At 40.2% G+C, this 144,179-nt stretch overlaps 3 protein-coding genes and 1 non-coding gene across 4 annotated transcripts; all 4 read left to right on the plus strand.

Annotated features, from left to right (window-relative positions):
• Positions 1-380: 380 nt before the first annotated feature.
• LOC148874543 (Adaptin family protein) lies at positions 381-62,503 on the plus strand. The gene is made up of 11 exons (XM_088963749.1): positions 381-1,624; positions 7,104-7,289; positions 20,295-20,510; positions 20,661-20,771; positions 34,485-34,682; positions 34,782-34,913; positions 35,807-35,863; positions 35,970-36,086; positions 38,123-38,200; positions 48,495-48,638; positions 60,930-62,503. The coding sequence occupies exons 1-11, from the start codon at positions 1,058-1,060 to the stop codon at positions 62,031-62,033; spliced, it is 2,910 nt and encodes a 969-aa protein (XP_088819875.1). The 5' UTR covers positions 381-1,057; the 3' UTR covers positions 62,034-62,503.
• A 21,377-nt stretch (positions 62,504-83,880) lies between these two features.
• TRNAT-AGU (transfer RNA threonine (anticodon AGU)) lies at positions 83,881-83,954 on the plus strand. Its single transcript has one exon. It is a non-coding gene; the product is annotated as a tRNA-Thr (tRNA).
• A 20,224-nt stretch (positions 83,955-104,178) lies between these two features.
• On the plus strand, positions 104,179-111,482 carry LOC148874545 (selenium-binding protein 2-like). The gene is made up of 7 exons (XM_088961810.1): positions 104,179-105,015; positions 106,860-107,055; positions 107,809-108,036; positions 109,709-109,940; positions 110,069-110,176; positions 110,263-110,535; positions 111,052-111,482. Exons 1-7 carry the CDS (start codon positions 104,859-104,861, stop codon positions 111,331-111,333), a joined length of 1,476 nt encoding a protein of 491 aa, XP_088817936.1. The 5' UTR covers positions 104,179-104,858; the 3' UTR covers positions 111,334-111,482.
• A 17,932-nt stretch (positions 111,483-129,414) lies between these two features.
• LOC148874546 (uncharacterized) lies at positions 129,415-131,512 on the plus strand. Its single transcript, XM_088961872.1, has 5 exons — positions 129,415-129,649; positions 129,764-129,849; positions 130,103-130,216; positions 130,280-130,459; positions 131,153-131,512. Exons 1-5 carry the CDS (start codon positions 129,415-129,417, stop codon positions 131,510-131,512), a joined length of 975 nt encoding a protein of 324 aa, XP_088817998.1.
• Positions 131,513-144,179: the final 12,667 nt, after the last annotated feature.

Genomic DNA, 144,179 nt, shown 5'->3' on the forward strand with positions numbered 1-144,179 from the left:
TCAGGGTCAGTCTTTAGACAAGCCTACCCATAAAAATGGGCTAAACTCGGACAATACAATATGCCTGATGGTATCAAATTTTGAACCTTGGTTAGAATTGTTTTCTTATTTTCTAATATCAACAGTTTTTCTTGATAAATATGTTAAGAAAGCTTCAAATGTTGAATATGTATGATAAGCACTGGTACATTAACAGCAAAACAATTTAATTAAATCTGATTTTAGACTGAGCAAAATAATTTAATTAAATCTGATTTAGGTTCAGCAAATTAATTTAGTTAAACCTGATTTAGATTCGGATATTGGAATTGAAATGTGATTTATCCGAATTCCGCTATGACCTGATTCCTATAAAATTCACTCCCTTTACACCAATGGCAATGATCCAGCCGAAAGGCCTAGCCCCAAATGCTAAATCTTTCATATACGGATCTAAAAGATCCGGTCCAGATCCGAACCGTTACCTGCCCTACTCCAGGCTCCAGCAGCTTTGCCTCTTCCCCATTTCTAATTCTAACCTCCCGATTCACGCTTTCCCCTGCTTGGCTTGGATCATGAATGAACAGGACAGTCACTTCGGCCATTGATCTTTCATATTTCTTCCTCTCGTTTGCTCTCCGAGCTCTTGAGAAGGCTCTAGCGCTTCTGTTTCTTTACTTCGAAACCAAAGAAAGAAGTTTCTGAGCACCCCACGTGTAAAATGCCTCGAATCAAACAACAATTGAAACGATAGAGCTCCAATAATTCGCCCATTTACAGTACACTTGCCGCTGCACAAATCTGCACGATTATCTCTCTCTCTCTCTCTCTCTCTCTCTCTCTCTCTCAAATCTCAAATTCGAAGCTGTGCTGGATTTTAAAACCTTCAGATCTCAATTTTTTTCTAGATTGGTTGCTGGATTTTCTCTTGTTGATTGCTTGCATCGGATCAAGCTCTGCAATTGGAGCGGGCGAAGGTAATTGGAACTCTTCGATGCGGTTGTTCGCTGCTGCAGCTGGTGAGGAACCCTAATAATTCAGGCTGGAGCAGTTGAGAACAATCGGAAGGGAGCTCGCTATGGGCTCCCAGGGGGGATGGGGTCAATCCAAGGAGTTCCTGGATCTCGTGAAGTCGATCGGTGAGGCCCGATCCAAGGCCGAAGAGGATCGGATCGTCCTGAACGAGATCGAGATGTTGAAGCGTCGAATTAACGAGCCAGATATCCCGAAGAGGAAGATGAAGGAGTATATCATTCGCCTTGTTTACGTTGAAATGTTGGGTCACGATGCTTCGTTTGGATACATCCATGCCGTGAAGATGACTCATGATGATTCTCTGCTGCTTAAGAGGACCGGGTACTTGGCGGTGACGCTATTTCTCAATGAGGATCATGATCTTATTATTCTCATCGTTAATACAATTCAGAAGGATCTGAAGTCGGATAATTATCTTGTTGTTTGCGCGGCACTGACGGCCGTATGCAAGTTGATCAACGAGGAAACTATTCCAGCGGTTCTCCCGCAGGTTGTCGAGCTTCTCGGGCACCAGAAGGAGGCGGTGAGGAAGAAGGCTATCATGGCGCTTCACAGATTTTTTCAGCGTTCTCCTTCATCTGTTACGCATCTCATTTCCAATTTTAGGAAGGTAATTTTGGTGCTGGTGCAGTATTATAGTTCCTTTGTTTAGATTAAACTATTATTTTGAGGTGATTGAATGCATTTTGCTTTTGCTTCATGGCAATTCAAGGACAGGGTTCTTTTGAGCATTTATCTTACAATGATATTAATAAAAAGATTCCCATGCTTTGCAGCAATTATTTAACTGAAATTCAAGGCTAATAAATAGATTGAAGGATTTACCTAACTCCTTTGGAATTATTGGTTAATTTTTGAGACTTCTCTAATAGGGGTAAGGCATTTCAGAGATATGTTAGGGCATTGACTGGACCAATAGAGACAACTTTAGATTTTATTCTTAAGTGATTTTAAGAGAACTTAGGCAAAATCTATGGTGCATTCTATGAAAATTGCTGATCTTTTGCATAGTGACTCCTCAACACCTCTATAAATTCTAGGAGGGTTCCATTGTTTGGATTTTGGTTTGGTAGGCCTCTTGTACATTTTCTCGTGTACATCATTCTTCTCTTTTAATGAAAATCATCCTTTTTCTCAAAAAAGAAAAAAATGCTGTATCATAAATCAAAGGGAAAATTCTCGATTAGTACCCTGTACTTTGGGCCTAGTGCTACTTTGGTCCCCGAACTTTAAAATGCGACAATTCAGTACCCAAACTTTTGAAACGTGACAATCCAGTACCTGCCGTTAACTAGCTGTTAACCAGTTGTTAAGTGGCATTTGAAAAAGACACAAGTGCCCTTCAAGTGTTCTTTAATTTTCTTTATCAACCATCTAAACGTTGACAAAAAATTAGCAGTCCCAAATCATTGCCTTTTTCATTCAAGAAAGTTGGGGTCACGTTTGAGTGGGCATTTTGGTGACCCCAACTTTCTTGAATAGAAGAGGCAAGGATCTGAAACTATTAATTTTTTGTCAATGTTTGGATGGTTGATAAAGAAAATTAGATGACACTCGGCGGGCATTTGTATCATTTTCAAGTTCCACTTAACGGTTGGTTAATAACTAGTTATCAACAGGTACTGGATTGTCATGTTTTGAAAGTTTGGGTATTGAATTGTTGCATTTTAAAGTTTGGGGACCAAAGTGGCACTAAGCCCAAAGTATAGGGTACTAATCAGGAATTTTCCCTAAATCAAACATAAATGAATCATGATAAAGCAACACCTCATAATAACATTTTTAATGTTGTTAAAGTTTTAAATGATAAGTACACCTTGTGAAATGTGAACTAATGAAAAGCAAACAATCCATGTGATGCCTTTAATGTGAACCAATGAAAACTAAGTAGATCATGTGATGTCTTTAATGTGATTGGTTGAAATTTTGATATAATGTGCATTCAAAATTTTGAAATGCACTGTAGTTGGACTCGAAAGTTATTGTATATTTTTGGTTAGAAATGACCAACATGCATTTCAAGATTTCGTTTTGTTCATTGTGTTTGTCCTTAATTTGTGTTGTTCATGGATCATCTATTGATGTCTGTCTAAGTATAGTGGTGGATGTATATAACTCACATATGAACAATCATAAAATTTTGTCTAATACTTTTCATACTGTTTTTTTTTTCCTTCTAGTTTTACTGAAAAATGAAATGATATATACTAAAATGCATCTGACTAATTCCAACTAAGATGGCTAATGTGTGAACTTTCCAAGCTTTTTAGCAATATCATAAAAGTCCAATAGAAAAGGGTTTGGCAACTATTAACTCTATACTCTATAGCTCATCATATACACCTTTCCCTTAACATTAACCTTTCACTATAAACGATACATCCTCCAAATGCATGAACCCACTATAGAATCATGGTCATATCTTTCTCACTTGCATGTACATGCATAATTGCACAAGTTCCATGTTTTCTTTATCAAGAGATAAGAATCTAGAGACTTGTAAACTTATCTAGCAATATTGATATGGTATGCCAATAACGGATTTTTCCTATTAGTTTTAATGCAATTAGAAAATTTATTTCTTCTGTTGGGCTTCAAATGGATGGGATGCTGGTCTTGACCCTAGGGCTTCAAATGTGTGTGTGCAGTGATTTAAAAGGCTAGCCGCCTTGCCCAGGTCCTAGGCGCAGTACTTTCATAAGGTGCATGCCTGGTGCACTTAGGCAGGTGTGCACCTTGCGCCTTAGCCTAGGTGTATGCCTTTTTAAAATTTTACGCTTTTTTTGCTTTTCTTTGAACCTAGCGGATGGGATCAAAGCTCCGAGAACCCCTTATTTGCTAATGTTGTTCATTCATTCATCCTAGTAAAATATATTCTTAAAAGACAATTAAAATTATAAAATCATTATTTTTTGTGTGAGAATTAAGAATTTAAGACCCTAACATGGCCTTGTTTGGGCTTGCCTCAAGGGGCATGGCATAAAGGCGGCTCATAGAATCAGGAATGTAATATGTTTTACGTCACATTAATTACTTGAAGTAATGTGATTGAGGAAAAAAAAAGAGATTGTGGGTTTTACATGCTTGGAAATGTTTTGTATGTTTGATTTTATTTTTAAATTTTCATTTGAATACACTTTACATGTTATGTTTATGTATTTTAATTTTAGATAATAGGTTTTTTAAAACATTTATTTTAAAATTTTTTATATTTTTATTAATATTATGTTTATTATTTTTTTGACTTTTTTGAATTTTCTGACATTGTTTTTTGATTTTTTAGCATTTTTTTTTTGTATTTTTGCGTCTTGCTTCAAAAAGGCAAGCGACTTGCCTTGCGCTTCAGGCGCAAATTGGCTCTTGTGCCTTGTGCTTTTAAAACACTGTGTGTGTGTGTGTGTGTGTGGCAATAAAGTGATAGCAAGTATTCATGGTTGGGCTTCAAATGGATGGGATGCTGGTCTTGACCCTAGGGCTTCTTGTTTGTGCCCTTAGAAGGCCATACATGGAGTCACCCCTTCTCTTTGCCCGTTTCTCTGGTATGATGTTTGTTCTGGAAATAAAGTGCTTTTCTAGAAGATGTTTGGTTGGGGGATAGTCCTCTCATGGATGGATTCCCTTCTTTATACTCTCTTTTCTTTGAATAGAGGAAAGTGATTGCGTCTGTCAATTGTAATGGTTACTCTTGGGACTTGGTTTTGATGAGAGGGCTTAGGGTAGCTGAGATGGGGTTAATGGATGAACTTCTCTCTCTGTTGAGTACTGTTTATCTGGACTCTTCATGTGAGGATAGTAGGATTTGGTCAGCCTTCCCCTATGGTTTGTATTCTTGCTCTTCTTGCTTCAACTATATTATTGTTTTTCCCAGCTAAAGAGGTGTGGTGCAACCCAGTGCCTCCAAAAATGAGTTCTTTTTGCTGGAAAGTTTCAAATATCAACACCTGTGATGTACTTCAATAAAGAAGGCCAAATCAATGCCTTCCTCGTATTTGCTTCCTTTGCTTTGCTTGTGATGAGACTACTAAACACCTATTAATCTCCTACACTTTTGTCTCTTTTATTTGGGAATGGTTTTCTTCTCTCTTTGGTTGCAGGTGGATTCCTCCTCCTAATATGGCAGGCCTTTTCGAATCTAGCTTCTTTAGGCAATTGCAGAGAAGGGAAGGTTGTTGTGGAGAACCAAAAGAGCTATGGCTTTATGGGCAGTACGGGAGGATAGAAATAATAGGATCTTTCAAGGAAATAGAAAATCGAGGGAGGCTTTAATTGATTGCATCACTATTAAGGTAGTGCATTGGGTAAAAATAGTTGAGTTGTTTAAAGAGTTCTTAGTGGATGATATAATTAGGGGCTGGAATTCAGTAGCAAAATCTTCAAGATCCATTTCAGTAATTCAAGAGAGTTGGGCAGTTTCTACACAACAAAGGATAGGGCAGCCTAGTGCACGAGTCTCCTACCAACGTGGGGTCTGGGGAGGGATAGATGTACGCAGCTTTAGCCCTGCGCATACAGAGAGGCTGTTTCCAAGGTTTGAACACTGACCACCCAGGTCACAAACAAAAAATGAAGATGAATTTTGATGGTAGCTTACTTAACCCGAGGCCTTTGGGTGTAGGTGGAGTCTTTAGAGGTGATTTGTGAAGAGCTGAGGTGTTAGCTTTACTGCAAGGAACGAAACTGGCTATACAGATAGGACCACACCAGATTGAAGTGGAAGGGGATTCAAGGTTAGTAATAGATAGGATGAAAGCTGGAAAATTGGGAATCTGGAATCAGAGTCACGACTGAAAGATATGAGAGAAATTTGGTGTCTTGTAAAGGAAATTGAAGCAGATTTCAAATGGGTTAGAAGAACAGCCAATGGCCTTGTTGATGCTTTAGCCAAACAAGGATGAAACAGGAGTGAACTTTTCTGGGCCGTATTATAACAGTGGATCTGTTTATGGGATCAGCATTTCAGCTTTGGAATGTCTGCTATGTATTTTTTTTTTACGATTTAATAAATGAAAGTTACTGTTTCCAATAAAAAATATATTATATATTATATCTTAAATATTGTATTACAAAAAATAGTTAATTCTTTTTTTTTTGTTAACCAAATTTCTAATTCTGAAAACTGAAACTGAAATTTTCAGAAAACTGAATTACCCAAAAACTGAAAAACCAAACCAAAAAATTGAAACTGAAAATTTTGGTTTGGTTTTTTGGTTTTAACTGAATATTTCTCACCCCTACTCTCATCACTTTGAGATGTACTCTTTTATTTTATATTAATAAAAATTTCTTTTTCATTTATTGACGACAAAAGTGTAATGGTCATCTGGTCAATCATGATTCTAGATGAGTTGGTTCTTTAGACAAGATCTTGTCATTCCTTTCCTCCCATATGACCCAAATTGTGGCGGCCAAAGCATAGTTCCACATATTCTTTCCTCTTTTCCATGGAAGTGAAAAAGAAAACCTCCAAAGAGGATAATTAAGTCTTGAAGGGGGTTCAAAGAGGTTGCACTAAATTCTAATAGCATAGTTGCATTCACTGAACAAATGACAACAAAGGTACACAATTTGAATCTCATTTTTGTTATTGTTGTTGTCATCTTTGTAATTGTTATTATTATCAGTTCTCTGGACCTTTCTTTTGTTGCTTGTACTGAACATATTCACTTAGATTGGGCACGGTGAACATATTTTTGTGATTTTGTCACGGTGCATGCACTTTATAGAGGATCTTTACTGTTTTGGAAGATGGGGGGATAGTCTCTGTATAGACTGTACTGTTTTGGAAGATGGGTATTATTATTACAAAGTGTATATGGTAGTTAAACTGCCATGTGAATAAAACACTAGGGTGACTGATACAAATTTGTGGAGCTTTTCTATTTTGTCTTCCATAATTTATGGTCAATTACTCAATTTAACTTGCTTTTTGTATCTTATATTTGCATCTATAAATGTTTTTACTCACTTAAAAGACAAATGATGTCTGATCAGTGTTTCAGAGTGTTGAGTTGAAACTTCTAGAAAAAAACATTTGAATGTTTTCAAAAGCTAATACTTCCCCATCTTTTAATGCCTTTGTTCTGTTGCAGAGACTCTGTGATAATGATCCTGGAGTTATGGGCGCTACTCTTTGCCCTCTTTTTGATCTTATCTCAGCAGATGTAGATTCTTATAAGGATTTGGTTACCAGTTTTGTTAGCATTCTTAAACAAGTAGCTGAACGCAGATTGCCAAAGAGTTATGATTACCATCAGATGCCAGCACCATTCATTCAGGTACTTAATGTGTTTGTTACAAATCAATTAAATTTCAGTTGAGATTAATTCAAATAGTTACCTAAGTATTCATGTTATTTTGAGTTGCATTATATTCTATGGGTAGGACTTGGGGAATGTATTCTAGGGAACATGGTCCATTTGTTATAGATACTTGCCATCGGTCTAAAATGTAACTTTGTATGATTTTAGGTGCCATTAACTACATACAAATGATTTAATTGTTACTGTTTTAAATGTTTCCTTAAAAATTCATTAATTTTGCAAAATGTGCAAATAATTTGATGAGTTGCTAAGTGGGCATGGGACCACCTATTATTGGGGGATTGGCATGTTTATTTAGCATCTATTTTATCTGTCCTTTTGGTCAGATTTTATTTATTTTTGGGTTCTTCCTCTCACCTCTAGAGGTGGAAGGTTCTTGTACTCAGATTTTAAATTTCTGCTATTAGTAACGTCTGGTCTTGCTACTGTTCACACGGAATTCATCTTTATTTCTGCTAAGCCTACTCAGCATTCACATCAAGTTCATGTGAATGCTCATAGAATTGCTGATTCTAAAGGGGAGGTAAATATAAACCTTATGAATTATATTTGGGAAGATAGTCCTTTAGATCGGTAGTGACAATGTCGTAAACTTTATAACTATATTTCTTCTAAAATGTGAGGAATAATGGAAGAAAGTTAATTTGCTGCCTTCATTCATTTTAAGGTGCTGATTGGTTGACAGGAAATTTCTCACAATCTAGAAGTTAGGAAATAGATATAAATTTGGTTGTAGTATCATATCTTTAGGACCAACTGCTTAAAGGACAGCAGTCAGTAGTGGGCCATCAATATGCATACATTTCAGTTCTCCACTTCAGGAGGCACAATAAAAGGAGAGAGAGAGACAGTAGAAAAAGATCAAAACATACAACTATTACAGAATATAGCTTGGCACTGGGCATCCCCATTCTAAAACTTCTCTCCTTGTCCCTTTTCTGGCCAAAGCATCTGCTATCATATTAACACTCTTACCCAATTGTTGTATTTCAAGTATTTTTTGCAGGAAAGATTCAAAAGACATGATCTCTCTCTCTCTGAATTGAAAAAAAAGGCTGCTTTTATGCTTTGTCCTTTTTCTTTTGTCTTTATCTTCTTTCCTAACTTCTTGAAGCATGTGAATGCACTTTGTCCCATATTGCTTGGGAAAGAGGTGAAAATCACTATATAAGATAACTTGCTACTCTATGGGTAGGGACCCATTGGAGGAAGATACACTTTACATTGTGTTTACGTGTTTAAGGGGGGTTGGGGGTGCTTTTCACACATGTGCATGTCAAGCTGAACCAGGCCAGGTCTGGTCAGGTCAGGGCATGGGTGTTGGTGTACGTGTGCCCCACAACATATCCATTTTAACATTTTTATTTAAATGTGTTGAAAGTGTTAAAATAATTGATTTTATGTTTGTTAGGGTCTGTTTGGCTGATTAAAGTCTTTTATTTTAATCTATTATTGTACTATCACTTAGTAGGGGCACAAGGGTCATTTCCCTTCTTATTTTTTCGCCCTATATATTATAATGAAGCTGGTGCCGCCAGCACTGTTCCATTGCCGCAACACTTCTTCTCTTCTCTTCTTTTCTCTTTGCTGTAACCTTCAATTAGATTTATTGTCAAGATGGTATCAGAGCGTGGCTATTGAATCTGGGCGATCAAGTTTCTTCTTCAAGCTGCTGAATCTGGGCGGAACAGAGGAGTACATCTGGGTTGTTCGAATCAGACTTGCAATTGGTACCGCCCCATTTCTTTTCTTTTCTTCTCTTTCCTTGGTCGTGTACCAAGAGAAAAACGAATGGACCTGAACCACTGAATGTTGGCACACCCTTTTGAGGTTTTTCCTCTGTTTGTTTTGGATCGTGTGATCCTGTACTTGTGAAAGGTTGTTGTAGGTCACATATGACCTGCTTTCTCTACTTGTTGGCTTGATTCCTTGTGTGCAAGGATCTCCCCTTGTGATTATTGCTTGTAGACTTGATAGGATCTCCACGGAAAACCTGGCATAGGATTTGGGTAAGAAGTCAACAACTGATCAGGGCAAGAAACCAAGTCAGCAGAATCAGGAAAGGTATAACTCAGCTAATATGGCATCTCAAAAGACTGGTCCCATGGTAACTCAGGAAAGGCATCCCAGTTTTGACCCTAAGGAAGAGATCATCAACTCCTCCCGTGATCATTTGGAGTTATATGGTAGGACTCTTCGCCAGATGGATACTGGTCCTACTCCTACCTCTTTTGCATTTGCTTCAGGTAACGCTGCCACTGCCTTCCATGTGTCATCTCGTACCTCTGATTCCCTTTGGGTAATTGACTCCGGAGCCTCAAACCACATGACCAGTAAGTCAAATTTATTTCAGGCATACAATCTTCTATCTAGGAGAGATAAGGTGAGACTAGCTGATGGCTCTTTCTCCACTATAGCCGGCCAAAGAACCATATCTCTCCCACTCGGCCTTACTCTTTCTAACGTACTACATGTTCCTAAATTACCTATAAATCTGCTTTCCATTAGTAGTATTATTCACTCCTTGAACTGTTCAGTTACTTTCTATCCATCTTCATATGTGTTTCAGGATTTGGCCTCAGGGAAGACGATTGGTAGAGGAAGCATGGTGGATGGCCTCTATGTGTTGGAGAATAAAGCTGGTCTTGTGGCTACAGTCTTTGAGTTCGTCCAGTGAGAGTCAAGCCTATTTATGGCATAGTCGCCTTGGTCATCTTTCTTTTGAGTCGTTAAAAGTTATGTTTCCAAAGTTGTTTGAGTCTTTGTCAATGAGTCAGTTGCAGTGTCAGACATGTCAATTGAGTAAACATTGTAGAAGCTGTTTTCCTTGAGAAATAAAAGATCTGAATTTTCGTTTCATATTGTTTATTCTGATGTTTGGGGCCCTGTTACTCTACCTACTGAGGCTGGATATAAGTACTTCATTACCTTGATCGATGATTACTCTAGATACACCTGGGTTTACCCTATGCGATCTAGAGCGGAAGTGCCCAAAATTGTGAAAGACTTTCAACGCATGGTGTTCACTTAGTTCCAAACTGAAATCCATATTTTCCAGTCAGACAATGCAAAGGAATACTTCCATAGTGATCTCACAAAATTCTTTGCTTTGAGTGAATCACTTCAACGAAGCTCTTGTGCTAGGACACCTCAACAAAACAGTGTTGCTGAAAGAAAAAACCGTCATCTTCTTGAAGTAGCTCGTGGCTTGTTAATCCATATGAATGTTCCGAAGCGCTTTTGGATGGATGCTGTTCTATGTGCTACGTACATCATCAACCGTATGCCCTCTCGGTTACTAGAGTATAAGGCCCAACATCAGCTTTTGTTTCCTACAGCTCTGTTGTTCCCCATTCCAATGCGTGTTTTTGGGTGTCGTTGCTTTGTTCGTAACTTGTCACCTACTCGGCGTAAACTTGATCCTCGTGCTATTCCTTGTGTCTTCCTTGGTTACTCTCTATCTCAAAAGGGGTACCGGTGCTATGATCCCGTCTCTCGTAAGTACTATGTCTCAATAGATGTGTCCTTTGAGAATCAACATTTCTTCTCGGTTTCTCCTCAGGGGGAGAGTAGGGTTGAGGAGAAACAGGCTCAGACTCAACTACCTCCTCTACTTGACCCTCCTCCATTCCGTGTCTTTCTTCGCTGCCACAAAAGCCAGCAGAGTTCAAGAGCCATGGAACCTGACACTATGCAACCAACATCATCGGCTTCACCGGAGGTTGATCCTTCCCAACAGCCAGGTACACTTGCTTCTATTGATATGCCTGCTCCTCTCAATGTTGATTCCCCTGTCATTAATGATCTCGATGTTTCTATTGCTAAGAGAAAGGGTGCTAGATCTTGTACCACTAACCATCTTATCTCTCACTTTGTGTCCTATGATCATATTTCATCTTCGTATCGTGCATTCCTCTCCTCTGTTGACAGTATCCCCGTTCCTAAGAATGTGGCAGAAGCTTTATCCAAACCTAAATGGACAAATGCAATGAAGGAAGAGATTGATGCATTACACAAAAATGACACTTGAGAGTTGGTGGATCTTCCTGAAGGGAAGGAACCAGTGGGGTGCAAGTGGGTGTTCATAGTGAAACACAAGGTTGATGGAATTGTTGAAAGGTACAAGGCCAGACTGGTGGCAAAAGTTTTTACACAAGTATATGGAGTGGACTATGCAGAGACTTTTGCCCCAGTAGCCAAGATGAACTCTATCAGAATTTTCCTTTCATTGGCGGCAAATCTTGACTGGGAACTTCACCAATTGGACATAAAAAATGCTTTCTTGAATGGTGTATTAGAAGGGGAAGTGTATATGATGCAACCTCTAGGTTTTTGTGCTAAAGGCAATGAACAGAAAGTGTGCAAGCTAAAAAAATCTTTATATGGGATGAAACAATCTCCTCGGGCCTGGTTTAGTAAGTTCCACTCAGCTGTTCAACAGATGGGGTTTAAACAATGCCAGTCAGATCACACACTATTTGTAAAGAAAGGTGAAGGGAAAATTGCAGCTCTAATTGTGTACGTGGATGACATAGTGATCACAGGAGATTGGGAGGCTGAAATATAGAGACTAAAAAAGTTCTTAGCCATTCAATTTGAGGTGAAAGATCTAGGCCCCTTACGTTATTTCCTTGGAATTGAAGTTGCCCACTCTCACAAGGGCATCTTTATTTCCCAACGGAAGTATGTACTAGAACTACTAGAAGATACAGGAAAACTGGGGGTGAGACCAATTGACTCACCAATTGAACCAAACCATCATCTGGGAGACAGTCAGGGAGAGTTCTTGAAAGATGTGAAGAAGTTTCAGAGGCTTGTAGGGAGACTCTTGTATTTGTCTATGACTAGGCCTGATATTGCTTATGCAGTGGGTGTCCTTAGTCAATTCATGCATAATCCTAAGACAACTCACCTTGAAGCTGCAGAGAGGATCTTCAGATACCTCAAGAAGTTTCTTGGAACTGGTTTGTTGTTCCAGAAACATGGACATTTAAAGGTGGAGGTATATACTGATGTTGTTTGGGGAGGGGTAGTTGATGACCGAAAGTCTACTAGTAGATATTGTGCCTTTGTAGGGGGAAACCTAGTCACATGGAGAAGTAAGAAGCAAAGTGTGGTGGCTAGGTCTAGTGCTGAAGCAGAATACAGAGCTATGTCTCATAGAGTTGCTGAAATCATGTGGATAAGAAATTTGTTAGGAGAACTGGGTTTTATAGTTAGCAACCCTATGTCACTCTACTGCGACAATAAGGTTGTTATCAACACTGTAGCTAATCTAGTCCTCCATGATAGGATGGAACACATTGAAGTGGACTAGCATTTCATTAGAGAGAAACTTGTAAGTAGAGAAGTGTGCACCACATATGTCAGCTCAGAAGAACAACTTGCAGACATCTTCACCAAAGGCCTTCATCATGTGCGGCATAATGCTTTGTGTGACAAGTTGGGCATGATTGACATTTATGCTCCAACTTGAGGGGGAATGTTGAAAGTGTTGAAATAATTGATTTTATGTTTGTTAGGGGCACAAGGGTCATTTCCCTTCTTATTTTTTCGCCCTATATTATAATGAAGCTGGCGCTGCCAGCACTGTTCCATTGCCTCAACACTTCTTCCTTCCTTCTTCTCTTCTCTTCTCTCCTCTTCTCTTCTCTTTTCTTTTCTTTGTTGTAACCTTCAATCAGATTTACTGTCAAGAAAGTGTATTATAACTGTTTTTTAACTATTACTTGTTTTATTTAAACGAGTTTGTACTGTTATGCCTTCCTCTTGTGCCTCTTGGAATAGGTGCTTTGCATTTTGTTCAGAAGAGACATCTCTCTGCAGGGTGTTCTTGAGCCTATTTAGGTTGCTATAAACTTTCAATAAACAGAAAGTTAGTCAACCCGGTAGTACACAATACTACTATTTTATTACCAGTCTGTCTTTCTAATCTAAGTGTCTTTTTAAGTGCTTCATGTTTACCAGAATCCTGTGGGCCGTTTCATCTTGGAAACTGATTCATTGAGACCCGGTTGACCAAAGGGGCTAATGTAGTTTTAAGAAGAGTGACTAGGTGGCATGACTCGGTCCATTTCACACTACTGTTGCACTTCAACTTGCTTTTTCGCACCTTAGTTGTTAAGTTTGGTAGTGTTTCACATTTTCTATAGGTTTCGATGACATAAAAACGATAAGTTCCATTCTCCCCATCAACTATATATTTACAAAAATCTTAAAGCTGCATTTTTTATGAAACCTATCTCTACTGCCCTATCATGGAAAACAGGTTGTTATCAACAGTTCCGAATTTCTCCAAGATTAAACCTTTTAATAGAACCAACTTTAGACTTTGGAGACAAGATAGCCAAGGTGTTTTTGGTAGGGGAAGCTATTTGGTGGTTCAAAGGGTTTGTTGATGATTCAATTAATCACAGAAGAGGGGGGGGTTTGAGATCAGTGAAAGAAATCAATGAAAGGAGATATGTCATAGAAAGGAGTAACTCAAAAGGAAGATTCGTAGCACTTTGGGTGTTCTTTAGCCAGGGTAAGAAACAATTACAAGTTCATTAGTAATTTTATTATTTCATTAATAGTTTATTAGTATTTAATAAATAATATTAATGTTTTTTTATTAATTTGTGAATATTTTATTGTTATTATTATTTTGTTATTACATTACTAATATTTTATTACTATTTTATTAATAATTTAATAATAATATTATTATTATTTTATTAATATTCCATCATTTTTGTTTATTAGTTTGATATTGATTTATCATTATTTAATAACTAATATTTTATTATTACTTTAGTTATATTATATTAATTTGTTATTTACACTTAAGTAGTATTATTTAATAATTAATATCTTTATTTTTTATTATTAATTTATTAATAATTTATTATAATACTATTATTTTATTGCTATTTTAATATTTTTATTGTTATGCAATTATTAATATTATTATTATCTGATTATTACTTTAATGATATTTTATTATTTTATTATTAATTTTTCTTATCATTTTATGAATATTTTATTAATATTATATTACTATTATTATTTTATTTAATAATTAATATCTTTGTTTATTATTATTAATTATTAATATTGTATTATAGTATTATTATTTTATTACTATTTTACAATATTTTATTAATAGTTTTATTATTATTCAATTATGAATATATTATTATTTTGTTATTATTATCTTATTATTATTATGTTATTATTTCTTTCCTGAGGGATGGTGAAACATAGGGTGGAGGGAAAAATCTTCAAACACTTATAGGAGTTTGCAACATATGTGGAGAAAAATCTCTGAGTCTATAAAGTAGGGCAAGTGTCATTGAGAGCTTTGGTATGAATGATGGTAAAATAGAAGATTGTAAATTTGTGGTCTCTTCTCATTTTATTCATAAAAAGAAAAGTTGTGGTCTCTTCCAAATGGCTGCAACGATTTGGAAAAGGCTTTTACAGGTTGAAGCAAAAAGTTTGCTTTTTGAAGATTTTAGGAGTCAGGGCCAACAGTCTTTGAAGATCAGGGAAGAGAGGAAAGCTACATTCTTACTAGTCGCCTAGTCGGAGAAGCCACACAATGGTTGAAGGGTTTTGTTGATGGTGTGATTTTCTCTATGAAAATGCAAGGGTGGAAAAGCTCTTTTAGTTTAGCAAATATAAAGTTTGAGACAGTGTTGTGGTGGAATAGGAAAGACCCAGCTTTGAGTTCTTTGAGTCAACTGGCTGACAGACCCTAAGATTGTTGAGTTTAGCAAAAGTTCTTTGAGTTCTGCACTTGGTAGTTGAAGTAGACTCTAAGATTGTTTTGGGATGGCTGACAGGCCCAGCTTCAGCTATGTGGCGACAAAGAGACCTGTTAAGGAAAGTCAACTGGCTCACAAGAAACATGACTGTTACCTCTCTTTGGGTGGGAAGATCAGCAAATACCTTAGCGGATGGGTTAGCTAAGCAAGGGGGTTCAAGGGAACATTTATTTTGGGCTGCTCTGTAATTTTATTTCTGGGTATTTCTGTTTTTTAATTTGATGTAATACTTTGTTAGAAGAGGTAACAATTCGTGCCTCCTCTTGGGTCTCCTGTATTGCCTCATATTTCTGGATTAATAAATTATCTTAATTCATAAAAAAAGGATGGCGCATAACAGTTGCAGAGTTCTCTGAAGAAGTTAATAGGCAAATGGTTTGCCTGCTTGATGGGAAGGATAGCAGTGATTGGAAGAGGATTTCTGAAGAACTGCAACAGTATTTGTGTTCCATTGCTTTAGAAACTCAGGGAGAGAAGCCGATTGATATGGCTGTAGTAGTTGCTCACCTTATAGAAATGGAGGAGATCCCAGAGTCCAATAGGGATGCTGCGAGTTCCTGTGATGGCCAACAAAAGAAATAGGGGTTGGTTCTCATTGCTAGCTTGCATAACGTACTAAAAATATTGGGGGTGGAAAATGGTGACTAGGAGAAGAGGTATGCTATTACTGCAAAAGAGAGTGTGTGATTGGTGACCAATACTGGATTCAGTGGTGGAAGAGCTTAAGGTTGAAAATACTACTGCTTTTTTACCATTCAGTGATAGCAGGGCTATAGTTGACATAGGAGATGAAGAGGTTGAAGTTCCAATGGTGAGAACTGTTGTAGTGCTGGTTTTGTTCGAAAGGTGGAAGATGTCCTGTAATGAGAAGGAATTTATTGTAGCAAGTTCTATAGTGAAGCTGGTGGGTTTGCTGTTCAACCTTTGCAAAGAAGATCTAGTTGTTATAGAATAATATCTGTGATAGGTGGGTCGTTGGAAGATTTTTGCTTTGATGACTTGTACTCAGTGAAGGCTAAGGTGCTTGGAGTGAAACTGAAGTGCTTTCCTTGCTCCTATGATCTGTGGGTGGAAGGAAATGGAGGAAGGTATGGTTTGCTAAGAAGTCAAAGCAGTGCTCTGGAATGGCTATTCCAAGGTTGAAGAAGATGATGAGCTAAGCACAGTGATCCTATGTGGCAGAAGGAGAGAGGAAGGAAAGGGGAGTGGAAAGGACAAACTAGTTTTGGAAGATGAACAGTATAATGAATTGGACTGAGAAAAGAGGTTAATAGAAGAAGAAAGCTTTTTAAATATTTTTAAAAGCGCTGAAGAAAGGTGGGTTTAATCAATAGCAATGTGGTAATTCTGAAAGAAAAAGGCGGGTAACCAATGGCAATTTGGTAACTTTTAAAGCCCTAAGGTTGAATGGCTTCTCTATGGCCTTTTACCAAGAATGTTGGGGGTTTCTAAAGTCAGATCTCTTTGAAGCCTTTTTATCTCATTGGTGCCTAAGAAGAAGGAAGCAAAGTCTCCAAAGGACTTCAGACCTGAAGTTTGATTGGTACCCTATATAAGATCATTTCAAAGGTTCTCTCCAACGCTTAAGCAGGTCCTGCCTTAAGTGATCTCATCCTTCCAAGTGGCTTTTATGGAAGGTAGGCAGATTGTGGATCAAATCCTAGTAGCTAATGAATGCATTGCTGAGAAAAGTAGGCAAAAAGGTTTGGTGTGTAAAGTGGATCTAGAGAAGGCCTGTTTAGTTGACTGGAGATTATTGTTAGAAATTTTAGAGTGGCTTGGTTTTAGAGCTAGGTGGAGAATGTGGATTAAAGGTTGTGTGAACTCAGTCCACTATTGAATCCTTATTAATGGGGCTTTATGAGACTTCTTCTTGGATAAGAGAGGTCCCCTTTGCTCTTCACCCTAGTGGCAGAGGTACTTAGTAGATTGATTGTGGCTGCAGATGGTCAAGGATTCTTAAAGGGTTGGGGGATTGGTATAAATCAAGTAGTTGTATCCAGTGATTTAAAAGGTAAACCTAGGTGCACAGGCGAGGCGCATTTTAGGGTATGCACCTCACCCAGGTCCTAGGTGCACCCCTTTCAAAAGGTGCACCCCTATTTGCTAATGTTGTTCATTCATTCATTCCAATAAGATATCTTTTTGAAAGGCAATTAAAATTATAAAATCATTAATTCTTATGTGAGAAATAAGAATTTAAGACCCTAACATGGACTTGTTCGGGCTTGCCTCGAGGGGTGTGGTACAAAGGTGACTCAGAGAATCAAGAATGCAATATGTTTTACATCACATTAGCTGCTTGAGGTAATGAAAAAAAGAGATTGTGGGTTTTACATGCTTGAAAATCTTTATATGTTTGCTTTTATTTTATTTTTTAGAAAATTTAACCAGAATTTATTAAGAAAAAAAGGGTGGGGGGGACAAGAGGAGATATACAAAGTAGGGGGGAACCCCTACAAGTTACAAAGTGAGGAAGCTTGTCGCTATACAAATCCTCCAAATACACACCAAATTTAGCTAGGCCATCTGCAGTATGATTGTGTTCCCTAGGAATCCAAACTAAGTTAGCATTCAAACCATCCAAAAAATCCCAAGCTCCAGTCAGATAGTGATTACAGTCTCCAAGGGCCCCCTTTTTGTCTCTTAGCCATTTTATTGTATTTGCTGAATCACCTGCAATGATCAAATTCTGAATTCCCAAATTCTTTATTATCCTGATTCCGGTGAGAGCAGCCATCACTTCAGCCTTTGTGGAGTCGGCCCAACCGATTGGACCACTAAAAGTCCAGCAGATATTGCCCCTTTCGTCCCTTACTGTACCACCAATACCTGCAAAGCCTGGACTGCCTAAGGCACAACCGTCAAAATTAAGGGTTATCACACCATCACTGATGGAAACGGGTGCCTCACGGGAGTTTGCTGGGGGGGGGGTGGATATTTCTGGTAATATTATTGACTGACAGTCCTTTAAACAGAGCTGAATTCACCGCCCAAAGGATTCAACGATAGGTAATATCTGAGATTAACTCCCCCAAGGTTCTGCTTTTATTGTCAAAGATACGGATGTTTCTTTCTTCCCAAATGCCCCACATTACTGCATGAGGCACTGATTGCCAAAAGACTTTACCCCTTTTGCTAAGCCCTATTCCTTGCCATTGATTCAAGTTGTCCATAATGTGTTTTGAAAAAACCGAGCTGTACCCTGCCATATTCAAGAAGTGGAACCATATCCTTTGAGTGAAGCCGCAATGAAGAAGAATATGATCTACTGATTCACCCTCACTGAGACATAAAATACAAACATGAGGAGAAATGGAGCGTCTTCCCAAAAGTTTTTTCTATAGGAGATCACAAGTATTAACTTTCTGGAGACAGGCTTCCCATACAAAGAAGCAAATAATTTTCATTTGAATACACTTTACATGTTATGTTTATGTATTTTAGTAAAATTTAAGTTTATATTTTTTATTAACATTATGTTTAATATTTGTTGATTTGTTTTTAAATTTTTTGGCTTTTTTTTTTAATTTTTTGACATTTTTTTTTTTATTTTTTAGCATTGTTTTTTGTAATTTTGTGCCTTGCTTCAAAAAGGCGCACCTCACCTTGTGCCTTGCACCTCAAGAACAAGTTGGCCCTTGCACTTTTTTTGTGCCTTACGCTTTTAAAACACTGGTTGTATCCGACCTTCAATTTGCTACAGATACAATTCTGTTTTGTGAGGGTGGTCAGGGATTCTTTAAAGGCTAAAGGATTGGTATAAATAAATCAAGTAGTTGTATCCCACCTTCAATTTTCTAATGATACAATTCTGTTTTGTGAGGATGGTCAGGGATTCTTAGAGGGCTGGAGGATTGGTATAAATCAAGTAGTTGTATCCCACCTTCAATTTGCTAATGATACAATTCTGCTTTGTGAGGATGTTGACTTAGAAAGGGTGAGACAATTAAAGTTATTGATTGTTAACTTTGTGAGTATCTTAAAGTTGAGAATCAATTGGAATGAAAGTGGAATTGCTTGAATTAATTTAGAAGAAGGGGTCCTCATAAGATTTGTGGAAGTGCTGGGTTGTGAGGTTAGGAATTGGCCCTTAACCTACTTAGGTCTACCCTTGGGGGGAAACCCTAGGTTTGATGGTTTCTAGAAGCCAGCGCTAGAGAGGTTTGTAAAGAAACTGGCTCTCTGGAAAAGGAATTATATTTCGTTAGGAGGAAGAATCACCTTGGTTAGAGTAACAATACCAAACCTTCTACCTATTTCCTATCCACTTTCTATATCCCGACTAGGATAGCTAGACAACTAGAGAAATCTATGAGGGACTTTTTTGTGGGAATCGGGAGAGGAAATAAAAGGACCATTTGGTTAAATGGGAACAGGTCTGTGAGCCAAAAGAGAATGGGGGCCTAGGTTTAGGGAACATTGTACTTAGGAATATTGCTTTGCTAGGGAAATGGTTGTGGAGATTTCCCTTTGAAAGACACAAGTTGTGGCACAAAGTTATTGAAAGCATTCATGGTATGGAGGTTAATGGCTTGGATTTTAAATTAGCTCCTTACTCTTCCTCAGCTTATCCTTGGAAAGAAAATCATGAGGTTTACCCTTTGTTTCTTATTTCCACTGTTTTGATGTGGGAAGGTGTGATAAAATCTGGTTTTGGGAAGACCTATGTTTAGGGGAAAGACCTCTAAAAAATCAATTCTCTGAACCTTTTGCCCTCTCTAATCTTAAAGGGGAAGTTGTATCAATAATGGGTACACTCTCTCCTTCGGGATTAAGGTGGGACCTTTGTTTTAGAAGAGACTTGAGGGAAAACTAGTGTACCTCAAATCACTATGAAAATAGAAGAAGAGAACACAACACCACCCCTGCAAAAATAACAAATGCCAATATGGCAATACAAAAAGGATTTATTAGAAGAAAACATAAATATTCTTTTTCAACAAATTATATAGATAGGTAGATATTTGAGGAATATGTATCTTTTTCTTTTTTCTAATTTTAAATGTAATATTTAAATTTCCTGCTTTAATATTTTTGTCTTAGTTCTATGGAGATGTGAAAACGTTTGGAAAAAGTTAAGCAATCCAAGCAGGGACAAGGTTTGTAATCTTTATTTACTTGTTCAATAATTGTACTTTATGCCATGCAGATCAGGTTACTGAAAATTCTGGCATTGCTGGGCAGTGGTGATAAGCAAGCAAGTGAACACATGTATACAGTTCTTGGTGACATATTCAGGAAGTGTGATTCATCAAGCAACATCGGAAATGCTGTCCTGTATGAGTGCATTTGTTGTGTTTCCTGTATACATCCAAGCCCCAAATTATTAGATTCTGCTGCTGAAGTTACTTCTAGATTTCTGAAGGTCTGCTAAATCTACTGTTTGCCCTTTGCTTTCTGAAATTGAAAGGGACATTGATGGTTTTATTATGCAGAGGTCCAGTTTATGTTATTGTTCTCATGACCTTTTCTGTGTGAAAACTAATATCATTAATACATTTTATTTCATGAGCAGAGTGACAATCATAATCTAAAATATTTAGGCATTGATGCCCTTCGTAGACTTATGAAGGTAAATCCAGACATTGCTGAAGAACACCAGCTGGCTGTGATTGACTGCCTAGAGGTGAGAGTCAAAACTTTTTGAAACATCTCTTTTACAATGAACTCATAAACATACTATGCTATATTAGAACCTAGATGGCTGTTGTGGTTCAAGGAGGTCTCTGACTAGAATGTCTTTATTTGGTCTGCTATTGTATCTGTTTAGAATGAACTCATAAACATTCCTTTTCCTTTGTTCTTTTTGATCAGCAACTGAAATGATAGAAGTTCATTTGTGTGAAATAAGATTGAAAAGTGGAGAAGAAGAAAAGAAGAGAGAAATAAGAGAGGAGAACAATGTTTTAGAGGCAAAAAAGTCAACACTACATACTTTTTATTAGGTTTTTAACCTAATAGTAAAAATGTGTATAATTACATATTTCCACCAATTAGTAAATAAATTAGAAATGGATCAACATATCCCTAAACAGCCACCCTATATCACTTCTCCTCAAGCTAGGCATAAATATTATACATGCCAAACTTGCACAAGCTATCTTCCATTTTTAATGTGGTACACCTTTAGTCAAGCAATTAGCCAATTAATTTGTAGACTTCATAAAACGTAAGCAGGTCTTACTACTACCTACTCTCTCTCAGATAAAGTGTTTACTGACCTCTGTGTTTTGTTTAGTCATGCTGAATTGGGTTATTGGAAATGTTGATGCATCCTGGTTGTCACAAGATAACTTCATTTACTCTTCGAAAACAACTTTCAACCAAGTCATAAGTGTTCTTTGCCAATAATAGCTCAGAAACTGCATGAGCCATTGCATGATATTTGGTTTCAGAACTCGACCTAGCAACCACAGGTTACTTCTCACTCCTCTTAACAAACAATGTTGCCACCTACAAATGTGGATTATCCAGATGTAGATTTCCTATCCACCATATATTACCTACCATCCATAGATCCAACCCAATATTTGTTTAGGCTTCTATCCTAGATGCCATGATGACCCATATATCACCTCATTTCCTAGAACCAAGGTGCCTTTGTTAGTACTAGGCAAATAACGAATCAGATTTTAATTGCCAACGAATGTGTTGAGGACATGAAAAGAACTGGGAGAAAAGTTGTGTGCAAGTTGGATCTAGAGAAGGCCTATGACTTGGTGGATTGGTCCTTCTTACTATAGGTCTTGGAGAACTTTGGTTTTGGGGTAAAATGGTGCAAGTGGATCCAAGGTTGTATTGATTCTTGTACTACTCTATTCTGGTGAATGGATCAGTGGTTGACCATTTCCCTATAGTTAGAGGTCTTAGACAAGGGGGCCCCCTTTCCCCATTTCTGTTCACCTTAATTGCTGAAGTTTTGGGCAGACTAATAACTAGGGCTGATTCGAAACACTTAGTGAGAGGATGGAGGATGGGCAGAGATAGGGTACCAATCACCCATTTACAGTTTGTTGATGATACTATATTGTTCTAAGGGTGAGGAGATTAGTTGTGTCTGGAATTTGAAATTCGTGGTACAACTTTTTGAAAAAATGTTAAATTTAAAGGTGAATTTTGACAAAAGTTGTGTGGTGAGGTTCAATATGGATGAGAGAGAGATTGTAGAGAGGGCAGAAATTCTAGGGTGTGGGGCCTCGGAGTGGGCTATAAACCACTTGGGTCTGCCTTTAGGGGATAATCCAAGAAATGTTAGTTTTTGTAGCCCGGTGGTGGATAGGTTTACTAAGAGGCTTGCTTCTTAGATGAGGAATTACTTGTCTCTGGGTGGTAGGATTACACTGATTAGGTCTACCTTGATCAACTTGCCGGTTTATTTCTTACTTGTCTTTAGGATCATGGAAGGAGTGAGCAGAGTGTTGGGAGATTTCTTGTGAGAACCTAGGGAAGAGAAAAGAGATCATAGAGTTGGGTGGGAGGTGGTCACGAAAAGTAAGTGGACAGATTGGGTATAGGAAATATTCAAAAGAAGAATGAGGCTTTACTCGGAAAATGGTTGTGGTGGATGCCAATGGAAAGGGATAAATTATGGGCTAAGGTGATTGTAAAATTCATGGGCAAATGGAAAATGGCTAGGATGCTGAAATTATAGCTAGGGCTACACGATCTTCTCCTTGGAAATCTATACATGCCATTCTTCCTTCTTTCTTGCCATTCATCAGGTATGATTTATCCTCTGGGAACATGGTGAAATTTTAGGAACATATTTGGGTGTGGGATGTGATCTTGAAAGAACAATTTCCTTCTCTGTAGTCTGTATTCCCATTTTTTATTTAAAAATGAGCCTATGTCCACCTTTTTGGTACCCTCAGAATCAATTATTGGGTTTGATTTGGATTTGGGTCTTAGAAGGAATCTTAGGGATGCTGAAGTCAATCATGTTTTTGCCTTAACTCAAATCCTGGGTGGGATGGTTTTAGACCTGAGGAAGGATAGTCGGATTTGGACTCTGACCTCTTTTGGTGAGTTTTCCTGTGCCTCCTTTTTTAAGGCCTTGACACAACCCTTTGATAGTTTGGGTCTTGACTTTCCAGTCTTGGAAGTTTGGGGTAAACTGATTCCCCTAAGGATTGGTGCTTTTTGTTGGGAAGCCTTTCTGGGAAAGTGGGAAGATGTAACACTAGTGACTTGCTCTAGAGAAAAAAGACCCAATTGGTGCCTATCCCCTAATTGGTGTATCCTTTGCAAGGCAAATGGTGAGAGCTGCTATCCCTCACTAATTTCTTGCTCTTTTGTTTCATATATCTGGTAATGGTTTCTCTTTGTTTGGTTGCAGATGGGTGCCTCCGCCAGATGTACAAAGCTTGTTTGCCTCCTCCTTTTCAGGTGGCCAAAGAAGAGGGGTAGAATTCTTTGTAGATGTGTCAGAGCTGCCATATGCTGGACAGTTCGGGAGGAAAGAAATTCAAGGATTTTTAATGAAAATGAGAGGAATAGGGAGTTCATTATTGAAACAGCTACTATTAGAGTGGTTCATTGGGTGAAATCTATGGAAATGTTTGAGGATATCTCCACAGATATGATGAGAAACAATTGGAAGGAAGTGGATAATTCAGCTCCTACTAAAACCAAGATTAGAGTCCCCTTTCGTATTCTCTAGCCTTTGGTTTTAACAAGCTGAACTTTGACGGGAGTTGTGAAGGTAATCCGGGACCTTCTGGAATTGGGGGAACCTTCAGAGATGAGGATGGGAATGTCATTCCCTATTCGTGGGTCCTATTGGTGTAGGCGATTCACTTTGAGCTGATGTCTTGACTGTGCTAGAAGGAATGAAAAAGGCAAAGGAGCTAGGATGCCACAAGCTCATTGTTAAGGGGATTCAAAACTGGTTATAGGATGACTACAGAAAGAAAAGATTGGTCTTTGAAAGTTTGCTAACGAAAAAGGAATGTTCAATTGGCTAGTACAAGGTGTGGAGATTCAGTTACAATGAGTAAAAAAGAAATGCTAACTCATTTGTGGATACTCTTGCTAAACAAGGGGTGGGAAGAGAACCACTGTTTTGGGCTATTTTGTAATTTGGATTGTATTTGTTTGCTAGGGATGGGCTAAGAAAGCTTACCCCTCCCCTAGCCACCGTTGTAAATGCCTTTAATTCTTAATGAAAGTTTCTGTTATTGATGAAAAAAAACACTAGGAGTACCCTTCAGGTATCAAAATATCCTTTCTACATTAGCCAAGTGAGACATCTGTGGCTGATACATGTATTGTCTTACTACACTTACAGAAGAGGAAATATTTGGTGAGGTAATAGCTTCTCCAGTAGTTGTTGATACATCCTTCTGTTCGTCAACACATCACTCTCGCTACTATAAAGATTATGATCGGGACCTATGGGAGTGTGCTGGTTGTGCACCAAGCTTACCTGTTTCCTTCAACAAATCAATGACATATTTCCCTTGAGAAATGAAAATGTCCTTTCTTAATCTTGCCACTTCAATACCCAAGAAATACTTGAGTTCCCTAAGGTCTTTTATTTCAAACCCTGTAGCTAGATACTGCTTCAATGGTTCAACCTTGAAATTTAAGTCATATCATTGCATGTTATACCATGTCATCCACATAAAAAAATTGTATTACCATGAACTTACCACTCCTAACAAATATAATACGGTTACCAAAATCAAGGAAGGGGAGGAAGGAGCCATCATTGAGGTAGGAAGTGGCTCTTGAGAAATTGAGGGAGAAAACAGGATTGCTTCGAACCTCCAAGATAAGTTAATTAGGAATGGTGTTGATTATGAGGTTTCCGAAGTGGTTGTTGGAAGATTGGGATTGGATTAGGGTCGTAGGGGTAAGGAGAAGAGGTTGGTTGGAAGTGGTGAGGTCCCGGCGATTCCTAAGAAGGCCAATGGTTCAAACAAACTTAACGTGATTCATGTTACGAAGGTATTTTCAAGACTGAAAGATGGTTTGGTGGGAGCTGGACTGACCAATAAGTATAAAAGAATTTACAGAAGAAAAAGGGGTAAAAAATAACTCCTCGAGTCTTGAGAACTAGTGTTTTGGAGTTGTCCCTCTTCCGAAGGGCCTGGAAAGGTTTCCCCTTTGGTGGAGTTGAAAGGGCATAACGGTTCAGAAAAAAACAAATTGGTCCGATGTTATTTTGAAAGAGGTTTCTGCTGAAGTGAGTCAAGTGATGGTGGGGATAAGGCAACAGAGTTAAGAGGAGAGGACTTGGAAGACTCTAGTTGATAGAGAGGTGGAAATTAGCAAGTCTTGGATTTGTTCTTTTTAGGAGGGGAGGAGTTTTCTAGAAGAGCTTTTGAAGCTATGGAGAAGAAGAGGAAGCTGGAAAGCATGAGAAAGGTTCCGGAAGAGTTAGGGGGAGAAATTTGGGATGAGGAAGGAGGTCCAGAAGAGTTTGATGAGGCAGAAGATTGATCTGTACATAGGATCTGATTGGCTGGTGCAGTGTTTTCTGTGTTTGTGCTTTCTCATGTTTCTCTTTCTTGATTTCTTCTTTGTTGTAGGCGGTTAGATGAAGTAGTTGTTGGGTCTGGTTATGTTATCTTGACACCTGTCTTTAGTTTGTATTCAGCTTTTCATTTTCAATAAAATTTTCTTGTTATCTATAAAAAAAAGAACTTTGGTGAGGGGAGAAGGATGGGGTTGTTAAGCTGTATTAGAGAGATTGAGGAAGAGAAACAAGAGAACTCTGGTGAGAACATGGTCAGAAGCCTTTTAACCAATAGAGTTGACCTGTCAGGAGGTGTTGTTTCAAACTACTGAGGCATTGGTGGCTTTAGTTGGGCATTTCATCTGAGTCGGTCTGGTGATCCCAGAGTTTGAACAGATTATCAGATCAGATTTGGGGGAGATCTTGTGGAATGTACTTGAATTTCAGATTTGTATCAGTTTCTAGTTTGTTTTTAATGGTTTTTAATTATTGTCGAGGTGCCTGCTTGTCACCTCTTACTTTGCAACCTTTTTTTCTTTTTAATAAAATGCCTTTTATTAGTCTTCAAAAAGATTAGGACAAACTATAAGTAGTACAAGAATCTCATAAAATATCATTGTTTTTGACATTTTCTTGTCAAAATCGCTTGTTTTCAACAAATTACAAAACCTCTACCATGTTCCCCATTCTAGACAAAACCCAGGAGCCAATTTATCTGATTCTATGTTGAGGGATCCTGATGTGTTTGCTTCCTTGATTTTGTTGTCTTATGCTGTGAGAGAACTAAGAAGATTACATGTAATCATTGTAAAATATTTAAGATCTCCTGTGATGTTTGTAGATAATAATTTGATTTCTAGTTATCTGAGAGTTGGTAAATTACTGGAGGCTCATAAGGTGTTTGAAAGAATGATGGAAGGATATGTTGTTTCATGGACATCAATCCTAATGGTTATTTGAGAGCAAGGTTGAATGAGAATGCTATACAGTGTGTTGGTTGAAAGTGGCATTACAAGCGAACACCATATTTACTTGCAATTACTCTTGTTAAAGTGCATCGATCTCAACACCAAAACACCAGAGCCATATGGACAGGAATTTATTCTCTGGGCTATTTCCAAACTTTGTTCAGATGTCTAGATTTCAGCAAGTCCTAAGAAGTTGTATCTGTTTTATTTTCTATTGTTCTTTGTTATCTTGTGTGAGTTGTTTTCTTGTTAGTTTATGATTCAGGTTTAGTTTGTAATTTGGTAGCTTGCCTATAGAAATTAAAGACAAGGAAAAATAGTTTTGAGGTCAGGTTGGGAGCACCCAAGCTTGAGCCCCTCCTTTAATTGGTGCTAGGGTTCCGATAATTGCAAGCAGGGCCATCTACTTCTAGTTGCTAGAAGCGGTTCGCATGTGATCTATTCCAACTCTGATTTTAGGTTGGGAGCACCCAAACTTCTAGTTGCAAGCAGGGCCATCTGGTTGGCACGCACAGAGTAATACTTCGTTTCTGGTTTGCAGCATATGATTCTCCTTCTAATGATTTGAGTATAGGTTCTTAAAGTTGATTCATAATCTTAATGGCACCACAATTCCAATCTCTTTTGTATTTTGTTTGGCTCTTAATGCAAGGCCACCTTTTTTTGGGTAACCTGAACACATGTTTACGCATACAGATCAGCCAAGTGGGTTTGAGATTGTCATGTTAAAGTGGCAGGAATTTCATTTTTTTATCCAAACCACTTTGGTGTGATAGGCGGTGTTTCATGTTGTTGAAGAAACATACTTGCATTTATTGATCTACCATTAGCAACTCCAACTCTTGCTCATCTAGGAAGTTTTGGAAAAAGAACTGTCAAAGTCTCAAAGGCGTCAAGAGCATCAGGCATTTGTCAACACATTATGATAGCACTGACCTGTATCAATTTCACTATTTGGTTCTTAATCTTAGGCTTAAAGACAACAAATAGTCTTATCTTCTGATTCTTGTCATGGCTTATAATTGCATTGATTGACTTATGGCTGATTGTTGGATCCTTATTTTTTGTAATGTAATTTTTAAATTTGAGTTTCAATTAGTAGTTCATGATGTCTTAAAATTGGCCCAATTTATTATAGTGATAAAACACATAAGTTAGGTTTTATTTGCAGGACCCACTATGTGGGTAATTATTAATGTGGGCCCATGCAGCCCAGGCCAGACTGAAAGCAAAACCTTGGCCCAATCTAGAAAATTTTTGTTTGGATTGAGCTAGGCTTCCAGTCTGGGCTACAAATGATCACACCTAAATATAACACAAAAAATTAATTCAAAAGGAATGAGAATGGAAATTGTAACCAAACAAATCTAAATTCATTCCCATTCTTGCCTCAAAAACAATTAATTTTTTTTTTGGAAAAAAGCGTTTGGTTCACAGCAATATTTTCTCTTTTTCTTTCTCATTTTTTCCTCTTCATGCCCATCATGGAATCTCATTCTTGGTGAAAATGAGCAAAAATGAGAATTTAACCAAACATGGCCTAAGACTCCTTTATCAAATCCTTAACCTAATCTCCTCAATCTCTATAACCTAACATACAAACATACCATACCAATTTATCCTTCCGCCTATGATTCCTTTGTTAAGCTCCTTAATAACTTCCAAGCCAGATCGCTTATATTACCATATAATATCTTCACCTATCAGAAGGATAGCCTATGTGTAGGACTTGACTTTATCTTCAAGGCTCTTCAACCTCTCCTCTTCTAGCATTCTCCTTTCCACCTAAGAAAAATAATCTCCACTTTCTTCTACCTTAACTACTGAGTATGTTTTTCCTAGTACTTACTTCCATTAACTCCAGAAAGATATTCAGAAACATGTTAGACACCTCATATCAATATTAGATACCAACAACACTGTAGAGAAGATGGGCCCAATGGCCCATAGGCTGTTACTTTATATTATCTTTATGTTCTTCTCTGTAATGGGCCTTATTATGGTCCCATACTCTTCTATGTTCATTTTTTGTAATTTCTTGTCTAACTAAGGACCTCTCTTGTAATTACTCAAAGATTAACTTAATAAAAGATTATTAGTGTGTTAGAGGGAGGTTTAGTTTGAACCTCCGATCCTCTAACTCTCCTTGCCGCAGCTCTCTCTCTCTCTCTTTCTCTAATCTTCTCTTGTTAGTTTTCTGTTTTTCTTGCACAGTCCCATACTTCTAGGACTGTTTTTCAACTTGGAATCAGAGCAGGACTGAGCTTGGCGTGGCTCTCATGTGGTTGTAGTCTAGCCGACTGCATGAGGGTGGTTTAGGGTTGGAAGTTTAGACTCACTTGCTTGACTCTTGGAGGTCATTGAAGGGTGTCCAAGACTCTATTCACTTGGAGATTAGTTCGGTGACCAGGAAGAATCAGAGAGATAGATTGTTCAGCCTGATTTGAAGCTCAAGTCAGAGATTCATACGATTGTAAGTTGCTTTAGTTATTGCTGAGTTGTTGCTGGGTTATTTTTCTGATTTGGGGAGCTATTAAAGTACTCGAAACTCCTCTATATCTGCTCTACTGTTTGGCTGTTGCTGGATTGTTTTTACTCAGAGATTTCTAGGTTATTTTCTTATCTTATTGGACTGCCAAGTGGCCGAAACTTGTTTGGGCTCAGTGGTACGAGTCTCTACTTTAGTTCAGCTACTTCTTGGACCTATACGGAGTGTTCTTGAAGTGATTCCTACTAGTTAACAGTGAAGTGTTGACTGCTGCATACATAGTGTTTGTAAAAAGGCCTCTTAAGTACTGTGGATTATATTTTTTGTTCTCTTTGGGAAATTATTGTTGGAAACTAAGAATATTTTTTGTTCTCTTTGGGAAATTATTGTTGGGAACTAAGAATACATAGTGTTTGGAGGTTGGCTGATTGTTCCTTGAAGGCTGAATCATGCCTTCTTCTTCTTGAAAGTGCTTCCATTGAACTTGGTTCTCACGGCTGTCAGGCCTGAACTGAGTTTGTGAGTTGTTGTGTTTGTTGTTGATTCAACTCAATCTGAGTTATTTAAAATCAGTATACTATTGGAGGCTTTCCAAAACCCTAATTGAAGTTGTTACATAATGGACTTCTCAGAAATTGAGAACAAGAGTACTGCTGAATATGGACATACTTCGGGAACTACAACTGATTCCTTGTTGGCTGTAATTACAGTTAAACTGGATGGAACCAATTATTTGGCCTGGTCACAATCCATAAAAATTCATATTTGCAGTAGAGGAAAGTGGGGGTTTATCTCTAAGAGCAAGAAAGCTCCCCCAGTGGACGATCCCTCTTATAAGAAATGGGTGCAAGAGAATTACACAGTGATTGGGTGGCTTGTGAATTCAATGTAGCCACAAATTAGTCAGCATTATCTCTAGATGAACTCGGCTAAGGAAATCTGGGATAGTGTTGTAGAAACATACTCCTAGAAACTGAATGTAGCCAGAGCTTAAAAACTAAGGAGTGATGTGAAGAATCTGAGACAGGGGGAGAAATCCCTTGCAGCATATTTCTCCACCTTGAATCTCTGTGGCAAGAAATTGATCTAATAGAGGCAGTGACATGGCATACTCCCAATGATGCAGAGACCTATAAGAAATTAGTTGAAAGGAACATGGTTTTTGAGTTCCTAACTGGGCTAAACCCTGAATATGACATCACAAAACAAAATATTCTATCCAAGGAAAGTGGCTCACTATCACAAGCATATGCTTTAGTCAGGAGTGAAGAAAGCAGAAGACAAGTACAGGTTCAAGGAGTTGGCACTAATGCATTTGCAAATATGGGGGTTAAACCCAAAGGAGTTATAGGGGCTCCCAGTGGCACTGGAAAGAAAGAGGTTGTTTGTGAATATTGCAAGAAGCCAAAGCACACCAAAGACAAGTGCTGGAAATTACATCCCGGACTTATTCCTGCTCGATTTCAGAAGAAAAATGATAGTAGGAAGACAGGGAGTGCAAATGCAGCCACGGGTACAGATGCTGAAATTGAGTCAGCCTGTGCACAATTGGCAGCCATGAAGGCTGAGTATGAAAAGTTTGGAAAGATGATCAACCATCTTGAAGGAGTGACCTCATCATCCAACCCTTCAGAAAATTCAGGCACCACTGCATTTGCTCACTCAGGTATAGGGGCTTTTGCTAACCATGCAACCACCTCAGGTAATCCTAAGATCCCTTGGATCGTAGACTCAGGTGCTTCTGATCACATGACCAATCTTTCCACTTTGTTTGTTTCATATGATTTGCTTCCTGGTCGTGACAAAATCACCTTAGCTAATGACTCTCTTGCCTCTATTTCTGGCAAGGGAATTGTCAAGGCTACGGACTCCTTACTCCTATCCTCCACCCTTCCGGACTCCTTACTCCTATCCTCCACCCTTCATGTACCTAGATTGAATACTAATTTGTTATCTGTAAGTAGCTTAACCAAGTCATTGAATTGTTGTGTAACATTTTTTCCTTCTCATTGTGTTTTTCAGGACCTGGAGTCTCGGAAGGTGATTGAGAGTGGCCATGAAGCGAACGAAATTTACCTGCTTGACACTCTTGGACAATGCATTGATCATCTTAAGAATGCTGCCTTTGGATCTACCTTGTCAAAGTCTGTCAGTCGAATCATGTTGAGTCATTGTCGTTTGGGTCATTTGTCTTTTTTTGCTTTAAGTCATCTATTTCCTGAATTGTTTAAGGGAGTCAGTGTGTCCAGTCTTAATTGTGAGTCTTGTTAGTTATCAAAGCATTGTAGAAACAATTACCCTTTGAGCAATAAAAGATCCTCTTTACTTTTTAATATTGTGCACTCTGATGTGTGGGGGCCTTACCACTTATCTTCTATGGGGGGCTACAGATATTTCATCCAGTTTATTGATGACTTTTCTAGATTCACTTGGATATACCTAATGAAATCTCGTGAAGAAGTCTTAAGACTTGTGAGGCAATTTCATGAATTTGTTTTAACTCAGTTTGATACCAGAATCAAGATTTTCAGATCTGACAATACAAAAGAGTATTTTGAGAAGAGTTTATCCTTGTATCTCTCTGACGTGGGAGTTGTTCATCAAAGTTCCCGTGTTAGAACCCTTGAACAGAATGGAGTTGCTGAAAGAAAAAATAGGCATATTGTTGAAGTTGCAAGGAGCCTTTTGCTTGCCTCACATGTTCCCACAAGATTTTGGGGTGATGCTGTTCTCACTGCTACCTATCTCATAAACCGTATGCCATCCAGGGTTTTAGGGTTTAAATCCCCCTTCAGTCTTCTTCATCCAAACAATGATCTCTTTCCGATTCCTCTCTGTGTGTTTGGCTACATCTGTTATGTTCACATTCCAAGTGCCCAGAGACATAAGTTTGAACCAAAAACCCACAAATGCATCTTCCTTGGTTATTCCTCCACACAAAAGGGTTACTGTTGTTTTGATCCAAAGATTGGCACTCGATATGTCTCCATGGATGTTACATTTGATGAACTTTCTCCTTTTTATGGGTCCTCTCAGGAAGGACATTGTCAATAGGGGGAGAGTTTGTCAAAAGTGTTTGCTCTTCCTCTCCTTGTCCTAGTTGAGTTTCTTCATGAGCCTGTGTCCTGACAAAATGAATTAAGGGAGGACCAGTTCATTCTTCTTATCCTAGTGCTCCTATCTCTTTATCTCCTCGTCCTACCCACAATCCCAAGGTGTATCAAAGGCAAAGGTCCAGGAATGAGCTGGTTTTTTCTCTTATAGCAGATGAGCCTCATACACTTCCAATTGCAGATGAGACAACAGGTGCTGTTTTAACCTCTTTGGAACCATCTTTCCCGGATCTTGATGTTCCTATTGCTGTTAGGAAAGGAAAACCGAAGTGCACTGCACACTGCATTTCCAAACACCTTTCTTATGACCTACTTTCTCCTTCATACTTTGCCTCTCTCTTCAGTTGCTTCTAACCCTATTCCTAGATCTGTGTCAGAAGCTCTTGAGATTTCAGAATGGAGAGATGCCATGCAATCTGAGATGGATGCCCTACACAAAAATGATACTTGGGAAGTGGTGGATTTGCCTGAAGGGAAGGATCCGGTTGGTTGCAAGTGGGTCTTTACCATTAAATACCGGGCTGATGGGACTATTGAGAGGTATAAGGCCAGACTGGTTGCCGAAGGGTACACACAGACGTATAGGATTGATTATTTGGAGATTGGCCCCTTTATCAATTGGATGTAAAGAATGCATTTCTGAATGGTGATTTACATGAGGAAGTCTATATGTCTCTCCCTCCAGGAATGTATGGAAATGAGATGCAAGGAAAGATATGCAAATTGAAGAAATCTCTTTATGGCCTCAAACAGTCTCCTAGAGCATGGTTTGAGAAATTTAGAACACACTTGTTAAATTTGGCTACACTCAGACACAGTCAGATCATACTCTTTTTGTGAAGAGAAGTGAATCCCTGACAGTCTATCTCATTGTGTATGTTGATGACATTGTTGTGATTGGTAATGATGCCTCAGGAATTCATGCTCTTAAGTCTTTCCTTCATATAGAATTTGAGATTAAGGATCTAGGGGAATTGAGATACTTCCTTGGCATAGAAGTTGCTAGATCCAAGAATGGGATTCTTATCTCCCAAAGGAAGTATGTCCTTGACTTGCTCTCTGAAACTGGGAAGATGGGTGCTAGACTAGCTGCAACTCCTATTGATATGAGTCACAAACTGTCTGCTTCAGATGGGACATTGTTGGAAGACAAAAGGGTTTTTCAGAGACTTCTTGGGAAGCTTTTGTACCTGTGCATGACTCGGCCAAATATTGCATATGCTGTTAGCTGTATTAGCCAGTACATGCATGCACTTGGAGATACTCATATGGCAGCTACAGAACGAGTTCTGTGTTATTTGAAAGGCTCTCCGGGAAAAGGGATTTTGTTTACCAAGCATGGACATCTGAAACTAGAAGTCTATACTGATGCTGACTGGGCTGGAAATATTGATGACAGAAGATCTACTTCAGGGTATTGTAGTCTGGTGGCTGGTAATGTTGTCTCTTGGAGGAGCAAGAAACAATCAGTTGTGGCCCGATCCTTAGCAGAAGTAGAATACAGGGCCATGGTACATGGAGTCTCTGAACTGTTGTGGCTAAGGTGATTGATGGAAGAACTCGGGATTGATTATGACAAGCCAATGATGTTGTACTGTGATATTCAGGCTGCCATCAACATTGTCCACAACTCCATACAACATGATAGAACTAAACATATTGAGGTTGATAGACACTTCATTCGAGAAAGAGTCTCTTCAGGTGAAGTGTCTTCCATTCATTACCTCTGAAGGACAATTGGCAAATTTCCTCACCAAAGGTCTTCCCAAGGCAAGGCTTCAGCATGACACTGGCAAGATGGGCATGATTAACATCTATGCTCAGCTTGAGGGGAGTGTAGAGAAGATGGGCCAAATGGCCCATAGGCTGTTAGTTTATATTATCTTTATGTTCTTCTCTGTAATGGGCCTTATTCTGGGCCCATACTCTTCTATGTTCCTTTTTTGTAATTTCTTGTCCAACTAGGGACCTCTCTTGTAATTACTCAAAGATTAACTTAATAAAAGATTATTAGTGTTAGAGGGAGGTTTTGTTCGAACCTCTCATCCTTTAACTCTCCTTGCCGCAACTCTCTCTCTCTCTCTCTCCTTCTCTAATCTTCTCTAATCTTCTCTTGTTAGTTTTCTGTTTTTCTTGCACAGTCCCTTACTTCTCTAGACACCTCATATCAATATTAGATACCAACAACACACTATAGGTTATAACATCTTTCTTAAGTAGTCTTGTAATATTATTCATATACATTTGATATTTATTATTAATTGAGTTATGCCAACTTTCTTCTGATTTGTAATACATGCTTCTGCAACAGGATCCAGATGATACTTTAAAGCGGAAGACATTTGAACTCCTCTTTAAAATGACCAAGTCCACCAATGTGGAGGTGATAGTTGATCGTATGATTGATTACATGATAAGCATTAATGATAATCACTATAAAACAGAAATAGCATCTCGATGTGTTGAACTAGCAGAGCAATTTGCACCAAGCAACCATTGGTTTATCCAGGTCTTTGCCATTCCAGATTCTTGATTCAGTTGTCATGAAACTTCTTTTTTTCCTGGTTGGATCTTGCACTGAGCCACTTCTATCATGTTCTTTTCGCAGACCATGAATAAAGTCTTTGAACATGCTGGTGATCTTGTCAATGTTAAAGTTGCACATAATCTAATGCGTCTAATTGCAGAAGGTTTTGGAGATGATGATGAAGGCACAGATAATCAACTGAGATCTTCTGCTGTATGTAACTAAATTCATTCAACATCAAATTGTATAATTGAACTCGGTTTATATGCTTTTAATGCATGATCAATGTGTTAGGGTTTCAGATGATAGGATGTACCCTATTAGCAATTTACTTTGTTTTCTTTGCAGTATGTTAAATTGTTACTTGTTAAGGATATTTTCTGACTCAGTTTCTTATAATGAATTATTGATTCAGAATTCTTTTCTTCATTCATGATATAACAGTAATTCTTATACCTTAATGAAAAATTATAAGCAGCAGTTTGTTGCTTGATTTTAGGAGCTTCCTTACTGCACTAGAATTGTAACCTTTGTGCTTTTGAAGAATTATTTCATATTAGGTAGTGGCATTGGCATGAAGCTGCTTATCAAAGCAAGTGTTGGCATTACATGGAAGAAAGAAAATTTTACCATTGATATTTGACCTTCTAGGAAAAGAAACAGACTAAAAGAGGGAGATAACAAATGTGATGGCATATTGTACAGTTTTACACTAGCACCTTTTTCACACAAGATAGGGATAGTAACCATGAATGCGCCCATATTTTAGAATAGAGTTCAACTTGGACTGGGTTGGGTTGACCATTTTCTAAATTTTGAATGGGCCTGAGCCCAAACCCAAGCTTAGTATAGTTGAGATTCTTCAAATGGGTAACCTGATGAACACCAATATTTTAGAATAACATCCAAATGGGCCCCAATTTGACTTGCTATCCATTTTTGTCCAGCATCATACCCCATTGAAGACTCTTCATATGTAACCAACTCACAGATAAGATATTTTTATACAACGGCAGTACTTTCAATTTCTCTGATCTTTTGCCATTTCATCTTTTCCCCTCTGAACTTCTGTTACCTAATTTTGATGACTTCTTTGTTTGATGCAGGTGGAGTCATATTTACGCATTCTTAGTGAGCCAAAGCTTCCATCTATGTTTCTGCAAGTACTTCTTTTTACTCTATTTAGGTTTCATTCTTTCATCTGTTTTCCTGCATGCAAACAATGCTGGAAACGTATTGGTTCTTTCTCTTAACACTTCTGACTTGCAGGTAATTTGTTGGGTCTTGGGGGAATATGGAACTGCAGATGGAAAGTTTTCTGCATCCTATATCACTGGAAAGTTATGTGATGTGGCAGAAGCACACCCAAGTGATGACATTGTCAAGGTATTCATAAGAATTTGCGGGTTCTGGGTTTTATTAGCAATTTGTATTGCATTTTTTTCCATTGAATGGATTGTCTTGTACTAAGATGAGAATCAGTCCTCTAATATCAGGTTTAAAATCAGTGATTAACAGTACAAATCAGATCTGAATGGTCCACCTCCACTAGCAAAGATAGCAGGTTAGCTACTTTCTGCTACTGATGCAGTGATGCTTCCTTATTGCTGGATATTCAGAACAGCTTTGGAGAATTATCTTTCAAAACCTTATTCACTTACCAAGGGTCTTTCCAGAACTTTATTATTCTTCTATCATTCCCTAACCGATACCCCTCCAAACACCAAAACCATAATGTAACTGAGAACCTTCTGCATCCCACCAATTATCACATAATCCATATTTTTTCTGCAATCACTATCCTCCATAGACTAGTAGGTTTTGCAACGAACTGCCAGAACCATCTACCCAAGAAAACTTTTTAACTGAGAACCTTTACTCTGCTCGCATTTGCCATCTTATGGAAGAAAGAGGTATTATATTCCCCAGATTTTAACCACTTTTCTCTAGATCTCTGCCCCCATTTAACTTCATCTTGGTATGCTATTGAGTCATAATGCTTGGCCAACTTTTTCTTCTTTCTCTGAAGTTATTCCCAACCTTCCATTTTCCTCGGAATCTATATCAGCAATGACTCTCAAACATTCAGCCTTGTACTTGTAGCCGATTTAGCATGTTCTTTCTGCCATGATTTAATCTTGTTTTTTATCCATTGGAGCCTTTTTACACAAACAAAACTTGTCAGCCCTTCAAACCAAGCCTCAACCTACTATTTGTGAAAATTATTGTCAAATTCTTCCACTTCCATCTAGCAATTCTCCAAATGTAAGGGATTAGGCTTTCTAATTATGCGTCTAGTATTCAACAAGAGGGGTATGTGATCTGAAAGAGCCTAGGAAATAAGGAATTGGGGAATATCTCTTCACTCATTAGAAATTAGGAATCTATCTAACTAAACAAGAGAAGGCCTTTCTTGGTTGTTGACTAAGTAAATTGTGCACTTGAGATTTGACTAAGTGTCATTTTGTTCTATGCGTACAGTAGGAACTCTCTGTTTCCCTCTCGCTTTTATGCACAACATACAGACACAGTGGAAGTAGAATTGGGAATTTATTATCATAGTACAACAGCCTTAGTTTTATTATAATTTCCTGAGATCGCATATGCCTTTATATCTTTGCCACTTGAGCGTGTGGCTGTTAGCTTTTAAGCTTATGATTTGATATTATGCATGGTTGAGTTCTGGTATCCCAACCTGTGATGCACATTTTCCTTGAAATGGAGAGAAAAAAATTGTAAGGGGGTCTGACTTGAAATATGGTAGCAATTTAAGGCTGTGACATAGACCTCGGTCGTGTCTGAACTTGGGCGTTGGGACCTCTGATGTAGTTATATTATTTCTGGGAGAGTGATTCCAATATAACTGTTTAACTTTGTGGAAATGCTTGTATTTTTCTCTGGCACCTGATTAAAGTTTAAGGTCCAGTACAAACTTTTCTGTATATTTAAAAACTATCACAACCTTTAAAACAGAATTTATACAATATGCCTCATTTGGTTTGCTATGTTATTTAAAGGCTAGAAAACCTCTAGGAGTAATCATTTCATTTGGTGTGAGGAACTAAAGATATTTCATTCTTTTTTTCTTTACTCATTTTTGTTTTTTTTGTTTTTTGATTGTCAATAGAAAGGTGATTCAAATCGGTTCCAGAAATTGTTCTTAAGAACAGTTACTTGTATGAGGACAGTATATTCACACAGATATAATCTGTCATGTGGCTCCCCCACCTGCACATTTCTTTTTAATAGAATATGCTGCTATAAGCCTTGTCATTGATTCTAGGAATAATGAATTGATGTTTGACTTTTTCCAATGAAAGATGTTAGAGTAATTTTGGATTTAGTTTTGTTGATGTGTTACAAGTAATATTGATCCCCAATTTCATTAACCTTTTATATATATATTTGTTCTATTTTGGAAGGCATATGCAGTGACTGCAATCATGAAAATATGTGCATTTGAAATTGCAGCTGGGCGAAAAGTTGAACTGATACCTGAGGTAGGTTATGTACAATTCTATGTAGAACTCCTTATTTCTTTCGTTGTTTAATTTGATTTCTGTAGTTCCAAAGTTGAGTACATCATAGCTCTCTTCCAACTATTCTAAAGGCCAGTTTATTAGCACTTGCCTCTGCTTCTTTTGTTACATCACTAAGATGAAATTAGTTTTTTTTTTTCTTTAATTACTCTAATTAATTAGTATATAACCCTTTTACTCTTTTAGCTATCTTGTCTTCTTTACATATGTCATATACTTATCATCTTGATTTTTTCTCCTCTTCTGCTACCATGTGTTTTGATTAGATTGAGAATCCTCTTTTGTAGTTGTATGTTCTTTTTCATTTTCATTTTCATTTGTATTATAGTTATTTAGTAAGTGGATCATATCAGAATAGTAAGACAATCTTCCAATCACTGAATCCCCATTTGTTCTTTTAGGAAAGGTTTTTTACAATTATGATTTTCATTGGAAAGTGTTGATGATATTCTAAAATTTTAAATCTTAAACATATTGTTTACCAATGATATTTGAAATATTGCCAATATTGGAGATTTTAGCGAAAACATATTCTTGGAATATTTTGAATTGCCCCTACAAAGATGGGGATATTTCACCTATTATCGCTGATATTGCAAACCATGGATGGAATGGCCAACTCAGCAGACAAGAGTCAGGACATGGTCATTGTTCAAAGGTGGCCAGGTGGACGTGAAATTGTCCCCCTGCCCTTCTCAACATGGTCCTTTAAGCAAATATGTGATGTTGATTGCAGCCCTAGGACATCTTTGCTGGCTTCCAGTGCTTCAGAATCAATCATTTGTTGTGGACTCGCCTAAAACCTTCACACTTTAGTGGTGATTTTTTTTCACCTAACTCCACATATTCTGACAAGCCCAACCCTCATCATCATAGTGAACTCTTGGAGCCCCTGGTTATTAATTCAAATGAAGCTTGGATCAACTGTGAAGAAGATGGATTGGGTGCAGGTGGAATCCTCTGGTGGATGTTCAAAGCTTATTTGACACAAATACCTTTGGGTGGCCAACAAAGAGATGAAGGTTAATGTGGAATTGCATTAGAGCTGCTATTATCTGGACTGTTTGGGAAGAAAGTAATGCAAGAATCTTCTCATTGAAAGAAAGGGATAGTGTTATCTTTGAAACAATCAAGATTAAAGTGGTGCATTGGCTGAAAGTCCTTGGCATCCTTCTCTCATGTGTCAACAGATGATCTAATAAGAAGTTGGAAGGAAGTAGCAGATTCTTCAGTCTATAAGATAATCATCAATCACACTTGGTCACCACCAAATAGAGGTTTTGTTAAGCTTAATTTTGATGGTAGCAGCTTGGGGAATTCTGGACCTTCAGGTATTGGAGGTGTATTTAGTGACAAGGAGGGTAAATTCATTACTATGTTCTCAGGGCAAGTTGGAGAAGGAGATTACCTGAGAGTAGAAAGTGTTAACCATAGTGGAAGGCATTCAAAGGGCAAAGCTAATGAACATTCAAAAGCTTTTGGTGGAAGGAGACTCTAAACTGGTGATTAGCTGGTTACAAGATGGGGGGTCAAAACAGTGGCTTTTCAACAATGAAAGGAAGAAGATCAGGTGGCTAACCAGAGATATGGAAATAATTGTTGGGTGGGGTTAAGAGATCTGCTAATTCTGTAGCAGATGCCTTGGCCAAACAAGGGGTGGAGAGACTTATTATTCTGGGCACATTTGTAAAGGATCTGGTTACATTGGGGGAGAGAGAAGTGGTTTTATCTCTCACAGCCTGTCTGTTTTTAATGTAATTTACCTTCCTTCTTTCTTAATTAATAAAATGTCGAGTAATTGATCTAAAAAAAAAAGATGGAACACCGGACAACATGGATAACGTAGGAAGTGTGGAATGTGGATGCAAAACCAATACAATCAAGGATTTTGTTTCATGCTTTTTTGAGAAGAGGTAAAGTATTGATTCATTAAAAAAGGAAAAGGAAACCCATGTACAGCCAGAGGCCATACAATGGGGAATACAAAATAAACATTAAACTACTATCCCATTTGCCATTACAAAAAGGTTTTCGAAAAGAAAGAGAGAACTACGGGTACGCTGTTTCTTGATAGATGTGCAGTGACCAGGATAGAAGTTTCCCAACTATTTTTTGCCACACTTCCTCTTCTTGACAGCCTTTACTTCGAAAGAGCCTTGAGTTTCTTTCCTGCCAGATTGACCAGAAGACTTCTCCTGGGACCATTTGCCATAGCATTTTCCCTCTCTTACTCAAACCATGTGTCCACCAACCTTTTACAAAAGCTTCCACTGATGCAAGGTGGCACCTTTTAATAACAAAAATTCTAAATATTTTCACCCATATGTTGTATGTAAAGCTGCAATGCTGCAACAGGTGGTCAGCTGACTCATCTACTCCTATACATAACACACAAACAGGTGAGCCAATCACCATTCCCCTCCTAATCAGGTTGTCTTTTGTAGGAATCCTGTTCAGATAAGCAGACCAAACAAAGAAAGCTACCTTTGAAGGGATAAACTTACTCCAGATTACATGCCAAGGAACATCCTGCTCATCCTCTTGGGTCAGTTTATAATAAAAAGATTTTACTGTAAACTGACCCTTTCGATCTGCTGTCCACACCCTTCTGTCCTCTGAATTAAAATCTATTCACATGCTGTACAATTTCTGAAGTAGTTGCCCAAGAGGTTCAATTTCCCAATCATTTAGAGCTCTTCTAAACTGTGGGCTCCAAACATGAACTTTTGAACATGCACATAATCAGGCACTTTTGCTTATCCACTGCAATCCATCCAGAATCGAACCCCTGTTCCTCTTCCTACTTCAAACTTAATTTCCTTGCTAAATGAACTGTAACTCTTTTCAACTCCTTTCCAAATTGAGCAACCAAATGACTGATTTGTCTCTCCTGGATCCCATCCCTCATTTCTTGTCCCATACTTTTCTTGAATTACTCTGTTCCATAAAACACTCCCTTGTTGTCCGAACCTCCAGAACCACTTGCCAAGCAATGCTAAATTCAGCTCTCGAATTCTTCTAATACAGTCCCCCATTCTTTTTTGATTTACACACCTTTCCCCAATCGACCAAGTGAAGTTTTTTGTCATCTTTCCAACCTCTCCATAAGAATTCCTTCATGAGTATTTCAATCTTAGTGGCCATCCCTGCTGAAATTGGGTATAATGATAATAAATGAACAGGTAAAGAGGACATAACACTCCTTATTAGAGTTATTTGACCCCCCATTGACAGGTACCTCGCTTTCCATCCAGCCAGCTTTTTCTCAATCCTCTCCACTATTGGCTCCCATATAGATCTAGCATTACAGTGGGCTCCCAAAGGCATTCCCAGATATTTTAAAGGAAACTTTCCCACTTTGAAACCCCATGAATCAGCCCAGCTTTGTAATTCTTGTACCTCACCTACTGCAACCAGCTCGCTTTTCTGCACATTCAAATGCAGTCCAGAGGCTACTTCAAAACACCATAATATTGCCATCAAAAAATCAAGTTGCTCCCACGAAGCATTGCAGAAGAAAACTGAGTTGTGTGCAAACTGCAGCAAGGGAATCTCTAATATGTTCTCTCCCACTGAAAAACCCTCTAAAAATCCGCCTGAAACTGCTCTCAAAGTCATTTTTCCCAAAACTTCCACATAGAAAAAGCAGGGGAGACAAGGGGTCACCTTGTTTAAGACCCCTTGAACTCCTGAAGTGACCACAGGCCATGCCATTAACCAAAACTGAGAATGTAGGAGTTGTAATACACACCTTCATCCAATTCCTCCACTTTGAGCTGAAATTCATCCTCCTTAATATATAATCCAAGAAACCCCAATTTACATGATTCTAGGCTTTTTCAAGATCCATTTTACACAACAGTCCAGCTCTTCCACTCCTAATCCGAGAATCAATTAGTTCTTTTGCTGTTTGAACCCCATCCACCAACTGTCTTCCCTCAATAAAAGCACCCTGGAACTCTGAAATAACATAACCCATGACTTGTTTCAGCCTTATGGCAAGCACTTTGGATAAAATTTTGTAAACACTACCAATAAGACTGATTGACCTGAAATCCTTAAGTTCCTCGGCCCCTTTTTTCTTAGGAATTAGAGAGATAAAAGTGGAGTTTAGACTTCTTTCTAAAGTAGCCGAAGAATGAAACTCTGAGAAGACTGCCATTATATCCTCTTTTAGAAAACTCCAGCAATTTTTGAAGAACTTCATCGTGAGGCCATCTGGGCTGGGGGCTTTATCCTCTTCCATTTCATTTATTTCTTCCCACACCTCCTGCTCCGTGAATGCCCTTTCTAAATTTCTTGTCTGATCTTCAGATAAACTTCTGAATTCTAAATCATCTCCCTTAGGCCTTCTCTTCCATTCTTCCTTGTAAATCTTCAAAAAGAAACATTCTGCTGCCTCTTTAATTTTCTCTTCCTCCTCCACCACTTCCCCCTCTATGACCAGCTTCTTTATCATATTTTCTCTTCTTCTAGCATTTTCCATTTTATGGAAATATCTGGTATTTTTATCCCCCTCTGTTGGCCACAAACTTTTTGACCTCTGACTCCATTTCATCTCCTCTTGGTAATCAAGTTTGTCAAAGTTTGCCTTGGCACTCCATCTTTTTCTTTTATCTTCCTCTGAGATTTGTCCTTTCTCTTCAGCTTTATCCGCCTCCAATATAATATTCAGGCAGTCCTTCTTCCTTATCTCCACCCCTTTAAATACTAGTTTCCTCCAAACCTTTATCTTCTCTTTAAGGCATTTTAATTTCTTGCTGATTCGGAAACTTGCTGATCCTTCAAAATGGAATTGAGACCACCACAACTCTACCAGATTCACAGAGCCTTCCTCTTCCAACCAGAGGTTCTCAAATCTAAACAGGGATATGGTTTAGGAGGTACTCCACAGCTGTCCAAACAAATCGACATGTGATCTGACAACAGGCGGAAAGAGACTCCATGGAGAGTTGGCCAAATTTCTCTTCCCAATCTGCTGAAACCACAAATCTATCCAGTTTTTTCTAAGATCACCTCTTCCTAGTTATTTGTCCAAGTGTATTTTCTTCCCAATAATGGAATATCCACCAACTCCCATCCACTCATAAACTCCCCAAAACCCCTTTGACCCCTTGAAACCCTATTTCCCCCTTTTTTCTCATGAGAAAAACTGGTAGTGTTGAAATCTCCACCCACCACCCACGGTTTCTCGCAAGTTCCTTAACCCCGTCCAATTCCACCCAAAACAAGCTCCTTAAGCTATTTTCATTTGGCCTATAAATTGCTGAAAAGATCCATTCCCAATCATCTTCACACGTTTGATACAAAATGGACAAAGAGAAAACTTCTTTTAATTTATCCTTCATTCTCAATCATCTTCACATGCTTTGATGCACATTTGGTTGAAGTTCAAATGGAATCAATGCTAGTAATTAGCACATCAAGATCATTGGAGAACAAAGATGATGAAGAAATCCTTTCAAACCTAGGAAGACAAGTGCAACGCGTATGCTATAGAAGAGAATGAATTTTTGTGGGGCACAGAAGATTGGAGGGTGACAGCAATCAAGCTCAAGTCTCTCAAAGGTGGGGATGTCAATGGGTTGAGTTTGGTGCCAGTTTGCCTCAACCCTAACCTGACTCTCCGTTATTGCCACCCCAACCCATGCAATTTTTGAACCCGATCCGACCCTAAAAGGTTCAACCTGATACTGACTCAACCTAACCCACTTCCTTTCAATTGTAACTTTTTATAACACATTTTGAAAACTATAAGCCATTAATTTATGTTGGAATTTGATTTGTAGCCTTCTAGGTTCTAAGGTGTCACTTCTCCATTAATGAAAGAAGAAAAACCAAAATAAACATGAAAAGAAGTATTAGACTTTAAGTCTATGGAGTCAGAAGTCAGCATATTACAAGTATATCCTATATATATGTAGTGGTATCATGACTTGGCAGGGCAGATCAGCCAAAATCTGAACCTGACTCGAGTTAAAGAATCAAAACCCTAACCCAACCCTACACCTGAATAGACCTAACCCTAATCTGACCCTACAGGGTTGGGTCAAGTTGGGTTTACCATTTAACCTGACCTATTGACATCTGTACACAAAGGATGGGGTTGATCTGTGTGGATTGTCTTGTTAGGAGTGCTTTGGCAAGGTTTATCCACACTGACATGAGGAACCCGGAAATAGCTTGGGAAAACACTTGTTCTTACCTCCTATATATTGACCCTTCTCCTAATTTCCGACGATCCAGAGCCAGATTTTATCAGTGTGCCATAGATAATGGGAAGGATGAAAGGTGGGGGTTGCAAGGAACAGGAGGGGACACGAGGCTGAAGTGAATGAGTTTTAATATGGAAATTGATCAAGTCTAATGTGCACAAATTAGTGATGCAGAAGAGAGAACATAATTGTGTTAAGCAAGGAGGGTGACATTCCTTGTTGCTTTACCAATCAAGGGCCAGAAGGCCCAGAACTGAGAGAACATAATTGAGTAATCAGTCCAACAGTTTTCTGGGATGATGAGTTTAAAATAAAATGTCCAATTGAAGTGCAGGTTACAAGAGGAATGATTAGGGGTGTTCATTTGGTCAGTTCAGTTTGGTTCAGTTGGAATTGGGAATCTAATTGACCTTTTGACAAACCGAACCGAACCAAATTGAAATCAGTTTGGTTCAGTTTTAAAGGGAAAAGGGATCACCCAATTATATAAAATATAAGCATTAATATTTATAATTAAAATAATATATAATATATTATAGATATAATTTGGTTTTTGGTTTGGTTGGGTTGAGAAAATTTCCCAAACCAAACCAAAACTGAAAATGAAATAAAAAAGGGAACTGAACCGAAATCCAAATAAACCAATCAGAATTGGCTTATTTGATTGCGTTCGGTTTGGGTTTTGGTTAGGTAACCAAATTTGAACACCCCTAGGAATAATGTGGAAACAGAAAAAGAAGTAACAAACTGAATGAGGTGGAGAAGTTGAAATGTGATACTAATTATGGTCGAGAAAGTAGTTGGATAAGGGACTGAAAGAGGGAAGGAAGATAAGGAAGTACAGGGAAAGTAACTGAGAAGAAAGTGGAAATGGCATTTTTGACTTAGAATTTAAGGCTTAACTATTGGTGTTCATTTGGTCAGATCGATTCAGTTTGGTTAGAAAATAGAACCTAACTGACATTTTGGTTACACCATTCTTATGAACTGAACCAAACTGAATTAGACTTAAAACCAAACTGAATTCAAATTGGTTCAGTTTGGTTTTAAATCGGTTTGGCCTTTTTTATTTGGTCCTCTATGCAATGTGTAGTTATTCATTTTTCTCCTTTAAATTAATTATTATTATTATTATTTAATGTAAAACCTTAAATGAATTAATGATTTCCATTAGCACATTCTCATTTAACCAATGGCCAATAACAATAATCAATGCACTACTGATATTGTTGTCTTATTTAATATATATTTTTTTTATTGAAAAGCCATGCTAAGGTCTGGGTTACCTTTAGAACTCCTGTATTCGATTTCACTCTATTGTTGTTAGGAGGTCTCCACTCTTCAAGGATAGGAATGCTCACTAATGAAGAAGCTGCTACAACTCCTCAACCTCCTAGAATATCATCTACCATGTATTCCTTGAAGATCTCTATTATTTTTGCCCAATTCACAACATTCACACTAATACTTTCTGTAAGTGTGGTGGTTAGGCTATGTAGGGGGTCTCCTTGAAGGACAAAGGAAAACCAAGTGTAGGAAGAAGGCTAAAGGCTTAGGACAAATGGGATGAGAGACATAGTTGTCAAGGCGTCGCCTAGGCGACTAGGCGCCCTTGGCTGGTGCCTAGCCCAAACGCCTTGACTTTTAGCAATTAGGCACCCTTCTAGGCGACTAGGCACCCACCTAGGTGACAAAAATGACAAGGCGGGCACCTTTTATAATATCATTTATATTGTTATATCTTATTAATGTATGTGTTAATACATTTTATTATATGCTATATAGCAATGATATTTTGTTTTAATGTTTTACTGTTGAAATTTAAAAGATCAAAGGGTTTTGAGAAGAGAAAAAGAAAGAAAGAAAGAAAGAAAAGAAAAGAAAAGAAAGGGGAAAGAAACAATAGAATAATAAAGTTATTTTTTTTCTATTCTCTCTCTAATTAAATAAAATAGAAACTCCATCCTTGTTTTTCTTTCTATTTTACTTTCCATCTTGAATATTTATCATATAAAGTTAATAACCTTCTTTAGCTGCTAATTAATATGAATTTTCTCTACTAAATACTTATTATAGTAGTATTATTTTTGAAAATAATGAAATTAATATATGTAAAAGATTTTTATCTTTTAGATGTGATGATTTGCCACATTTTTAGAGGAAATTTAATGTTATTAATAAAGAGAATTGCTATTTTTCAATTAACATACATGCTGAATGGTATATAAAACTAGGAAACTAGCCCAAAGTCAGTTTTTCATATTATAAAATTTTTATCGCCTAGGCGACTAGGCACCCCAGTGTCGCCCAGAATTGCCTAGATGCCTTGAAAACTATGATGAGAGAATGATGATTTCATTATGAGATAGACCCCTACTTATAGGGAGAGATCCCGAGGTCCCCAAAGGAAGGAGCCAAAAGCATTTGATTCCCATCGGGAAAGGGAACCTTGGATTCGTTGTTAGTTATTAGGGAGTACTCCTAGGGTTTCGCCACGTGTCTTATGAGATATCTCAAGGACGAACTTTCCTTTCGTTTGAGGATTCCCATAATCCACGCATGCTACTTCCTTTCGTAACCCTTTTAAATCGATGTGGAGCGGGTGACGTCATTATTTACATTGCTTGTCTTTATTAGACCCACGGGGCATCCTATCACGTGCGTAATTTAATGACACACGTGTGTCCATTATTTGTTCCCGACTTGTAGTAATTTGGCACCTGTTCAATGTTCATTGTGGGTCTGCGTGTGTCTAAAGGTCATTGCAAGTCCACGCATGTCTAAAATTCATCGCAGATCCGCGTAGGCCAAAGTTCATCGCAACCTGTTTCGGGCGCTAGCATTGCTCCCTAATAACTGACAGAAAATCCAAGATTCCCTTTTCCGATGGGAATCAAATGCTTTTGGCTCCTTCCTTTCGGGACCTCGGGATCTCTCCCTATAAATAGGGGTCCATCTCATAATGAAATCATCATTCCTCATCCCATTTTCCCTAAGCCTTTAGCCTTCTTCCTGCACTCTGTTTTCCTTTGTCCTTCAAGGAGACCCCCATACGTAGCCTAACCACCACACTTACACTTTCAATGATAGCCTCCTTTGTTCTACTTTTTTCTTTGATTGTCACAGCACCCAAAACTGGTAGATCTGACCCCTATCTACCAACCTAATTCAAGTTTCATATTCAGGCATCCAAGGAAACTGCACCTCAATACAGGTACAGTAGGAAGATTAGTTACACACTCGGAGGGGAAATATTTATGAGTTGGAAATATGGGTTCTTTTTTCTGAAAAAAACAAAAAGAAGGATGCACATGAGATGATGTATGAAACAGGTAAAGTATTTGCACCATACAAAAAAGTCCTTTCAGTTCAGCTCTCTTGAATCCATCTGTAGCTGCAGCCAAGGGATACAGATATCTCACTAATTTCATGAAAAAGATGAACGAAACTCCATGGATCTGCCTCAAATCCTGGAATCACCTACTATAAAAAATACAACTTGTGATGCTTTTGCAAAGTGTAGACCCACAAGAAAGGCACAGACTTCTGCTTCAAAGGCATCCATCACAGTTTTAGGACACCACTACACTCAGATTTCAAAACAACAGCCCAATTCAACAGACTGATGATGTATTTTGACTATTCATAGTTGCTTGTCATATATAGGAATGGCTGAATATTTTTAAACAATGTAAGTTTATTCTGTTTCATGCCACTATTGCTTAGTGTTATATAGCATTTTTCTGAGCTTTCAATGACCATTTATTCAATGTAGACTAAGATGATTCATATATTGCCTGAAACTAAAGACCACCTTTGTTATTGTGTAGTGGTTTTTTCTGGTGGTCTTGTTTGCAACATACTTTTGAGGGGTAACTGCTTTTATTAGTTTCCTGAACCATGCTCATTCTTGATGTCTTGTAATTGTTGGCCATGCAAATAATGGGAGAAGAATTATAGTGTTTGACTCTTGTTCTGATTCTACTCTTCTGAGTTTTTTGAACGATCTGCAGATTCCTAACTCATTCCATTTGTTGCAGTGTCAATCCTTGATTGATGAGTTATCAGCTTCCCATTCAACAGACTTACAACAGCGTGCATATGAACTACAAGCTGTCTTGGGCTTAGATGGCCATGCCGTTGAGAGTATAATGCCGGCTGATGCAAGTTGTGAAGACATTGAGGTCAACCTTTTATAATCATTGCTATTTCTATCTATCTATCTATCATTGCTATTAGTTATCACTTAGTGGGATATTATTTCTGATCAGATCTATCTTTTCACTTTACTGCTGGATCGAATTGATAGTAACATGCTACAATCGCTTCTTTACAATTCCTATTTTTCTTTAAATTCTATTTTTAGCAAGAGGTTCCTCTATTTTAGAGGGAAATCCTATGTTCAAGAAACCTCATTATACCTACCACTGGTTTATCTTGTCTATCCTTTATTTGGCATGTAGGAAAGACTTAATGGTGACCAGAATTTGGAACTACATGTGATGGATTTATTTCTATTGTATTTATAAATATCACATAATAGTACATTACACTGAAAATCTGCCAGAATGAGAAAAAGCTGAAAGAAGGAAATTCACACTTCTCTCAAGCTGACACAAGTTTTTTATGATTATTTTCTTTATGGTTTCTTTATTTGAATTATTAAATTCTCTAGCAATGTTGGCATTTGGCAAATAATTTGTGAAAGATTTGAGTGTTATTTTCCTTTTTGGTTTAACCTCTTACTGATGTTGTATAAGATGCGCCATAGATAACTTAATTGTGAGTCATACTAACTGAAGTTTCAAGTAGTTACAGAACAATGTGAAATGTTTCTAGAGAAGATAGCCAGTGTCGGAGCTAGTGAAATGAAATGTCAGAAACAAGCGTGTAGAGTTTCAGCTACAAGAGTAAATCCTGAAAGTAAAATACAGATATTAGGGTCTAGATCTAGAGGAAATGAGAATGAGAGTTTTAATAGTTAGAATGTGAAGTTACCGAATAATTAAAAAGGATAACTAAAGGAGCCTCACCCCTCAGCTTGAGGAAAACAATGAACATTAATAGATTAATGATAGGAAACCTAAAGATGGTGATGAGCTGGATGATTAATACAGAGAGCAAACAGCTGGCATCATAGAAAAACCGCCAATGAAATGAGGCATTTAACAAGGGAAAAACAAGTATTGTTGGATGGAGTAGTCTGTCAACAGCTTGTAGATGGACTGATAGGGCAAGGGGTGAACAGAACTGAAACCTTTTGGGCTATTTACATAAACATAAAAGGGATTAGGACAAAAAGGGATGCTTGGCATGTTTTACATAAATCGTTCATTTATATCTTAATTATAGTTTCCAAGGCACCTAGGCAAGGCTAGGTGACCATAGGGAACCAAGGTGCCTAGGCAATGGAATGTATAAATATACAATTTATATGTTTCTACAATTTCTAAGCTATTTTATAAGTTATATATAGCAGTGGCAATTGGGCGGGTTGTGTTGGGTTTGGTTTGGGTTGAGCTTCAACCTAACCCATATAACCTGCCAACCCATTAATGACCTAGTTATATACAATTAAATGGGTTGGCTTCAACCCAAACCCACTTTAAACCAATCCAACCCGCCCAAACCCATTAATCTTATATTTATGTACTTAAAACAAAAAATCAACTCTCTCTTGACAAATAAGTTGGTATATAGTCAGTTGAGGCATTAATTCCACATTCTTGGCCCTAGTTCCAAAGAAAGCTGATGCTCTCCATCCTAAAGATTTTAGGCCAATTAGTTTGGTGACTAGTATTTATAAAATCCTGGCCAAGGTCCTATCTTTAAGGATTAAAGAAATCCTCCCCTCCAATATTAGTCAGGCTCAAGGGGCTTTCATCCAAGGGCGTCAGATAATTGTTCAGATTTTGATTGCCAATGAATGTGTGGAAGAGATGAAGAGGTCCAAGTAGAGAGGCTTTGTTTCTAAGCTTGATCTGGAGAAAGCCTATGACTTGGTGGACTGGCAGTTCCTACTAGAGGTTTTGAGGAAGTGTGGGTTTGGGGAAAGATGGTGTAGTTGGATGACTGGTTGTGTTAGCTCTTGTCACTATTCCATCCTAGTAAACGAGGTGGTGAGGGATTTTTTTCTAGCTTGTAGGGGAATCAGACAAGGGAACCCACTTTCACCCTTCCTCTTTACCTTGGTAGCTGATGTGTTTAGTCGAATTATCACTAGGGCTGATAGGGAAGATGTGATAAGGGGTTGGAGAGTGGGCACAAACCGAATTCCAGTCACTCACCTTTAGTTTGTAGATGACTTGATGATCTTCTGTGAGGGAGGCTTCGGTGAGAAGGTGGAAAATTTGAAAGAATTGATTACAGTTTTTGAAGGAGTCTCTAATTTGAAAATCAATCTAGGAAAAAGCTGCATAGCCGGAGTAAATTTAGTTTTTGAGGAGGTTGAGGCGATTGTAGGCTGTCTTGAGTGCTCTATTTCCTCATGGTCTCTGTCTTACTTGGGGGTTCCGTTGGGTGCAAACCCTAGGAAGAGTAGGTTCTAGACCCCAATCTTGGAAAATTTAGAAAAGAGATTAGTTGTGTGGAAGAAAAATTATCTCTTTGGGTGGGAGGATCACTTTGATAAAAGCTACCCTCATGAATCTACCTACCTATTATCTCTCTGTCTTTAGGATACCATCTAGGGAAGCGAAGAAGTTGGAAAAATTGATGAGAGATTTTCTGTGGGAATCGGGAGAAGGTAAAAAAGACCATTTAATTAATTGGGTGGTTGTGGGTAGAAGCAAAGAGGATGGAGGATTAGGGCTCGGGAATGTCCTTAAAAAGAACTCGATTCTGTTAAGGAAGTGGTTGTAGATATGACCTTTGGAGCGGGATAGACTCTGGCATGTAGTGAAGAGTAGTCTTGGATGTTCAGAGAGTGGTTGGGATGTTGGTGCATCAAGGAGCGCTAACCTAGCCACACCTTGGAAAGCAATTCACAAAATTCTTCCGTAGTTCCTCAGTTGTGTCAAGTATGATGCTTGTTCAGGTAATTCTATTCGGTTTTGGGAGGACATTTGGGTTGGAGATCTCCCTTTGAAAGACCTTTTTTCTTCATTATACTCTGTTTCCTTGTATAAAAATGAGGTGATCTCAAAATTCCTTCCGTCGAATTTATTCTTACCAGCTTTGTCTTGGGATTTTGGTTTCCGTAGAGGGTTAAGGGATGAGGAAATTGAGTATTCGTCTACTCTTCTATGTCTCCTTGATAAGGTTTGGCTGGACCCCTCGAAACCCGATAAAAGGATTTGGGCCATTCACCCCAATGGGTCTTTTTCTTGTGGCTCCTTTTTCAAGTTCCTCTGCCAATCTCCCTCTCAACAGGGTTTCCCTTCCAAAGAAGTCTGGTGTAGGCCGGTCCCCCCCAAGGTTATGGCTTTGTGTTGGGAAGTATGGCATGGTAAAGTAAAAACAATGGATAACCTGCAAAAGAGAAGACCCGTCCTTTGTATTCACCGAATTGGTGCATTCTTTGCAGATCTCATGGTGAGGATTGTAATCATCTATTTTTATCTTGTAGTGTAACTTGGGCTTGGCTTCTATCTTTGTTTGGGTATAGTTGGGATATGCCAGCAGAAGTAAGCACAATCTTTAACCCTTCTTTCTTCTCTTGGCCCCATAAAAGAGGAAGGAAAATGTGGAGATGCTCACGAGCAGCATTGTTATGGACAGTATGGGAAGAAAGGAATGCCAGAATCTTCCAAGAAAAAGGAAGAAGCAGTCAAGCCTTAAAGGACTGCATTATGTCTAGGACACTACATTGGTTAAAGACTCTAGAATTATTTAACCATTTCACTTTTACTGATTGTTGGAAGGATTGGAAGTTGGTAGCAAGCTGTTCCTCCTACAAGGGAAGGGTAGTGACTAGTTGGGTCTCCCCTCTTGGTTTTTTGAAGCTGAATTTTGATGGGAGTAGCCAGGGTAACCTGGGTCCCTCTGGGATGAGGGCTGTACTGAGGAATGAGGCTGGAGAGATTGTCTTAATCTACTCTGGCCCTTTAGGAGTTGGGAACTCTATTCGGGCAGAACTGTTAGCTGCAATACAAGGAATACTTCTTGCAAAAGAAGTGAGCGTGGAGCAGCTTTTGATTGAAGGAGACTCTAAGACAGTGGTGCACTGGTTAAATAATCCGGAGGATGTCACTTGGGGCTGCAAAAACGAGTTAAAGAAATTCAAATGGGTGACAAGAAATATGTCTATAATAGTACAATGGGTTGGGAGATCAGCTAATGCTTTTGCTGATGTCTTGGCAAAACAAGGGATAAAAAGGGAAACATTGTTCTGGGCACAATTGTAACTATTGTTTTAATTTCAACATTCATGTTTTCTCTGTTGTAGTTTGTGTATTTGCTGTTTGGAGAGGCTGCTCCTCGCACCTCTAAGGGGATTTTCTTGTATCTATTTATTATTTTAATGGAATTGATGTTATTTATCAAAAAACAAAGTTGGTCATAGCTTGGTGGTAATAGTAGTTGCTATTTACACAAGTGGTTAAGATTCAAATCACATTACATGCATGTTATTTTTACACAAGTGGCGAAGCCATTTGACTATGTTCGGGTTTCGGGTTTGATCGAACCACTTAGGTTCAAATCGGTCAGACCAACTTGAATTGTCTTCGAGCTAGTCACATCAAGGGTGGTTGAATCGTTTAGATCTGGATCAATCCGATCGGACTAGACCAGACCGGTTCAGTCAATGGCGGATTAACTTGGACCAGCCCATATCAGGTTTGTTCACGGGTTTGGGACCGAGCCGACTGGCCAGAAGTGGGTCAAGAGAAGTAAATCGGACCGGTTTGGATTTGAGTCGGGTTGTGCGGATATGGCTCGAACGATCCAAAACGAGCAAATCAATCGGGGCGGATTTTAGTTCAGGCCAAACCATCACGGACGGACCGTTTCCGGGTCGCCCCCGAACCGGCCTATTCAGGGCCGGGTCGGGTTTGGGCTGGGATTACCGACCCAAACAAACTGAACCGAGGTGATCAGGTTTGTTCTCCCCTTCGTTTTTCAAATGGCCTAAGAAGCGAGGGAAGATGATGTGGAGGAGTATTAGGGCAGCCGTGTGTTGGTCACTATGGGAGGAAAGAAACTCTCGAATATTTTCAGAAAAGGAAAGATCCCTGGAAGAACTATTAGACCTAATACTTTTAAGGGCTGCCCACTGGCTAAAAACTATGGAACTGTTCTCAGACTTTCCTATTGCTGACCTGTTAAGAAACTGGAAAGAGATAGCAACCTCTACTCTGTGTAAGAGGACTCTTAGTCCCTTGTGGTCTCCTCCTCCCTCCGGATTTATAAAAGTGAATTTTGATGGCAGTAGCATAAGGAATCCAGGGCCCTCTGGGATTGGGGGAGTTTTCAGGAATGAGGAAGGGATTGTTATTGCTCTGTTCTCTGGCCCTATTGGAGGAGACTCTATTAGGGCTGAGATCCTTGCAGCTTTGGAAGGGGTTCAAAGAGCAAGGGAACTAAATATCAGTTGGCTGATTTTGGAAGGTGATTCAAAGGTGGTGATTAGCTGGTTGAAGAAAGAGGACAGTGACTTGTGGAGTTACAATAATGAAAAGAAAAAATTCTTAGGGCCATGTAGAGGCATTGGGATACAATACAACTGGGTGAAAAGGACTGCTAATTCTTTTGCAGATGGGTTGACCAAGCAAGGGGTGAATAGGGAGGCTATTTTTTGGGCTAATTTTTAATCTTCTTTCATTGTAATTTTCTGATGGGGAGATAAAACTCTTTATCTCCCCCTTTTTTGTACCTAAAGCTTCATAATTCTTAATAAAGTTTCTGTTATTGATAAAAAAAAAATACTTAGACCAAGTTGAGCTGGTCCGGACTCGGGTCAAGTTGATTTGGAGTTATGTTGATTTGGGTCAAGTGTGTTGATTCGAGACAAAAGTAATTTTAGTCAACAATTAATAGAAAATTAATGCATTAATTATAAATTATTTCATTTAAATGAAGAAAATAAAAAAATGGCTAAGGAATTAATACTTGCATCTGTAGTGGTTAAACCATTGGTTATCCACAACCCAACCCATTTTAAATTGACCCAATGGGTGATCAAACCATTTCCAACCCGCCAAGTAAATGGGCAGGTTAGGTGGGTTAGATACTGAGTGGATTGGGTGAAAAATTGCCACCCCTAGTTATATATGCTAACTAGCAACACATTACACCAATTACTATCAATAAAATCTTTAAAATAAGTGTTATTTTCACATGAAAACATAAAATTTGGACATTTAAACTAAGATTTCAATTATTCAATAAAGGAAATAAGCAATTAAGCAACTAGATAGTAGATACTAATTAAATCGGGTACATTGGCCGATTTATATAAGCAACTAGATAGTAATGAGACTAGCTCATTACTTGTCCGAGGCCAGAGATATTCTGAACACCATGACTGTAAATTTAATCTGGACTCCCAGAGAATTAAATACTACGGATGATGGCTTAGCTAAATCGGGTACCTTTAGGGAAATCATGTGCAGTGAAAAAATTCTGCCCCTGTATTGATCAAAAAAAAAAAAAAAGAATTCTGCCCCTGTAATTTTCTCTTGTTGATTTAGCTGTACCATGTACAGCTCCTCATGTACATGTCTTCTGTTTCTAATATAATCAGTTAACTTTTTCTCAAAAAAAAAAAAACAGAAAAAGATAGTAGACACTAATACTAGCCAAAGCCAACTAACAAGTCTAGCATGGTAACTACACTAAAAGAACTAATAATTTAATTTCATAAATTCATACCTTTTAGATGATTGTTGAGTGTTGACCTTGAGTATCCTTTTTCTTACAACTTTGTCTTTAACAAGAAAATAAATTAAAAGAATCAGTAAGAATTCAAGCTCACCCTTAACAAATGGAAGAAGCTTTACAACAAAGAATAAAAAATTTCATAAGAATTCAGTTTCAATCCTTTAAATTTTCAAACACATACCTTGGTTGATGCTTGATAGTTTATGTCGGAAGTAGGAACCAATAAGATGAAACCATTAAAAAAACGTTATAGAAATGACGATACCAACTCATCTATTTATCTAAATTAAAAAGCACATAATGAAAAGTACAAATCGTCATTCATCTCCACAAAAAATAACAAAATATGAAGTTTAAATGCATCATAGACAATCCTTAAAGAAAACTCTCTATTCTCTAATTGATTTGAGTGTAAGAAATAAGAACAGAAGCCCCTCTATTGAATGCGTCAACATCATTAAGCACCAAATTAATATCTTCATCTCCTTCCTCGTCATTGTCATCGTTATCATCATCTTCAACATCAATTTCTACTTCTTCACCTTTATTATCTTTCATTTCTTTGTCCCACATTGAGTCTTCTTCTTAGACAACATTTTTGCCTTTATCTTGTCTATTAGACTCACCTCTCCCATGAACACCTCCCCCCCCCCCCCCACCCACCTGCACTTCCACGTCCATGTCCACTTCTCTTTGGCCCATTTGACCATTCAAGGATTTTAGATGCCCTTAATGCTTCATCAACTTCAATCCATGTAAGATCACACCCTTTATAAACCAAGTCATTTGAGGGTTCTTTCCTAATTAACCATTACTAATTTCATCAAGCAAATAAGGGTTAAATTTCCTTGAGTTTGCACATCTTGTTATGGACCTCTTTCAAAGACGTTGATTGTATTGAACAAGCAAAATAGGAAAAATTATAAAAATAAAATATTTTAACTTCGATAATTTATTTTTTCACAAAACCACCAATTACTTGCATGCTCAAAAGTGCTCCAATTAAGCTCACAAGTGGAAGAAGTGCATGTAAGACCGAATATGCATAACATAGTTGTCAAGGCGACAAGGTGCCCTTGGAGGCTCGCCTTGCCCAGTTGCCAAGCAGTTTTGTACACTGGGTTATAAAATACTTTTATATTTTTTATTTTTTGACATTATAATTATAAAATAGACATTATTAAACTAGAATATTCATTTTATGTGTTTATATACTAATTTCTTTTTATTATTTTCTTATTTTGTTAGGGTTTAATCAACGCAAACGTTGCTAACTACTGTATTGAACCCATGGTTCAAAGTATCGGTACACCTCTGTGTATTGGCAGAGGTGTATCGGTACTTATAAGGATACTCCCCCTATTTTTTTATTTCTTTGGTTTCCAATTTCATTTATATATATATATATATATATTATTTAAAAAATGGGTCCCCGAAAACACCTGTAAACATATCGGGACCCCAAAGATGCATTACAATACACCCGATACGGGGTGTATCATATCGAAATTTTGATCCTTGATTGAACCCTCAAAATTTTCAAAACCTAAACCAATAAGCAAGGGAAGAACTTGAAATTTAGTCTAATCAACACATTTTCTTCTTCCACATCTTCTTCCACCTTTTCTTTTCTTTCCTATAACAAAAGTAGGCGTTTAGCCCTATATTTTTTGAACTTTCTTTCCTTTGTTCCTTTTCTTCTCACGATTTCTAGACTTAAACATGAAATTTATACTTCTCTTATGAAAATTATGAATAATTATTAAGGGAAGATGCTTATGGCACCTAGGGAACTACCCTAGGATATATGGTTTTACTTGAAAAAAATCCATCGCCTAGGTGACTAAGGTGACAAGGCACCCCCCTGTCGCCTAGCCTCATCTTGGCGCCTTGAAAACTATGATGCATAGTGAAAAAAATGAAATAAGACTATAAATTTTAAATAAGAAGAAAAAATATATTTATAAATAAATATGAGTTTCAAGAGAGGAGAGCTTATATTACTTGGTTGCTTCGTTTCACGTTGCCTATTTGTCAATTCACTAGAGGAAGCACCACGAGCATGTTTATATACTCTTCCAATTGATGTGCGATCTTGTCATGAATTTCAATATCACTGGCCATTCTCTCAATACAATCTAGAAAGCTCCAGCAAGGTGCAATGGATGTTGCTTCATATAAGTCCAAGCTTGTCAAAAATGTCTAAAATGAGTTTATACTCCCTTTCTTTCCCACTAAAATTTTCTTTTATTTTCTCCCTTGCTCATTCCATTGCATAATAAAAGTAACCCATGGTAGGTTTTTTATCACCATTAACCAACTGTAAAACCTCTACAATTGGTTGGGGTGTTGGGCAAACAAAAGAGCAACTCTTACATTTTTTCAAAATCCAACAACAAACATAGTGCTTGATGCTCTTGGTCCATCTAATTTGTAGCCATTTACTCTTGTTCCACACATCACCAACAAATAAATGCAAGGACTCCATAAAAGTATACAAACTTTATAAAGTAAGAAAAGAGGTGGTAAACTTTGTAATCGCACATCATACAAAATCTCTCCCATTTGTTTTTTCCTTATTCGTGTAAGAAGAGGATGCCTATATATAATGGTGGCTATCTGTCTTGCCCTAGCAATACAACTTTTTTGTAGAGCTCAATTCTCCTATGTCTTCCATGATGTGGTCTAAACAATGAGCAGCATAAGGAGTCCAAAATAAATTCATCCTCTTCATTCTTTAAAGATCACCTATAGCAATATAGGTAGAGTGGTCATCAATAATCACTTGCACCACATGTTCCTCTCCTATTTTCTCAACAAACTTATCAATCAACTTAAATAAAAAAGTTGCATTATGGACTTTTGATGCATCAACTGATTAAAAATGATCAAATATCTTTGCCTTTTATTCGTCCATTTATCAAATATGATGGTACAACCATAAATCTTCCAAGAAGCTTCATACTCCTTGTACATTTTCTTTGTTTCTTCAACCTCCCATTCAAGAGTTACTCTCACAACTCATGGTAACTTGGAGGCTTGTATCTAGACCCAAATTCTACAATTGTTTCAACCATAACTTTAAAACTTTTAAATTTCACCATATTGAAAGGAATCCTGGCTTGATAAAACCATTTTTCCACATATTCATTTTATTTTTTTTTTCCTTCATTCATTCAAGTGGCTTTCTATGCTTGTTGTACTAGTTGTCCTTTATGCCTCACTTTTACAACTTCTGGACTTGGTTTGTCAAAAGTATCCAAAGGTCCTTTGACATTTTCCTTTTTTTTTGGTGGAAAGAAAGGGATTTGAAGCTGATGTGCTCGTACCACTTGAAATGGAGACACCCACTTCTATAGATTGATTACTTTGATTGTTGGATTCCCTTTCAGATACAATTTGCTCTCATGCCCCACAATTATCTTCAATTGTGAAATCATCTAACGGTTTCTTCCTTTTATTCCTTTGCATTCTTGCATCTCCTTGGGCCTTGGCAGTACTTGTAGTACTTTTGGGGTATTTAGTAACATTCCCATATCCCCCAATCAAATATTGTTTTATCCATTTTATTCTTCCTTTAAAAACTTTACTACATACCTAAATGCATATTGCCATGCAGGCTTCTTCGATTGAGCTTTACGCCTGACATTTCCCTCTTCATTTGTCATTCTCTATTGAAAATAAAGCCAATCATCAAAGAAAATAGATTAAGAAACAAATAAAAAATGTAAAACTAGAAAATAATTAATCTATTCTAATCAATATAATTATTAACTAAATTCTATCCCTATTCCCTAGACCCTAATTTATTGGAAATCAAATATTCCTAAATAGGAATTAGCCTAGGTAATATGCATTAGTATTACACAAATTAAATAACGAGTATGAGCAAATGAGCAATGACACTAAATTAACAAAAACAAATAGATAAATGCTAAATTAGAAAACAATTAATCTAATCAATAATTCGATATGACTATAAAAATTAAGTTTTAACTAAATCTTATTCAGTTATTCATATTTCCTAAATCCTAATATATTGGAAATCCATTAGGCTCAGTTTGGAAGGAGTACAAATACAAATATGTACTGTGCAAAAACATGAAAAATAATACAAAATACAAGGTTTTGCACTCTACATATTTGTATTTGTACTCCTTCCAAACTGAGCTTTATTCGTAAATAGGGATTATGCAAGGATTATGCAAATATTTCTACTCAAGCAATCAGTATACAAATAGAAATTAAACAAAAAATGTTAAATTCATATTTGTTCAAAGGAGAAGAAAGGGGGAAGAGCCCCTGTTTTTTGTTCAAAGGAGAAGAAACTGATTAAAAAGAAGAAGAAGAACATGGTCTGGGGCCTGGGCAGATTGAAACTAAGAAAAAAATATAGAGGAAAACAAAGGGGGTCAGTTTTTAATTTGAAGAGAAGAAAAAGAAGGTTGGGTCGACTGGAAAGTTTGAAACTGAGAAGTAGAAGAAAAATGGTCCGCATCTGGGCAGAGTGAAGCTGAGAAGAATATAAGTTCATCTGAAGAGAAGGAAAAAAACAAAACCCATCTGTGATTCTGGGGTCTGAGTCTGGACTGGACTGAAGTTGAGACAAGAAAAATAAACATAACATACCTGGAATTCTTCTCCTTCTTCCTTCGCGTTCAATGTTCAGTTGAATGCAAGAAAAAACCTACAGCAAAAGAAAATTGGGATTTTAGTTATGTATTTTATTTGTATTATAAAATTATAATAAAAAATTATAATTTACTATGTAAGAGGGTGTATCTTAAAAGAAAAAACAATCAATTGGATCCAAAAATCACCAGGACTTATTGCACTAGGTGCCTGACTTTTAGGCGACTGCTTAAAACTCTGGACAAGCGCCTTATATTAAAATCTTCAGTCATCCGGGCAAGGTGACCTCTGGAAACTGCCTAGTCACCTAAGAGTCACCTTGACAACTATGATCTTAATAAAATTTTCAAGTTATCGATAAAAAAGGTTAACCTGTTTTGGTTGCATGGAAACACATACACCGCCTAAAAAAGTAAATAAATAAAAATGGAAAGAAGCCAACCACACAAGGTCATTTATGTGGAAAGAGAGATTGACAAAGTTCTCGGCTAGTATTAAACCTTTCTGAATTTTGAAGAAAATATTATGTTGTAAAGATTAAAAGACATGGTGATAGACTATGCATTTTTTTTCCTTTTTCTCCTCTCTTCCTGCAGAGAGCCTGTGCAGCACCATTTTCCTGACTGTTAGGTCTGTAAGGTATAGTTTCCATCTTAGTTAATTATTGCTTGCTGGTGCCATGATGATTTTAGCTGTAAAATACATAATTGAGACTATTGGGTTGTTTTGATTTGACACATTAGATTTGAACAATCATAAAGGCTTTTTATAGAACAAAGAAATTAATAGTTCTATAGAGAATCTTTCGTTTCATTAAACACTTGTTTTAAAAATTTATTAAGACATTAATAGTAGTTAAATTGATTTTGTATGTGTTTTTGTGCAAATTATAATCATAGATCTGAATTTCAGTTTCGTCTAGTTTATTTTTGTGCTTTGTTAATTTCTATTCCTTTTCAAATTTCTCCTCTGAACAATATCATGCCAGTTCCCTGCCTAACACGTTCAACTTCTTCCTGCAGGTAGATAAAAGCCTATCATTCCTTAACAGTTATGTTCAGCAGTCCTTGGAAAAAGGAGCTCAGCCCTACATTCCTGAGAATGAGCGGTCTGGGATTCTGAACATCAGTAACTTTAGGAACCAAGACCAACATGAGTCTTCTGGCCATGGTCTAAGGTTTGAGGCATATGAACTTCCAAAACCTTCTATAACATTGAGAACTCCAGCTGCAGCTGTTTCATCCACAGAACTTGTTCCAATATCTGAGCCAACTTATCCTAAAGAAACCAACCAAGCTGCAAAACTGTCAACAGTCGCTGATACAGGAGCAACAGAACTCAAGCTTCGACTTGAAGGGGTTCAAAAGAAATGGGGTAAACCAACTTACTCCACTCCTGTACCATCCACATCAAGCACTAATTTGAAAACAACAAATGGGGTCAACCAACTTGGACAGGCAACACTAAGCTCTCACTCACGTGATGTATCTCATGACTCAAAGAGGCCACAGGCTGAAATTTCTCCTGAAAAGCAAAAACTTGCTGCTTCTTTATTTGGTGGATCCTCATCAAAACCCGATAAAAAACCACAATCTACTAGCCACAAGACTTCAAGACTTGGCAATCCTGCATCAGAGAAGCCACAGGTGGCAACTGCATCAGCCGCAACTACTGAACTTGCTCCGCAGAAGACAGCTCCTGTTCAAACCCCTCCACCAGACTTGCTTGATTTGGGTGAGCCAACTGTTGGGGATACCATCCCTTCCATTGATCCATTTAAACAATTGGAAGGACTTCTAGGACCACCAGATGTTTCTTCATCGACAAATTCTGGAACTGTTAGTGTCACTCAGCCCCCTGATCTTATGGCACTTTATGGGGATTCATCCTTGAGCGGTGTGAGCAGCAGTATTTCAAATTTGGCACCAACTAATTTGGATTCCATGAACCTTGTATCTAGCTCGTCTAGTGCAGCTGACCATGGAGGATCTAAGGTTGCACCTTCAGCATCATTGAAGAAGGGGCCAAACCCTCAAGATTCTTTGGAAAAGGATTCACTTGCGAGGCAGCTTGGTGTGACCCCATCGATTCAGAACCCCAACTTGTTTAGAGATTTGCTTGGCTAGAGCAGGTGATTCTGTGATGCAACATTTCAGGAATTGGAATTTAGAAGTTCAAGGGCAATTGACTCGTGATTGTGGCTGGCTTTTTATTATTCAAGTTGGTTATTTGGAGAAAACAGTTATTGGGTCGATTGAGAGACAGTTATTGGGTCGATTGAGAGCTATTGGTGTGAGTATAGTGCAGAAAACACCCGAGTCATTCACCTTTAGAGGCATGTGTCAAAGGCAGGCTTATTTGTATTGTTTAGGAATTATGTACTTTTTGTAGTAATACAATGACAGAGTGGTGTACATGGGTGCCTTTTTTGGTTCAATGAACTGAAATGGAACCATACTCCACTGGTTTTGTATGCACATTTTAGCGCATTAGGGATTTGAATACTCGGGAACGAAGGGTTTCTGGCAGGCAGACTTGCTTTACGTTGAGAATATTGAATCATTGGTTTTATTCTTATAATAAGGATTTATCTGTCTATGGAGAGTTCAATACCTCAGATTCGTCCTTCACATTGGTTGGATGTTTCTTCAGGAAATTGTCATTAGTCTTGCTTTTTGTAGGAAAGAATTTTCATTGGTAAATGCAAGGATTGTTTTTCTCCGTCTATCAATCTATCTATCCATATTACTGAAATAACCAATCATAAATTAATCCCACCAATTGTTGGTATTCCAACAGTTTGAGTGACAATTCTAAGACCTAAATCCCACCCCTTCTTTCGATAGCGTATTTTGTCCTATCTCTATACGGCTCTTCCATATTAGCCATTTACCGAACTGCACCATTCTCCATGTGTCGTCCACATCAGCATTCATGTGTTATGCCCTCATCAATTGCTTAGCCACTTTTTGTCAAAAGTTTGGTTATAATATTAAAAGTAGGAAATTAATACAAAATATCTTACGATATTAAATAAGCCATGAAAATCTATAGAAAAAACATCCAAAGTTCCAAAACCCCCAAAAAAAAGTCATCACAAACAAGAGCCCACGATAACCAAATTTTCCAAAATTTGAATCCTTATTAAAACTATCCTAAAATTGGTACCATGTACCCATTATTTGGTGTATCTTTTCTTCATCATTTAAGTTAAATGAAAGATTTCCTTAAAGAATGATAATCAATGGGAATACAAAGCACTAACTTAATTTCCTTTGGTGTTTCTCTTGAGATAGAGAGCAAATCCAAGTAGTTGAGAAATATAGTGTTGCAAGATATGAATTAACAGGAACCCCTTTAAGACTTGCAAAAATAAATATTAAAAAAACTCTTTAAGAAAATAGCAAACAAAAAAATAATACTTCCTTTCTCAAAAAGGTTTTCTTTACAGTCATCTTATATGCAACCTAAAATTGTCAAATAACAAATTTAGCATTTGTTTTCTTTCATTTTATATGTTACTAGTCAGGACCTGTGTGATATACATGGGCCGTGTTATACAAAATTGAAGTAGAAAGAACCTCAAAATAGATATTTAATAGTTTTCAGAATTCAGAGTTTAGAATTCAGAATAACATTCTCTGTATTTAAAGTTTAGAGGAAAGAAAAGTTCACCAATACCAATAAACCTCTTAATGTAATTATTACACTTTTTAGATGTTGAGATGTCAGACTTCAGAGCAAATGAACAGGTCCTTAGACTATTGTATTCTAGAGAGAGAGAGAGAGAGAGAATTTTACTCATCCAAATTTAATTGTTTTATATTCAAATTCTAATTAATTGGTTAATTATCAAAAAATTGAAAATTGAAATTTAATAACCAAAATTAATAAAAATATTAAAAAATTAATAAAATTTAGTAGTTCATAAATTCAAAATTATAATACATTTAAATTGTATTTAAAAGTAACTAAACTATTTGCATTCTATATAAAAATTAATTAAAATAATAAAACCAATAATGGCCCAACTAGAAATGTCATAAGAATCCTTTTATTAGGGATGACCATTTATAACTTAGCCCAACTCAGTTAGACCTACAAATTTCCAAGATTAAGTAGCTATTTTCTTTTAAGCTAGGTCTAGCTCGAATCTGCACTAAGCACACATAACGTGGGCAATGGGGATGTTTTAGATCGGATTCAATTGCATCCCCATTTGGTTATGAAATCTGTAGATCCACATCCACATCCAATTATTATATCGTATTTTGGATCAGAATTGAATCTAATCTGCAACCATCTTGTTGTGTTGAAAATGACCAAAAGATTAAAAAAGTTCAAAAAACTAATTATTTTTAAAGTGTATATGCTTAATAAATATAAAATATTAAATTTATCAACTATAAACTTTATATAAATTATACATAATATCTATATTTATACATAATTATACTACATACATGCATATGACATATTTTTTTTGGTTCATTGGGCTACTCAATGGGAGTAGCCCATCCCCATAACTCCTTCGGTTTCAATATTAATAATGTATGTGTAGGTATACTCGATTTGGTCCATTCCAATTACAGATGTTACATGGACAACTTGGGTTGGTTGGGTCAAGTTGAGGATCAACCCAAGCCCAACCCAAAGTCTTAAACCTCGAACTTGTCTTAGATTAATGACTATAATAAAATAATATACAAATAGATAATATGAAAAAAATTATCATATTATTTAGTAAATAGCAATAATTTATTATTTTTGTTAATAATAATAATATAATTAATCCAAATTACTAAATTACTAAATTATTTTTGTAACAAATTACTAAAACAAAGATCGATCATTTTGAACAACATTGCATTCCTTCCTTATAATAGTTACATTTTTTTGTTGTTTCACTTTCCCTTGATAAATCCCATTCATCACTTGGATCTCTACTAGTACTATATATATAAAGCAAGGTTGTACATGTCACATACCCTCCCCTTCTTCCATTCGCCTACCTTGCTTTCTCTTTAAATCTCTCTCTAATACTGCACAAGCTGGCTGCTCCTAGCTGGTGGTGACTTAACTTCTAGTAGACGACGGATGTGGAAAATCTGCACAGAGAATCAGAGAACCCGGGGGTGCTCACCCGACGAGGTCGCTCCGATGCTTAAGTTAGTACGTTTGAGCTGAGAGTAATTAAAGAGCAAGAAAGCTAGTAAGCAGTAAAATTCGCATACCTTGGGCCCCGAGAGGGAGGCCTTTATATAATGGAGTCCTCGCGGGCTTTATGGAGTAGTTCTATGATCTTTTCCATGATAGAATTTGTTTCTGTGTTATCTGGAGATAACGTTACCAGCTGATAAGGCTAATCACTTCCGCTAGAATCGGACGGGGAGATAATGCTTAGTTGTTGCGAGAAGTGATCCCGTAGAATTTAGGAACTGTTGGAGTGACTTTCGGGTTATGTTGAGGGCAGATCGGTATACCCAAGATTGTTTCTACCTCGAACTAATGTTCTCGAGCTAAGGGTTGTACACCCCGAACTGAATTATGTACTGATGCTGTGACCTGGTACCGAGGTGCCCTTAGCTCGGGGTAGTGGAGTATTACTTTGTAGCGAGCTGGCTATGCCGAGTTGTCACCCATGTCGAGTCACATCCACGTGCCCCCTTATTACAAGGTCAGGCCAAATCACCCTCCAAATGCCCCCCACTCCCCAAGCCAGGGGTCTTGACTTGGTGTGGAGAGTTCATGACATGACGGGTGGATTTATCTTGAAGTCTAGGCCGTCTAGTTGGATAGTTCGTCGGTCGAACCAATTCGCTGCTCGGCTTCATCGATAACACGGGTTGCGTACCATTTATGTGCGGATGTCACGCGATGTATAAACTCCGTGAACGCCAAAAAATGCACTAAACTAATTTCAACCTCGGAGGTCCTGCAACCGGTTTTCTTGAGTGTCGTTGGATCGCCTTGATCTCGACCGCTGATTCTTGGACATAGTGGCTATAAATAGGGGGGACCCGAGACATTTTTCCTCACCATGAGTTCACTAGCCTTCGCTCAGAGGTCGTGCTTAGACTCTTTAGCTCGGGTCTCCTAGTTTTCCATTTTCTCAGTTCGGTTGTTTTTCTGGGTGAGTCTCCCTTAGCTTCTTTTTCAATTTAGTTCAGTTCGTAGTTATGTCGCAGTTTAGTTTTGATAGTCTTTTAGATGAGCCTGAGGAAGGTACCTCGGCTCAGGTCGGTCCTCCCGATGTGGAGTCATCCTGGGAGGTGCGAGAGGCCACGGATAACCCGGCGTCCACTTCTCATCGAAGTCAGGCGCCAGACAGGTTCGGCCCCTCGACGCTGACTATGGATAGACTTAGGGCTTTAATAGGTCAATACCACCTCCCGGATGAGTACACATATAGTATCCCTGTAAGTAACTTCCCTTGGGAACACGATCATAATGAGATTGTAATTTTCGAAGAGCAGCTCGTGGCTGGTCTTCGCTTACCTTTGCACCCCTTGATCATAGAGGTCCTAAATTTCTTCAACATCACTATAGACCAATTACACCCGAACTCAATCCGAAATGTAGGGACAATCTCTCTTTTTTATGAGTACTGTCTACCTCTCAACCTCGATATTTTTTCTTTTATCTTGTCTGTCAAGAAGAATTCTTGTGTCCTTCCCAAGCATAGGCGGACCTATTATCTGTCTCCTCGCCCGGGCTATAAACTTTTGCACGAACTACCCAATAGGATCCCGGCCTAGAAAACAAAGTTATTTCATAGTTCGAAATCCCGCAGGGTGGCCTTTTCCTACCCATTGGAGGGCTGCCATTCAGGACTCCGGTGTTAGGCTAGACCTAAAGACAAGGGAGATGCTCCACTCTTGGGCGGAGCTTGGCTTCCACTGTAAGGATTACCTTGCCGAAGATAAGCTTGTGCAGGTTGGCTTGAGTCCTAGCAGGTCATCTTGGTTTAAAGTTGATATCTTATTTTAATAGCTGGTATTCTATTCTTGTCGATGTTGCTAATGCCATGTTCTATCACAGCTCCCATGAATCTCAACACGGACAAGCTTCTTGAGCGGATGGAAGGGAAGAAGAAGAAGTGAGCTACTAAAAGAGCTCGTACTCAGTCTCCAGAGCCCGCCATCCCTGAGCCTGAACAGCCCTCTAGCGTGCCTCCGAAGATTGACTTGGAGTTAGAGAAGGTCCCACCTTGTGTGCTCGAGACATCTTTGGGGCCTACCCCTGTGACGACTGTTGCTTCTTCGGGGAGCAGAGAAGCAGTTTGTTGTATCTTGACTCTACAATGCAGCCTCCAAAAGAGCAAGGGAGCTGTGTATTCTGAGGAAGTCAGGAGCTGGGCTGAACTAACACCTGCTCAACTTGGGGCTTGGGCAGCTACCCATTGCATGGTGGTAAGTCTTGTTTTACTTTGATTTTTGTATTTGTGGCTTTGCTGGTACTAATCTATACTCTTGGCAGGTGAACTTCGTTGTGCATGCCTTGACTTACCAATCCGAGTAGCACTTGAAGCGGGCTCTAGCTATTGAGAATTCATCTCGTGAGGCTCATACTAAGCTGAATTTAGCTCGTGACAAGATCGGTAAACTAGAGAACCGCGCGCAAACTCAGGAAGAGCTTATCGTGTCATTGATGTCGGAGAAGGCGGATCTGAAGCGCCAGGTGGAGAACCTTGAGGCTGACGTCAAGGAGCAAACTGAAATTCTTCTCAAGGCCATGGAGGAAGCCAAGGTCAAGGCCATCGAGGATTATAAGAGCTCGGAGGAGTTCGAGGGAGAGCTGATTGAGGCCAGATCGGAGGGATACCGTAAAGGCTTCAAGCTCAGTAGGTGGCTGACCAAGTGCGAGCTTCCGCAGCTCGATATGAGTGCCATCACTACTTTGTGGATCACAAAAGAGAAGGCCCTTGAAGCCGTTGGAGACCCAAACTCCGAAGCGGAGAGCGATGATGAGCTACTCGACACTGAAGAAGCCGGTGCTGCCGACAAGGTTGGTTCCTCCGCTGAGATTTCGGGCAAGGGTGATGAGTGCCCCGAGTAATTCTTTATACTTTGAGCCTGCGAGCTTAGCATCTGTTCCTTTTCTCTCCCCTTTTGTAATGAACTCTTTATAATGAAATACACTTTTTTGCTAAGTGCTGTGCAATTAATCTTTACTGAGCATAGTGATTTTTTCCCCAAACTGTTGAGCTATCGAGCTAGATAACCGAAATGGGGGGCTCCTCATTTTGTCATTGCCCCGAACTGTTGCCCAGTACTTGGGGCAATTTTTTGATGTATGCCGAGGTGAGCGACATAGTAGGGTCTATGCCCGACCTGTCTGCACACGGGCTACTTAAATAGATGTCGGTTGTCCCTAACAGGTTCATCCTGTTGTATGCCGGAGCAGGCTATGCATCATAGGGTTCATACCTGAGCTGCTTACGCCTTGGGCATTAAAAGTACTTTGCCTATGCCGATGAGGCGACTAGGTCTTTTATGATGCCGAGGTCTTTCATGAGCTCGGTGCTTTTAGCCCTTAGGTTGAGGGAGCGACTCATAGTCCACTCTCCTTTGGAGTTCGCCCATGCCAAGGAGGCGATTGGGTCTTATGTGGCCGAGGTCTTTTTGTTAGCTCGGCGTCTTGGCCCTTAGGCCTTGAGGGGGGCGACTCGCAGTCCACTCCCAAGCTCGGCATTTATAGATAGTAATGCCTTAGGTTGACGATGTTCCATGCCCGAGGTACCTATTTCCCTTCTAAGATTTCGAGCTCGTACGTACCTTCCCTGAGCTGCCGCTTTACTCGGTAGGGTCCTTTCCAATTCGGTCTGAGCATACCAACACCGGGCTTAGGCACCTTAACTTTACAAAGGACCAAGTCTCCAACGCGGAGATTCGGCTTCTTGACAATGGCGTCATAATACCAAGCTACTCTCTGCTGGTGGGCCATGGTCCTAATGTATGCAAGGTCCCGTACTTCTTCAAGTAGGTCGAGGTTGGTGCGTAGCTCGCTCTCATTCACTTCTTTGTCATGTGCCTCCAAGCAGAGTGTAGGCACCTCGAGTTCTTGGGGAAGAACACTACTGATTATGCGCCATCCTGCAGTGCACCATCTTTAGTGGGAGCAGTCTTTGGATCCTTCCTTGGGCGTGAACACCTTCGTTGGGAGATATTACTTCACTGTATTAGGTATAATTCTCTCCTATTCCTTTTGGTTCAGATCTGTTTCAGTTTAAGGTTCAAGAATGATCATTGAAAATATGAATTTCATAAATAGGGAATGTGATTCCCAATTGAAGGGAGAGAAATTTTTTTTGAAATTTGCCCCTTATTCCGCAATCTTTGGGCGTCCATGGGATGGATCTCTTATCCCTTCAGTGCTATTAGAGCCAGGTTCAAATCTTGAACCATTTTATTTCAGATCTGAACCTGTGCATTTAGGGAGAAGGCGTTCTACCCAATTTGTGCAGATATGGGTTTTGGGAAATTTGTTCCCAAAACAGATGGGCAAATAATCTAAAATTAATTTTAAATAAATCTGATTATTATTTAGAATTGTTCTTTATAATTTTCTTGATTTATGGGCTATTCGTACAAGAGGAGATGGAATTCTTGGTTTGCGCAAGGGAACCTGCGATTTTGCAGTTCTTGAATTATTTTTGGGTCTGTAAATATTTTTTTTTTTATTTTCTAGACTCAATGTATAGGTATTCGATCTGATGTAATTATTAGTAGAAATAGGATTACAATTTTTTTTTTTATTTTGGATTGAAAATGGCGGCGCAGAAAAGGAGATTTCGCAGATGGGAGAAACGCTATCTGCGATGTACAGTTTGTGAAACTGCATTATGTGATCTAACCTCTGTTTTGCAGGATGGATTGTGCGAACAGCCCTGATTGACTGATTCTTGTTTTTCTTTTATTAGTATTTAATTTTAGATTATTTTCTTGAATTAAGAATTTAATTAAAAATCAAACCCTAGACCCATTCGAACCAAGATTGGTTCAAACTGTTTCGACCAATTCTAGGGTTTAATCAAGGCTGAAAGTCAGCCCTAATTTCTCACTAATGGGCCTAAGGATTGATATTTAATTAAATGGTTAATTCGGCCCAGCCTGTAAAGGCCCAGTTTTAAATAGTTAAAACTGCAAAAGCCCATTTTAAAGGATAAAGCTATATGGGCCGAACTGGGTAACCCTAATTCAGTCCATATACCTAGATAATATTAATGGTTAATATTATGGAATTTTAATGGGCTTCCAACGGGCCTTACAGATAATTAATTGATTGGATCAATTTATCCCTGCATGTGATGTATGGATGTGTGATGTGTTGCGTACATGGGCCATAAGTACTTGGCCCATGCTCATTCGACAGTGGCTCTTGCGCACACCATGGCTGAATGCACATCATTGCCATGGTGTCCCTTTTGGTCATTGGATGACTTCCCTCAATGGTGGGCCCCACACCTCATCAAGAGGTTACGTATGGAACCCTGGCCGATTTAGGCCCACCGAAATCTGGCTTTATGAAAGTCAGTGGGAGCCACTTTGGTTTGACCTAAATCAAACTAGGGCATAATTTTGTTCCCTCCAGCTAATATGAGTGCATGTGATAGGGAGATTCATATGATGAACTCTCTAAAGGCTTTCCATCATTAGCATGAGGATGGGTCCATCAGTAATGAGGAAACACACCAAAAAATGGCCTATCCATTTGCTGTTGGGCTTGTCTGAATGTTTCATAAGATGATAGGGGTGTCATAGACTGATGTGGGAGGGGTTTCACCAGAAAATGGGAACTCTCTCACGGTACCTTGGCGTTCACGAATATGATGGGTAAACACTCATTGGACAGAAAGGTTTACCTGAAAACGGCTCTGAACCTTGTTTGACAGAGGCCAAAGGGAAAACTCATATGATGAGTGGATATGATCCTTCATAGAAGGGTGGTGGGGTTATGCAACTGAAACAGTTGGCTCCATGTACCCTATGTGATTTCCCACATTTCCAGATACAACCCGTAGTCTCTGTCACTGAGAAAGAAGGGAAATCTCAGAGATGAATAATTGGAAATGGATCGTAGATTAAAATCCATATCTATGAAATGAACATGAATCAAATTAGGTTGTGGACTGATGTTTGCTCTTTTATCAGAAAATGGCAAACAGATCTTTTGCAAAACTGCTTGATGACAACAAGTTGAAGGGCCCAAACTATGTTGAGTGGTACAGGAACCTTATGCTGGTCCTAACTTCTGAAAAACTGGACAAAGTGGCAAAGAATCCAGCCCTGGAGCGTCTGGGTGATAAGGCTTCTAAGGCCCGAAGGAGAGACTATCAAGAATGGGAGGAGAAAAACTCCCTTGCCCAGTGTTACATAATTGCCTCCTTGGACAACCCGATACAGAGGCAGTTCGATCAGATGGAACTTGCCAAAGACATATTGGACAGTCTCAGGACAATGTTTGAAGAGTAGAATCGTTCTACTAGACAAAAGGTCTTGAAACAGTTCATGACCGCACAAATGTCCAAGGGTCAACAAGTTCACGACCATTGTCTTCGGATGATGGGATGCATCAACGAACTGGAGGCTCTTGGATCCAGGCTGGACCTTGCAACCCAGATAGATGCTACCCTTAATTCTTTGCCTCCTTCCTTTAATCCGTTCATCATGAACTATAACATGAACAAGCTGAATGTCAGCTTGCAAGAGCTCAGCAATATGTTGCAAAGAGCTGAAGAACTGATTAGAAAGGATGAGCCTGTAGCCATGCTTGTTGAAGCTGGCAAGACAGGCAAAAGAAAGAGGAAGACAAAGCATCGGATGCCTGTCACTTCTGCAAGAAGACCGGCCACTGGAAAAGGAATTGTCCTGCCTACCTGGAATTCAAGAAAGGTAACTTCGAAACTTGTGTTATACAAACAAATTTGTTTGTAGCTTCTCGTCCTGATGTATTGACTCCGGGGCTTCAACTCATGCGTATAACTCACTGTAGAGGTTCAAGGTAAGCAGAAGGCTGAGTGAAGGAGAAGTCACACTCTACTTGGGGACTGTTGCAACTGTTGCAGTCGTGGCCATAGGAACCGTGGAGTTAATTTTTAGAGAAGGAGAAATTGTACTGTAAGACTATCTTTATGTGCAAAATTTAAGGAGAAATTTGATTTCTGTCTCAAAACTGTGTGCAAATGGTTATTCTGTCTTCTTTAGTAATACGATTACTATTTAAAGAAACAACAGATTCATCGCATACGGGGAACTGGAGAACGGTCTCTATGTTCTAAATCCTTCTCTAGAAACTAACATAACCAAAACTACGTCGGCTGAAATCCCCAAAAAGAGAGCCCGTTATACAGTTAATCCCACGTGTCTGTGGTATTACCGACTTGGCCACATCGGTGTTGACTGAATCACAAGGTTGGTAAAGGATGGTCCTTTGGATTTTCTAACTTTTGAAGATCTTCCCACTTGTGAGCCTTGCCTACAAGGCAAGATGACGAAACGGCCATTTAACGGTAAGCCTAAAAGATGTACAGGCACACTTGACCTAATACATATTGATGTATGTGGTCCCCTGAGTGCTAGGACACAAAATCAACATGTATATTTCATCACCTTCACAGATGATTTTTCACGATACGGTTACGTGTACCTAATGAGACACAAGTCTGAATCCTTTGAAAAGTTCAAAGAGTTTAGACAAGAGGTCGAGAAACAGTTAGGGAGTGAAATTAAAGCCCTTCGATCAGATCGAGGTGGCGAGTATCTCTCTGACGAATTCAGGGACTACTTAAAGGACAATTGGATAGTACCTTATTGGATATGGTCTGGTCGCTTCTCATACACTCAGAGTTACCCACATCCTGTTGGGGTTATGCATCAGAGACTACGATTTATGTGCTGAATCGGGTTCCAACCAAATCGGTTCCGAATACTCCATATGAACTTTGGACCGGAAAGAAACCAAGTGTCAAACACTTGAAGATTTGGGGTTGTCCAACACACGTTAAAAGAACGAGTGCAGACAAGTTGGAATCCAAGACCAGCCGTTGCCTATTTGTAAGCTACCCAAAAGGCTTTGTAGGTTACCTATTCTATGACCCAAGTGAGCAGAAAGTGTTCTATAGTAGTAATGCGCAATTCTTGGAAACCGATTATATCCTGGACACCCATCATCAGGAAGTTGTTCTTGATGAGGAGAGCTCAGGAGCGGTGGGAGATGTCCCACAAGTTCTAGGTAGTGACCAACTTAGAAGATCCACTCGGGTATCCAGGCCACCAGTCCGTTATGGTTATGACCAGGATAGTTACCTGGTGGAAACCTTGACTAGTGAGGAGGATCTCGTGACTTACACGGAAGCTATGTTGGACATAGATTCCCAGAAGTGGGTGGAGGCCATGAGAGCAGAGATGGACTCATTGGAGACCAATGGAGTCTGAACTCTAGTAGATCCGCCCTCTGGGGTAAAAGCAATCAGTTGCAAATGGATTTACAAGAGGAAGAAGGGCCCCGATGGTAAGGTTGAGACCTTCAAGGCTCATCTGGTGGCAAAATGGTACACTCAGAAAGAGGGCATCGATTATGAGGAAACCTTTTCGCCTGTGGCCATGCTTAAATCCATTAGGATCCTGCTAGCTGTAGCAGCATACCATGATTATGAGATTTGGCAAATGGATGTCAAAACTGCATTCCAGAATGGAGATCTTGCTGAAGATATCTACATGTAGTAGCCGCAAGGCTTCATTGCTACAGGTCAGGAAAACATGGTATGTAAGCTTAACAGATCCATTTATGGACTTAAGCAAGCTTCTAGAAGTTGGAACATCCGTTTTGACTCTGCCGTCAAATCGTTTGACTTCGAGCAAAATCCGGATGAATCCTGTGTCTACAGGAAGTACAGTGGAGATAAGGTTACCTTCTTGGTTTTGTATGTAGATGACATTCTACTCATTGGGAATGATGTAGGTATTTTAACTACGGTGAAAGTATGGCTATCACAGCAATTCTCCCTGAAAGATCTTGGAGAAGCCTCCTATATACTGGGCCTTCGACTCTATAGTGAAGGGTTGAGAGATCCATCATATGGACGCCCAAAGATTGCGGAATAAGGGGCGAATTTCAAAAATTTTTCCTCTCCCTTCGACTGGGAATCACATTCCCTATTTAGAAAATCATATTTTCAAGGATAAATCTTGAACCTTAAACTGAACCAGATCTGAACCAAAAGGAATGGGAGAGAATAATACCTGATACGGAGAAGTAATATCTCCAAACGAAGGTGTTCATGCCCAAGGAAGGATCCAAAGACTGCTCCCATTGAAGATGGCACAGTGCAGGATGGAGCAGAATAAACAGTGTTCTTCCCCAAGACCGACCCACTGGCTGTGAACATTCTAAACTAACACGAGCCTCAATAAGTGTCCAGTTTAAGGGTATTAATAGAAACATACCAAAGGAACATGAATCAAATATGCACTTTTATTCATTTACAATAAACTCATGAAGTACATCAATTTTGATTGAAGCTAAGGGCATACAAAACTGTCTAACATATAGAGATAGATCGAAGCGGATAATAGGATTATCCCAATCTGCTTATATTGACAAAATAGTCAAGAGATACAGCATGAAAAACTCCAAGAAAGAAAATGTTCCTTTTAGGCACGGAGTCACTCTCTCCAAGAAGATGTCCCCCATGACTTCTGAGGAGATTGATGGCATGAAAGATGTTCCTTATTTCTCAGCCGTAGGGAGCATCATGTATGCCATGCTGTGCACTCGTCCTGACATAGCTCAGGCAGTGAGTGTAGTAAGCAGATTTCAGGCCAACCCAGGGCAGGAGCATTGGACTGCTGTGAAAAACATACTTAAGTACATTCGAAGGACAAAAGAGTTTTGTCTAGTATTCGATGGTAGCTCACTAAAGATCCAAGGGTATACAGATGCCGATTTCCAGTTGGATCTAGATGATAGAAAGTGTACATTTGGATATATTTTCACGATAGGATCGTGTGTTGTTTCCTGAATGTCAACAAACAGGGGTCCTAAGTTGCAAATTAATAGTCCACAACCCAAGCCGAGCGCATTGTCGTAAGTGAGACTGCCTTATGAATGAAGTTGTTCATTCATGAATTTGGAATTCGGCACATCACCCATTCTATTGTTGTATGACAACACTGGACCTACGGGAGGATGATAGTAAGAGGTAGCGTCAGCAGAAAATGTAGCAGACTCATTGACAAAGCCACTATCATAGAAAGTGTTTGAGAAACACATGGAAAGCAAGGGACTCCAGCTAGTGCCTGATTGGACCTAAGTGCAAGTGGGAGCTGTTAGACAGTTTTGTATGCCCTTAGCTTCATTCAGAATGATGTACTTTATGAGTTTATTGAAAATGAATAAAAGTGCATATTTGATTCATGTTCCCTTGGTATGTTTCTGTGTAATACCCTTAAACTGGACACTTAGTGAGACTCGTGTTAGTTTAGAATGTTCACAGCCAGTGGGTCGGTCTAGGGAGACCTATCCTGACAAGGCTGACATTGTAGTGCCACCAAGTCGATTGGGGTGGCTTGTCTCAGCTAGCGGGGTGAGACCCTAGGCACATACAGTGTGGGATTAATTGAATCTTTGAACTGGACCAGATTTCCAGTATTGCCCTGGACCATGGAGATTGATGGAAAAAAACTGGAAAGTTACACCCGACCCCTAGACTCGATTATGATACTGCACTAGGTGTCGGATGGGGCTATCTTTGATGTACCAATCAGTGAGATCCTTAGCGGGGGTTAAAACCTGGGTATATTGGGACAATCTGAGAATTCATCTGAGTGGGTGATCATAGTGACAAGATCAGCCCCTTTGTCGGACAAATGTAATGATCGGGGATGCACTCTCACTGTTGGAAACCAAGACTGCCGGCAGCCGATTTCAACCGTTGAGATTTGTTTTGCAAAGTATATTTTATATGAGATATAAAAGTATATATATTATGGTTTCTAAAATGTTTGCAAAAGGTTTTAATTCCCGGGATTCATATAAGTGGAGAGTGCAACACCGTTCCTTGTAGCTGAGGGAGAGGCCCTTTCTTGTCGGGCAGTGTATGATTATTAAGGGCTGAGAGGTGAAGTGTAAGACCATTGAGGATAATACCTGATGGGCTAATCTTGCATCTACCCACAGTCCCTGGGTGTTACAAGATGGCTTGGCCTAAGGACCACTTAGGGTAAGCGTTGGGCCCATAGAGCCCATTCGATGGGTTTCAGGGGGTGCACTGTCTTTAACAGTGTGTTCGACCAAGCCTTGTAACAAAGGCTAGGCCGAACCCATGTGGCTGATGTGTAGATCAATGCTTGGGTCCCATGCCATACAAGGAAGCCCAATTGGGCAGCAGTTAGGAAGGTTAAGTGAGCACATAAGCTTAATGGGCCTAAAGCCCATTTCGAACTGGTCTATTTATTTAGTTAATTAATGGGGCGAATTCTGAGATAGATTAGCAGATAGGATAGGGTCTTAATCCTATCCACTCAGAGAGTCCAGATCTGAATGTGATTCAGATCTAGAAACCTCCTAATAGGATTAGGAGAAAGATAATCTAATCTGCAGATAAGATAAGGGTTTATCCTTATCACTAGAAGAGAAGGCTGATCCAAATATGATTTGGATAAGCAGCTCCTAATGGGATTAGGAGCTGATCTTTTAAGTCAACAAAATGAAGGAGGGGGCGGCAGCCTTTAGGAGATATACATCAGATCCTCTTTAGTGCTGAAATCAAGAAGAGAGAATTCTGCACCCTGTGAATACTCTTTTGCCGCCTCCCTGTTCTTGCCGCCCTGTTTGCCAGTTCGATCTCTAGTTGTGGGAGAAGTCAAGATTGGATCTTGACATCAGTTCTTTGAGAAATTATTGAAAGGAAGCTGTGTGCTCACGTACCATTCTACTGATTCTTGCAAAGGACAAAGTTTTTGGGGAAGAACACTACTGATTTTGCTCCATCCTGCACTGCGCCATCTTTAATGGGAGCAGTCTTTGGATCCTTCTTTGGGCGTGAACACCTTCGTTGGAAGATATTACTTCTCCGTATCAGGTATAATTCTCTCCTATTCCTTTTGGTTCAGATCTTGTTCAGTTTAAGGTTCAAGAATGATCCTTGAAAATATGATTTTCTTAAATAGGGAATGTGATTCCCAATTGAAGGGAGGGAATTTTTTTTTGAAATTCGCCCCTTATTCCGCAATCTTTGGGCATCCATGGGATGGATCTCTCATCCCTTCACTTGGAAGTATGGCCAAAGCTTCTGAGCTGCGATGACTAGCACGTATGCCAACTTTTCGATTTCTGGATACCTTGTTTCTACTTCCTACTAAACTTTGCTAACATAGTAGATGGGTCGTTGAACCCGATATACTTCTTTTATCAGTACCTAGCTGACTACCTCATCACTCGCGGAGAGGAACAACTTCAAAATATCTCCCTCGGGTCGGGTCAAAACTGGGATGCTGGCGAGGTACCTTTAGAGCTCGTTGAAAGTGAGCTGGCACTCTTCAGTCCATTTGAAGTCTTTGCTTCTTTTGATTGCCTTGATGAAAGGCAGGCAGCGATCTGCCGATTTAGACATGAAACGGCTCAGAGTGGCTATACGACCATTGAACATCTGAACCTCTTTCAATTTATGGGGCAGTCTCATATCTAGGATGGCCTTAATTTTCTCATGGTTGGCCTCGATACCCCGTCAGTTAATGATGTAACCTAGGAACTTACCCGAAGTGACACCGAAGACGCATTTATTGGGATTCAATTTCATATTGTACTTATGCAAAATTTGAAAAACACAATATAAGTCTTTTATTAAATCATTTGAAAATTGAGTTTTGACGACCATGTCATCTACATAACACTCTACTTTCTTGTTGATCAATGGCTCAAACAATCGGTTCACAAGTCTTTGAAAAGTTGCCCTGGCATTTTTTAGTCTGAAGGGCATGACCTTGTAACAGTACAGACCTAGCTCGGTTATAAAGGTAATTTTTTCCTCAGCGGCAAGGTCCATTCTGATCTGGTTGTAGCCCGAATAAGCATCTAGGAAGCTCAGCAACTCGTGCCCTGAGGTCGCATCCACCAAATAGTCGATCTTGGGAAGTGGGAAGCAGTCCTTTGGGAAAGCTCGATTTAGGTCGGTATAGTCAACGCACATGCGCCACATACCATTGGCTTTTTTTACCAGAATGGGGTTAGCCACCCAGCTCGGGTAATGGACCTCCCTGATGAAATCGGTTGCAAGGAGTTTTCTGACCTCCTCGTCAACTATTCTCCAACGCTCTGAGGCTAAGTTGCGTTTCTTCTATCTAACAGGCCTAACTACAGGATCAGTGTGCAACTTGTGAGTGATTATTCTAGGGTCTATGTCGGGCATCTCTGCCGTGGACCATGCAAAAACATCTAAATTTTGAAGTAAGAAGCTTACCAATTGAGATCATAGAGGTTCTTCAATCGAAGCACCAATTTGGAGAGGTTTGGCTGGATCCTCTACTTAAATGGGTATAGAGGCCGTCTCTTCTATTGGTGAAGCTCGCTCTTCATGGTACTCTGTGAGTCGCTACAACTCGAGGTTGTCTGCTACCTTGGTTTTCCCTCTAAGGGTGGTGACATAGCATTTGCGAGACTCGAGCTGGTTGCCTCACGCTACCCCAACTCCAAAGTCCATAGGGAACTTCATGGCCAAGTAATAGGTGGACACCACTGTGCGTAGAGCGTGGGTGATAGGCCGACCTATTATGGCATTGTATGGGGAGGGAGTTGCGACCACTAGGAAAGTGTGGTCAAATCTCACAATGCTAGGTCAGGTACCGACCTCCATAGGTACTGTGACTCTTCCCAGGGGCCTGACTTCTTCTCCACTGAAGCCTACCAAGGGAGTGTTCTTGGGCTTGATGTCGCTCTCCTAAAGCTGCATCTAATTGAATGCATCTTTGAAGAGTATGTCCGCCGAGCTGCTGGAGTCGACTAGGACGCGCTTCACCTCGAAATCATTAATTCTCATCTTTATGACGAGCGCGTCATCGTGGGGGTACTGGACTCTACGCGTGTTGTCTTCGGTGAAGAAAATGGGTTCTTCTAACCTCAGCCACTTTGGAGGATTCTGTTCTTCTCTTTCGATCTCACGAGCTGATGTTTTTGCCACGGTTGAGGTGCAACCTGCAACAAGTGATCCGCTGGTGATCATATGTATTACTCATCGAACTAGCCTCTCTTTGGGCAGCTGTGTCTATGACTGCTCGTTCCGCTTATTCTTGGACTCGGGAACATCTCTATTTTGCTCCCCCTACCGACCTATTTGACTTTTATTATCATTTAGTACAAAATTTTTTAGATATCCACGACGGATAAGTTCTTCTATCTTGTCATAGCGGTTTTTACAATTCTCGGTTCTATGACCGCGATCTCTATGAAAGTGGCAGTATACATTTCTGTTCCTTGTGTTTGGGTCTCCTCTCATCCAAGGTGGCCACTTCACGTAAGAAGTGACCTTGATCGCCACGAGGATTTTTGTTCGCTTCGCGTTCGAGCGAGTGTAATTTCTTTCAGCTTGAGGAGCTCGGGAATGCTGATCCAGTTTTCCTCCTTGGACTGGATTGTCTTTCTTTCTCTTGTTGTCCCCGTTAGTTGAGGTCTCACCTTCTCTTTTCCTCTTCTCTGGTGGATTCTCGCTCTTCTGGTTCATCTCTTCCTCTGTTCCGATGAACTGGTTAGTGAGCTTGGGAAACTCTGTGACATCTTTTGGTTTGTTAGCAACCACGTGCCACTTGAATTCTTTGTGGGTGATTCCTCTCTTTACAGCTATAAATCTCACAGCGGGGTATAGATCAGGAATCTGCAAGCACGCATCATTGAAACGCTTGATGTAACTCCGGATGGATTCTCCCTCCCTTTGGACTATTCCGAGGAGGCTTTCCTGGGACCTCGGGCACCTCTTACTAGTGTTGAAGTGCGAGGTGAAGATCTGTACGAACTGCGCCCAACTCTTAATCGTCCCGGGCATAAGGTTTCTATACCATGTAGAGCTACCCCCTTAAAAGTTGTGGAGAAAGCAACGCACATGCAGGATTCATCTGCTCCGGCCATGTGCATTTGAGATTGAAATGAATTTACATGGTCATTTGAATCGAACAACCCATCATACTAATCTAAGGGAGGTACCTTGAAATCCTTTGGCATTGGAGTGGCCAAGAGTTTGGGAGATAGAGGAGACGACACAGACAGGAGCGGAGTGGTCTTCACGGTCCCCAAGCTCGCCTCTTCTTTTCCCTTAGGCAGTTCGGGGGAGTTCTGGATTGTTGCTCGGCGAGCTCTACGGCGTCACCTTTGCTGCTTCTTTACCGGTTCCGTGTTAGTGCTACTAGCCTCAGTGTTGTCAGGTACCATTCTCACTGACAACTACTCAGACTACTAACGACGACTACTGTGGATTGAAGGGCCTTCGGGAGTCCGCGACTAGAGCCCCAAACCGGTTCTCCACAAGTGGAACTTCGAATTGCGAAGGTCGAGGTGAAGCGGGCCTGGCGGGCTAGGTGCTTCTCGACCTACTTACTTGCTGCGAGGTGGGAGGAGTAATCTATCTCTCCCTCCTGCCGCGGGACGAGACTTGACTCCCCGGAAGGTTTTGGATTTGGGAGGTCTCTCCCCGGCAAGGAGGGCATTCGCTACGGCAGTGAGGCTTGGTTTGCTGCGTAGCCGGATGCCGAGGTGGAATAGGCTGTTGATTTTGTGGCAACGGGGGGAACTGTTGCTGATACTACTGTTGATAGACTTGGTGGAGGACTTGCTGCTGGTACAACTGAAATTGTTGGACCTACTGGATTTGGGCATGCATAGCTCGCATGCAGTGCACCAAGTCGTCGAGTTGATTTTGTCCGGCCACCGGGGGAATAACAGAGGGCTCTACGAAAGTCGTACCTACTGCAGGAGGGAGTGGTGCGTTCACCGTTGTAATGACTTGAGGCACGTTCAGTGTGGGGATCCCATTTGCAGAGAGGGGTACGGTGAATTGTCCAATGTACACGGTTGGGACCTGGAGTTGGCTTCCAAAGATGTTCATGTCAATGTTGCGCCCGACATTGCTGGAAGATGCCATGGAAACTGGATATCAAATGCTTTGTGGAAAAGGGCTTTTTGAAGCGATTCCCACAGACGACGCCAATTGATACTGCGCAATCTGGCTGCTCCTAGCTGGTGGTGATTTAACTTCCAGTAGACGATGGACGTGGAGAATCTGCACAGAGAATCAGAGAACCCGGGGGTGCTCACCCGGCGAGGTCGCTCCGATGCTTAAGTCAGTACGTGTGAGCTGAGAATAATTAAAGAGCAAGAGAGCTAGTAAGCAGTAAAATGTGCGTACCTTGGGCCCCGAGAGGGAGGCCTTTATATAATGGAGTCCTTGCGGGCTTTATGGAGTAGTTCCATGATATTTGCCATGATAGAATCTGTTTTCGTGTTATCTGGAGATAACGTTATCAATTGATAAGGCTAATCACTTCCGCCCGAATCGGACGGGGAGATAATGCTTAGTTGTTGCGAGACGTGATCCCGCAGAATTCGGGAACCATTGGAGTGACTTTCGGGATTATGTTGAGGGCAGATCGGTATACCCGAGCTGGTTTCTTCATCGAACTGATGTTCTCGAGCTAAGGATTGTACACCCCGAACTGAATTATGTACTGATGCCGCGACCTGGTACCGAGGTGCCCTTAGCTCGGGGTAGTGGAGTTTTACTTTGTAGCGAGCTGGCTATGCCGAGTTGTCTCCCATGTCGAATCACGTCCACATGTCCCCTTATTACGAGGTGAGGCCAAATCACTTTCCATCAATTCATAGTTTATTTTTACCCGTTCCTTGCTCTCTTGTTAACTGTACGTCACTCCTTTCTCCTTTTCCTTTTCCCAACAATCTCATTAAGCCACATCAGGGCTCTAACCCATCTCTATTAGCCACGCCATCATGGTTATCAATTTCACAATTGTGACAAGGCATCTTCCCAAAACCGACCAACGTATAGCTGTAGGAAACCCATCACAATGGTTTCCTTTTCCTTCCTTTTTTCCTTGTTTCCAAAACAAAATCATTCTTCCCATGTAAAACAAAACTCTGAAAAAATGACTACAGAGACTCTTCCCCTGTTTACAATTGTTCTACCGAATTCCGTTAATTGAAAGTGACAAAAGAGTGAAATCGGTTTTCTTCCAGTAAGCTTTGTCAACTTGTTCTTTCAACTATTTGCAGTAAGATATAATTTTCTTTGGTAAGTATGGAATATTAGAAAACAACTTCTTCTATTAGAAACAACTCTGTCGTAAGATACGATTCTCTATTGTTTTTATTTCATGCTTTGACAACTAATCGTATTCAACCTCATTTTTTCATCTGTCTTTTTTTCTTCCATGCTTTGAGACCTAACAGACCTAGAAATTGTGTTTTTATTTATATTTTGAGAACTAACTAACCCAGAAACCGATGGTAACTTGATATTTGTGTTAATCCCATCTCTTCCAGATTTTCATTTGAAGCTTCTCCTTATGTCTTTACTTCATTCAGAAGTTTTTTAGATTTGTAAGGGAGAGAAAGAAATAGGAGTTCAACCCCACTTCTTCTAGCTAAGACCAAAAAAAAGGAAAAAAGTTCTAACTTAATCCTCGAATATTTCATTTATTTTAGTTCAATTCGTCAACTTTAAGTCGGCAGTCATCTGTGGGAGGTTTATCAGTGACCAATGATTCATTTCCTCGTCCAAATTTTCAAAGGACCGCTACTGTTACCAATTAATGAGTATCTAATTAATTAATAATCATCACATTAATAACAATTTCTACTGTACATTAATTAACTTTGTTAATTATTACATTAATTAATAATAACGTAAGTCAATTATTTGCTTTAGTTAATTTATATTTTTCTAATGTACCATGTTAATTAATTAACAGTACCTAATAGTAATTAATTTTGCTAATTAACATTAATTAACTCAGTTATTTAAGTCAATTGTCATAATTAATGAAAATTCATGATAATTATCAGTAAATAATTACTAATACTTACCAGTAAATAATTATTGATAATTAACATTAATTACTGAAATATTATAAGTAAATAATTACTAAAAAATAGTTACTAGTAATAATTACTAAAAATTAATTAGTGATATTTATCGGTAAATAATTAATCAATGCTATTTACTGAAATAATTATCAGTAAATTACTTAAGATAGTAAATAATTAATGAAAATTAGTGAAAATACATAAAAATTAGTAAAAATTAGTGATAATTAATGAGTAAATTACTGAAAATAATTAACAATAAAAAATTACTAATATTTACTAGTAAATATGGATAAGTGATAATTAGGTCTACGTAGAGAGTCCCCTCTTTCCCTCTCTCTCACCTATTCTACTGTTAACTTTTACGGTTTACAAATCCAACAAGTAGCAAGGAGAAGGCCTTCTATGCGACAAGACTGATTCACCCTACTTGATTTTTCCAGGTGGCTCTCTTATATTTTCTCTCTCCCTTTTCCCTCTCTCTAATTTCTTCTCATTAAACTCAAATAAATTGCCACCAAGTTCTCTAAGAGACAAGATGGTGTCCCCACAAAGCATGCCCCACGTACCCATCCCCTCTGATATTTGGGAACATCTCCCCATGACAATTACAAGACAAGAGATGTTCCTATAAACTCCTCTAGCTGTTTTGATTTAGATATAACAAATTTTAATGATATAAACCATGGAGAATGCTCTTTAATTTATTTTATAGCTATATCCATTTGTTTTCCTACATTAATTGTCCTGTTGTCCATGGTGTATGTGCTAATTGAAAATTGATATTTAATCTTAGCATATATGCTGCAAATAGAACAATCGTTGTTTTGGTGAAGTCTTTAATGATAAATCTGATTAATAAACATAATAATCAATATATAATATATTGTTTTCATAGCTCACTTGGTTAGAGCACCCGTTTAGTAAGCGGGAGGTCTTGAGTTCAAATCTCAATGAAAGCATATTTTTCAGTGAAATTGTTTGAAATTCACCGCAAAGCCAAACCCAACAGAAGTTCTTACCCTATTTTGCAGTTATTGATGCAATTTTTTAGGCTACTAAGTGGTCCCAGCTATCTTCTTCCCCAAACTTCCCCAAACAGTTTGAAGCTGTCACAGAGTGAATGATCCCTCGTTGAGATGATGATGCTCAATGTAATTAATTAACAGCAACATTCATCTGGTGATGATTCATCTCTGCTTTTGTGCCATTGGCCTGTTGCCTCGTCTCCAAATTGTCGTTGAGATTGAAACCCATCACTTAAATTAAATTAATTTCCTTTTAATGCTTTTTATTAACCAATGCAGCCACCAAAATCCAGCGTGTGAGAATGAATCCATCACCGATTCAATGGAGCGCTAAGAGCAGAAGGGGGATCCATAGTTATTTGTGGTTCGTATTCTCCATGAGTTTGTTTGTCCTTGCCATGAGTACATTTGTCATTCATCTTCGATGAGAAATTAAGAAAGAAGCCAAAACTCCCCGTCGTCCATGTCCTCTACCATTTTAGAAGCCCAAAAAGGGAAAGGGAACAGATAGAGACTGGAAATCATGAACCGGAATGGGTTTTGAAGGCGTGAGTGATGGCGGTTGCTGCATTGTCCTAGTCCTTTCCCCTTTTCTTTCCCTTCTACCACTTTTTCTGGTCCTAAACAGGACTATTCTTATTTCTTTCGTACCAAAATCAAAGGGAAGGGTAGCATAGTAAATTTATATAAGTGGTTCGGATTCTAACAATAGATTTCTGACATGGGATCCCCAAAGTTATGTTGAGTTAAAAGAGAATTGCTAAAAAAATCATAGTAATTTTTGGACAAATTCCATTGTTTTTACAAAAAAAGTACACTACATTACGCACTGCAGAATTTTGAATTTCACTGCAATCCTATACAATTCAAAATGACAAATACTCCCACCTTAAAACACTAATACCCGCCCATGTATTAGCATCAACTCTTAGGGTGTGTTAAACATTCATTCTCCATTGTTTTTATATTTTTTTCAAGGGTCATTTACTAGAACACCCCTATAGTTTCACAGATTTACTTAAACCTATTCTATAATTTTAATTTTACTAAAATACCCCTTATACTTTGCAATCTATTTACTTAATTGACCTTTCATTAAAAACTATCTATTTTACCATCTGAAAATAGTAATATGATCACCTAAACTAAGTGGAAAATGTTCAAGGGCATGGGCCAATGTCTATTCCAAAAGTACCCTATAGTTTCAGTTTTACTAAAATACCCCTTATAGTTTGTAATCTATTTACTTAATCAACCTTTCATTAAAAGCTATCTACTTTGCCAACTAAATATAGTAATATGATCACCTAAACTCAAGGTAATGCAAGGTGTATTGGAAAGACAATTTTAAGAAATGTATCGAGATATGCTTTGGATATGGGCGAAAAACCAAGATGCACATAAATATGATAGAAAATTCAAATAAATCCTAAAAAATATATTACTAACAATATTTACAAATTTTATATGTAAATAAATCATTTAAATGTAAAAAAACCATAATTTAATGGTTTATATAATGTGTGACATATCAGGACACAATTAGTAACTATTGAAAAATGATTGGATAACTAAAATATAAAAAAAAACAAAGAAAAACTAAAATGTGAATATCAATTTTCAAAAACCTAATATAATTAATCTTAATATTTATTAGTATATAAATTTTAATAACTAATTATAGCATTTATTAATAAAAACTTGTCACTCATTAAGAAAAGTGAAAATTTACTTAAAATTAAAAATGCATATAATCATAGCAAACAAATATGTGTGGCTTATTGGAAAACTTGTGGTTGTTAAAATCAAGTATCCAAGGTTCAAGTTTTGCTATAGCCAAAATTTGAAGTTTTTTACACTAACAAAATGAAATTAATGAGAGGGGATCATTAATTAAAGTAATCAATGAGAGAATTTGAATTAGGCGTTAAAATTCAAATTTAAATTTAAATTTGCCTTGGAGGGAAGTTAGACTTAAACACAGGAGTGACCACATTAATGAGATATAAGAGATTCGGTATTAAATATGGATTAACGAAATTAATGATGAACCGAAACAAGTGGAAAATGTTGAAGGGCATGGACTGATGGTTGTTTATTCCAAAATTACTCCTAAACTGAGTAGAAAATGTTAACACTTTTTTGCTATGGATCTATGGTTGTTTATTCCAAAAGCATTCTTAACACTTTTTTGTATTGAAAACAAAATTGACCAAATAGAGAAAAATATTGTGATTGTCCAACTTTTATTAGGGGCAAAAGTGGTATTTTTATTCTATTGTTTCATTTGATTAAATTTATTTGAATGGGTGTTTGGATTAAAAATTGTAATTTTCCACTTTCATGGAACTATAAGAGGTATTTTAGTAAAAACGGAAGGAATTTGAAATAGAACCTTGAAAAGATGCTATAGGTGCTACTTTTAACGCAAATAACATGAGAAACAGATGTTAGACAGTTTTGTATGCCCTTAGCTTCAATCAAAATGATGTACTTTATGAGTTTATTGTAAATGTATAAAAGTGCATATTTGATTCATGTTCCCTTGGTATGTTTCTGTGCAATACCCTTAAACTGGACACTTAATGAGACTCGTGTTAGTTTAGAATGTTCATAGCCAGTGGGTCGGTCTAGGCAGACCTATCTTGATAAGGCTGACACTGTGGTACCACCAAGTCGGTTGGGGTGGCTTGTCTCAGTTACCGGGGTGAGACCCTAAGCACATATAGTGTAGGATTAATTGAATCTTTGAACTGGACCAGATTTCCAGTATTGCCCTGGACCTTGGAGATTGATGGGCAAAACAGGAAAATTACACCCGACCCCTAGACTCGATTATGATACTGCACTAGGTGTCGGATTGGGCTGTCTTTGATGTACCAATCAGTGAGATCCTTAGCGGGGGTCAAAACCTGGGTATGTTGGGACAGTCTAAGAATTTATCTGAGTGGGTGATCATAGTGACAGAATCAGCCCCTTTGTCGGACAAAGGTAATGATCGGGGATGCACTCTCACTGATGGAAACCAAGACTGCCGGCAGCCTATTTCAATCATTGAGATTTGTTTTGCAAAATATATTTTATATGAGATATGAAAGTATATATATATTATGGTTTCAAAATGATTTGCAAAAGGTTTTAATTCCCAAGATCCATATGCTCAGAGAGTGCAACACTATTCCTTGCAGCCAAGGGAGAGGTTCTCTCTTGTCGGGCAATGTATGATCATTATGGGCTGAGAGGTTAAGTGTAAGACCATTGAGGATAATACCTAATGGGCTAATTTTGCATCTGCCCACAGTCCCTGGTGGGTGGCTTGGCCCAAGGACCAGTTAGGGTATGTGTTGGGCCCATAGAGCCCATCTGATGGGTTTCAGGGGGTGCACTGTCCATAACAATGTATTCGACCAGGCCTTGTAACAAAGGCTGGGCCGAACCCATGTGGCTGATGTGTAGATCAATGTTTGGGTCTCACGCCATACAAGGAAGCCCAATTGCGCAGCAGTTTGGAAGGCTAAATGAATACATAACCTTAAATGGGTCTTAAGCCCATTTCGAACTGTGCTAATTTGATTAGTCACTTAATGGGCGAATTCTGAGATGGATCAGCTGATAGGATTGGGCCCAGACCCTATCCACTTAGAGAGTCCAAGATCTAAATAAGATTTAGATCTGGAAGCCTCCTAACCAGATTAGGAGATGGCTGATCTAATCTGCAGATAAGATAAGGGTTATCCCTTATCACTTAAGGGGACTTTAATCCAAATATGATTTGGGTTAGCAACTCCTAATGGGATTAGGAGCTGATCCCTTTAAGATTATAAAAGAAGAAGGGGACGGCAGCCTTTAGACATGTAATCCACAGATCATTGTCTTCAGAGCTGAGATTACTAGAAGAGAGAATTCTGCACCCTGCAAATACTCTTTTGCCGCCTCCTTCCTGTAGTCGCCGCCTCTAGTAGTTCGATCTCCTGTTCTTGGGAGAAATCAATATTTGATCTTGATACCAATCTTTTGGAGAAAATATTGGTGAGAGTTGTATTCATAAGTCATCCAGTTGATTCTTGCGAAGGGTCAAGTTCTTTTGGAAGAACACTGTTGATTCTGCTCCACCCTGCACTGCGCCATCTTCAGTGGGAACAGATTTTGGATCCTTCCTTGGGCGTGAACACCTCCATTGGGAGATACTGATTCTCCGTATCAGGTATTATCTCTCCCTACTCCTTTTGGTTCAGATCTGGTTTAGTTTATGGTTCAAGAATGATCCTTGGAATATGATTTTCTAAATAGGGAATTCGATTCTCAATTGAAGGGAGAGAAAAATTTTTGAAATTCGCCCCTTATTCCGCAATCTTTGGGCGTCCATGTGATGGATATCCTATCCCTTCAATAGAAAGATTAATTCTAATGTTTTTGGTGTACCTTCGAAACCCTTAACAGATCGTTTGACCTTCTTGGTGCAACCTTCATAGTGCATATCAACCTTCAAGACCACGGTAGTCGAACCATCATCCTTTTCCCCTTCCGCCAACCTTCTTCTCGCCTTCAATCTTGTTCTCCTTATACAATAAAACTGATGTAGGAGCAAATGGCCCTGTCCAATCGCAGGACTCACACATGCCTAGCAGGGCGAGTCAGAGAAGAGCCAATCAATGAACGCACCCTACCCAACTTGGCGGCTTCTGGGGAGCTAGTAGCGTGGGCTCACATGGCAGTCCCCGATGGCCACACCCCCGCGTATGGACTGAATCCCCACCGTCCAAGCTCACCTACCTCCAGGTAGTTTCAAGTATAAATTTAGGTGACCCCCCTCCAAGTAAAGGATCGTATACTATAGCTTTTTCACTAGCATTTGAGATTCATTTCTCTCTAGTGACCTCATCTAGGTGCTCACACCTTGGACCTCATCCATCCCACACATCGGTACTAACTTGACCATTAGAGTTCTTGCCTCGGGTCTCCACCCGAGACCTCTAACATATTCCCTCTTATAGAGCTGAACCCTTGGCCCTTGGCTACCTCAGACTCAGGACGCAGCAAACCTCAGACCTCTCACCTCAAATCTTCACCACCTCGGTCCTTAGTCCTCGGCTCTCGAGCACCTTGGTCCTGCTCGAGCTTAGGAATGAATCAATAGTGTTGTCCTCAGCTAATTCGAGCATCAACAATTGCCACCGTCTATGGGAAACGTCGCTAAGACATTCCCCAATCTACCTTAAGTTCGAAAGATTTTTCCTAATCACTAGTCAACATGGTACAAAACACCAGGAAAGCCTAGAACTTGTTCACCAATGAACAATTCTAGGCGGTCCTCTATCATCTAGATCACCTCGCCCAGTGCATTGAAGAGGTGTGTCCCTAGGTAGGAGGCTGACCTTAGGGTGGCCGCCCTACCGGGGCATCAGGCCATTAGGGGCACCGCAAGTCCATAAACCCACTATCCCTCGGCTCCGCTAACTCTCACCCGGTCAAGCCCTCGAAATTCGATAGTAGCCAACGTGCTAGTCAGCTGCCAAGGAACTCAAGACCTCCCAGCCAAAGGGGGAAAGAATCAGCTTAGTTCGGTGACTACCACTAGAACTCCGAACAACACCACTACCACCGAAGAAGAGAGAACTCTCGGGATGAAGGTGGGCGGTCCAACCACCATGGCCCTCACTCAAGGGCAGACGATCGGGGCCGCGCCTCTCCCTCACAGGTCCCGGACCTCCGTGACCTCCTTAAAGATCGTCGTGCTAGAAGGAACGGACACGGCCCAGTGTCCAAGAACTCGGGGATCTGGGCTGACCCCCACCGAACCCGTGAGGACCGGGAAAGGGCACAGGTCCCCCTTGACCCTCGGATCATGGACCTACAAGCCCAGCTCAGGGCCATCAAGGACGAGCTCCGCCAAGTCAGAGAAAGTCAAGCTAACACCTCGGCCAGTCAGAGCCATCCAACTAGAAGGATGGATGCAATCACCTCGGACATCATCTCCGAGCCCCTCCCCCTGCACTTCAAAGCTCCCGCGCTGGAGATGTATGATGGGACGATGGACACCAACGACCACCTGGAAAGTTTCAAGGTGTTCATTCTCCTTTATGGGTACTCCGACACACTGACGTGCTGGACTTTCTAGGTGACCTTCAAGGGGGCAGCTCGGCGATGATCCTCTGGCCTCCCACCCCGCTCAATCAGTTCGTGGGAGCAGTTCGCCAACCTACTCCTCGCCTACTTCATCAACAACAGGCGATGCTAGAAGAGTGTCGTCTCATTGATGTCTGTCAAGCAGAAGCACAGCAAGAGCCTGTGGTCTTACATCGATTGCATCAAGAAGGAAGAGCTCGAGGTTCGAGACCTCAACCCAATTGTCTTCATGCATGCTTCCATCAACAGTCTCCTCCCCGACTCGACCCTAATGTGCTCGGTAGCCAAGACTCCACCAAAGTCTAAGGCAGAATTCCTCAAGAAGGCATAGAAGTACATTGCGACTGAGGAGGCTTTGGGCGGTGACCACCAGGAGAGGGAGGCCGAGCGCCACCATGGAGGTCCAGAGAAGAAAAGGAAGAATTGAGACCACTGCAACAACAACAACAACAAGGACAACAAGAAGCCATCAACCTCAACCCTGGCTTATAGTCAATACACGACACTCAACTCCACCCCAACTCAAATCCTGATGCAGGTCGGCAAGGAGTATGTGAAGTAGATGGAGAAGTTGAAGCGTAAGCCCAAGAGAGGAAACCTGAAGAAGTACTGCAAGTACCACTACAACACCGAAGCAGAAAGAAGTCCTCGCCTTCACAGATGATGACCTAAAGGGGGACAGTGGCTCCTCGGCCAACATCCTCTTCTATGAAGCATTTGGGAAGATGAATTTAGTGCCTGAGCACCTACAGCCCACCACGTCCCACTCATCGGCTTCTCTGGCAACATGGTCTGGCCGAAAGGAAGAATTACCCTACCAGTCATGGTAGGGATAGAGCCTCGGTAGGTGACGAGGGTGACCGAGTTCCTGGTCATGAGGATTGGTTCCCCCTACAATGCCATCATTGGAAGGTCGACCCTTCACGCGCTCAAGACAGTCATCTCCTCCCACCACCTCGCCCTCAAGTTCCCCACCAAGTACAATGGCAAAGTCGTTCAAGGGGACCAACAAGCACCCCATTAGTGTTACGGGGTGACACCGAAGGGAAAGAAGAAAGAAACAATACCACTTGAGGGCCTTGACCTCAGAGAAGAACCATCGAATCGAGGCCAGCCAGCCGAGGACCTCGTCTCGGTTCCCCTAGATGAGGCCAAGCCCTAAAAGAAAGTCCACGTTAGGTCCAACCTTCCCTCGGAGAGCCTATCCGAATTGATAGGTTTTCTCATAACCAATGCCGACATCTTTGCTTGGTCTACCACTGACATGGCCAGATTTGACCCTTCGGTCATTATTCACAGGTTGAGTGTGGACCCGAGCTCTAGGAAATTCAGCAGAGAAAGAGGAACTTTGCACCAGAGCATTGGAAGGCCATAGGAGATGAAGTTGACAAACTGTTCAATGCCGGCTTCATCCGAGAGGTACACTACCCTAACTAGTTGTCAAATGTGGTTATGGTTAAGAAAACTAATGGGAAAATGGGGGATCTATATTAATTTTATAGACCTTAACCGAGCTCGCCCAAAAGACAGTTTTCCATTGCCAAGGATAGACCACTTCATCGACACCACCGTAGGGTATGAGCTACTCAGCATCATGGATGCCTTCTCCAGATACGACTAGATCAAGATGCACCCTGAGGACGAGGACAATACCTCGTTCATCACCGAGCATGGCACCTACTGTTACAAGGTCATGCCCTTCGGCCTCAAGAACGCCGGGGCCACCTACCAGTGCCTTGTTAACAAAGTCTTCAAGAATCAGATAAGGAGGAACATCGAAGCCTACATGGATGACATGGTAGTGAAGAGCCCGAAAGCCAAGGCGCACACCTCTAAACTAGCCGAGACCTTCGACACCTTGTTGAGGTTCAACATGAAACTCAATCCCAGCAAGTGTGCCTTCAGTGTCACCTCAGGCGAATTTTTGGGCTTCGTCATCACTCAGTAAGGCATAGAGGCAACCCAGAGAAGACCATGTCATATTAGATATGGCACCACCTCAGTCGGTGAAGGAGACACAAAGATTGACTGGCCGAGTAGCCGCCTTCAACCGCTTCATGTCAAGTCAGTTGACCGTTGCCTTCCCTTCTTTCGAGCCATCAAGAAACTAAAAGACTTTTAGTGGATAGAAGAGTGTCAACTTTCCTTCAAAGAACTAAAGTCCTACCTCGCCTCAGCTCCCCTCCTCACTTGTCCCCTCCCAGGAGACATTTTGTACCTATATCTATCAGTCGGAGATGAGACCATCAGCCCAGTCCTGATTAGAGAGGATGGAACAAAAAGGCTGATCTACTACGTTAGCAAGGTCCTTTGCAATGCCGAGACTCGATACCCCGAGGTGGAGAAGCTAGCCTTCGCCTTGGTGGTCTCGGCCAGGAAGCTTATGTCGTATTTTCAAGACCACAAAATAATGGTCTTGACCAATCAACCTCTCAAAGTTGTCTTCACCAAGCCCGAAACCTCGGGACGTCTGAAAAAATGGACGGTTGAGCTCTTCAAGTTTGACATCTAGTACCAATCGAGGCTAGCAATCAAAGCTCAGGCCTTGACAAATTTTGTGACAGAATGCACCTTTAGCTTAGCCCTCCACCGAGACCCCAGAGATGAATCCGAAGAAGCTCGGCCGACCTGGAAGCTTTTTGTTAATGGATCATCCAACTCTAAGGCAAGAGGAGTTGGCCTCATACTTCTCACCCCAGACAACACTGAAGTGTAGTGCATGCTAAGGTTCGACTTCTCAACATCCAACAATGAGGCCAAGTACGAAGCCCTCCTTGTCGGACTGTAGCTCGCTAAGGACCTTGACTCATTGCACATTGAGGTCATCAGCGATTCTTAGTTGGTAGTGAATCAAGTCAATGACAAGTATGAAGCAAGGGAACAAAGTATGACAAAGTACCTCACCAAAGTACAAGAATTAGCCCACCACTTCCAACACTTCTCCCTATAGTAGGTTCCATGGTTCGAGAATATGAGATTTGATGCCCTATCTAAGTTGGCAAGCACCTCGAGCATAGCCCTTGCTTGCACAGTTCGCATAGAGAAGCTAGCTCAACCCTCTATTGAAGAAGCTCATGTCCTCCAAGTCTAGGTCGAGCCATCATGGATGAACCCCATCATCAACTTCCTCTTGACCGAGAAGCTGCCCGACAACAGGAACCAAGCTAAGTGAATCCGACATCAGACTGCCTACTATACCTTGCTCAAGGGAAAGCTGTACCAAAGGTCGTTCACTTTGCCCTGCCTCCAATGCCTTCATCAGGTGGAAGGCGAGTATGTGCTCCGAGAATTTCAAAAAGGCATCTGCAAAAACCACCTCGGTGGTAGAGCCTTGGCCCAAAAAGCACTGAGGCAAGGGTATTTCTGGCCGACACTCCAGAATGACGCAACCAAGCTGGTATAGAGACAAGTGCCAAAGACACTCCAACATCTACCATTAGCCGGCCACATCACTATCGACCCTTAGCAGTCCTTGGTCCTTTGCTAAATGGGGCATGGACCTCCTCGGCCCATTCCCTCAAGTAATAGGAAACAGGAAGTACCTCCTCGGCCCATTCCCTCAAGTAATAGGAAATAGGAAGTACCTCCTTGTCACCATCGACTACTTCACCAAGTGGGTCGATAACGAACACCTAACCACTATCACAGCTTGGCTGATTCAAAGCTTCTTTGGAAGAACATCATCTACCGCTTCAGCCTCCCTCACATGCTGGTCACAGACAATGGAAAGCAGTTTGATGATGCGAGGTTCCAAGAATGGTGTGCCTTCCTTGACATCAAGTAGCAATACAGCTCAGTAGGCTACCCTCAAACCAACGACCTAGCTGAGGTCACCAACCGAACTATCTTGGATGGACTGAAGACCAGGCTCGATAGAGCCAAAGGCCTATGAGCCGATGAGCTGAACAACGCCCTGTGGGCATATCAAATGACACCTCGGACAGCCACAGGAGAGACCCCTTTCAACCTAACTTATCGCACTGAGGCCGTCATTCCAACAGAGATCGGTCAATCGATACTTTGAACTGAGGCGTACAACAAGGCCAAGAACAATAAAGAACTCAGAACAAACTTGGACCTATTGGAAGAAGTCTAAGAACAAGCACAAATCGGGGTGATGGCCTACCAGTAGAGGGTGGCCTGCTACTATAACTTAAGGGTCAAAGAAAGACATTACCGAGGAGACCTCGTCCTCAGAAAAGTCATGGTACCCGAGCCCGGCGTAGGCAAGCTCAGCCCTAACTGGGAGGGTCCCTACAAGATCAAGCAAGTTGTCAGCCCCGGTACCTTTTGGCTTGAACACCTTAGCGGAAGACTTGTCCCTCAGACATGAAACTCAAAAAATCTTTGGATGTACTATCAATGATTGTAATACCTATTGGCTGAATAGTGAATAATAGTGCAAAGTTTCCTTCGGCTCAATCTTCTAATGTGTAAGTTCTTATGCTAAGTGGCCATAACTCCTCGGCCACATGACTGGCCGACGTGCCCAACCTCTCCCGAGGCCCACACACTCGGACTATACTGTGGTAGGGACACACAGTTCATGTTGAACCAAATGTCCATCCAACCTCCATAGTTGAGGCAAGGTCAGAAAGGGGCCTCGACTACAAACCTCGGCCAGCACACTTGGCCCATAACGAACAAATATGACTAAATCTAAGCACCTCGACAAGAAACTGCGAGCCAGGTCAGCCAAGGTGTTACACACCTTTCCCAAGTCATCGGCAGTAGACAGCCACCTCGGCTCCACAACACTTAGCATGACAAAGGATAGAGGAATGTAACCTCGGTCACCTCGGCATTGCCTAAGAGGAACACAACCCCGGTCATCTCAGCGGTTCACCTTGGCCTCGCCTAAGTTGATACTTAGGGGAATAAAAGTAAGCCAAGCAAAGCTACACCTCGGTGGCAAGACTCGGCCTCGGCCACTCCCCTTTAACTTCCTAAAGTGAGCATCTAAGTAACAAGCCACATCGGGCTATTTTTTGTCTACTTATGACCTTTCAAAGGGTGGGGCATGTCCCTCGGTATAAAAAAGAAAGAGGAGAAGAAGAAATGAGAAAAGAAGGCATAAGGTGTACAAAAATTGCTTCATTTAATATTCAGTGTTCATTTTACAAAAAATTTGGCCTCAGAAGGGAAGGTCAAGCTCATTTACAATAACAGAAAACAAAAACAAGAAAAGAAAACCGGGAGGCCAACTACGTTACACCCTTGGCTGGATGAACAACGGAGTCCTCGGAACTAGCGCTAGTCGCATCAGAGGGCACCTCGGCAACGTCTTCAAGGGAAAGAGTGCCAGGGAGCACATTCAACTCGTCCATCCGAAAGTTTGGCACCATCTTCAGAAGCGCCTTCTTGGTATCCTCGATGCCTTCCAAGTAGGCCTTGAATCCATAACTAGCCAAGCACTTCTGATACTCCGGAGACTGCTGTCAGACATGTACAGCGTTTTGGTAGTTAGCTTTAGCCTGCACTACCATTACCTCGGCCTCCGACGCTCGGGCCTTAGCAATCACTGCCCGCTTCTAGGCCTCCAGCGCAATCACATCGAGGTGGGCCTGCTCCTCCTCTGACTTCTTTTGTGCCTCCTGAATTCAGGCAAGACGGGCCTGCTTGGCCTTCAAATCGTCCTCTAGCATCTGCTAGAGTTGTTTCTCCTCATTCAAAGCTGAGAGGGTCTCGTCTCAGCTGTTTTCCCTAGAGGTCACCTGCAACTGAAGCTGCTCATTCTTCTTCTCGAGCCAGTCCACATGCTCTAGGAGAAGGCTGACCTGGTCTCCCAAACCAATGTAGTGGCGGCAAACCTGCAGCAAACACATCATCAGCATAACAAACGAAAGCCAGCAAATAACAAGTCAAAATTGAAAGGAAACTCACCTCGGCCAAGAATCCCACCCCTTCACCATGGACGACGAGGGGATCAGTCTGCATCATAGCATAGCGGTCCCCCGGCGGAACCATCCCCTTGATCAGGGCCCTACTGACCCCCTCAGCGTTGATAGAGTCCCCTTCGTGAACGTTCCACTTAGGGCGGAATAGGCGGATCAGATGTTGTCCCCCCTCGATTGGCTCTGAGGAAACTACGGGAGGTCCCCTTTGTTCACCGCCCTTAGCAGAGTGGCCCTTCTGCGCTGGCCTCTTTGTTGGAGGTGCGGACGGCACCTCGAAAGGCCTCTTCTTGCCACTTTCCCTTGGCTAGTTCTCCTAGGTTGGCCTTTTCCCTCTAGGATCCCCTCCTCCAGCAGGGGTCGGTGGCCGAGGGTTCCCCCTAGTAGAGGCGGACACTCTATTCACTCGTGTAGGAACCTCCTCGACAGGCATCCTCTATGTCTACTCTCCCAACGTGCCCTTGACCTGGCCTTTCTTCTTTTCCAGGGCGCTCTCCAACAACATCTACTTGGCATCAATCGGTATCTCTACAAAAAAGGAAATGAAGGGTCAGTCCCTTGGAGTATAGTGACACCCAACGTGTGAAGTAGCCGACACTAGGACTTCTCCTACCTAGGGAAGCAGAGTTGAGCCCTACAAAAACTAGAGGGAGCTCGACCTCCACAAGAGGCTTGACCCGAAGCATTCCCAACACAAGGATGTGGGTTACTATGGCAGCCTCATCATTCTGAAGCATTGGCATGGGCTTCTTGGTGGCTAAATATATCTCCCCCCAACCCGAATTGAAGGACCAACCCTCAGGATAGGAGACAAAGAAGAATTTACTCTTCTAGTTAGGGACAGATAGAAGGATTGTCTTTGGGTCGGACTCAACGAGGGTGGAAATAGTACATGCCGACCTCGGAGGAGTGTTTCCTCGACATAAATATGGCTCAGAACATCTTTGACATCAGGTCCACATCTCGAAGCCGAGCCACCACCAGCATGGCAATGATGGTTCTGAGGGCGTTAAGAGCTAGTTGGCTAAGGGTGACCCCATATCATTTCAACAGCTCGGGGAGCAGCGGATGAAGGGAAAACCTAAGGTCGAACTCAAGAAAATGTTGGTACATGTAGATCTTGTTAGACAATGTATGCCCTTAGCTCCAATTAGCATGATGTACATTATGACATTTATTGTAAATGAATAAAGTACATATTTGGTTCATGTTATTATGGTGTGTTTCTGTGTAATACCCTTAAACTGGACACATATGAGACTCGTGTTAGTTTAGAATCTTCAAAACCGTTGGATAGATCTGGGGAGATTTATCCTACCAAGGCTAACACTGATGTATCGTCAAGTTGGTTGGGGTGGCTTGTCTCAGCTGCCAGGGTGAGACCGGAGGTACATGCAGTGTGGGTTTTCTTGAAACCCTAAACTGGACAAAAATTTCAGTATTGCCCTAGACCTTGGAGATAGATGGGTGAAACTAGAATGTTACACCTGACCTCTAGACTCGATTATGATGCTGCACTAGGTGTCGGATTGGATTGTCTTTGATATGCCAATCAGTGAGATCCTTAGAGGGGTCAAAACCTGGGTATGTTGGGACAGTCCGAGAATTCATCTGAGTGGGTGATCATAGTGACAGGATCAGCTCCTTTGTCGAATAAAGTGAATGATCGGAGATGCACTCTCTGATGGAAACCTAAACTACCGGTAGTTGATTTTAACCGTTAAAATTTGTTTTGCAAAATTTATTTATATAGAGATATACAAATATATTATGGTTTCAAAATGTTTACAAAAGGTTTTAATTCCCGGGATCCATGTGAATAGAGAGTGCAACACTGCACCTTTCAACCGAGGGAGAGGCCCTCTCTTGTCGGGCAGTGTTTGATCATTATTGGCTGAGAGATTAAGTGTAAGACCATTGAGGGTTATACCTGATGAGCTAATCTTGCATCTGCCCACAGTCCTTAAGCCTTCATAAGATGGCTGGACCCAATGGCCATTTAGTGTAAATGTTGGGCCCATTGAGAGCCCATAGTGATAGACTCAGGGGTTCACTGTATTTAGCAGTGAATTCGGCCAGGCCTTGTAACAGAGGCTAGGCTGAACCCAAGTGGCTGATGTGTAGATCAATGATAGGGTCCCACGCCATACAAAGAGAGCCAAGCTAGCCAGCATTAAAGTGGAAGTGAGCTTGAAAGCTTAATGGGCCTAAAAGCCCATTTCTAATGGGGTTAATTAGATTAATTAAATAGGGGCAGATCTGGGATTTGGATCAGTAGATAAGATACAAGATTATCCTTATCCACTTAACGAGTCCAGATCCAAATAAAGATTTGGATCATAAGAACTCCTAATTTGATTAGGAAGGTTGATATTTATTTACAGATAAGATAAGGGATTATCCTTATCATCTAAAGAGTCCAGATCCAAATAAAAGATTTGCATTAGGAAACTCCTAATGGTATTAGGAAATTTTCTCTTTAAGGCTATAAATAAGAGAGCAGGGTGAACCTCCAAAGACACATTCGCTGAATACAAAGAGAAGACAACCCAGTTACACTGCTCTTGCCTTCTACTCTATTTTCTTCCTGCTCTTGCCGCCCCACCCTCTTCGATCTCCAATTCTTGGATTTGATCAAGATTAGATCTTGATATTATTTGTTGCAAGAAGAAACAATCTAGAAGCTGTGCTTACTATCCTATTCAATTCTTGCTGAAGAATCACTAGTTCTTGGTGAAGAACTACATGTTGATCCCGCCTCACCCTAAGTTGTGTCATCTTTAGTGGAGGGAGGATTTGGTACTCTCTTGAGCATGAACACCTACGTTGGGAGGAACATTCTTGCATGGATTTCGTATCAGGTATATCCCTCCCTTAATTTGATTTCAGATTTGGTCTAGTTTGGTTACAAGAACCAACCCTAAAAATGTTGTTTTCTAAATTGGGAATAGGATTCCTAGATGGGAGTAAATAAATTTTTGAAATTTTGCTCAACCCTCCTACAGGGTTTGACCATCCATACGATGGATCTCCCATCCCTTCAGTGGTATCAGAGCCAAGTTCAAGTCTTGAATCAAAATAGAATAGATCTGAACCTGCACAAATGGGTAGAAGGTGTTTTACCTGATTTGCGCAGTTAGTGCATTTTTTTAGGAATTGGTTCCCAAATTATGGGTAGATGATTTGGAAAATAAATCTTTATTATTCTCTAAAATTTATAGAATTATTCTATGAATTTATCTTGAATTTTTGGATTGCACATGTGATGGAGATCGAATCCTTATGGTGCCAAGATTGGCACACTTTGCGATTTCTATTCTATTCAATTTTGGTCTATAAATATATATATTTTTTATTTTTAGACAAATTGTATAGGAATTTGATGTGATGTAATAGTAGAAAAATTAGGTTTTTCTATTTTATTTCCATCTAGAGATCGCTGGAGCGCGCAACAAAGGAGAAGAAATTTTCGCAGAAACAAGTTCTGCAATCTACGATTTTGCAGATATCGATTCTACAATCTGCGATTAATTGTTCTTTGTAGGTTTGTAAGATATCCAAGAAAATCATAGTGCAGCCCTCTTATTTTAGTTTCTTGATAATTTGATTATCTTGAATTAATTTATTTTCAGATCATTATTCTTGAATTAAATCTTGAACTGGACACCAAAACTTGGGCCGATTTACACCAGATTTGGTCCAAACTGATTGGATTGAATTGTTGGTTTGATGGGGTTGTTTATTCTAACCCTAATTCGATTAGACCAGAGAGTTGATGGCCCACTTCAATCTTTAATTTGATCCACCTCTGTAAAACCTAATTTTAATATGCTAATGACTGAATCAGCCCTAAATTAGCTACATGGGCCGAACTGCTTTTTGCAATAGAACCCATGTACCCAGATAATGCTATATGATAACATTATGGGCTCTGTTGGGTTGATACTGATTTAATCTAAGTAATTAAGGTTTTTACAGATATTCTAATAGATTAGATCAATTTATTTCAGGCATGTGATGCATGGATGTGTGATGTGCTACGTACATGGACCATAAGTACTTGGCCCATGATTATTTCGATAGTGGCTCTTTTGCATACCATGGCTAAATGCATATCATTTCCATGGTGTCCATAAGATCATTGGATGATCTCTCTGTTTGGTGGGCCCCACATCAGCTTCCTCCCCAAGATGAACTGTGCAGAACCCTAGTTGTTTTGGGCCCATTTAAATATGGCTTTGAGAAAGTCAGTGGGAGCCACTTTGGTTTGACCTAAACAAAACTAGGGCGTAATATTTCGTTCCCTCCACTAAAATATGAATGCATGTGATAGGGATATTCATATGATGAACTCTCTAAAGGCCTTTCATCATTAACATGAAGATGGGTTCTCCAGTAATGAGGAAATGCACCATAAAATTAGGCTATCCATTTGCTGTTGGATCTGTTGGATTGTTTCATAAGATGGAGGGGCGTCATAGACTGATGTGGGAGGGGCCTATCCTAAAATGGAAGACTCTCTCACGGTACCTTGGTGTTCACGAATATGATGGGTAAGCATTCACTGAACAGAAAGATTTAACCTAAAATGGCAATGAACCTTATCTAACAAAGGTTAAAGGGAAAGCTCATGAGATGAGTGGATGTGATCCTTCACAGAAGGTGATGGGGTTATGCAGCTAAAACAGTTGGCTCCATGCACCCTATGTGGTTTTCCACATTTCTAGAGACATAGTTCGCAGTCTCCGTCACTGACATAAGAGGGAAATCTCAAAGATAAACTAATGGAAATGGAACATAGATTAAAAGTCATATCTAAGTGGATAGCATGAATCAAATCAAGTTGTGGACTAATATTTGCTTTGCCTTTATCAGAAATGGCAAACGAACAATTCACCAAACTGTTGGATGACAATAAGCTTAAGGGCCCAAATTATAGTAAGTGGTATTGTAACTTTATGCTAGTCCTAATGTCTGAGAAATTGGACAAGGTTGCTAAGAACCCTGCTTCAGATCATCCGGGTGATAGGGCTTTTGAGGCCTGCAGAAGGGAATATCAAGAATGGGAGGAGAAAAACTCTCTTGCCTGGTGCTATATCTTAGCCTCCTTAGACAATCAGATACAATGACAATTCAATCAGATCGAACTGTCCAAAGATATATTGAATATTCTAAGGACAATGTATGAGGAGCATAATCATTCTACTCGTCAAAAGGTCCTAAAACAGTTTATGACCGCACAAATGTCCAAGAACCAGCTAGTTCATGACCATTGTCTTAAAATGATGGGGTACATCAATGAACTGGAGGCTCTTGGATCTGGGCTAGATCATGTCACCAAAGTTGATGCCATCCTGAACTCTTTACCTCATTCCTTCAATCAGTTCATCATGAATTACAATATGAACAAGCTAAATGTTAGCTTCCACGAACTTAGTAATATGTTGCAGAGGGCTAAGGAACTAATAAAGAAGGATGAGCCCGTTGCCGTGCTTGTTGAAGGTGGAAAATCGGACAAGAAGAAGAGGTAGGCAAAGAAGAAACCTCAGAAGAAAACTAGCAAGCCTAAAAGGTAGAGAAAGGACAAGGCATCAGATGCTTGTCATTTCTGCAAACAGGCCGACCACTAGAAAAAGAACTGTTCTCAGTACCTAGAGACCAAGAAACAAGGTAATTTCGAATCCTTTGTCATAAAAACCAATAATGACTTCTGCTTCCTGGTGTATTGACTCCGGGGCTTCTATTCATGCATGTAACACATTGCAGGGGTTCAGGACAAACAAAAGACTGAGTGACGGTGAAGTGATTCTTTACTTGGGGACTTCTACAAGCATTGCAGTTACATTAAAGAGTCTAGATCCAAATAAAGATTTGGATTAGAGGAACTCCTAATTTGATTAGGAAGGTTGATCTTTATCTGTAGATAAGATAAGAGATTATTCTTATCACTTAAAGAGTTCAGATCCAAATAAAAGATTTGGATTAGAAAACTCCTAATGAGATTAGGAAATTTTATCTTTAAGGCCATAAATAAGAGAGCGGGGTGAACCTCCAAAGACACATTCGCTGAATACAGAAAGAAGACAACATAGTTAGACTACTCTATTTCTTCCTGATCTTGCTGCCCCACCCTATTCGATCTCTAGTTCTTGGATTCGTTCAAGATTGGATCTTGATATTGTTTCTTGCGAGAAGAAACATTCTAGAAGCTATGCTCACTGTCCTATTTGATTCTTGCTGAAGAATCACTAGTTCTTGGTGAAGAACTACCTATTGATCCTGCCTCACCCTAAGTTGTGCCATCTTTAGTGGAGGGAGGATTTGGTATTCTCTTTGGGCGTGAACACCTACATTGGGAGGAGCATTCTTACATGGATTCCGTATCAGGTATATCCCTCCCTTAATTTGATTTCAGATTTGGTCTGGTTTGGTTACAAGAACGAACCTTGAAAATGCAATTTTCTAAATTGGGAATAGGATTCCTGGATGAGAGTAAAGAAATTTTTGAAATTTTGCCCAACCCTCCTTCAGGGTTCGGCCATCCATATGATGGATCTCCCATCCCTTCAGATATCCCCCTCTTCCAATGCCCACGACCGATCACCAATGTCAGGGATCCTTAGTTGATAATACCGAGGGATATGATACTTCTTAGCCAAGGCCTTAACTTGGTCATAGTCGAGGACATTGTCATACTCCAAGTGCGGAAGACACCCTACGACCACCCCTCGAGTAGCATATTCGGCCGCTATCCTCGAGCTGACCTTGGTAACCGGTACCCTCTTCGCCACTAAGGGGGACCCTTTGGCCTCCCTCAGTGTCGTGGACTCGACACTTGCACAGGGTGAGTCCTCACTCCCACGGATGCACTCAACATCCTTGGGGGCTGCCCTCTCCCTTAGCACCTTGATCACTTGGCACGGGACTGGGATCTTGACAAATGATGAGCCTCAGTCGGAGCTGACAAGGGTTGGGGTGTGGAAGGAGCTCGCTCCCGAGGGGTTCAAGAGTTCATAGCACTCAGGGCTAGAATTAGAACAAGACATAGCGAGCTGTACCTAAGACGAGGACGAGGACGAGGAGTTCTAAAGGCGGGAGCTAAAATCGAAGGCTCTGGGGAGCAAAAGACTCTTGAAAGGGTAGGCACTCGAAAGCAAATGGTGGGAAAATAAATGACTAAGGCCTCTATTAAAGGAAAATGGATGGCCTAGATCGCGCTAGATCCAACAGCTACCGAGTAGCCGCCTTTGCTACCCCTTTCACTAACCGACACATGTTAATTGCCTCAAGAAGACAAAATGACGCCAGGCGAACCAATCTGCCTCCCCATCGTTCGAGCTCACCTACCTCTAGGCGATTTCAAGTATAAATATAAGGTGACCCCCCTCCACATAAAGGATCGAATACTAGAGCTTTTTCACTAGCATTTGAGATTCATTGCTCTCTAGTAATCTCACTTGGGTACTCACACCTTGGACCTCGTCCGTCTCACACCTCGGTACTAACTTGACTGTCAAAGTCCTCGCCTCGGGTCTCCACTCGAGGCCTCTGACATATTCCCTCTTGCATAGCCGAACCCTTGGCCCCTAGCTACCTCAGACTTAGGATGCAATAGACCTCGAACCTCTCACCTCGGTCATTAGTCCTTGACCCTCGGGCACGTCGGTCCTGCATGAGCTTAGGAGTGAATTCACAGTATTATCTTCAGTTAATCCAAGCATCAACAAAAACAAAGCGTTAGAAAAAAAAATGAAATGAGATCACGACTTTGAAACTTTAACCTAACAAAGAATAAGTTAAAAGCAAGGGAGGGGGAAGAAATTAATCAAGAAGCAATTAATGACGATTAGTGCGGAACAATTTCGTAACCTTATCAGTTTTTCGTTTGGGTCAATGATGGAAGGGGGATTTTTGTTGATAACAGGAGAGGTTTTATCATTGTCACATATTTCAAGGGAGCATTTTATAGTTTATCTTTTGTTGTGTACGAATTCTGAATCATATCACTGTAATTTATTGATAGCATCTATAAACGCATCTTACTCGTGAATTTGGCATCAATCCACCGTCACTCACCCGTGTGGATTTAATTACTTTTTCAGCTAAACAAAACTCGTGACTCCAAATTCCAACATTTTAGCTGTCCGTCGAATCCTGACACAGAGCCGTTCCAGGTACATCCCCCCTGGACGTATTATTGTACTGTGGCGGAACTCCTTTACACATCTTCGTCTTCGGTCTTAGACTGAAACAGATATGTTTCCCGATTTCTCATGCCTGAACAACTAATGTTATATGACTCATATCACGGAGATCGGCTTCTATCAGGATAATTTGTATCCACCATTCTAACAGCTTTTTACAATTTTGTATTGCGAATATCTCCCATAAAATATACGGAGATATTCTAAATGCAAGGCAATAAAAACTGTCCGAATGGGCTTTGCCCACTAAGCCGAACTCCCTGTTACATAGATCCATCCTATCGGTTATCTCATCCCTTCTATCTTTAATTACAAACCATTTCCTAGCATCTGTTCAAATCCCCATCCGTCTTTAAATTAAATCCTCACCGTCCATTAACAGCAAAGCGATGGCTTTCGTGGCGCCATCTCCTCAGGAAGAACCAGGATTCCAGCAGAGTTTTCAATGTATTGACAAACGTATACTGCCATTTTTATATAAGCATAGCAGTGATCAACTACTTCACGTACTCCAAGCTGCCTGGTTCTGGTCAGTGAGCGAGGAAGAGTTTTGTATCTTTTCGTCTCCTTTGTGGTTCTTTCATTTCTTCTAGTGTAGACGAGGAGCACAAGCCATGGCGACTGCTGTTGACCAGCATGCGTCGGTTTCTGAGAAGGTTAGCCCAGCCGTGAAGCATGGTTTCTGTGGGAAGGGACCGGGGTACGCCACTCCGATTGAGGCCATGTCTGGTCCCAGAGAAGCTCTGCTTTATGTAACATGTGTGTACTCAGGTACCCATTTCTTTCTTTGCCTGAAACAAGCTACTATAAATCTATAATACATGCATGTAGTCATGGGTAGAGAGTATTTATTTTCTGGAATCTATCTGCTTCTTCCCTTCCTTCAGAACTCTTATTGAAGTTTTAATTAATCTTGTTAATTTGTGAAATATGTATAAGTGGTTGATGCTGACAATCAATGTCTAAATGTCTTACCTTTTGAATTGGGATTGGTTAATTTTTTAAGGGATTTCGTTTCATGTGGAGAGGGTTTTTTGAAGGAAGTTAGGCAGAGATATGTAGTTTCTTGTGGGTTTTGAGTTTATAAGTATATTTTTAATAATTGTTTACAAAATGGGTTCCCCAATTTTTGGGTTGGAGGACCTACAACATTAGATGAGGAATGTTTTGGTATCAATTTGAGTCGATTGTGATTAATCGGTTGGAATCAAGATGAAGTGTTCAAAATCATAAAGTCTGGATATGCTATTTAGGAGATTTATTGTGGTTGGTCTTTTGTGGCTGTTGAATTCCACTTTTAAGTACTTTGTTTATGGTGCTCTCAGATGGAAATCTGAAATGGTAAATGTTGAATTTGCTTCCTTGTTGATTCTGTCATTTCAAGACCCAACAATAATTGATGTTGGTACAGTCTGATAGCAATCAATTATTAGGTTGAAATTAACACTTGTGCATGTGATTTTTTATTTGATTACTGGGAATTTTCTCTTTGAGGAAGAGATTAATGCTTAGGGTATATGAGAGCACTAGCAATGGTGAGTGCTGTTATCAACATGCATCGATTTCTGAGAAGGTTATCCTGGCCCTTGGGCATGATTTCTGTGGGAAGGAACTGGGGTATGCCACTCTGATCGAGGTCATGTCTGGTTCCAGAGAAGCTCTTCTTTATGATTACTTGGGATTTTCTCTTTGAGGAAGAGATTAAGATGAAATGCAAAATTTGAAAAGAAAAGATTGAAGTTATCAATGGAATATAACTAATACTTAATATTTTTGGCAGCTCATGTCTGTTGGAATTTCGACATAAAACATATATTAGAAATTAAATTCTGGATGTAGGTTTGATACTTTACTTTTACTGTTTGTGCTGGTGAAAAAGCATTTTATTTGATATTATTATTCCCTAGATGATGTGTGCTATGAACATGGACTTAATGAGGATAATGAGATCATAATTAACAAGGAGAGATAGAATAACTGTTCCTTATCGTAGATTTTAGATAATGAAGCATAGCTCTACATATATTTTGACATTGTGTATTTTAGTTGACACTATGTCATGATTACAATTTTCCTTGTGGTTTACAAAGATTTTTGGTCTTCAGAAACTTTATACTATATTTTCTTTCCCTTTCATGTTGAATAAAAGAAAATTGTTCCACAAGTAAAAAGAATATTTCTTTCTTTGTTGGAATATCATAGGAAATTGTATGACATTGAAAACATTGTCAAATCTTTGAAACTGATGGTGATATCTTTGGAAATGATAAAAGAACTAAGAGATACATTTTTAACATATAAAGATAAAAGCACAAAAGAAAGGACTCAAGCACTTGCAGTTGACATTTTAAGAAGTGCTTCTTTTATTTATATATGCTTTTCTTACCAATTTATTTATTCTTGGGAATTTAAGATATTGAACAGTAAAAGATAAGGAGAAAAGCATTTCACTTAATTATTCAAATGTTACTTTTTTTGTCAACATTTGTCGACATATAGGAAGAACTGAATAATAATTTGGTACAATTTTTTTTAACATGATATTTATAGATATTTCATCTAGACTTTTAGTATATCATGTTCTGGGCCATTCTTATGATTTAACATCTACACAGGAACTGGAAGAGAGAAGCCTGACTTCCTAGCCACGGTAGATGTTGATCCAAGCTCACCCACTTACTCAAAAGTTATCCACAGGTTGCCTATGCCTTATTTAGGTGATGAACTGCATCATTCTGGATGGAATGCCTGCAGTTCTTGCCACGGAGATCCATCAGCAGAACGGCATTTCTTGATCTTGCCTTCATTGGTGTAAGGCATTTTTATTGTAGTATGGATAATTCTTTTTGTAGACAAAAAGTTATATTAGAATGTTAGCAGAAAATTAATTGTGCTAGATGTTAAAGGGGAGCAATTTTTATTTGGGTTTTAATGGTTAGGCACACCTAAGATGCATTTTAGATGACAAGTACACAGATGATTCAAGATGAATCCCGTGTCTGATTATCATGTATTTGTAATATCTAGAAAAAGAACTTTTAGAATTGAATGTGTGCTGTTATTGAATAAGCAATGAACAGAACCTTGTGATTATTCCCAAATATTTGACTTTTGGACAATAAACAACAAATCAACAGGTTCTATGTATATCCTGCCACCAGAAGTAGAGGAATTTCTGAGATTGCCAATCAATAAATGCTGTTAGCTATAGTAGCTTAACTAATAGTGAATGTTGGAATTTTACCATATTTTATGCTGTGCAGACTTTTCCAATTCCTATTCTTATGCTTAAAAGTTTTCTTTATTAAGGAATTCATAGAACTCTTAGTTCTGTAATATACTTTGCTAAAGAACTATCATCCATAATTAGTATCATGAGCTTCACATAGGCTGTGAAGTGTGAAGTCAGAAAATTTTTTCCAATGTTTTTTGCTTTTGTAATATCCTCTTACTTGCAATTAATGGTTCCTTGATTCAATGGTTAAACATTATCTTTCCATTCAATTGCCACAATGAAGTTCACTGCCGTCTTAACTTCAGTAATTTCCTTCCTCTCTTTTCCAGTTCAGGTCGCATATATGTGATTGACACATTAGCGAATAGGAGGGCTCCCTCTTTGCATAAAGTTGTTGAGCCAGCAGATATTATACAGAAGACTGGGTTGGCATTTCCTCACACTTCCCATTGCTTAGCATCTGGTGATCTTCTGATATCATGCCTGGGAGATAAGGATGGCAATGCTGAGGGAAATGGCTTTCTTCTTCTTGATTCAGAATTCAATGTGAAGGGAAGGTATTAGTCAACACTTTTGTTTGGTTCTGATTCTGAGCTGTTCAAATATTTGAACAGAATGGTTTTGATTTGTTGGTTATATTTGGTCATCTTTATGGTTTGTAAATTCCCATTTGGTTTCTATTCCATATTTTTCAGATTCATTTATTATAAATTTTTCTCTTCTCTTCTTCTCTTTCTATCTGTTATCTTCTCAATTTTGATTCTTTGCTCTTTTTCCCTCCTACACAAGTTGATGGTAATTTTCATTAAATTAAGAAGCAAAACTACTAATAGTAATATCTTACATGCAATGTAATCCTTTTGGCCTTGCTAATAAGTTTTTCTAATTTGTGAATGCATGTATTTCTTTGAAGGATTGACCATAAATTGATGGCTCACAAAGCATGCTTCATTTTCTATTCAACAGTAAAAGTATTGCTATAATGTAGGTCATTGTCTTTGACTGTATACCATTTTGGTTGCCAATCCGTCTCTTGAGATACATTGAGCAAATTTTCCTTCAATTTATGACTTAAACACAATAGGATTCTTACACGGTACCATTGAAGGACTATAAGCCATAAGGGCTTGGAGGTCTTTGTATGACACATTTGTCCTGGTATGCCAGTTCTTTATGATATCATTTGAACAGGCATTTGATTATCCCATTGTTTGATTGATATGAAAACTTTAGGATATTTTAGTGGTAGTAGGAATGTCTTCTTGAGTCATGAAAAAATGTGTGCCTCTTATCATTCATATTACATTCTTGGAGTTCTTTCATTCATTACTGACATAAAAGAGTATTAAGATGTCTGTTGGTGGAGTAACAGTCTTTTTTGTTTACTAAATACTATTGGTCCCCTTTTTTGTGGGCTCTAGGTTAAAGAAAAAAAAGAGAGATGGTTAGAGCAGTGATTTATGTTGACTGTACTGCATAAATTTTGTATTCTTACATGGGATCAGTAATGGAAATATGATCTGTTACAGAATGAAGATAACTTTATTTTTTTCATTGTTCATTACTTGTTTATTTTCGGAAGTACCTATTTACAGTCATGTTTTCCAAGATCAAAGTGATTGTCTCTTTCATTAATATATTTTTTCAATGAATATAAATTTCATATGTTATTAACCCTATAATGAAGATTAAAAAACTCAGGTCAGCTCAAGTTGACTAATATTTATCTCAGTTATTTAGGGTCATTGAACTAACTTCATTTCACCATTTTTGATTGGGCTAGATCCTCTATTGGACTAAAACAATCTATGTCTGATTGTTCATTTTATACTTTGCTTTGACCTTTTAGAGCCTTTTGCTTTCACCTAATCACATACTTGCACTAGAGTGCATTCCTTGGCCTCGACAAACATGACTAAACTGTTCTAGTTTTGCCTCCTCTTGGGCTTTGAAGTAGAACAGGTAATAGCTTTTGTTCTCAATCCTATGCTTCTTATATCCAGATATATATGGAATAATATCATCTTGTGACATGGAGCAATGATAAAGTATCATTGTCATATTATCTATTAAAAATGCTGCTAAGAAGTTAAACAAATGGGATCAATCAGAAATTATCCTGGGAGGCTTTAAACTGGTTTGAAGAAATCATGTAATGAAATTGCATTGATGGATGAGTTATTTATTTCTCATAGCTTCCTGAATGTTTGCCTTCCTCTTGCCACTCAGGTGGGAGAAACCAGGTCATAGTCCACCTTTTGGATATGATTTCTGGTACCAACCTCGTCACAAGACAATGATCAGCACATCGTGGGGAGCTCCAGCAGCTTTCACAAAAGGATTCAACCTTCAACATGTTGCAGATGGTCTGTATGGACGACATCTTAGTGTATACAGCTGGCCTGATGGTGAACTAAAACAAACATTGGATCTTGGAAATACTGGCCTTTTACCCCTGGAGGTCTCTAAACATCATTATAACAAACCTTTTTAGGCTAACAACATTCGTCTTTCTGTCTCAATATATCCTTGCATTGGATATGTAGCATGTGTGGTACCTTAAATACATTGGTTTCATTCATATTTCAGATCAGGTTCCTTCATGATCCTTCCAAAGATACTGGCTTTGTTGGCTGTGCATTAACAAGCAACATGGTGAGATTTTTCAAGACAGAAGATGGATCGTGGAGCCATGAGGTGTGCAGATAATTCTTGTTTATGGAGTTTCTTGTTGTTCATTTTGTAACAACACCAAGTTCCTGACCTCAAGAAACACAATGCAGGTTGCAATTTCTGTGCAGCCTCTGAAGGTTCAGAACTGGATTCTTCCAGAGATGCCTGGGCTCATAACTGACTTTTTAATATCTCTTGATGATCGCTACTTCTACTTTGTGAACTGGCTCCATGGGGATGTGAGACAATATAATATTGAGGACCCCAAGAAACCTGTATTGACAGGCCAAGTATGGGTTGGGGGACTGATTCGAAAGGGAAGTCCTATTGTTGCTGAGACAGAAGATGGGAAACAATTTCAATTTGATGTCCCCGAAGTCCAGGTTAGTATCTGCTTTAGTAACACTATACTATATATGAGGTATTTTTTTTTTCAGCATTATGTGATTACAGGGGATTAAGGGGTGGAGACAGAGCTGGGGTGCACCTGAGGTCCACTGACCTTACCACTGAGAGCATGCAGTGATGTGGGTTTATCCCATGCCTCCATATGCAGAGGGATACCAAGTGGCCATCTCAGCTACTGGGTCATCAGCTATGGGATATTAAGTTCATTAATCATATCTCCTGTATTGTACTAAATATGTTGACTACACATATAAACATGTGAAGATTGGTATACTTGTGTGTAGTTGTTAATCTAGGTTATCTAGTCAATAATAATAATCTCAATGAGAGTCAACCCAATGAATTAACCTAAAGACCATATAGTTAAGTATTTATGAGTAGCAACAGAATCTAATATTTCTAAATATATAAATGGCCGAGTGGTCACACTGAATTTGTGTCAGTTGGAGTATATATAATTGAGATTGACAAAACCTCTTCATTTGTTTCAGGGAAATCGTCTGAGAGGAGGGCCTCAGATGATCCAGTTAAGTTTGGATGGAAAGCGGCTCTATGTTACTAACTCTCTCTTCAGCGTATGGGATCGTCAGTTTTATCCAGAAATGTTAGAGAAAGGGTCTCATATGTTACAAATTGATGTTGACACAGAGAAAGGTGGTCTAGCACTAAATCCCAACTTCTTTGTGGACTTCGGATTAGAACCTGATGGTCCCTCCCTTGCCCATGAGATGAGATACCCTGGTGGTGACTGTACTTCAGATATATGGATCTAAGGATTGTAAGGCTATTCAGAAGGGCATAGTGGTTGCTTGTCTAATGCATCGCTGTGTCTTTCCAATGTTGTTTCTTCTTGTCATGATCAACTTCCATTCTAACAAAATAAACTGATATGGCTCCAGTAGCCAGAGCTTTCAGAATTCTACACGAGTTGTTCCATGGCATTTGATTAAAGACAGATTAGGAGCCATTGCTAATCTAGGGCTGACAAGGGTAAGAATATGAGTTCTAGTCTGAGTGACCACTTTGTTCATGAAAATGCTGAAGGTTTGGTTTGAACTTAAAACTGCAGTCAGGACCTCAAAACTTGCCAGGTGTGTGTTAACGTGTCATCAAGACAGTTTTAGTAACTGGTTGCATTTTAGCATCTCACCACTCCATCCTACTCGCAAAGTTTGCAACTTGGTTTAGGCTGGGCACGATTCTATCTCAAAGATTAATAGAGCCGCATTTGGGCTTGGACTGAATTTTTTGGTCCCAAAATGAGTTTCGATTAGGCTTGGAGATATTGATCATCTCAAGGGCCCTTGGACTCCACTCTACCCACACCCACAAATCCACATTCAACCAAGGTTCTAAATATCAATACGTCCGATATGCCAGTAGGGGCGTATCGGGTGAATTGATGTATTTTTTTTTATTTCTTTTTTCAAAACCGGTTCAAGGGGGCCGGTTTAGGGCTCTTCCACCCCCTAAACTAGTCAGACCCACTGTAGGGGCATATCGGAGAGGTAACGATTTTTTTAACCCTACATTCAACTATTACAACTAATATTCAACCGACTATCACGAGTACATGTTCAACTATTACAGCTTATATCCAACTGGTACAAGCCATTACAAATTCATGTCTAACCTCGTACTCAATTGTTACAATCCCGAGATTAACCGTTACAAATCGATACTTGCTAAACTAGTACGAACTGTTGTAAACCCATATTCAGCCATTACTGAATTCAAGAAAAAAGAAAGAAATCGGCCATTACATACTGATACTGGACTGTTATCCTATTTCAACTTTAAATTACCCTATTAATTAATGCTGCTAAAAGCTATACATACATACGCTATATATATATATATATATAAGATAATATAATATAATATAATATAATATAATATTATTTAATTATAGTGTCATGGATTGACCCATTTCACTTGTATAATTGAATTCTTTGCCACATGGACAGAAGAAGGTTTTGTTTTTGGGTTATTTTTTAAAATAGGTTTTATGTTATTAAAAGTATTAGAACCTAACTAATAGAATTTATTTATGATAAAAAAAACCTTAAATAGAGAGAACAAGATTTAATATCTCATGTGGCAAGTTGGAAAAGACACCGTTTTTAAGAATATTAAAAGAAATACCCATTAGGTTATAAGAAAATTTAATGGAATAATGAATATATAGAATCCTAATATTTATGCCAATAGTGATGTAGTTGTGTATGACATGTTAAACCTTCCATCTTTGCCATATGTTAGTGTTTTATATTAAATTTAATAGTGGTGTTTCTGTAGTTGGTAAAGTGGGTTTGGTTAAAGAGAAAATTAAGGCAGAGTCTATAGCAGATTTTAAAGTTTTATCATTTACTCATTAGGAGCATGCCAACATTTAATAATTGTTTTCAACGCAAAAGTGATGGCAGAAGTATTGGATGGAAATGAGCCATTGGTATCTTGGTGTTTAGGTCATTACATAGATAAAATTAGGAATCATGACAAAAAAATTTCTTTTGTCACTTTTGTTTACAATTCTGGACCTTTCACTAAGCCTGCTCATATTATACCCTAAAAGGTTAGACTTTTGAATGAATGTTGTATATGAGAGAGCCCTTTACTTGTAAGGATATAAATGAATTGGATTCATATCAGTTTGAGCAAAATCCGAATCTGATATGATTATTGAAAACTTGCATTCAAATACGATCCGACTATTGAAACTGATGCCGCTCAATCCAAGGTAGTGCACGAATCGAGGATGGCAACTAGATAGTCCTTGCTGGCAGGTCGGGGCCAAGCTTTAAGGACGAGGCTATGCTTCAAGACCTGTAATCAATGGAGAAGTCAAAGGCCCAAGGAATTATCCTTGGGTAAGTACTTCGACTCTCAAGTCAGTAGGAGGGGGTGGATGGTCGGGTTGAGATACAGGGATGCAGGTCCGGGCTAATTAGTAGAATGGGTGTTAGAAGTTGGGAATCCTTTACCTTGAGCATGGAGTACCCTTTCATCACCGGAGGGTCCATATCCTGTTCGGAGTAGGGTTTTAGGGAAATCGGGACAGGTTATAGGGGGTAGAGTCCTACTCCTCGGCGGAGTTGTCTTCCCATACCTATCCGCTAAGCGAATAGTTGGTGTGGTCGGTGGGATCATGGTAATGTCGTAGCTCGGCTGGACATCGCCGACATGGCCGAGCTATGCAGATGGCCATGGGCCTCTGGTCCAGCTTAGACATGTCCCCAACATCACTCCCCCAGTTCTGAAGTCAAGGGACAAGGTCCCCTAGGTTCGTTGTTCGGCCGAGGAACTTCTAGGCATGTGTATCACCCACACCGTGTCAGTTGTTGCTGAGGAGTCCTCCGATTGTCAATTGTAGAACTTAAACGAGAACCAAAATTTCGGTTCCCGAACCACTTCCCCAGTTCTGTTGTCAAGGAGGGGGAGTGCTTGGCCAGGCTACTGCACGAACTTGTGGCCTTAAAACGGCATAGCCGAGGATCCGCGTTGAAGGTTGGACCGGTACTGTAGTTGAACCGACACAATTAATGGGCACAACCGCTACTTGCCGAGGGTGCCACTTCAGCTTCCGAGGCTTCTTGTCATATGTTATTGGTCACGTTGATTGGCCTTCTGGGGCGATACAAAGGTGCTTCATCTGCACCGTTGATTTCTCCTCGGTTTGTGCCCCTGATGGTTATAAAAGGGAAGACGGGGGGATGGGGGGATCCCCTATCCTTAGTATTGCTTGCAAGAAGGTGTTTGGCATTCACTGCTCAGCAGATTGTTCGGTCATATAGTTTGGTAGCTAGCTTGGCAGATAGCTCAGCAAACAACTTGGCATCTAGTTCGGTGGCTTTCACTCTTCAGCTTTGCAAATTGTCCGGAATGTTTTCATCTCGGCGGTCCTCTTCCTCTTCTGGGTCCTCCAATAGTTCTGGTTCCAGCTCTTTTCGCGGCTCGATCTACGAGCCTAGGTTAAGAGATTTCGTGGCTGCCAAAGTTGAGGAGGTTGAGGCAGGTCCCTCTGGGATGGAGGTGGAGCTTCCTCTTCAGGCAGGTCATCGGTTCGGTACCACACCTTGCGTCTTGGTGCCGGGGATATGGCTTGGATCCGAGCTATGTACGCCATTCCTGCGGAATACCAAATGAGGTGTCCGCTACCCAAGGAGATGGCCATTGATGCTCAGCTTGGTGAGCTATGCGTTTATAAGGCTGAGGTTCCCGTTAAGCGAGGGGTTCGTCGAGGTGCTAAATTGGTACAGGGAGTTGCCTGTTCAGCTGATGCCAAACTCCTTTAGGTTCTTTCTCGGCCTTATGTTCTATTGTGCGGTCCATGATATCGAACTAACCTTGGGGATGGTGAGCTTTATGCTCTAACTGAAACACCACCAACAAGAGTACTATTACTTCTCCACCTGATGGAATATTCAGTCGTTGGTTGGGGCCCCTTCTTCTGTGAAGCACTAGAAGGAGTTGTTCTTCTTTGTGCACATCCCTGGCGGTCTCCCTTTCCCTGTCGAGCTGTGGGAGCCGAGGATGACTCAACTGCAGCCCCAATGGTCGATGCTTACTTGGGAGGAGAGGTCGCCCCTGAGCATGATCCATGAAATTGACGTTATCGCGTACACATGCTCAGAGATGCTGATGCTCGTTGGGCTGATGGAGAGGGTGGCCGGTTTGTTTCCTTTACTTTTGTTTGCCGAGTTAAATTTACCTTTCCTGCTTTCTACTTACCTTGGGTATCATATGTTGTAGGTGTAAGTATGGCTAGTGAAGAGGAGATTATTTGTCAGATGAAGGCGCTCTGACAGAGGTAGGAGCGAGTCGGTATGCAACCGGAGGCTCACCTTGAGGCGGAATAGCAGCCATGATCCGCGGACAGGGTGGCTCATTGACGAAGAAGAGTTCGACAGTGAGAGGCCGAGGAGGACAACATTGTCGTGGTTGACCCTGAAGGGGTTCAACGTCCTGTAGGTGTGTCGGTAACTGAGGTAGACAGCAGCTCGGGTGTGCATGTGCCGAGGCGGTCAGTTCGCGTAGATGATAATTTGGAGATGCTTGGGGTTCTCAAGCAATTTCTGTGGGGAATCATGACAATGTCAATAGCTTGGGAATCCATTGGGGTTAGCAACGGAGCCTTGGAGTGTGCGCTACTACAGTCTGCTGCCCAAGTAAGTCCTCTTTTCTTATTCCTTGTGTTTCACTCTCTTTTTCTGTACACTTATCATGTTCGTCTGCAGAATGCTTGTGCGGTGGTCGCATTGGTTGAACATCTTTGAGACCTTCGGTCATCATATGAGCGGGATCACTCCGAGTACCTGCAGTAGAAGGCCCAGTTGGCCGAGCTTCACACCGCTGGGGAATGGTCGGTCGCGCTGGAGAGGGAGGTGACCGAGCTAAAGGAGCAGTACCGAGTAGGCTAGTCTCGTCCGAGAGCTGAAGCAAGAGATTGCCAAGTTTAAGGCTAAGAGAGACAGGTTGAGGCAGGAGGCTACTGAGGAAGCCGTCCATAAGTACCAGGCATCGGAGGAGATGCAACTGCAAATGGACGAGTAAGCCGAGGCTTCCTTTGTGGTTGGGTTCAATCTCTTATGACAAAGGATCCTTCGCCGCCACCCAGAGTTGACCGTTGAGTCACAGGGTTGGGGTGCCTTTGATCCGGATTCTCTACAAGGATCCATTAGGGGAGCTGAAGTGAGGTTGAAGCCATTGATGGTGTTATTGATTCTTCTGTTGAGGATTGATCAGCTACCTTCTATGTTTGTTATTTTTTGTGTTTGTTTTTTTTTTTTGGGCTTGGTATGCTGAGCCTTGAATGATGTAGTGAATGATTTTTAGTTGAATATCAGTGTTGCTTTGTCTGATCATGTGTTGCTAAGATCAAAACCCCCTAAGGATAAGATGATCTCCTAGAAGGAGTTGGAAAACAGCCCTCTCCTTTGGCTATATAAAGTGGGGGGCGAACCAGCTCCAGAAATCACTCATTCCAAGATCCAAGAGATCATCAAGAAGACCAAGAAGCAAGAAGGCAGTTCGGCTATGGAGAAGAAGAGCATGGAGATTGCGCAGATCATGAGTAGCTAAGCTTCTTTTTCTGGTTCAAGCGGGGAGGTTCGATTGTGTCATTGTGAGGTTCTGTAGTTACTTTATTTTCTTTCTTTTTAATTCAAGTATTCATTGGTTCTTGTGCACATTTTTATTGGATGTTAATGTTAATTAGTCTGACAAACTGAATTAATGTTGATTTTCCTACTGCTATCCATGATTTCGGTGATCCATAATTGTCACGAATAATGGTACAAGTAGCAATTAGATTGATATCTTTTTGGGTCAATTGTTCGTGACAGCCTTTGACCAATGTTTTAACATGGTTCAACCTAAAAGAATCGATGGAACAAAATTCAGTAATTGCAGCTATCTCAATTATTGTTATTTTGGTTTAACTGTTTTCACAAATCTTAATGCTATCATTGTTTAACATGGAACGCTATCGTACCCAGTTGAGTGGTGATAAGTGTTGATCGAATGCTGGGTTTGGTCAACTGAATTAGGAAAACACAAGGTTTATTATGGCTATCCTAATAAATCTAAGGTTAAATGCTTGAATTGCAAGAATGCTGAATTGTACCTAGGATCGATGGCCAATCGATTCAACCCGAACCCTTGAACCAGAATTTGGTAAGACTGATTTTCTCTTGTTTGTTTAGTTTGTTATTCTTTTAATTTTAGTTATTTAATTTTCCCACACAATTACTTTACCCAGTCGGCTAAGAGATTACTGATTTTCTCCCAGTGGGATTCGACCTAGAACCACTTTTACTGCAAATATTTTATTGTGGACTAGTAAAAATTTGGAGGGCTTCGACAAACCCGTCAAAATTTTGGCGCCATTTCCGGGGAGCAACTTTAATTTCTTAGCTATTACCTTCCTCTTGTTAACCTCTTTTGTTTTATGACTCATGCTTCTCAACGAGGTGAATTCGAGTACAATCCCGAAATTGAGAGGACCACCCGTCGTTTAAGAAAAGAGGCGAAGCAAAGGAAGGATCATTCACCAAAGAAGGTGAATTCAGATTGTGATCTTCCCATATTCGAAGAAGTAGAAAGAATGGCTGACAGAGAGAGGACATTAAGGGAGTTGGCTGCACCAATTATGAACCAACAACCTTTATGCATCATGTACCCCACTCTTGAGGTAGCCTTTGAACTCAAATCTGGTTTGATTCAATTATTACCTCTGTTTCATGGTTTCCCAGGTGAGGACCCTCACAAACGTCTAAAGGAATTTCATGTCATCTGTTCAAGCATGAAACCCCACGGTATGACCGAGGACCAGGTAAAACTCATAGCCTTTCCATTTACTTTAAGAGATAAAGCAAAGGATTGGTTGTATATTCTTCCTCCTGGTTCAATATGCACATGGGATGAGATGAATAGGATATTCTTGGACAAATATTTTCCTGCATCCCGGGCTGCAAATATAAGAAAAGAAATATGTGGAGTTCGGCAATTTGGTGGTGAGACACTATACGAATATTGGGAAAGATTTAAACAACTTGTTGCTAGCTGACCACATCACCAAATACCCGAACAACTGTTAATCCAATACTTCTACGAAGGGCTGCAGCCCATGGATAGAAGTATGGTCGATGCAGCCAGTGGAGGAGCTCTAGTGAACAAGACACCTGAAGCGGCCAGGGAATTAATCTCCAATATGGCCGAAAATTCTCAGCAATTTGGTACAAGGGCAGAAGGTACCATTCGAAGGGTTAACGAGGTAAGCCATGCAAATTTAGAAAACCAGATTTATGATTTAACTGCCTTGGTTAAGCAGCTCGCAGCAGGACAGTTACAAACTGCCAGGGTGTGTGGTATCTGTTCGATCCCTGGACACCCTACGGACATGTGTCCATCATTACAAGATGGCCCGATGCAGCAAGTCAATGCCATGGGAGGATTCCCGGGCCAGCCCCAATGAAAGTATGATCCTTACTCCAATCATTACAATCCGGGGTGGAAAGATCATCCAAACTTAAGCTACGGGACCCAAGGAGGACAACAGAAATATCAGCCCCAATTTCTCAGTCGACAGCCCCAGTTTTCAACACCCATCACAGCGCAAGGCCAACCCCCGAATTCAGGTATGCCTTTGGATGAAATAGTTAAGGCTCTAGCTACTAATACTCAGCAATTTCAGCAGGAAACGAGAGCTAGCATTCAGAATTTGGGGAACCAAATTAGCCAACTTGCCACTTCCATCAGCAAGTTGGAGGCGCAGAACTCTGGGAAACTACCCTCACAAACGGTAGTTAATCCGAAAGAGAATGCAAGTGCGGTGGTGTTGAGAAGCGGAAGAGAGTTGCAGTCCCAACCAAGTTCACCATCGAAGGCAGCCAAGGAAGAGGAAGGACAAGGGTCAAACGATAGCCCCATTGAGGTAAAATCGGACCCCCCTCTCCCTAAGGTTACTAATGTTGTACCACCTTTTCCTAGCAGGTTGGCAAATTCAAAGAAAGAGGAATATGAACAAGAAGTGTTAGAAACCTTCTAGAAGGTGGAGATCAACATTCCCTTGCTAGATGCAATAAAACAAATCCCTAAATATGCAAAATTTTTGAAAGAGTTATGCACTAACAAGAGGAGGCTGCGAATTGATGAAAATGTAAGAGTAGGAGAGAACGTTTTAGCCGTGATCAAGAGGACCTTGCCAGAAAAGCATGCTGATCTAGGTATGTTTACCCTACCCTGTGTGATTGGCAATAAACGAATCGAGCGTGCCATGCTGGACTTAGGTGCATCTATTAATGTCATGCCATACTCGATTTACTGTGCATTGAGACTAGGTCCTTTAAAAGAGACTAGAGTTGTTATTCAATTGGCTAATCGTTCTAATGCATACCCAGAAGGAATTGTTGAGGATGTATTAGTGCAGGTTAACGATTTGATCTTTTCAACTGATTTTTACATCCTGAAGATGGAAGAAGACACAGCTACGAGTTCAGCCCCACTTCTATTAGGTCGTCCATTCATGAGAACGGCCAAGACCAAAATAGATGTGGACGAGGGTACTCTCTCCGTCGAGTTTGATGGAGAGATTGTAAAATTTAATATTTTTGATGCAATGAAATATCCTAGTGAGTGTCATTCGACCTGCTCTATTGATACTATCGATTCGATTGTGCAGGAAGTCTTTGGAGAGGAGGACATGGATGATGAGCTAGAATATAAGGCACAATCGGACAGGGAGGAGGAGATCGATGCATCCTATGATACTCTGGAACCTGAACAAGAGGTAAGGATTTCTGATGTTCAATCAAAGGTTTCTCAAGCAAGGCTGCTGCCCTCTGTTTTGCAGGCTCCGGAGCTGGAACTAAAGACCCTACCTGATCACCTAAAATATGCCTACTTGGGTGAAAAAGAGACACAACCTGTGATCATTGCAAAAGGGTTGACTGAGGAGCAAGAGGAGAGGCTCATCAATGTCCTAAAGGACCATAAGGAGGCGATTGGCTGGACCTTATCCGACATAAAAGGGGTCAGCCCCTCGATTTGCATGCATAGGATCCTTTTGGAAGATGATGCTAAACCGGTTAGAGAACCACAAAGAAAACTCAACCCGGTGATGAAAGAGGTAGTAATGAAAGAGGTGCTTAAACTGTTAGATGAAGGGATAATTTATCCAATTTCAGATAGCAAATGGGTAAGTCCTATTCATGTTGTGCCTAAGAAAACTGGGATGACTTTAGTAAAAAGTAAAAATAATGAACTAATTCCCATGAGGGTACAAGGTGGCTGGCGAATGGTAATAGATTTTCGAAAACTCAACTTGGCCACTCGAAAGGAGCATTTTCCCCTACCCTTCATTGATCAGATGCTAGAGAGACTGGCAGGTAAGGCTTTCTTCTGTTTTCTCGATGGATTCTCTGGGTATTATCAGATTGTTATTGCGCAGGAGGACCAAGAGAAAACGACATTCACTTGTCCATTCGGCACCTTCGCCTACAGACGAATGCCCTTTGGTTTGTGTAACGCTCCGGGCACTTTTCAAAGATGCATGATGAGCATATTTTCTGATTTTATTGAAAAATGCATTGAAGTGTTCATGGATGATTTTACTGTTTATGGTGATTCGTTTGATGATTGTTTGAATAGTTTAAGTAAAATTTTGAATAGGTGTGTGGAAACAAATCTTGTCTTAAACTATGAAAAATGTCATTTTATGGTGAAGGAGGGTATTGTATTGGGACATGTAGTTTCAGCTAGAGGAATAGAAGTCGACAAGGCAAAAATTGATTTGATTGTGAGTTTACCTTACCCTACAAATGTTAGGGAGGATTGTTCTTTTCTTGGACATGCAGGCTTTTATCACAGGTTCATCAAAGATTTTTCAAAAATTGCTCTGCCATTGTCCAGTTTGCTACAAAAAGATGTGCCTTTCGATTTTGATGATGAGTGCAAGGAAGCTTTTAACAAGCTTAAAAATTTATTAACCATTGCACCCATCATTCAACCACCCGATTGGAACTTGCCCTTTGAGATCATGACAGATGCAAGTAATTATGCAGTAGGGGCTGTTCTAGGGCAGCGAATAAATGGGAAGAACCATGTCATTCACTACGCTTCTAAAACGTTGAATGCTACACAGAGCAATTACACAACCACTGAAAAAGAGTTATTAGCTATTGTGTTTGCTTTAGACAAATTTAGGTCATATTTGCTTGGCTCTAAAGTGATTGTTTTTTTTGACCATGCAGCTTTGAGATACCTACTAGCAAAGAAGGAGTCGAAACCGAGGCTGATAAGGTGGATACTCTTGCTCCAAGAGTTCGATCTAGAAATCAAGGATCGAAGGGGAGCTGAAAATTCGGTGGCTGATCACCTAAGTAGGTTGGTGAAAGACGAGGACTCCTCTCCCATTTGTGAGTTGTTTCCTGATGAGCAGTTGTTTCACATGAGAGGTATGACTCCATGGTATGCTGACATTGTGAATTACTTGGTCACGGGAATTTTGCCTAATAACCTTAGCAGATCCATAAAGAATAAAATCAAGTATGAGGCGAAATATTATGTATGGGATGAACCCTACCTATGGAAATTTTGTTCTGACCAAATGATTAGGAGATGTGTCCCTGAGGAGGAGCAGATGTCAATTCTAAAGTTTTGTCATAATCATGCTTGTGGGGGCCATTTTGGGCCAAAGAGGACTGCTCGAAAGGTCTTGGATAGTGGGCTGTATTGGGCCACCCTATTTAGAGATGCCTACTTGTTTTGTAAAAACTGTGAAAGATGTCAACAAACAGGTACACTATCTCGTAGGAATGAGATGCCCCAAACCCCCATTCTTATATGTGAAATATTTGATGTTTGGGGCATTGATTTCATGGGACCCTTTACCCCCTCTTGTGGTTTTTCTTACATACTTTTGGCAGTCGATTATGTCTCAAAATGGGTGGAAGCCAAAGCCACCAAAACTGATGATTCTAAATGTGTTGTAGGGTTTATAAAGTCTAACATTTTCAGTAGGTTTGGCATTCCTCGAGCCATCATAAGCGATCAAGGGATCCATTTTTGCAATAGAACAGTTGAAGCCTTGTTGAGAAGATATGGGGTGCATCACCGAATTGCCACTACTTATCATCCCCAGACTAACGGGCAAGCTAAAATTTCCAATAGAGAGGTAAAGTCCATCTTGGAAAAGACCGTGAATCCAGGAAGGAAGGATTGGAACCTACGTCTAGATGATGCTCTCTGGGCATATCGGACAGCTTACAAGACCCCAATAGGTATGTCCCCTTACAGGTTAATTTTTGGCAAATCTTGCCACTTGCCGGTGGAAATTGAACATAGGGCCTATTGGGAAATCAATTAATGCAACATGAATATGGAAGAAGCAGGGAAGGAAAGGAAGCTCCAGTTGCAAGAGCTGGAAGAGTTGAGGTTAGAGGCATACGAGAATTCAAGAATCTACAAAGAAAAGACCAAATCGTTCCATGACAATGCACTCTTAAGAAAACAATTTAAAATTGGACAAAAAGTCTTATTGTATAATTCTCGACTTCAACTCATGCCAGGTAAGCTGTGTTCCAGGTGGATGGGACCGTTTACTGTGACTAATGTTTTTCCCTATGGTGCGGTAGAGATCAAAAGTCTCGACACAGGTAAGATCTTCAAGGTGAATGGACATCGATTGAAGATGTTCCATGAGGATGCAAATGTCCCCTCTACGGTAGACATCTCGTTGGACATTCCACGGTATTTATTGGATTAAAGGAGAAAAAAAGAGGACGTCGAGCATAATGATGTTAAACAATTGCGCTTGTGGGAGGCAACCCATTGTGTTTAGTTAATTTTGTTATGTTGTTTGGTTTTGATTTTTGTGTTTAGCAGGAACCCAACAAGACAAACAGGAAAGTACCCCCAAATCCTTCTACTTTATGCATAATCACATACATTGGGGACAATGTATAACTTAAGTGTGGGGGGATTACGAAAATCTGATGGAAATTTGGGATACCTTACCTTCTTGAAATTTCTGCTCCCTAGAAACTTATTCTTGAACGATTTCAACTTATCAGGAATCATGTGCTTAGGCTGAATAGATAAGATAGGATGCAAGCATGACCAACTGAATCTTTCTTGGCTGCATATGGTACCTCATGATTTTAATCGATCAATAGGCAAGATACATAAGGGTTTGATTGATTTTCACATAGTTATCTGTCAAACATGGGTTGATTATTCTAGAACTTGCTATGTTAGGCATATAGAGACCACGATCAATGAATTCATGCATCAGGCAGTGAAACCCTGTGATTCTTGTGAAAAAAAAAAAGAGGGAGTTTGAAATCGTAACTAATGTGAGATGGAGCATAAAATGCACTCACATCTAGAAATGAAAGTAAGTGTGAGATGGAGCATAAAATGCACTCACATCTAGAAATGAAAGTAAGTGTGAGATGGAGCATAAAATGCACTCACATCTTGAAAAAAAAAAGGCAAGGGTGAGATGGAGCATAAAATGCACTCACCCTAGAACCCCAACCCCATTCTCACTTTCAGATCCTAGGAATTCACACTAAGTGGTGAAGATGTGATACATAGCAAGCTTATGGCAATAAGCACACATTGTTTTGATTCAAAGGAAAGTAATTGCATCTGGTTGAATTGGTTTGTTAAAAGCAATGAGCACCCGTGCAGTCCAAGGAGTTTCAGCCCTGGAAGGCTTGTCTTCTTGACTATCGCTTTAACTTGGGACCATGAGGAATGGTGATTTGCGATCACTCTTGGACAAGAAAAAGGGGAGAGAGAGAGATGAAAAGGGAAAGGTTACCAAGTCTGAACTAAAGCATGAAATGAACTAGGCCTCATGTAGAGAAAAAGAAAGATTGAAAATCAATAGTCATTCTCTCTTGTGTTACTTGAGTTTTTTTCCTTGCCCGAGGACGGGCAAAGTTTAAGTGTGGGGGGATTTGATGAGACCAAAATGAACCCTAATTTTATCCCCTAATATTCACTCTTTTACATTTATTTAGCACTTAAATGAACTCATTATTCTTGTATTTCGATTCAGGGCAATAAAGAAGGCAATTGGAAGAAAACAGGGCAAATCGGATGATTTTGCACAGTTTCGGCGACAGTCAGTAATCTGGGCCTAACTCTCAATTCCGGACACCGAATTGGACAATTCAAGAATCATTAGAAAGATGAAAGGAAGGCCCACAACTTTTATGTTTTGGGTTTTGATAGATTCGGCACGCATCGAGTACGAAAACGAGCCCAAAGTCGGAGCAAGTTCGCAGCCAGGCCCATTTCACAACTTAAGCCCAACTCGCAGAAGTAGCTTGAAGCAGCCCAACTCGAATTCAAGAGTTAAGAGTCCGAATTTCGAATGTATTCTCCAAGGAGAGAGTTTTATTAGATCTAAAGTCTTGAATGTAATCCTAGAGAGATAAAAAGATTGAGATTAGAGCATTAGATAAGAGATAGGATAGGATTAGTTCAAGATAAGATCAAAACCCCCTAAGGATAAGATGATCTCCTAGAAAGAGTTGGAAAACAGCCCTCTCCTTTGGCTATATAAAGAGGGGGGCAAACCAACTCTAGAAATCACTCATTCCAAGATCCAAGAGATCATCAAGAAGACCAAGAAGCAAGAAGGCAGTTCGGCTATGGAGAAGAAGAGCATGGAGATTGCGCAGATCATGAGTAGCTAAGCTTCTTTTTCTGGTTCAAGGGGGGAGGTTCGATTGTGTCGTTGTGAGGTTCTGTAGTTACTTTATTTTCTTTCTTTTTAATTCAAGTATTCATTGGTTCTTGTGCACATTTTTATTGGATGTTAATGTTAATTAGTCTGACAAACTGAATTAATGTTGATTTTCCTACTGCTATCCATGATTTCGGTGATCCGTAATTGTCACGAATAATGGTACAAGTAGCAATTAGGTTGATATCTTTTTGGGTCAATTGTTCATGACAGCCTTTGACCAATGTTTTAACATGGTTCGACCTAAAAGAATCGATGGAACAAAATTCAGTAATTGCAGCTATCTCAATTATTGTTATTTTGGTTTAACTGTTTTCACAAATCTTAATGCTATCATTGTTTAACATGGAACGCTATCGTACCTAGTTGAGTGGTGATAAGTGTTGATCGAATGCTGGGTTTGGTCAACTGAATTAGGAAAACACAAGGTTTATTATGGCTATCCTAATAAATCTAAGGTTAAATGCTTGAATTGCAAGAATGCTGAATTGTACCTAGGATCGATGGCCAATCGATTCAACCCGAACCCTTGAACCAGAATTCGGTAAGATTGATTTTCTCTTGTTTGTTTAGTTTGTTATTCTTTTAATTTTAGTTATTTAATTTTCCCACACAATTACTTTACCTAGTCGGCTAAGAGATTACTGATTTTCTCCCTGTGGGATTTGACCTAGAACCACTTTTACTGCAAATATTTTATTGTGGACTAGTAAAAATTTTGAGGGCTTCGACAAACCCGTCACTATGCCTTGGCTTCCCCAGTCTTACACCAGCCGAGGTGTAGTTGACCGATATGCCTCAGTGTCCCCATTCTTGTGCTGATCAAGGTGTAGTTGACCGATATGCCTTGGCATCCCCAGTCTTGTGTTGACCGAGGTGTAGTTGGCCGAGGCATAGCCGACCGGGCTATTACTTGGTGTCCCCAGTCTTGTGTCGACCAAGGTGTGGTTGTCCGAGGCATAGATGGCCAGGTTATGCCTTGGCATCCCTAGTCTTGTGTCGACCGATGTGTGGTTGTCCGAGATCTTTTGGTTCCCGAGCTCTTAGCCATGGGATGCTCAATTTCTGGTCTCGGAGGCCTTTGGGCTCCTTCTAGAGCTAGCCATTTTCCAGCTAGCTCAGCCATTAAGCTGAAGGTTGTGCAGAGTTCCTCGACCACCCACAGGCCTTGGTGGGCGGGGGCGTTCTTCCTCCATGTTTAGGCTCAACCATTGTCAGCTGAGTCGAGTAGTTTGATCGGCAATATGTTGCCAAGCTGGGCGTGATGGGCTCAGCCGTTTGGGGATCGGCGGAGTCAACTCAGTTGGCAGTGCGACTTAGCATGTGTGTGTGTGGTGTTTGCGGTGGGCGTGTGCATGCCTCTGGGTTAGAGAAGTAGCTTAAAAGAGACTTGTATTGCTTGTAGGTCTACTGGTAGTACATTCTGAGGTTTCCCAAGTTCCAACTCCTCGGTATCAGACGACCTTCGAGGTCTTCCAGTCTATAAGTACTCGGTTCGAGGACTCTGGCGACTCTATATGACCCTTCCCAGTTCGGTCTGAGCTTTCCTTCTCCTGGTGTGGGCACTATGACTCTACGTAGGACGAAGTCGTCTGTCTTGAATTTGTTTCTTCTTACCTTAGAATCGTAATGCCATGCCATCTTTTGTTGTTGTGTGACCATCTTTACATGTGCTCGGTTCTGAGCTTCTTCTACTAGGTCCAACTCCGCACGTAGATCTTTATCATTCTGCCCCTCATTGAAGAGCTCGGTCAGAAGGGTCGGGGAACCTACTTCCATGGGGATCATGGCTTCGGTGGCCCTGTAGGTCAGACTGAAAGGGGTCTCCTCGGTGGTAGTTTGCGGGGTCATCCTATAGGCCCAGAGAATGCTCAATAGCTCCTTAACCCACCTTCCCTTGGCTTGATCTAGGCGTGTTTTCAGGTTGTGTAGTAGGATGTGGTTGGTTACCTCGGTCTACCCGTTGCTCTGAGGTCGGTGCACTACGATAGTCCAGTGATCGATCTGTAGGTCGGCACAGAAAGCCACAAACTTCTTGTTGGTGAACTGTGTTCCGTTGTTTGTGATGAGTACGCACGGGATATCGAAGTGGCAGACAATTCCCTGCTAAAGGAAATTTTGGGCATTGTGGGTAGTGATGCATGCTAGAGCTTTGGCTTCTACCCACTTCGTGAAGTAGTCCATTGCTACAAGAAGGAACATCTTCTGCACAACCGCAGTGGGGATGGGGCCGAGGTTGTCCATTCCCCATTGGGCAAATGACCATGGGCTAGTGATCAGCTTTAGAGGGGCCGTAGGTTGGTGATGGAGATTAGAGTGACATTGGCAACTATCGCACTTCTGAACTAACTAGGCAGCATCCAACTTCATCGTCGACTAGAAATATCCCTGCTGGAGCACCTTATGGGCTAGTGTGCTTGCACCGGGGTGATCTTCGCAAATTCCCTCTTGTATCTCCGTAAGAACGTAGTCTGCTTTGGCTGGGGGGGAGACACTTCAGGTATGGAAGTGTGTGGGAACTACGGTAGAGTTGACCCTGTCTTAGGCAATATCTGGCCACTTTGTTTTGGAGCCTTTTCACTTCTGCTCGATCCTCCGAGCGAGTGCCCTCTCGAAAATATTCGATTATGGGGTCCGTCCGAGATGGGCCATGCTGCATTGGAAAGGTGAGGATGACTGCTGGTGCGATGCTTGGCTGAGCTAGCGTATCTATCTAGACGGCTGAGTCAAGGTTAGTTTTCGGTGAGCTGGTTGGCTTTGAAAGGGCATTAGCTCGAGCGTTCTCGGCTTGAGGTATTTGCCCGATATCGAAATACTTTAACTACTGAATGAGCTCCTGCACCTTTTGTAGGTAGCTCACCATAGAGGGAGTTTGAGCCTTAAACTGGCCATGTATTTGGTTGACCACGAGTTATGAGTCACTGAAGGCCGTGATTCGTTGGGCACCGAGGTCCAAAGCAAGGCAGAGTGGCACCGTTGCCGGGGAGAAACTTTAATTTCTTAGCTATTACCTTCTATTTGTGTTAACCTTCTTGTTTTATGACTCATGCTTCTCAATGAGGTGAACTCGAGTACAACCCCGAAATTGAGAAGACTACCTGTCGTTTAAGGAAGGAGGTGAAGCAAATGAAGGATCGTTCACCGGAAAAGGTGAATTCAGATTTTGATCTACTAGCTTGTGATCTACCCATTTTCAAAGAAGGAGAAAGAATGGCTGACAGAGAGAGGGCGTTGAGGGAGTTGGCTGCACCGATTATGAACCAACAACCCTTATGCATAACATATCCCACTCTTGAGGTAGCTTTTAAACTGAAATCTGGTATAATACAATTATTGCCTATTTTTAATGGTTTTCCTGGTGAGGACCCTCATAAGCATCTAAAGGAATTCCATGTTGTCTGTTTGAGTATGAAGCCCCAAGGTATGACTAAGGACCATGTAAAACTTATAGCCTTTCCATTTACTTTACGAGACAACGCAAAGGATTGGTTGTATATTCTTCCTCCCGGTTCAATACGCACATGGGATGAGATGAATAGGATATTTTTTGATAAATACTTTCCTGCATCCCGGGCTGCAAACATAAGAAAAGAAATATGTGGAGTTCGGCAATTTGGTGGTGAGATGCTATATGAATATTGGGAAAGGTTTAAACAACTTGTTGCTATCTGTCCACACCACCAAATAGCTGAGCAACTGTTAATCCAATACTTCTATGAAGGGTTCTAGCCCATGGATAGAAGTATGGTAGATGCAGCCAGTAGAGGAGCTAAGTGAACAAGACACCTGAAGTGGCTAGGGAATTAATTTCCAACATGGCCGAAAATTCACAGTAGTTCGGTGCAAGGACAGATGGTACCATTAGACATGTAAATGAGGTAAGCCAAACTTTGGAATATTAGATTTCAGATTTAACTGCTTTGGTTAGGCAACTCGCTATAGGACAATTGCAACCAGCCAGGGTGTGTGGTATTTGTTCGATCCCTGGTCATCCTACGGACATGTGTCCATCACTACAGGATGGATCGTTGTAGCAAGTAAGTGCTGTAGGAGGGTTCCCGGGCCAGCCCCAACAAAAATATGATCCTTACTCCAATTACTACAATCCGGGGTGGGGAGATCATCCAAATCTAAGCTACGGGAACCAAGGAGGACAACAGAAATACCAGCCCCAAATTTTCAGTCGACAGCCCCACTTTTCAGCACCTATCACAACGCAAGGCCAACCCCCAAATTCAGGTATGTCATTAGATGATATAGTTAAGGCTCTAGCTACTAATACTTAGCAATTTCAGCAGGAAACAAGAACCAGCATTCAGAAATTGGGTAACCAAATCAGCCAACTTGCCACTTCCATTAGCAAGTTGGAGGCGCAGAGCTCCCGAAAACTACCATCACAAACGGTGGTTAACCCAAAGGAGAATGCGAGTGCAGTAGTGTTGAGAAGTGGAAAGGAGTTGCAGCCCCAACCAAGCTCGCCATCGAAGGCAGCCAGGGAAGAGGAAAGACAAGGGTTAAGCGACAGCCCCATTGAGGTAATATCTGACCCCCTCTCCCTAAAGTTACTAATGCTGTTGTACCACCTTTTCCTAGCATGTTGGGAAAGTCCAAGAAAGAGGAATATGAGCAAGAAGTGTTAGAAACCTTCAGGAAGGCGGAGATCAACATCCATTTGTTAGATGCAATAAAACAAATCCCAAAATATGCAAATTTTTTGAAAGAATTATGCACTAACAAAAGAAGGCTGCGAATCGATGAGAAGGTAAGAGTTGGAGAGAACGTTTCAGCCGTGATCAAGAGGACCTTGCCAGAAAAATGTGCTGATCCAGGTATGTTTACCCTACCTTTTGTGATTGGAAATAAACGAATCGAGCGTGCCATGCTGGACTTAGGTGCATCTATTAATGTCATGCCATACTCGATTTACTGTGCCTTGAGACTAGGTCCTTTGAAAGAGACTAGAGTTATTCAATTAGTTGATCGTTCTAATGCCTACCCAGAAGGGATTGTTGAGGATGTATTGGTGCAGGTTAACGAATTAATTTTTCTAGCTGATTTCTACATCCTGAAGATCGAGGAGGACACAGCCACAAGCTCAGCCCCACTTCTATTAGGCAGGCCATTCATGAAAATAGCCAAGACCAAAATAGATGTGGATGAGGATACCCCTCTCCGTCGAATTTGATGAAGAGATTGTAAAATTTAATATTTTTAAAGCAATGAAATATCCTAGTGAATGTCACTCAATCTGCTCTATTGATACCATTGATTCGATTGTGCAGGAAGTCTTTGGAGAGGAGGACATGGATGATGAACTGGAATACAATGCACAATCGGACAAGGAAGAGGAGTTCAATGCATCCTATGATACTCTAGAATCGATGCCGAAACAAGAGGTAAGTAATTCTGATATTCCATTGACAGTTTCTCACACAAAATTGCTGCCTTCTGTTTTGCAGGCTCCAGAGTTAGAACTGAAGACCCTACCTGATCATCTTAAATATGCATATTTGGGCGAAAAAGAGACACTGCCCGTGGTCATTGCAAAAGGGTTGACTAGGGAGCAAGAGGAGAGGCTCATCAAAGTCCTAAAGGATCATAAAGCGGCGATTGGTTGGACCTTAGCCGACATAAAGGGGGTCAGCCCCTCGCTTTGCATGCATAGGATCCTTTTGGAAGATGGCACCAAACCTGTTAGAGAACCACAAAGAAAACTCAACCCGGTAATGAAAGAGGTAGTAATGAAAGAAGTACCTAAATTGTTAGATGAAGGGATAATTTATCCAATTTCGGACAGTAAATGGGTAAGTCCTATTCATGTTGTACCTAAGAAAACTGGGATTACTGTAGTAAAAAATCAAAATAATGAACTAATTCCCATGAGGGTACAAAGTGGCTGGCGAATGGTAATAGATTTTTGAAAACTTAACTTGGCCACTCGAAAGGACCACTTTCCCTTGCCCTTCATCGATTAGATGCTAGAGCGATTAGCAGGTAAGGCATTCTTCTATTTTCTTGACGGATTCTTAGGATATTATCAGATTGTTATTGCACAAGAGGACCAAGAGAAAACAACCTTCACTTGCCCATTTGACACCTTTTCTTACAGATGAATGCCCTTTGGTTTGTGCAACGCTCCAGGTACTTTTCAAAGATGCATGATGAGTATATTTTCTGATTTTATTGAAAAATGCATTGAAATGTTTATGGATGATTTTACTATTTATGGTGATTCATTTGATGACTGCCTAAATAGTTTAAGTAAAATTTTGAATCAATGTGTGGAAACAAATCTTGTCTTAAACTATGAAAAATGCCAATTTATGGTGAAGGAAGGCATTGTGTTGGGACATGTCATTTCAGCTAGAGGAATAGAGGTCGACAAGGCCAAAATTAATTTGATTGTGAGCTTACCCTATCCTACAAATGTTAGGGAGGTTCGTTCCTTTCTTGGACATGCAGGGTTTTATCGCAAGTTCATCAAGGATTTTTCAAAAATTGCGCTGCCATTGTCCAATTTGCTGCAAAAGGATGTGCCTTTCGATTTTGGTGATGAGTGCAAGGACGCATTTGACAAGCTTAAGAATTTAATAACAATTACACCCATTATTCAACCACCCGATTGGAACTTGCCCTTTGAGATCATGACCGATGCAAGCAACTATGCGGTAGGAGTTGTTCTAGGTCAATGAATTGATGGGAAGAGCCATGTCATCTACTATGCTTCCAAAACGTTGAATGCTACACAGAGCAACTACACAACTATTGAAAAAGAGCTACTAGCTATTGTGTTTGCTTTAGACAAATTTAGATCATATTTGCTTGGCTCTAAAGTACTTGTATTTTCTAACCATGCAGCTTTGAAATACCTACTAGCTAAGGAGTCAAAACCGAGGTTGATAAGGTGGATACTCTTGCTCCAATAATTTGATTTAGAGATCAAGGATCAAAAGGGAGCTGAAAACTCGGTGGAGGATCACCTAAGTAGGTTGGTGAAAGATGAGGACTCCTCACCCATCTATGAGTTGTTTCCTGATGAGTAGTTGTTTCACATGAGAGGTATGGTTCCATGGTATGCTGATATTGTGAACTACTTGGTCATCGGATTTTTGGCTAATGACCTTAGCAAATCCATGAAGAACAAAATTAGGTATGAGGAAAATATTATGTATGGGACGAACCCTATCTAAGGAAATTCTGTTATGATCAAATGATTAGGAGGTGTGTGTCTGAGGAGGAGCAGATGTCGATTCTAACTTTTTGTCATAATTATGCTTGTGGTGGCCATTTTGTGCCAAAGAAGACTGCTCGAAAGGTCTTAGATAGTGGGCTATATTGGGAAACCCTATTTAGAGATGCATACTTGTTTTGTAAAAATTGTGAAAGATGTCAGCAAACAGGTACACTATCTCACAGGAATGAGATGCTCCAAACACCCATTCTTATATGTGAAATATTTGATGTTTGGGGTATTGATTTGATGGGACCCTTTCCTCTCTCTTGTGGTTTTTCTTATATACTTTTGGCAGACTATTATGTCTCAAAATGGGTGAAAGAAAAAGCCACAAAGACTGATGATTCTAAGTGTGTTGTAGGGTTTATCAAATCTAACATCTTCAGTAGGTCTGGCATCCCTCGAGCCATCATAAGCGATCAAGTGACTCACTTTTGCAATAGAGCCGTCAAAGCCTTGTTGAGAAGGTATGGGGTGCATCACCGAATCGCCACTGCATATCACCCCCAGACTATCGGGCAAGCTGAAATTTCCAATAGAGAGGTAAAATCCATCTTGGAAAAGACAGTGAATCTGGGAAGGATGGATTGGAGCCTACGTCTAGATGATGTTCCCTAGGCATATCGAACAGCTTATAAAACCCCAATAGGGATGTCCCCTTACAAGTTAATTTTTGGCAAATCTTGCCACTTGTCGGTCAAAATTGAACATAGGGCCTATTGAGCAATCAAGTGATGCAATATGAATATGGAAGAAGCCAAGGAAAGGAAGCTCCAATTGCAAGAACTGGAATAGTTGAGGTTAGAGGCATATGAGAATTCAAGAATCTACAAAGAGAAGACCAAATTGTTCCATGATAATTTACTCTTAAGAAAATAATTTAAAATTGGACAAAAGGTCTTATTGTACAATTCTCGACTCCAACTCATGCCAGGTAGGTTGCGTTCTAGGTGGATGGGTCCATTTATTGTGACTGATGTGTTTTCTTATGGTGCAGTAGAGATCAAAAGTCTCAACACAAGGAAGGTCTTCAAGGTGAATGGGCATCGATTGAAGTTGTTCCACGAGGATGCAAATGTCTCCTCTACGGTATACATGTCGTTGGACATTCCTCGTTATTCATTGGATTAAGAAGCAAAGGAGAACGTCGAGCATAACGACGTTAAACAATTGTACTTGTGGGAGGCAACCCATTGTGTTTAGTTAATTTTGTTATTTTGTTTGGTTTTGATTTTTGTGTTTAGCAGGAACCCAATAAGGCGAACAGGGAAGTACCCCCAAATCCTTCTACTTTATGCATGATCACATACATTGGGGACAATGTATAACTTAAGTATGGGGGGATTAGGGAAACCAGATGGAAATATGCGATAACCCTAGCATGCTTCGATCATCACTTCTTAACCTTACCTTTTGAAATTTCTGCTCCGTGGAAGCTTATCCTTGAATGATTTTGACTTATCAGGAATCATGTGCCTAGGTTGAATAGATAGGATAGGATGCAAGCATGATTAACTAAATCTCTCTTGCCTGCATATGGTACCTCATTATTTTAATCGATCAATAGGCAATATGCATAAGGGTTTGATTGAGTTTTACATAATTATCTATCAAACATGGTTTGATTATTCTAGAACTTGCTATGTTAGGCATATTGAGACCACGATCAATAAATTCATGGATCAGGCGGTGAGACTCTGTGATTCTTGTGCAAAAAAAAAAAAAAATCGTGACTAATGCGAGATGGAGCATAAAATGCACTCACATATAGAAACGAAAGCAAGGGTGAGATGGAGCATAAAATGCACTTACCCTAGAACCCCAACCCCATTCTCATCCTCAGATCCTTGGAATTCATACTAAGTGGTGGAGATGTGATACATAACAAGCTTATGGCAAAAACACACCTTGTTTTGACCTAAGAAACAAAGGAAGATAATTGAATCTAGCTAAATTGGTTTATTAAAGCAATGGGCACTTGTTCAGTCTAAGAAGGTTCAGCCGGTGGAAGGCTTGTTTCCTTGACTGTTGATTTAACTTGGTACCATGAGGAATGGTGATTTGTGACCACTCTTGGATGAGAAGAAGGGAAAAAGAAATGGAAAATGGGAAGGTTACCAAGTCTGGACCAAAGCATGCAACGGATTAAGCCTTGTGTTGAGAGAAAAAAAGATTGAAAATCAGTAGGTAGTTTCTTTTGTTTTGCTTGAATTTTTCCTTGCCTGAGGACGGGCAAAGTTGCTCCCCGGCAACGGTGCCAAAATTTTGACAGGTTGTCGAAACTCTCAAACTTAATGCTAGTCCCACAATAAAATTTTTGCAGTAAAAGTGGTACTAGGTCGAATCCCACAGGGAGCTAAACAATAATCTCTCAGCTAAATGAATAATATAATTGAGTGGGAAAATTAAATAACTAAAATTAAAAGAGAGTAATAGCAAACTAAACAAACAAGAGAAATCAGTCTTACCGAATTCTGGTTCAAGGGTTCGGGTTAGTCAATTGGCCATCGATCATAGGTAGACTCTGGTAGTCTTGCAATTCAAGCATTTAACCTTAGATTTATTAGGATAGCCATAATAAACCTTGTGTTTTCCTAATTCAGCTGACCAAACCTAGCATTTGATCAACACTTATTACTACTTAATTGGGTACGATAGCGTTCCATATTAACCAGTGATAGCATTAAGCTTTGTGAAAATAGTTAAACCAAGATAACAACAATTGAGATAGCTGCAATTATCAAATCTTGTTCCATCGATTCCCTTTAGGTTAAAACATGTCAATACATTGGTCAAATTCTATCATTAACAATTGACCCAAAAAGATATTAACCTAATTGCTACTTGTACCACTATTCGTGACAATTACGACTCACCGAACCATGGATAGCAGTAGGAAAATCAACATTAATTAATTTGTCAAACTAATTAACATTAACATCCAATGAAAATATGCACAAAAGCCAATGAATACTTGAATTAAAAAAAAGCAAGATCTTAAATTAAATACAGAACCTCACAATTGCACAATTGAACCTCCCCCTTGAACCAGAAAAGAAAAGCTTAGTTGCTCATGATCTTCGAACTCTCCATGCTTTGTTTTTCAGTGGCCGAACTGCTCTCTTGGTAGCTTGAGTTGCTTGATGATCTCTTGGATCCTTGGATTGAGTGATGCTAGAGCTGGTCCACCCCCCCTCTTTGTATAGCCAAAGGAGAGTGCTGTTTTCCAACTCCTTCTAGGAGATTAACCTTAGCTTAGAAAGTCCTGATCTATTTTGAGCTAATCCTATCCTATCTCTTATCTAGTGATCTAATCCAATCTTCGTATCTTTATTGGATTACATTCAAAACTTTTAGATCTGATAAGACTCTCTCTCAGGACATTACATTCGAAATTGGGACTCTTGGCTCTTGAATTCGAGTTGGGCTGCTTTAAAACTTGGGCTGCTGCAAGGTTCTTCTACGAATTGGGCTTCAGTTGTGAAATGGGATTGGCTGCGAACTTGCTCCGACTTCGGGCCCAGTTTCGTATTCGATTCGGGCAGAATCTATCAAAACCTAAAACATAAAAGTTGTGGACCTTTCTTTTATCTTTCTGATGCCTCTTGAATTGTCTAATTCAGAGTTCGGAATTGAGAGTTATGCCTAGATTACTGGCTGTTGCCGAAACTGTGTAGAATCATCCGAATTGCCCTGTTTTCTTCCAATTGCCTTCTTTCTTGCCCTGAAGCGAAATACAAGAGTAATGAGTCCATTTAAGTGTTAAATAAATGTAAAAGAGTGAATATTAGGGGACAAAAATTGGGTACATTTTAGTCTCATCACAGAGCCCAGCAATCAAGGCCTCATATTCGGCCTCGTTGTTGGATGCTTTGAACTCAAACCTGAGGGCGTGTTCCAACACTACATCACCTGGGCCAAGGAGGATAAGGCTGGCGCCGCTGCCCTGCTGCTTTGACGAGCTGTCTACATGGAGAGTCCATACTAGGGGCAGTGGGGCCAGTTCCTCGATGGTAAATATACATTCTGTGATGAAATCTGCCAAGGTCTGGGCTTTGATCGCTGGCCGGGGTGCATATTCGATGTCGAATTCACTTAGCTCCACACTCCACTTGACTAGGTGACCCGATACTTCCAGTCTTTGTAGCACCTGCTTAAGGGGCTAGTTGGTGAGTACTTAAACACTGTGGGCCTAGAAGTAGGGTCTAAGTTTTCTGGCCGCGGTGATGAGGGCCAGAGCCAACTTTTCAAGATGGTAGTACTAGGTCTCTATGCCGCCGAGGACCTTACTGGTGTAGTAGATGGGCCTCTATACCCAGTCCTCCTCTTTGACCAGTAATAAGTTGATGACCTCATCTTTGGCCGAGAGGTAGAGCAATAGCTCATCCCTTGGGCTCGACTTAGTTAGGAGGGTGGGGGGCGAGCTCAGGTATTGCTTCAGTTCCTAGAAAGACTGCTCACACTCTTCTGTCAAGTGGAAGTCCTTTAGCCGTTTGAGGGCTTTGAAAAAGGGGAGGCACCGGTCCATGGACTTAGACATAAACCTGCTAAGGGTGGCTATTCTCCCAGTGAGCCGTTGCACCTCTTTGTGGGTCCGGGGGGATGGCTTTTATCTTCTCCGGATTTGCTTCGATTCCTCTCTATGTTACCATAAACCCCAGAAACTTGCCGGAGCCAACCCCGAAGGCACACTTGGTTGGGTTTAACCTCTTCTCGTACTTTCTAAGTGTGTCGAAGACTTCACGGAGGTCGGCCAGGTGATGTTTAGCCTTTTTGCTCTTCACGACCATGTCATCGACATATGCCTCAATGTTCCTACTAAGCTGTTCTTTGAATACCTCATTCACCAGCCGATGATAGGTGGCCCCAGCGTTTTTGAGGCCAAAGGGAATTACCTTGTAGCAGTACAGGCCGTGGTCAGTGATAAAGGTTGTTTTCTCCTGGTCGTCCGGGTCCATCCAGATCTGGTTGTAGCCTGAGAAGGCGTTGATGAAGCTTAAGAGCTCATGTCCAGCTGTTGCGTCAACGAGCTGGTCGATATTCGACAAAGGAAAGCTATCTTTGGGACAAGCCTTATTCGGGTCGATGAAGTCGATGCAGATTCTCCACTTTCCATTGGCCTTTTTCACCATCACTATGTTGGCTAGCCAATCGGGGTATTTAACTTCCCTAATGAAGCCGGCGTTGAGCAACTTCTGTACTTCATCAGCGATTACTTGCCACCATTCTATGACAAAGTTTCTCTTCTTCTGCTTCACAGGTTGGTAATGGGGGTTGATGTTCATCCAATGTGTGATAACTTCGGGATCGATCCTAGGCATGTCCTCTACCAACTAAGCAAATACGTCGGCATTATTCCTCAATAGTTGCACAAGTTCCTCTTGGAGGTGGTCACCTAATAGGGAACCGACTTGGACCGTCTTTTTGGGATCATCTTCAAATAGGGGGACCTAGACTAGGTTTTCCACGGTTTGGCCACGCTGCGCCTTTACCTCGTCATATAGGTCATATGCTTCCGCCATCAACGTCTCGGTCATTGGACATGGTCCTCAACAGGATAGTTGATACCAATGCCGCGTTGTTTTCTGGTCTCCACGTACCACCCCTATGCCATACTTGGTTGGGAATTTCATGGCGAGGTGGTACATTGAGACTATGACCTATAGGGCGTTGAGGGTCGGCCTACCAAGGATCACGTTGTAAGAGGAGGGGCAACGCACCACGATGAATTCTACCATGGCCGTCATAGTCACATCGCCATCTTCGATCAAGAGGGGAAGAGTTATCCTCCTAGTGGGTTGGAGGGACTCTCCTGAAAATCCCATCAAGGGAGTGCTAACTGGTGTAAGTCGTACTCTGTCAACGCCGAGCTTTTCGAATGCATCTTCAAACAATACATCAGTGGAACTCCTTGTGTTGACTAGGATCCGCAACAGCTCGAAGTTGACCACTTTGGCTGTGACGACTAAGGCGTCATCGTGTGGTGTCTGGAACCCTCGGAGGTCATCATCAATGAAGGTGATAGATGTGTCGCGCTTCCTCCTGTGACCTCGGTCATTGATTTCGCATAGTTGAGCATATCTTTTCTGACCCAAGTTACTTTCCCCTCTGGCGGTGGCTCCTCCTAATATAACATGGATGACGCCGGCTGGGGGGCCTCAGAGTGGTGGTTGCCGAGCTTCATCCGCCCTTTGTTCCTCTTGGGCTGGTTTCTCCTTTCTGTCTATGAAGCCGCTGAGATAACCGCGCCTGATCAGATCTTCAATATGGTTGCATAGGTCAAAATAGTTCTCCGTGTTGTGGCCGTGGTCCTTATGGAACTCGCAATACTTGTCTTAGTTCCTCTTGTTACTTTGTGTCTTCATCTTCTAAGGCCACCTGACGTAGTTGCCGTTGCAGATTTACATCAGGATTTCAGACTACGAAATATTAAGCGGTGTGAAATTCCGATAGGTCGGCGGAGGGGTGTGAGGTCTATGGTCGGTCCGATGATCTTGTATCTTGTGATCTTTGTCCAATCTCTCAAACTTTCACTCGTCGATCTCTCTCCTTTTTCTATCGGGCTTCTCATCTTCATCTCTGAGCTGCGTCAGGGCCTCTTCAGCCTTGATATACTTCTATGCATGGCTCATTAGCGTGGCCAATGTCTAAGGAGGATTCTTGGAGATGGAGAAGTTGAATGGGGAAGAGCAGAGTCTGTGTTATATGGCCGTCACCACAACCGATTCATTTAAGTCCCTAACTTGGAGTGCTTCTTTGTTGTACCTCACCAGGTAATCTCTAAGGGACTCTGCCTTCCTCTGTTGTACCTGCATATGGCTGGCCGAAGTTTTCCAATGCTTCTGACTAGCGGTGAATTGTGCTAGGAACTGGGTCTCCAGCTGGGCCCATGATGTTATAGACCTCAGCGGCAAAGAGGAATACCATGCCAAGGCTGGGCCTTGCAACGTGGTTACAAGGGCTTTGCACATTAGTCCCTCTGACGCACCATGTAGCATCATTTGGGCTTTGAGCGACACGACATGGTCGAAAGGATCAGAGTTCCCATCGTACTTATCGAATTGGGGGGCTTGCCATCCAACAGGGGGTATCTCATCCATTATGTCCTGGATGAAGGGTGTCTCCTAGGTGATATATGCGGTGGCCTGCACAGGTTGGTCTACGACGAGATTTGCGCTCTTATGGGTCAGAGTGCGCTCTAACTCTTCCGGATGTTTCCGAAGCTCTTTAATCTCGGCATCTCTGTTGACCGGGGCTGCAGTGTGCATGGCCTCCCTCTTGGGTCGTGTGGGGTGATCCTTGACTGAACTTGATTCGGCAACAAAGACCACGAAGGGCGACGTCCTTTTGCCGAGCCTTTCTTTGGTAGAGATGCGCACTGATTAGCGTGTCTGGCTATGATGGTCCTGTCCACGAGAACGGGCAATGGAGGCGGGCCTTCAGGTCGTGTCCTGCCTCATATGCTCAGACCGCTCTCCCCTTACGTCTGGCCAATGCAATTTGGGGTCCTCGGTCCGAGGATCGTCCTTCGTGTGCGTCGGGGCATGAGAGGGGACGTCCCGGTTGGGTGGCGCAGCAGACCCCAGTGTCTGCATGAACTTGAAGATCTTATCAACCTTTTCTTGCATGGCTCAGAACTGTGTTGGATCTACTGCAACCGAAGGTTGCAAGACTTCTTGGTGCGAGGAGTCACGGTGTCGGTTTTCCCGAGACGGGGGAATGGTCAACTGATCGTTCAGACTAGTTTCTAGGCATCTTAGTCGACTTTGAAGCTGTGTCGCGAGAAATTTCTTCTGTTTTTTAGGAGAGCTTCTTGTAAGTTCCCACAAATGGTGCCAATCTGATGCCGCTCAATTTGAGGTAGTGCACGAACCGAGGATGGCAACCAGAGGTTGGGGCCGAGCTTCAGTAACGAGGCCGTGCTTCAAGACCTATAATCAAGGAAGATGTCATAGGCCTGAGGAATTATCCCCGGGTTAGTACTCCGACGCACAAGTCAGTAGGAGGGGGTGGATGGCCAGGCCGAGCTACAGGGATGCTAGTCCGGGCTAATTAGTAGAATGGGTGCTAGAAGTTGGGAGTCCTCTACCTTGAGCATGGAGTACCTTTTCATAGTCGGAGGGTCTGTGTCCTGGTCAGAGTAGGGTTCCAGGGAAATCGGGACAGCGTTCCTCGCTGTGGTTACAAGGAGTAGAGTGCCACTCCTCATCGGAGTTGTCTTCCCATCCCTATCCGCTAGGCGAGTTTATTTGTGAGGCGCGTAACTGACGTGGTTGGTGGGGTCACGGTAATGTCATAGCTTGGCCGGACATTGCCGACGTGGCCGGGCTGTAACAAATGGTCGTGGGCCTCCGGGCCAGCTTAGCCATGTCCTCAATAGAAACCTTGCATTTGAATCTGATCCAAAATCCAATCGGATTTGGTTTTAATTTGACTCCACATTCATTTATAAAATAAAAAAAAGGTTAATTACTTTTTTACTTTTTTTATATATAATAAATTAATATAAATATAACATATTAAATTTATTATATATATGAATTCATATATAATATAATTTATAAAAATATATTTTTTATAATTTTAAATATAATGATATAAATTTTATATATTAAAACTAATAAATATTAAAACATAATCAAATTCAGATTTTAATCTGGGATTAGATAGAGTCAAATTTGAATTCAATTCAATTATTAATCTAACGCAGATTGCAAAATCTAATTATAAATGTGTTCAATTTTTTTTCTGTAATTTTTTATATTTCTATGTGCGTAAAAATGATTATGATATGTTGCACGTATTCTTTAATATAATATTATAAATATATGATATTATCAATGTATCCAATTTTTTTTTACAAAATTTATGTATTCTTTGTGTTTTTATATTTTATTATATTTTATTATTTAATTATGACATTAAAGGTCAACACATTTGACCCAAAAGTAGAATTGTTAATATCCACTAAACAGGAAAATAATTTTATTTTTGGTTTATTTTAGATTATGTATTTCATTTTCATCGTTTATAAATTTTTGTTTATTACCTTTAGTTTTAACTTGATTAATAAAACTATCATTAATATGCCCAATTTTTTCTACATTTTGTTTTATATTTTACTATAGTTATTTCTATTTTAAAAATTTTATTATCTAATTATGACTTCATGGGCTAACTAATTTGATTCGGATGGTTGAATTGCTTATTCACCACTTGGATGAAAGAATGGTTTTGTTTATTTGTCGATTTTAAAATATATGGGCTTATATTGTTAAAAGTATTAAAAATATATCTAATTAATAGCATTTACTAGTGAAAAATTACTTAATATAAAATTTAAGGTAAAATACAAAAACCTCCCCAAAAGTTTATGACCATCATACAAACCTCCCCAATAGTTTAACTTTAGCAAAAACCTCCCTTTTATTTTTAAAGAAATTGACAAAAACCTCCCTCCAATCAACGACCAACGTATAGAATTACATTTTTATCCTTTACAAAATATCCAATAATCCTTCCACAGCAGAGAAAAAAATATCCAAAATATTCAGCTAATCCTTAGGCACCTAATTCATCCAAAAACATCTAAGAGCCACAGATTTAAATCTAGTGATCCCCCTAGTGCGGGAGCAGGAATATCGGATATTCAGATGCTAGAGGGCTTCCCGGTGGACCGAATTGCCAAGGCTTGGAGGGGCGCCGCCCACTGAACTCCTTTAACTATTCTAAAGTCGACCATGTGTATCCGATTCGACGTCTCGGTCGTTTCGAGTATCGCTTGGCTTGCCGTCAAATGGGCAAACTTCGAAGCACCCATGTGGCCCTCACGGGTGGAAACCGCACCGCTGCCCAGTTTTGTACTCACTAAGTCCCCTTGTCTCTGTTTATGCAAGATCTCTAAGCTGATTAATGTTGAATTCTGGGCAGCAAGAAATTGAACTTTTTCAAGACTTGGCCAACGAGGGTCTCCTTTTGGTGGAAAGACCCTCTTTGTAAGCTAGGGTGGTGGTGAAGAGATAATCACTCAGAGAACAATAGAATTTCTTGCTGATAGAACTGCAGCAAGCCACACTCGACCCAGCCTTCAAAACCCAATTCAGATTTTGAGTCCTTGGTCTCTGCAGCTTCAAGGGAGTTATCAGCTTTCGCTCTATCAGATCGGAGGGGGAGGGGGGTCTCCGTTGTGTGGGAGAGGAGAGTGGGCGGGGCGGGAAACAATGAGATCATATTTTTTTTGTAATTTCTCACCGGCAAGGAGTGGAGAGATGAGGGCGAAATAGAGAGGGGAAAGGAGGTGGTGGAGTTGTAGTGGCAACAGAGAGGGGAAAACGGGAAAACAGTTATTAGGTTCGGGGGGATCTCCGTTGTTCGGGAGAGGAGAGTGGGTGGGGCGGGAAATAATTAGTTCATATTATTTTGGTGATTTCTCACCAGCAAGGAGTGGTGAGATGAGGGAGAAACAGAGAGGGGAAAGGATGTGATGGAGTTGCAGTGGCAACAGAGAGGGAAAGCCTAGACTTATCTGTTTACATGGTCGGGTATGGTTGAAAAGGAATGGAGAGGAGAAAGAGGTGGTGGCGATTCGGTGGTCGAATCGCTACTCTTACAGCGGCAACAGCGGCAGGTTCACAAGGGAAAAGATGAAACAGGAGCAAACTACCGTTGTTTAAGAGAGGAAGAAGAAGATGACCAGAGCAAATTACTATTGTTTAAAATTTGTCATCTGCTGTTCCACTACTCTAATATTAAATAATAACATATTTTATTTAATAAACAATATATATATTTCTTTGTTCCTCTTCTCTTTTTTTCAAGTCAGATCAAACTTTTGATAAATAAAACATTTTTTATTGAATAAAAAAGAAAAAAAAATATTTTCAAATTTTTGATAAGGCTCAAGATCAAACTCAAGACCTGTGCCTTATGGTCAGGCTACGCTCGGACTCGGGCCTGAATGTATTTATTTGATACATAGATAAAACCTGACCAGGCCCATGAACATGTTTAAACAAGAACTACTATAGAGAAGTAAGGAAGAAATACAAACCTTCGAGTCCTAAGGAAACTTTTGTATTCAGATTCAAAACCTATATAATACAAGGCTTGACTTTGTTTATATGGTGTTCAGAGATGAAAACGTACAAAAATATTGGTAGCTAATTAATAACCCAAAATATCTAAATAAAGGGGTTGTTGACACAATAGGCATGCTTGAAATCAAAATGCAAACTGGTGGCTAGCGGTGTTTGGAATGCATAGGGGGTCTGCAAGATATTTGCTGGGTGATCGATTCTATACTCACTATATATGCTCTGAGAGTTGAGTGTAGGAAGCTGGTAATTGGCAAGCGAACATGTGTCGTTGAGCATTGTTGTCAATCATGTTGTCCAAGTGTATTGGTGACTGTTGACCCTACAATGTAGTAGTTGTGTAAATCACACCCTGGGATTGAACACTGTCATCACATGATAGTGCAATGCTGAAGCTACATGTGATGAACCCTGGTCTGATGTTCTGCGCTTAAGTCATATTTGCTCTTGGATTTCGTTGCATCTCAATCCTTACTGGTGTGCAGTAGGGGCTTATCACGCTTGTGCACCAAAGTCTCATTGTAGCAAGGGACTTCCTCGTTTTAATTATCCTCTTTGTAGCAGCAAGGTTCATGGCTCTGGGCTGCATCAAAGTGAATTTTATTCATGATAGAGAATATTAAATTCATCTTTAGTTTTATTTTTTATGGAAAACATACAATATCTAATATTTTTAGTTTAATTTATTAATGATGTATGTTCAATATACAAATCTGATTTGAGTCTGATCTAAATATAATATATAGATAAGGCTGAATTTGATTTTGAATATCAACTAGTCAAATTTGAATCTAGACATACCCACTTCAATCTGATTTGTTTGCAGTCTTTTTCTCCATCTTTATGCAATTTGTGGATGAGTAAGTAATCTATTAACTTGCAGACAAATATATTAAATGAATTATGTTTCACCATTCCATTATGTTTAGTGACATATCCATCTTTAAATTGTTATATTTTATAATATTCATGCAAATATTTAATAAATTAAAAAATAAAAGTAAGAAACAACATGATTTTAGAACTATACTG

This window comes from Nelumbo lutea, chromosome 1 (genome assembly GCF_056320005.1).
Source record: "Nelumbo lutea isolate HS-2025 chromosome 1, American lotus-T2T, whole genome shotgun sequence".
Classification (NCBI taxonomy): Eukaryota; Viridiplantae; Streptophyta; class Magnoliopsida; order Proteales; family Nelumbonaceae; genus Nelumbo; species Nelumbo lutea.

What these genes read in the sequence shown, in the direction of transcription:
- LOC148874543 (XM_088963749.1), top strand. Translation starts at nt 1,058, where the DNA reads ATGGGCTCCCAGGGGGGATGGGGTCAATCCAAGGAGTTCCTGGATCTC. An exon ending in ATCAACTGAGATCTTCTGCT is followed by an intron (nt 34,914 to 35,806) that starts GTATGTAACTAA and finishes TGTTTGATGCAG; the next exon opens with GTGGAGTCATATTTACGCAT. An exon ending in AAGTTGAACTGATACCTGAG is followed by an intron (nt 38,201 to 48,494) that starts GTAGGTTATGTA and finishes CATTTGTTGCAG; the next exon opens with TGTCAATCCTTGATTGATGA.
- LOC148874545 (XM_088961810.1), top strand. Translation starts at nt 104,859, where the DNA reads ATGGCGACTGCTGTTGACCAGCATGCGTCGGTTTCTGAGAAGGTTAGC. An exon ending in TGTAACATGTGTGTACTCAG is followed by an intron (nt 105,016 to 106,859) that starts GTACCCATTTCT and finishes ACATCTACACAG; the next exon opens with GAACTGGAAGAGAGAAGCCT. An exon ending in ATGGATCGTGGAGCCATGAG is followed by an intron (nt 110,177 to 110,262) that starts GTGTGCAGATAA and finishes AACACAATGCAG; the next exon opens with GTTGCAATTTCTGTGCAGCC.
- LOC148874546 (XM_088961872.1), top strand. Translation starts at nt 129,415, where the DNA reads ATGTTGGGAAAGTCCAAGAAAGAGGAATATGAGCAAGAAGTGTTAGAA. An exon ending in AGAAAAATGTGCTGATCCAG is followed by an intron (nt 129,650 to 129,763) that starts GTATGTTTACCC and finishes CCTTGAGACTAG; the next exon opens with GTCCTTTGAAAGAGACTAGA. An exon ending in TTGAGGATGTATTGGTGCAG is followed by an intron (nt 129,850 to 130,102) that starts GTTAACGAATTA and finishes TCGATTGTGCAG; the next exon opens with GAAGTCTTTGGAGAGGAGGA.